The sequence below is a fragment of the Oryx dammah genome, unplaced genomic scaffold, assembly GCF_014754425.2.
Source record: "Oryx dammah isolate SB20612 unplaced genomic scaffold, SCBI_Odam_1.1 HiC_scaffold_10, whole genome shotgun sequence".
In the NCBI taxonomy this organism is placed as follows: domain Eukaryota; kingdom Metazoa; phylum Chordata; class Mammalia; order Artiodactyla; family Bovidae; genus Oryx; species Oryx dammah.
Window position 1 is genome coordinate 46,468,943 of NW_024070194.1, and position 144,179 is coordinate 46,613,121.

The following is a 144,179-nucleotide window of genomic DNA, read 5'->3' on the forward strand; positions in this document are numbered from 1 at the left end:
AACACATGGAATTCCGTCAGAAGAGCAGGACGTTAGTGCAAGCTGTAAAGACGTTTCTTTTCAAACTTTCCATATTTCTTCTCTTAAAAGCTCCATAGGCAGCCAATCCTGTCTTTACCTGAGAACCTTCCAGGCTGCACCCCTTCCACTAGGAGGGACAGAGGGCACAGCCCAAGGATGTGGGACATCTACCTCTGGATGGCTCCACTGTTCCCACAAACCAAAGGGTGATGGCAGAAGGCATAACACATCACACAGTCTCAGCCTCCAGGGAACAGGCTGCTTTCCCAGGGGCCACCCTCCCTCACTCCTAGGTGTTGGAGTGCTTCTACTTTCTGAAGAGTGATCATCTGTGACTCTTGCTGTGGCTGCCCCCAACCCTGCCAGGTGAACAGGCTTGAAATAAATTTCCTTGCTGAAGAAGATAGCTAAAGTTCATCGGTAAATCCAGCCTTGTAGGACCTAGAGAAGCCACCCTTTTTCTCCCCAACATCCTCTGTCCAAAGTTTTACTGTTAAGCCTCAGAGGAGATGGCATGTGCCAGAGTCACCAAGTTTGGGTGTCTGGGTTCCTAAAAGGTTGCTTTAACCACAGGGAACAATGAAAAAAAAAAACAACACTGCAGATGGTAACTAGCCATGAAATTAAAAGACACTTGCTCCTAGAAAGAAAAGCTATGACAAACCCAGACAGCATATTAAAAAGCAGAGACATTACTTTGCCATGGTTTTTGCAGTAGTCATGTATGGATGTGAGAGTTGGACCATAAAGAAAGCTGAGCACCGAAGAATTGATGCTTTTGAATTGTGGTGTTGGAGAAGACTCTTGAGAGTCCCTTGGACTGCAAGGTGATCCAACCAGTCCATCCTAAAGGAAATTGGTCCTGAATATTTATTGGAAGGACTGATGCTGAAGCTGAAGTTCCAATACTTTGGCCACCTAATATGAAGAGCTGACTCACTGGAAAAGACCCTGAGGCTGGGAAAGATTGAAGAGAGGAGGAGAAGGAGATGACAGAGGATGAGATGGTGGGATGGCATCACCGACTCGATGGACACAAGTCTGAGCCTGTTCCAGAAGATGGTGAAGGACAGGGAAGCCTGGTATGCTATAGTCTGTAGTAGGGTCAGATAGAGTCAGACATAGCTGAGCAACTAAGCAGCAGCAATGCTGGCCTTGCTTCTGCCACCCGCATCCCTAGTGCCTGCCCGAGTTCCGTAAGGAGAAGGAGCACGGGAAACATCTGTTGATGAATGACTGAGCACACGAATGAGCGGACGTGTCAGGCACTTGCTGGTGGCTGAGGATCAACAGCAAGAACGAACACCTACCTGCCTCCATGGAGAGGAGACAAACCATCAGATGCTCACTCCCCCACCTTGGTTCCATGGCAAGGCTGTGAAGGGAAATCTCGGGGTGCAGGATGGATTGTGACAGGAAGCTGGTCTCATGGAGGGGCCCAGGGAGTGCTTCCTTGGAAGAGCGATATGATCTGAAGCACCAGGGGATTTTTCCGCTTGATAACCTGGTGTTAGCTTAGTTATTCGCTTGACTCTAAGCAGATTACACATGAGAGAAGGAAACTGTGTACGTGTGTGTGTGTGTGTGTGTGTGTGGTGGGGGGCAGTGGCCACTCTGCGGAGCCCAGTGGAGTTCTGCTGCACAAGGCTTTTTACACTTGAATTCACTGACTTTCCCCCTTTCCTTCTTTTCTGTTTTTTTTTGTTTGTTTGTTTTTTTGAAAAGCATTAAGAAATTCTCCTCACCTAATACACTGATTTTTTTCAACCCACATATGCATCCCCCCAGTTGTTTATATTTCCAACACGGGTATTTCAAACGCCTATTCCTATATGTTTTTATCTTTTCTGCTTGTCAGATGGTGATGATTTCATGTGTGTGTGATTGGAGTGAAGCTGCTGCTTCTTCTTCCAAAGTCAGCTCAGCACAGCATGGTAGCTTCCCCATGCGTGTCACACATGTGCATGCACACACACACACACACACACATGCACCCATGCACACACAAAGTCAGAATGCTGCAGCACAGGGGCCCCGGCATCTGTCATGGGCAGGTAGACTGTTTGCCTGAGTCACTCACTTCTCAAAAGGATGATATAGGCAAATAAGACGTCAGCTGGGCTCTGCCAGGTACGTTTTTGTTTCTCCTTAAACTCTGTGCAGGTCAAAAGAGATGTCTTCTGTATGTTTCCTCTTCATTTAAATCAGCTTCTGAAGACAGCGGTGGGAAGAGCCATCTGGAGCACGATAAGTTTCTCTGTCCCTTTTCACCTTTCCCAAAGCACTGAAAGCCAAGTTAAATACAGGCTAGGGACTTAAGAGCTGCCTGAGGTTTTAGATGCTCTAGCTGGGAAAATCAGTTGTTCCATTGCTCATCATTAGGGCTCTGCTTTTGTAGGGTGGTTCTTCTTTTCAGCTGTCACAACCTCAAGGTGAATGAAGCACTGAAGTGACCCAATCCTGCCCTTTGCAGAAAAACAGAACTCAGCAGAGTAAATTTTCAAGATCTCATTGCCTTTGTTCAATGATTCAATGAATCAGGCAGCATCCATCTAGCAGATAGAAATGAAAGACTTTTTTTTTAAAAAAAGCTGAAGTATAGTTGATTTTCAGGGCTTTCCAGGTGGCTCTAATTGCCAATGCAGGAGACGTAAGCGATGTGGGTTCAATCTCTGGGTTGGGAAGATCCCTTGAAGGAGGGCTTAGCAACCCACTGTAGTATTTATGCCTAGAGAATCCCATGGACAGAGGAGCCTGGTGGACTACAGTCCATAGGGTCACAAAGAGTTGGACATGACTGAAGTGACTTAGCATGCATGCACGCAGTTGATTTTCAATATTGTGTTAGTTTCAGGTACACAGCATCGTGATTCAATATTTTTGCAGATTATATTCCATGGTAGCTTATTAGAAGGCAATGGGTATGCTTCTGTATGGATCCAGTACATATTCTAGTTGCTTATCTATTTTATACCTAGCAGTTTGTGTCTCCTAATCCCATACCACGAATTTGTCCCTCCCCACTTCCCTTTCTCCTTGGGCAACCACGAGTTCATTTTCTGTGTCTGTGAGTCTGCTTCTGTTTTGAATGCGCATTCAAAGTTAGACTCTTATAGCCAGAAGAGAGTGGGAACAGAGAGGCAAACAGTGGGTTGGTTTTGACAAGGTCACATTCCTTTAGGGAATTCAGGGGGCTACCAGGCCTAGTGCTGATCAGGTGATTCCTGATTGGACTATTTTAAGATTCCACTTCTTGGGGGGGGGGTCAAAACTATAAATAAGTCTGAGTTCAGTAATGTGGAGTTTAGCCTAAGTGGCTCCTTTTGGGGTTGTTGTCTTTAACATCTCCATGCCTTGACTACTTGTACACTTTGAGAAAAGAACTTCCTGTCCCAAATCAGAGAAAGACTTCAGTTATGCCCAGTTAGAAAACACTATTTTTCTGGCTCAAGAGTTCAAGTTCCAGCAGCTAAACTGATGCATGAATTCCTCTTTAGCCAACTGCCACCATCCAGTTGGACAGAAGACAGTGCGTTGGAGTCCAGCATCTGGAATGTGCTGTATACCATGAACAGATGGTTCTAAACTCGCAGGACACTAAGCTCTCCATGTGCCTCCTTAATACAAGGAGCACATGTCCCTTTTAGGAGACCTGAGGTCTCCTGTTGTGTGCATACACCTCTGTGGCTACAATGGAAAGATGAAGATGACTGTTGAAAGCCTGTGAACTTTGAACAACTGATTGAATGCAAAGTTGATGTTAATCCAAAAAACACACATTTTCACAATGATCAGATCTTTGCAGGCAGTAATTATTACAAACAGCAACAAAAAGAAGTCCTTCTTTGAGGGTAGGGATGCTTAGAAATCAACAAAAGAAAATATTCTCATGAAAAAAATTTCTGAGATATTTCTGTAAGTCAATCTTGGTCCTCACTTTAGGTAAAAGTTAAGATGGGAAGAAAAACATATTCAGGGGAACGAAAAAGCTTACAACAGGGTTGTGGAAACAGTCTTTTTAGACGGATGGATGTGGTTTCAGAATTGTTTTTTGGAAATTGTTTGTTAACTCTTTGACCTGAAATTGTGCTTAACATTTTGCAGAATAAAGAATGCTTTCGGTATTGGTTGTATAATTTCTTGTTAAGAATTCAGCATTTATTTTATTATTTTTTATTTTTTTATTTTTATTTTTTTTTCAGCATTTATTTTTATCAAGAGATATTTTTATCTAATAAGATACGAATATATTTTTTCTCTGCCAGTTTCTTCAGACTGAGGGAATGAATGAAAACTATGGAGTTCATCTTTTAGGGGCTGGCTGGCTAGTTAACAATGGGATCTCAATTCAAGAACCTAGGAAGCAGGAAGGTAGGAAGAAAGGAATGGCCCAGGCTCTCTACACTTCTGGTTCATTCGAGATGAAGTCATATTCATTGAATTGCATGTCTTCCAGAATGTACTGTTGTTGTTCTTTAGTTGCTAAGCCATGTCCAACTCTTAGGGACCCCATAGACTGCAGCCCACCAGGCTCCTCTGTCCATGGGATTTCCCAGACAAGAATACTGGAGTGGGTTGCCATATCCTTCTCAGAGAGATTTTCCCAACCCAGGGATCAAACCTACATCTCCTGCATTGACAGGCGGATTATTTACTGCTGATCCACGAAGGAAATTCATTCCAGAACGTACAAGACCAGGTACTTCTGAATGTTCAGTTCCCATTTTTGCTGACTTTTCAAAATTCTGCTGAAGTTCTCCCACATGCTAGATTTCTCAATATATGTTTCTTGTTAGATGGACTCATGGTTTAGCTTTTGCTTGTTAAAGTTATTTACATGGCCTGAGGTCAGATGGTGTTTTTTTCACATTTTGCTTGATGGAAACCTTACTGGACTCCATTGTTTTTATAGCAAAAGATCGGTTTCAATGAAGTGGTAGAGAACTTCAGTTCTAATGTGTCTGTTTAGCAATACATTTACCAGGCACTCAAATCTCCTGGAGAAGATATAAAATCTTGAGGTCTGTATCTGGAGTTTTGATGTGGTGGTTCCTGATCTGAGCCGGGTGGATTCGCACATTGTCAGCCTCGCACACCAGCAAGGGAGAAGGTCAAGCGTCACATTCTTTCCAACAGAGGCAATGGCGAGGTGGCTTTGCTTTCTGGAGGATTATGTAAGAAACTGAGATGTCTGGAGGTCATCGATGGTAACTGGAGGAGAAAATTGAACTGAACAGGCTGCTTCCACTTAGCCAGGCTTCTCCAGAAGATTATTTACAAGTCTGGGTCCAGCTCTGGTGGAGCTCAGTTTCATGGAGTCAGAGAAAGACTGTAAAATAATCCTAAATCAGGCCATCCAACATTTTGAAAAAAAGCGAGGAGGGAGGGGGGACACTAAGGAAGGGAAGCAAGAGGACTCATTCCCAAATCCACCCAAATTTATTCCTTTCCTCTTTGTCTTCGTCTCCTTGGCTCTCATCTCTTTCAAGAAGTCTGCAAACAGAGCAAACAGAGGTGGATAGCCAAAATGGTAGCCCACTCTGCTGCTCTGGTAGGAAAGCCTCTGGACTTAGGCAGCCATTTTCCCTTGGATCATGGATGTCCAAAGTCACATTCTATTAGCTCAGCAGCACATGCAAAATAATAACCATAAACCCAGAAATGTGCTGTGGAATTTTCTCCAGCTCTCTTAACGAGCTCTGCAAAGCTCCTCTGTCAAGGAGAGTGGGGAATGTGTAATTTCAAACACATTTTTAATAGTTTCTCTTGGCTCCCTCCGAAGAAGAGGGAGGCATGCTGACGCGGCTCTAGGAGAGGCAGCAACTTTACAAGAGTAATGTGAAACAAATCACCCAGGTGCTAGTAGCACTTGGAAAGCGTGGGGAGCTGCCTGGGGAGCGGCGGCTCATCAGCAAAGAGCGATGCTGGGGTCTAATGTGTGGCTCTGGAAGTCAAACCAGTGTGGCATACGGTGAGTACAGAGGAAGCAAGGCACCCTCAAAGCTCTGACCAAATCAAGACCCTTTCCCTCTATAACCAAGCGGGATTTTGTAAAAACAGAGAAGAGACGTAACTAGAGTGGAAGTGGTAGCAGGTGCCAGACCACCAAGGAGCATCCGTTAGGATGCCCGGAGCTCTTGGCTCTTGGCTGCAGCAACAAATGGACACCTGGTGTAGCTCAGTGTCTTAGACACATTGAAGAGGACTCACAGCTGGAGACCAGGAAGGAGGAGGAGGAGGTGTGTCACTCCTTAGCTTCTCTGGCTCAAGAATCCAAAAAACAATGTATTGGAAAGGATATGGGGTCTTCCCTGATGGCTCGGCGGTAAAGAGTCTGCCTGCCAATGCAGGAGACACGGGTTCGACCCCTGGTCCTGGAAGATCCCACATGCCACGGAGCAACTGAGCCTGTGCACCACAACAGTTAAGCCTGTGCTCTAGAGCCCAGGAACCATAACTCCTGAGCCTGTGCCCCCCAACTATTGAGGTCCAGGCATCCTAGAACCTGTGTTCTGAACAGAAGAGGCCACTGTAATGAGAAGCCCGCACATGGCAACTAGTTTCACTAGCCAAAACTAGGGAAAAAGCCCTCGCAGCAATGAAGACCCAGCATAGTCAAAAATAAATACATCAGTAAATTATTTAAAACAGTCACATGAAACATGAACTCTAGGCTCTTCTGTCTTTCTCCCTTTTCCCACCAGTATTGTTAAGTACCTGACCATGGTTCCTTAACTGAAAATCAGAACCCATGGTGAGACAGCAGGTCAGAATATTTGAAATCCTGACAATTTTGAAAAACCTATGACTGTGTTTGGTCACCACACTATAGGCTTGATTCATGAATGTACTTAAGTGATTTGCTCTTCAAATTAGGAAATGCCACTTTTGTTGAAATAAAACCTTTTCTTTTATCTGATAACTGATCTTGGAGAAGTTATTTCCTCATGATCAATTTCAATGTATCACCTGTTGTGAAGGAAGAGAAGAAATGGACATTTACTGAATCAAGCGAACAGAAAGTTATCTGTTCCCAGCCCCCTCCTCGTTTCATAGTAAATGAACCTGGGGCTCAAGGGAACAACCAAAACAGTGGCTGACTACCCAGAGCCCCCGATTTTAAGCTCAGTGTTATTTCTCTGCATTCTGCAGCCCACTGTATATCTGACTCATGTGGGCTGATTCTGCCTTGAGAGGTCTGCTCCCAGCCACCTCCCCGCCCGCTCTCCGTGTCTGCAGTGGAAGATGGTGGGCTGAGTCTTCAGCTCCTAGCCTCGCGTTGGGCAGCTCTGCAGCCCCACTGGGAAGGGAAATGCTGAGTGGGGTCTGGCTTTGGTACAAGTAGGCTAATCATGGTGAGTGGCTGGTAGGAGCTGTGAGAAAGACATGAGCTCCCTGCGGTCCCATTTTCTTCCCCGAGCCCCGAGTTTATCCTCCTGGCCTCCTTTAGGTCATCTATTTCTTTCCTGACAAAAACATCTGGTTGTTTCAAAACTGAAATTTTCATGCATCTCAGCTCATGTAGGAATGTCGAAAAGCTGTTCTGAAAAACATAGCTCCTCCGGGTGCCAAACCAGTTGGGCTGGATTGAACAACTGTTGTGATAAATCTCTGCTCTGCCGCTTCAACAGCCCCAGAAGGTACAAAACAGAATGTTTCATGAGACCAGCCAGTCGAATTGAATAAGACCTGCCTGAAGGAGCCCTGTGCCTTAAGAGTGCGGAGCCACCCCTTTCTCTCCTCCTTCCTCAGGCTCTCTTCTTCTTTTAGACAATTTCTGGGACTGCTGGAAAGAGGACAGCGTGTCAGGATTCTCTGTGTTCACAACAAATTCTTTTGTGTCCTTAAGTGGAAAAATATTTTATGACATGGCAGAGTAACTGCTTGTTCTATGAGTGATTCACAAGGAAAACTCAGCGACCTAATGATGTGTGTCCTTGCCAAGACCGAGGCAAGGAAAAGGATTAAAAAAAAAAAAAAAGTGACCCAGAATCAAAAGTCTGAGAGGAACTTCTAAGATGCTAGACCACCTTTCCACTAAGCAGTTCCCACCGTGGGCTATGGAACTTCCACTTTTGCTGTCCTTTATTTCAAACCCACCCTTGTCCACAAGGTGAAACATCCACCCCCACAAAGTCCATGCACAAGACCTCCTGACCACTCGGGCTTTGTTTTAGAGTTTTTGTTCTCTGTCCCCTATTTCCTAGGATGTGCATTCTTATCAAGATGGTCTGTTGTAATGCTTGGAGCGTGCATGCATGCTAAGTCTCTTCAGTCATGTCTGACTCTGTGTGACCCATGGACTGTAGCCCACCAAGCTCCTCTGTCCATGGGATTCTCCAGGCAAGAATACTGGAGTGGGTTACCATTTCTTACTGCAGAGGCTCTTCCCAACCCAGGGATAGAACCTTTGTCTCTTGTGTCTCCTGCTTGGCAGACAGGTTCTTTACAACTAGCACCACCTGGGAAGCCCATGCTGCTGCTGCTACTACTGCTAAGTCACTTTAGTTGTGTCCGACTCTGTGCGACCCCATAGGCGGCAGCCCACCAGGTTCCGCCATCCCTGGGATTCTCCAGGCAAGAACACTGGAGTGGGTTGCCATGCCTATAGAAAGTGAAAGTGAAGTCGCTCAGTCGTGTCCGACTCTTTGCGACCCGTGGACTATAGCCCACCAAGCTCCTCTATCCATGGAATTCTCCAGGCAAGAATACTGGAGTGGGTTGCTATTTCCTTTTCCAGGGGATCTTCCCGACCCAGGGATCAAACCCAGGTCTCTCACATTGCAGGCAGATGCTTTTAACCTCTGCACCACCAGGGAAGCCCTTGAGTATACTTTGGTATAATTCAGTACTGTAACTCAAAGCTTCCGTGGCACTCCTGGAATCAGAGGACACACAGCTCGTATTTCACCATATTTTCTATAAAAATATTGTTGGATGTTTTGTCACCTATTTTGCTGAAATCATTGCACAGTGTGTCCATTCAGTTTCCTCATCTATCAACCTGGAGATGCTATAAAACTGGAACTAAGTCTAGAATAGAAACCTGTGTTGGTCGTGTGGGCAGAAATTTTCTATTCTAAGTAACCACATGAACTTATTTGCTCCACTGCCTTTGCTGCTGGCATCCTCCTTGGTTTCCCTTTGGGATCCCCTTGCTTCCTTGTTCCAAGGACCAAGATACCTTTCATGTACCATGAAAGAATTTACTTAATTTGTTCCCTGAGTTCCTGTTAGCTTGTCCTCTGAGATAACACCTGCATTGTAACAGCAATCCTCTGTGCCTCAACCCAAAAGTATGGGGCTAGAGAATTTGTGGCAACTCCAGGGACCAGGGTCGTCATATCTCCTGGGATCTGCTGCTTATTCCATAACGGTGACCACTTCTCAGTCTGCTTGTTTCTATGTCTGGCAACTCTTGCTGTGCCATCAACTTCCCAAACCCACCCACCTCCCCCCAGCATGGCAGACAGGCGCTCTGGTTACACAGTGGGACCCCTCCATGGGTTCCCAGCCAGGCTTCTTTTAGCCAGTATTGGAAATGGCCTCAAGGGATTTTTCCCTTTTTGAAGGGAAGTTTAGGCTCTTGCCTAAACTGTGCTAAATCAAGTTAGACCAGTCAGCGGTGAAAAACCCCACCTCTTTTTTTTTTTTTCCTCATCTCCCTTCCCCATATGCTCCTTCATTACCAGCAACCAAGAGGGTTCATTCATTCAGCAAAGAGCTGTTAAGCATATATTTTGTGCACCAGTCTGAGGTGGTACTGGGGATTCAGAGGTGAGCAACACAGCATGGTTCTGCCCTTGAGAAGTGTCACCAGGTCAACTAGGAAGACAGTTTTTAAACATATAAAAATGGCTGGAGAGAAGAGAGTTATGGGGAGGACAAGCTCTTACCTTGCTCCAGAAGGTCAGGGCAATGATGTGGGAGGTGACATGGACGACAGAAGTGTACCTAAGAGCCTGAGAGAGGCCAGCTGTCCCTGGGGACGGTGCCCAGAGTCCTGTCCCCCCAAATTCTTCTGAATGCCCCTGCGGTTGAGGGCTCCCTCGTTGTCTTGGGAAGGTGATCTAATAAGATCTCGTTTCACAGTTCATCTCAATTTAAATTCTGGGCTTGTCCCAGACTTTGTTTATCTGCAGAATATTTACCAGCCTGCAGAGTAATTTATTTTTGCAGGAGAAATGCCTGCAGGATTTCTAACTCATTTCTGAAGTGGCCAGCTCTCCCCTCTTCTCTTTGAAACTCCATCTACCCTCAGAAGTGCCATAAAGTAACCAGTTAGAATCAGAATTCCTGGCTGTTCTGTCCCAAGTGAAAGTCGCTCAGCCATGTCTTACTCTTTGTGACCTTATGGGCTGTAGCCCTGCCAGACTCCTCTGTCCATGGGATTTCCCAGGCAAGAATACTGGAGTAGGTTGCCATTTCCATCTCCAGGGGATCTTCCCAACCCTGGGATTGAACCCAGGTCTCCTGCACTGCAGGCAGATTCTTCACCATCTGAGCTACCAGGGAGCCACTGGATTTCAGAACTAGCGCTGGGACCTGCGTTTCTGAGGACTCTAACCATAGCTCCGTGTATGTGGCCCAGTGGGATCAGCGGAGGGCACTGTCAGCTAACACCCTCTTCTGGGGGGCTTCTCGATCTCCTGACACACAGACCCCCTAGACCTGCAGAATCTACACAACCAGAAGAAAAGCGCAAGTTGATAAGCGTTTGCTCAGCTTTGGCCATCTTGGGAAGGGGCTGCTTCACCCCTGGACGGCCCCCACCCCCCACCCCTATTTGCTTGTCTCTTTCCTACTTCCGTCCCCTCCCCCTAACACCCCACGAGGCTGCATAGGCCCTTTGTCGCCTTGCTGGGCGACATTCCCATTCCCGGACCATCCCGCGCTCTTTCCCTGCAGAATCTCCTTTGCACAGAGCCTGGGGGTTGGAGCGCCGCGAAAAGCATCTGCAAACGTGGAAAGTTTCCCTTGTGCGTTCTTCTTAAACATTTGACAAGAATTAAAGTTTCCCCCAGGGGAACCAATTTCACATATTAAAACCAAACTTTTTTCCTTCTTACAGTTTCTCTCCCTCGCCCAGTCGCAGACCCGGGAGGAATGATTTCCTGTGAAGTCCAGGCGCTCGCCGCCCCTGCGCAGCGGTGAGCGCGCCGCCGGCGGTCGGACCCAGGGCTGCGCGCGGCGCGACCCACATCCTCCATACCCACGCCGGGCCGGGGCGGGCCCCGCTTTCGCTGGAAAAATAATAAAATGTGGGGTCAGTTTCTTTTAAGCTGGCTTTCTGTTTCACAATTCAAGTTTTCTGTCAGGAAATGAGTACCGGCTAGCCCTTTAGAGTGGGGGAAGGCGGAGGGGAGGGGGCAGGGGGCAGAGGGGAGGGGCTGCGCCCTCTGTCCGAAGCAAGGCCGCCTCCGGCTGCACTGGGGGGCCTTAGGCCCTTCGTTTGTCCCTCAAAACCCGCCCGCGTGGACCCTTCCATCTGCGTGGGGGTCTTTTGTGCGGCTCCAGGAGGGGCCCGCTTTAGAAGGGACAGAGTCCAGCATAACCAGACAGAATATACATCTGTAATGAAGCCGGACGGCCACTGGATATCTGCAGACAGGGTCATTTTAGGACCATGGGGACGCACCAGTGAAAAAATCCCAGGCGTCCCTGGAGAAGTTTTCTTCCAGGAAAGCAAAAATGGAAGTGGGGGCACGGGGCTGGGAGAGGATGGTGGGGGCGTGGGGGTGAGGAGACGCAAGGAGACTAAAGACAGAGTTCCAGGCATAAATATGCATGTCTGGGCAGCGTGTGTTTCAAATGGAATGTTAACGCGCACACGCAGGGTATCCCGGAGGTTGTTTGTGAACGTCCCCCAAAAGGGTGGAGGGGCTCGAACGCACATTTGGAATTTTCATTGGAAACACATGCACAATTAACAGAAATGAAAGCATATCTTAGAAACATTGAACTTGCACCCAAGCAATTAGCAAGCTGGTTCATTTTGATTTTCTGGGTTGTGCGGCTCGGATAGCCAAACCTTTATGCTGTGGTGGTGGCCGTGGTGGTGGGAGTCAAATAACTTTTAAGTCCAGAGAAGACTTTCCAGAGCCCTGCTATGGCTAAGGGGGCAGGATGGAGGCTGGGTTTGTTACAGTTAACATCCTATGATTCCCAAGCGATCCGGTTTGGAAACAGTGTTTAGAGAGAAATTATTCATCCTGCTTTAAAATTTCTTATAGCATGCCTGCAGAGAAGTGTGTCTCAGGTCAAAGCACTTTCTCATGCTGAACACGTCTGTATGATCAGCACCCAGAAGCCTCACTCAGCTGCCAGGCACTGCTCTCTTCTTCTCATCATATGTTTTAAATTACAATTTTCTTGTCAGTTACTAAAGACAATAATGGTTTATTTTGTGCCAGAACTTCAGGGTAAAGTGAGTCCAGGCCAGGGGTGAGCTGTGCACATACCCAGAGCCTCCTCAGGCTCCACTGGCTGCCTGAGTCTTCCTCAGGCTTCCAGCACCACCCAGAGCACAGCGTGAACACTGTGGCCCCAAAATCTCTCCAGACCACTAGCTCCTCCATTCCAGAGGCCCTTGGAGTTTATAAAGTTACTCGTTTTATATGTTGCCTTAATCCGTTCAGGCTGCTGTAACAGAATATCACAGACTAGGTGGCATTTCTCAAGTTTTGGAGGCTGGAAGTCCAAAATCAAGGTGCCAGTAGATTTGGTGTCTGGTGAGGACCTTAATTCTTGGTCTTCTCCCTGTTGCTTCACGTGATGGAAGGACTGAGTGTGTTCGTGTTAGTCGCTCAGTCATGTCCGACTCTGCGACCCCAAGGACTATAGCATGCCAAGCTGCTCTATCCATGGAATTCTCCAAGCAAGAATACTGGAGTGGAGCCATTCCTTTCTCCAGGGGATCTTCCCAACCCAGGGATCAAACCCAGGTCTCCTGAATTGCAGGCAGATTCTTTATCGTCTGAGTCACTGAAAGAGGTTCTTATTCTACCGGCATGAATCTCATTCCTGAGGGATCCATTCTTATGGCCTAATCACTTCCCAAAGTCCCTACCTCCTAATATCATCTACTTCAGAATTAGGATTTCAACATAAGAATTTGGGGAGGACATAAACATTCAGTCCACGCCATACATACTGACAGCCAACCAATACCAGGATCTCTACTCCTAAGGAGCTGAACAATCTATAAGAGAGAAAAACAAAGAAACAATAGGGTGTGATCTCTGCTAGGGCTGGAAAGCACAGGGGAAGGGAAGGATCTGAAAGGGAGCACTGGTCTTCAAAGGTGAAGGAAGGTTTCCTAGAAGAAGAGCCTCAGCAGAGTCCTGAAGGAACACCAGGTGAAGGCGAGGGTAGTAAGGAGAACAGAATTCCAGGCAGTGAGAACAGCATGTGCAAAAATGGGAAATGAGTGGGGTGAGGGAGGGGAGATTGGTTTGGACCAGCTCAGGAAGACCCCATGTGCTCCACTTGCCCTGGGGTGGTACCTACCTATACTTGCTGCTCTACATCACAGCCACCTTCTCCCCTCCTTCATTCTCAGTAGTGACTGATTTGGACCCTAAAATTATGTAGTCACCTCATCCAAGCCATGCCAAAGAAACTAAATTCAATCCTGAAGGTCCAAGGAGGTGGTGAAGGCTTTTGAGGAGGGAAGAAACCACAGTCACATTTGCATTGTAGAAATATTATTTTGGCTGCAATGGAAGAATGTTTTGGAGAAAACAATGATATTTTAGGAGATTATTGTCTTCATCTAAGGGTAGAGGTGATGGTAGCCAGGGTTAAGAGCTCAATCATGATGATGGATGAATTCAGAATGCATGAGAAATATTGCGTAAGAAGACTTCCAAGGACTTGGTGATAGTATTTACTCTGTGTTCATTGAAAGTGAAAGTGTTAGTCGCTCAGTCGAGTCCGACTCTTTGTGACCCCATGGGCTGTAGCTCACCAGGCTCCTCTGTCCTTGGGATTTTCCAGGCAAGAATACCGTGTTCATTGGTCATTTATATATTGCCTTCTAAGATTTTGAGGAAATGGCAACCCACTCCAGTACTGGAGAATTCCATGGACAAAGGAGCCTGGCCAGTTACAGTCTATGAAGTTGCAAAGAGTCAGACATGACTGAGCAACTAACACTTCAAGATTTAAAACTGGATTCTGCTGGCAGCCTGGTGCTCCGGTTCCAGGAGTACAGAAGCCTTGGAGGAGCTGGAAGGGACGACAAGAGTGAGCATAGGCCTGGCTTGGGTTTTCCATCTCTGGAAGGCAGAGCTAACCTGTGCTGAGCCAGGTCACAGCAGCGGCTTGGGTTGAGGCCAAGGTTAGGGCCAGGGCAGGGTGGCGCTACCTTGGGGTGGTACAGACAGCATGGTGGCACTGGGGTGCTCAGCAAAGACTTCACTCTTGACTGGTAGGCAGGTTCACATCCTGTAAGTTTGAGGAGTGTTACAAGCTTGTGAATTACATTTAAAAAATTTGTTATCAATACCTCTAAAGTAGTAGGAACTCCAGTCCTCACCACATGTGTTTTCCATGTGTGTTGCGACTGTAGAAAGTAACCAAACAACTCTGTATTGAACTTGTCAGAATATAATCAAAAATTCCACTAATTACTTCAGCATGAAGCCCATTGAGCTCTCTCCCTTAATCATCAGAAGTTAGTGAGCACCAGCACTCGGGAACAGCACTTGACTGTGTTTCTTGGACAACTGCAAAGGCTTATCTTTCACTGCAAGGTTTTCTCATTTTTCAAAACTCCGTCCCCATTACAGTCATCATTACTAAGTACATCAAGAGTGCACGACTGAGAAAGGTACATGCAAAGAAACTCCTGAAATGGGAACAGACATTCACATTGGAATGGTAGTTTTTGCCAAAAAAAAGTTAAACTGGAGCAAATGAATTGATTATCCTAGGCTGCTAGCTTCATTGCTCGAGAAAGAAGCAAATGCAAAATTCTGCCAGTGAGTCCACGCTGTTTAGCACATTTGCTTTACCTCTGAAAGCCAGTAATAATGACAGAAGAAAACTGATGGAGTTTTGAGCCCAGGAAGAAAAATTAAGAGGCTTTTAATATTTACAAAGAAAAACATTATTTCCCTTTAATCTTTCTTGTCTCTCCTTTCAGTTCCCATTAAGCATCTGCACCGTGGGGGTAGACAGAGGGGAATTGTGGAGAGAAGAAAAAAGAGAAAGTAAAAGCAGTGAAAAGAAATAGTAACTTCTCAAACAGAGAGAATGTATAATAATTTATACGGATATGAGAGAGCCTTAGTGCAGAGTCTGTAAATGTTTGTATTTGGTTTCTAAATGAAATATGGTAAGCCCTATTTACTATTCAGAACTCCAAATTTATAAAACAGATTTTTTGTTATTGTTGTTAGTGGGAAGAGAAGTGGAAATGAGTTGGAATGGGAGTTTATTCACATTGCATAAAAATTCTTTACTTTGCAAAATGATTCACTGAAAGCTTCCTTTAAATAACAGCTCCGCTGGTGCATTTAATTTACCAAAAAAAATCAATTTTAAACAGAATTTTAGGAACAACGTCTGTGTTATGCAGTGAAAATGCAGTAGGCATTTAAAAATAAAAACAGATTGGGGTGAATATGAAAGTAAATTTGTATTCTTTGAATAAATTTTTACTAGGCAAGTATCAGAATGGTGGCCTAGAAGTATGATGGGAGGTCATTGTGCAGGAGTAAGTTGAAGGATTAGGTAGGATTAAGGAAGGGTGTATGGATTTAACTTTAAAAACTGGACATGATATCATCTAAGGAATGAGTTTTAATAGGAGACCTTGTATCAGTAAAAGTAAACAAAGGGATTTCTAATTCAAGTTGCAGATAACCTCCCCTGCATTTAAGCAAGCAGATAATTTTGCTTAGATTCCAAATTCCCGTTGAAATTACCAAATACGTAACAGAAAACTCTGCATCAGTGTTTAAGTGGTTTTTGCAAAAGCAAATATGACAGAAAAGAGCAGGAAAGGGAAGGAAAACTGATCCTAATATTTTTAGATGCAGCTCCTGGGCAGATTGATAAAAGTTACTGGGAAGGTAATAAACATAATGTAAAAAATTAATATTATTAGTAATCTGGATCCAAAAGCTTAGATTATTTCAACAGCAATTTAGATCTGGGGGACATGAAATAAAAGGCGATTAAGTGTCTTATTTTACTGGAGGGAGGGGCAGTGCTTGATTGTGATCAAGAATTTTGGCTCAAATATTACCGAAAGGTAACTTTCTAAAGAACGAATGTAGTAATAAAGAGAGGTAAAAAATCATAGTGTAAGTTATGTCAAAACAAAAAAAGTCTTTATATTGGTCCTTTCAACATATATAGACAATTCGAGGCAAAGACTGAAGTTAAAAACACATGTAGGGACTTCCCTGGTGGTCCAGTGGTTAAGACTTTGCCTTCCAATGCAGGGGGTGCAGGTTCGAACCCTCATCAGGGAACTAAGATCCCAAATGCCTTGTGGACAAAAAAGCAAAACATAAAATGAGGCAATATTGTAACAAATTCAATCAAGATTTTTTAAATGGTCCACATCAAAAAAATCTTAAAAAAAAAAAATACATGCAAATACTTTGGTGCTGGTAAGCACAAGATCCATAAAATGCATGCCCCTTTTCTAACATAACATGTTTTATTTTTCTAATGTGGACCATTTTTAAAGTCTTTATTGAATTTGTTACAATATTGTTTGTGTTTTATAGCTAGCATAGCAAGTTAGTGAGTATTGGGATCTACAAAGGTGGATAGGCTCGACTAGGAATGGAGAGCTAAAATGTTGTCTATGAAATGTGAACGTCCAATGAGAGATATAACTCAGATGTACAAGGTGAGGGAACAGTCACCTGTGGGGGAAGGTGGTTCACAAAGAATCTATAATGTCAGGATAACCAAAGAAGTTTTAAGGAGAAATTTGCCTCGTTTGATATTACTCATTATTGTGCTTCCCAGGTGGCACTAGTGGGAAAGAACCCGCCTGCCAATGAAGGAGATATGAGAGACCCAGGTTCAATCCCTGGCTCTGGAAGATCCCCTGGAGAAGGGCATGGCAACCCACTCTAGTATTCTTGCCTGGAGAATCCCATGGACAGAGGAGCCTGGTGGACTACAGTCCACAGGGTCACAAAGAGTCAGACACAACTGAAGCAACTTAGCATGCACACATGCGCTGCTATAAGTCATAATCTTTTCATCACCTCAAGTCTCCAGTAAAGGCTTTGCAGAAGGTTTGGAAGTAATTAAAAGCTGTATAAGATTTGAAGGGGTGGAGAGGTTGAGGAGGAATAAAGAGAAAGTGAACAGAGAAACATCTGGGCCAGGACAAAGCTGTGAGTACCATGGAGCCATGGGACATGCTCTAGAGATGTTGAGGGTAGAAGACACAGACAATCAGAAGCAAATTTGCCATGAAAATACAAGTCCCCATAAATTTGCCCAGATCATGGAGAGGATGGTAGATTTCTCATTGAATGTGGTAGCAAGGGTCAGTGGTTTTGTTTTGAAATCTCAAGAAGCCATGTGATATCTGTATACATAGTGTCTACAGTATTAGAGTTGAAAAGATAAATCTATCAAAGAGTAAAATGAAAAATAGACACAAAGCATTAAATGAAATACAAGAAGTTAGAGCAAATAAAATAGTTATGTGAGTAGTTAAATGTGCCTTTAAATGACAAGGACTCAGAAACTTGCACTTTATGGCAGAATAGAGCAGGTCATAGTCATTCAATGCTCTCACTATATTATCTAGAAAAGTCCTGAAAATTTCCAAAATTGCATATCAAAGACATAGGAGAGTTGTGGAAACAGACCTAGATGAGTTGGAATTCCAGTTCTGAGGTCTTCTGGAAATTACCAGCTATTTTTTTTTTCTAAAACCAATTGCCAATTTGGTTTTCTAAAAGAAATGGACAATATGCTGTTTACAAGAGACACATTTTAAACAGAAGACCATTTACAAGAGACTTACTTTATTTATGAGGACACAGGAAGATGGAAAAATAGGAAGAGAAAAATGATATTCCATACAAACACTAACCGAAAGGTAGCTGATATAGTTGTATTAATAACAAATGATAAGATTTAAGGCAAGAAATGTTAAAAGAGACAGAGGAAAATCCATAAAAATGGAAGAGTCAATTTATCAAGAAGACATAACAATTTAAAACTTGTTTACACCTAAAAGTTACAAAAGGTATAAAGCAAAAGTTGATAGAACTAAAAGTAGAAATTGATAATCCACAATTACAGTTAGAGATTTAATACTCAGTAACTGATCTCAGTCTTTCTCAGTCTTTCTCAGTAACTGATCATAATTCATACTAATACATAGAGAAAAAAATGGGTATGATCTGAACCTAGTTGACAAATACTGTATAGAAATCACATTCAACTGCAACACAGTCTTTTTCAAGTTTACATGGAACATTTACCAAAATAGATCATATGCTGGATCGCAAAGTAAGTCAAAAAATTTCAAAGTACTAAGGGATATACAGGAAATGGTTTTTGACCACGGTAGAATCAAACTTGAAATCAAGAACAGAAAAGTTAGTAGAAAATCTCCAACTTCAGTAACGTATATATCAATAAAGAAATCACTGTAATAGTTATGAGATATTTTGAACTCAATAATGATAAAAATTTGACATATCAAAACTTGTGGAATGTAATTTCTGACCAAAGAGAAGTTTATAGTTTTAAATGAGTACATAAGAAAAAAGAGTTGAAAATCAATTATTGAAGTCTCTGTCTTAGGAAATTTCAAAATAAAAGGCAAATTAAATCCTATTAATAAGTAAATGGAAGGAAAGCTAAAGCTAAAGGGGAACTCAATGACATAGAAAGCAAAGATATAATGGAAATGAAATAAAGTGACAGCACATACCATTTAAGAAAGTTATATAGCAATATCTATTAAAGCTAAACATGGGGTTATCCTATGATCCAACATTTCTGCTCTTTGGGTGCATACCAAGAAAAATCAGTTTTTATGTCATATATATATATATAATAGGATATATATAAGGCATGAACTAGACATATATAAGAATATTAACAGTAACATTTTTATAATAAGTATAAATTGAAGCAACCCACATTTCCATAAATGAAAAAATGGATAAATAAGTTGTATTTTGGGTTTAAGTTGGGTTTAAATGGAATACTGCTGCTGCTGCTGCTGCTGCTGCTAAGTCACTTCAGTCGTGTCCGACTCTGTGCGATCCTGTAGACAGCAGCCCACCAAGCTCCGCCATCCCTGGGATTATCCAGTCAAGAACACTGGAGTGGGTTGCCATTTCCTTCTCCACTGCATGAAAGTGAAAAGTAAAGTCGCTCAGTTGTGTCCAACTCTTCCAGACCCCATGGACTGCAGCCTACCAGGCTCCTCCGTCCATGGGATTTTCCAGGCAAGAGTACTGGAGTGGGTTGCCATTGCCTTCTTCGAAGTGGAATACTACATAGCAATAAAAATAATGACTTTTGCCACATGTAGGAACATGATGAATCTCACAGACATACTGTCGAACAAAATTAACCATAATGAAAATACTGCATGTTTTGATATTCAATTTAAATGAAATTCAAAATTAAGCAAAACTAATTTGGGCTTCCCGAAGGCTCAGCAGGTAAAGTATCTGCCTGCAATGCAGGAGACACGGGAAGACGTGGGTTTGATCCCTTGGTTGGGAAGATCCCCCGGAGGAGGAAAATGACAATCCACTCCAGTATTCTTCCCCGGAGCATCCCATGGACAGAGGAGCCTGGCCAGTTACAGTCCAAAGGGTCAAAAAGAGTTGAACGCAACTGAGCGACTAAGCGCAATCCACAGTGATAGAATGCTATTTTCCTTGGGAGTTTACTGACAAGGAGGACATGGCAGACACAAGGAGACACTGCCCAGGCCCCCCTTCAGGGCAGGAATTTTTGCTCCAGCTCTGGAAGCGCTGTCAGTGAGCAGCCTTCAGCTAGTTATGCAAATCATACCTCAGAAAAAAAAGAACTAACAGACTCAAAATGCCTTTAAAAATGCAACTATATGTTGTTTTCAAAAGACATATCTCAGAATAAAGGATAGAAAAAGTTTAAAAAAAATTATGGAAACACAGTGTATTGGAAATTCGAGTTCTACTCTCTCCAGAGAGTCTCCTGAGATGGCTATAAAAGAATATTGAAAAGGTTTAAATCCACAAAGACAAGAAGAGAAGGATAGAGAACAATAGCAAACAATGTCAACATTTTGAAAGCAGGAAAATGGTGACTGACTTAACAAAGTAGAGAGAAAGTTGAAAGCTAAGTCTATAGGCAGAGAAACCAACAGGAACTGAGGTAGTTTCCACAGACAGCTCCAGAAAAGCTCAGGGAAACAGGAGCACAACAAGCGGCTGAGATCAGGACGGTTGGTTGAAAGTCCTCAGAGTGAGCAGTTAGACTCCTGGATCCTTTCCCTTGAGGCCACACTGTCACCATCTCCCCATTTTCAAGGGAAGTCTGAAAGCTTTCTCTCTGGAAAGGGTCAGTCTTACAGGCTCCAAACTTGGGCACACCCAGCACAGCAGAAAAGTGAGAGTGAGGTGTCATATTGAACACCGAGGAGCAGATGGAAGTTCACGCCCTCAGTGGTGAGACCTTGGTCCTCTTCCCTCACATGGGTCTCAGAAAACTAAGAGCCAGCATGAACCATCTAGCAGAGGATGAGTTGGTTCTTCTCTGAGGAATCTGCCCAGCCCAGATAAAAAGACTGCTCTCATCCTTCCTTGCAAGAGCCCTGTGTTCTTGAAGCCCAAGCAACTGGGTTTCAGCAGGACCCAAGTGAGTCAGCCAGTCAGTTGAGGAGCCCAGGCTACTATTCTATAGACTCTGCATGTCACCTGGAGAGCTTTTAACCAATATCCCAACCTATCCCTAGGGTCCACCTACCCTGGGTTTTCTACTCTATCTAGGGGAAGGTTTAGTAGTAAAGTCGCTCAGTCGTGTCCGACTCTTTGCGACCCCATGGACTGTAGCCTACCAGGCTCCTCTGTCCATGGGATTTTCCAGGTAATAGTATGGAGTGGATTGCCATTTCCTTCTCCAGGTGATCTTCCCGACCCAGGGATCAAACCCAGTTCTCCCGCATTGTAGACAGAGGCTTTACCGTCTAAGCCACCAGGGCAGTCCATAATGATGTTAAGTGCTCCCTAATTTAATACTCAATGGCCATGAATTTGAGCAAACTCTGGGAGACAGTGAAAGACAAGAGGAGCCTGGTGTGCTGTAGTGCATGGAGTTGAAAAGAGTTGGACACGACTGAGCAAGTGAACAACAATTTAATGCATTGGAAGGACCATTGCTGAAGCTGAAGCTCCAATACCATGGCCATTTGATGTGAAGAGCCAACTCATTGGAAAAGACCCTAATGCTAGGAAAAGACTGAGGGTAGGAGGAGAAGGGGGCAGCAGAGGATGAGATGATTAGATAGCATCACCGACTCAATGGACATGAATGTGAGCAAACTCCAGGAGATAGTAGAGGACAGAGGAGGCTGCTGAGCTACAGTCCATGAGGTTGGAAAGGGTCAGACATGACTTAGTGACTGAACAACAATAACAACTTAATACATAAATCCTAATTGTCTTTAACAAAATCAGTCAGATGATCCTAAATTTCATCCAGAATAATAAATATAAAAGACAATACCTTACTTATCATGTAAGCTATTAAAATTAATCATAAATTTGCAGAAATTAAAAGAGTGAGGCTCTGCTGCCAGAAAGGACAAATCAGTATAACAGAGTAGGATTAAATATGAAAACTTCACAGATGACAAAAGTGGCATTTTATATCAGCAGAGAAGGAGTAGATTGTCCAGTGAATTGTGTTGATAATCATGAGAAAAAGGACAGGAAAACGATTTTATTTCTTTTTCAGTGGTTAATTAATGAAGATTTCTGGAAAACTGGGTGCTCCGTGTCAAAGCTTGTCCCTGTGACGACTCATTTTACCCAAGCAGTAAAACAAAACACAATCAGATGAGGTGCCCACAAAGATTCCGCTCAGCTCAAAAGTTCTGTAGTCATTCTAAACTGAGGTAGTTGCTGCTTTTGTTTGTCTTTTTCAAAGCTTAATTGAGTAGTGGCATTCTGAATGTCAAAATAGAAAGACAAAAGTAAAAATAAACTTGCCTGACTTTCTCCCTTGAAAGAAGAGGAAAGATGACTGGCCATTCTAGCCTCAAGGGCCTGAGGGACTTTGGCGCTTTTTGACATGCACTGTTTGTTTTCAATGGGAAATTACTCAAAATGTAATAAGGAAATATTTTGCTGAGTAAATAGATTCGTTTACATCTTGTGGCATGGACGGTTAAGAAGAATCCTGGCTTTTAAGCTCCCTTGGCTGAAATTCCCAGTCAAAGAAAGGGATTTCTCTTCTCACTAGTATTTCTGTCTTTCCAAAGGACTCTTCCTCCTCCTCCTTTTGAAATCAGATATTTTAAGATACTTGAAATCCAGGGACAGGATAGAGACTTTATTCTACTGTGGCGGGGAAGAACATCATTAATGTTTTGTGGTCACAACCTTTCCTGAAGCCCTCCTGCCTCTCCCGAGGTTCTAGCTTTGTCAGCTCAGAGTGTGCGATGTGAAATGGATTCAACGGGTGGGACAGACACACAACTGGATGAGCCAAGACGTGGGGTTTACGTTGGAAAGGACCAGATTATTCATGAGAAGGACCACTGGAGACGAAAGGGAGGAGGGACAGAGAAGGGGAGAGAGGAGCAGGACTTGGCCACGGAGAGGGCTGGACCGGGAGCTGAGATGGAGGGCAAGGAGGTTTCTGGGGCCAACTGCAATTCTGGGGTGAATATCGAGGGTGACAGAGGCAGAGAAAGGGCCCAACGTGGTTTCTGTGCATTCAAAGTGAAGTTCTCTCTACACTTCTTGGCAATTTTCCCCTAAGTAAAAGTTGGAGCCGATTTCATTTATATATTTCAGCAGAGTGTGGTTCTTTGAATCAAAATGTATGTGCTGAGGCTACGCCAAGTGGGTTTCAGTCATATTTGGGTTATACCACAAAAGCCAAAGGTTGTATCACTCTTGGCCCTGTTCACTCACTTTTCTCTTGGCCTCGCCCCGTCTTTTTGCCTCACATAAGGGTTCTCCTGTTTCTTGCTCACGGGCCTTCACTCCACTGCAGACTTGTTGCTATTTAGTCCCAACTCTTTGCGACCCCTTCCTCTCATCCCAATAAAGGTAAAAATGTATTTTAAAATATCCATCTTGAATGCTACCAATATCATCTCATCTTTGTCCTCACTTGCAGCCTCTGAAGAAAGTTTGAGTTTGGAAATGATTATTCCTTTCAAAACAACTGCAGGATGGTCCCTACCAACAGGCTAGCAGGATGTTACTTTGAATCACAAACCCAAGCGACAGTGGAAATGCGCCACGCTGGGTCCTTGCTCGTTCACACGCCCATCCTCTGCCTCCAAACACACAAGCACCCACTGAAATGGCAGTTGCCAAGTATTATATTCATGCATTCATGCAGCAAATAGTTTCTGAGCTCTGGGTGCCTGGCACTTCTCAACTGTTGAGGACACAGCGATACAAAGAGAGAAAGCAAAACAGATGCCCCAAATCCTGCTTTCCTGTTGGTTATCATACCTGACTCGGTGGTGCCATGGACTGTGGATCACCAGGCTCCTCTGTCCATGGGATTCTCCAGGCAAAAATACTGGAGTGGGTTGCCATTTCCTTCTCCAGGGGCTCTCCCTGACCCAGGGATTGAACCTGGGTCTCTTGAGTCTCCTGCTTTGGCAGGAGAATTCTTTACCGTAGTGCTACCTGGGCAGCCCTAGTGGTGCAAGCTAAGACTTAAAACTGAGGCAGGGATACGGATATCAGGATGGATGGGGGTAGTTGGTGTTTTAGATGGGGTAGCCAGGGGAGTTCTCACTGAGAAGGGGACCCTTGAGGATAGACCTGGAGCACGTGAGCAGGGGAGAGTTTCAGTGGACAGAATCTCTAGAGGAAGGCTGTGAGGCAGGAAGGTGCCTGGCGGAGTGGCTGGAGCTGCAGATTGAGGCCAAGAGCTGCCCAAGATGTTTTAAGAGAGGTCTCAAGGGCCACGGAGGTTATAATGAAGACTCGAGCTTTTTCCTCATGTGAGATGGGAAGCCGTGAAAGGAGTTTGTGGAAAGAAGGGACACGATTTAAATGTTAAAAATTTAACATTTAACAATGTTAAAAATTTAACACAATTTAAATGTTAAATGTGATTTAAATGTTACCAGGATCATTTTGACTTCCTTTTTGAAAACAGACCAGGAGGGAAGCAAGGAGACCAGCTATTGAGTCTGAGTGAGACAGGATGGAGGTTCGCACAGGGATGGTAACGGTGGAAGTGAGAGAATCTCAATTCTGATTGATTTTCAAGCAAAACCTGATGTGTTGATTAGTTTCCTTCCATTCCTAGTTTTTGAGTGTTTTTATCAGTAAAGGGTTGCACTTTTTCAATTTTTTTTCTGCATGAATGGAGATAATAATGTGGGTTTTCCCCTTCATTCTGTCAATGTGGCATATCACATTGGTTAATTATTGAATGTTTAAGGAACCTCCACACTGTTCTCCATAGTGGCTGTACTAGTTTGCATTCCCACCAACAATCTCCACACCCTCTCCAGCATTTATTGCTTGTAGACTTTTGGATCGCAGCCATTCTGATTGGCATGAAATGGTACCTCATTGTGGTTTTGATTTGCATTTATCTGATAATGAGTGATGTTGAGCATCTTTTCATGTATTTGTTAGCCATCTATATGTCTTCTTTTAAGTGCCCTGAGATCCCAGGAATAAATCCCACTTGGTCATAGTGCATAATTTTTTAATATGCTTTTGGGTTTGGTTTGCTAGTATATTTTTGAGGATCGCTGTGTTAGTATTCATCAGGGATATAGGTCTGGAGTTTTGTTTTGTTTGTAGTGTCTTTGTCTGGGTTGGGTATCAGAGTAATTCTGGCCTCACAGAATGAGTTAGGAAGAATTTCTTCCTCTTCAGTTTTTGGAAAGCATTTGAGAAGGACTGTTGTTCTTTTTTTTAATGTTTGGTATAATTCATTAGTGAAGCCATCAGGTGCAGGGTTTGTTTGCTCAAAAATTCCCAGGGAATTTTTGATTACTGATTCTGTTTCCATACTGATATGTTACAGGTCTATGCAGATTTTCTATTTGTTGTGAATTAGTCTTGTCAGGTTTTGTGTTTTTAAGAAATCATTCATTTCATCTAGGTTTTCCAACTTGTTGGCATACAATTATTTTAGTGCTTTTTTATAATTCTTATTATTTCTGTAAATCAGTAGTATTATCCTCACTTTAATACCTGATTTTAGTATTTTTAGCCTTATCCCTTTTGTTCGTGGTACTCTAGTTAAATTTTGTCTAGTTTTGTCTAAATTTGCTCTAGTCAATGTCAATTTTGTTGATCTTTTCAATTAAAAAAACTGTTGATTCTATTAATTTTCTCTTTCTCTAGTCTCTATTTATCTCATCTCTCCTTTCTTCCACTAGCTTTGGGTTTAGTTTGTTTTTTTCTAAAGTTAGGTTGTTGATTTGGAATCTTCTTTTGAAATGTAAGTTAATATATATTTTACTCTTAGCCTTGCTTTTGCTATATCGAATAAGTTTTGATATGTTGTGCTTTTGTTTTCATTCATCTCTAGATATTTTCTAATTTCCCTGGTGATTTGATCTTTGACCCATTAGTTGTTTAAGAGTATGTTGTTTAATTTCCGCATATTTGTAAATTTTCCAGTGTTCCTTTGTTAGTGATTTCTAATTTCATCTAATGGTGGTTGGAGAAGAAACTCTGTATATTTATCTTCTTAAATCTATTGAGACTAACTTATGGCCTATCTAACATTGAAGAATGTCCCTATGGGCACTTGAGGACAGTCTGTCCATACTATTGTTGTCGGATGAATTATTTTGTACCTTTGTTTATAGTTTTTTATGTCTTTTTGTTGTTAATATATAATTTCCTTCTTTGTCTCTTACAAATATATATGTTCTTTGCCTCTTGTAAACTTTTTTGATTTAAATTCTACTTTGATTTCTATAGTCATCCCAGCTCTCTTTTAGTTGCTATTTTCATGGAATACCTTCTTTCATCTTTTCACTTTTTAAGCTATTTGTGTTTTTGGATCTAAAGTGAGTCTTTGTAGGATATAAGATATAGTTGGATCATTTTTTAAAACCCATTCTGCCAATTTATGCTTTTGATTGGACAGATTAATCCATTTACACATTAAGTTATCAAGAAGGGCTTCTGCCATTTTGTCATTTGTTTTCTATATACCTTCTATATAGCTTTTTGTTGCTCATTTCCTTCATTTCTGTATTCTTTTGTGTTTGATTTTGGGAGGGGGGAATAAAATGCTCAAATTCCATCCTCATTTTCTTTAGTATATATTCTACAGATATTTTTCTTGTGGTCACCCTGGGCATTGCACTTAACACCCTAAGGTTATAATACTCTAATTTGATGTTAACTTCAATAGCATACAAAAACTCTGTCCCAATATAATTCTGTCCCTATCTCCTCTCAGTTATTGATGTCACAAATTACATCTTTTTTACATTGGGTGCCCAGAAAAACAGCCTAATAAATTTTAAATGAATTATGTAGAAATTTAAAAGTGGCGTTACAAACCAAGATTACAATAAAACTAGCTTTTATGATTGCCCATAAATTTCTCTTCACTAGAGAGCTTCATTTCTTCATGTGACTCCTAGATACTGTCTAGCATGCCTTCATTTCAACATGAAGCACTCTCTTTAGTATTTCTTCTAAGGAAAGTCTACAGTAATAAATTCTTTCCATTTTTGTTTATCTAAGAATGTCTTAAATTCTCCCCCATGTTCTGAAGGACAGTTATGCTGGATGTAAGATTCTCAGTCGAAAGTCATTTCTTTCAGTCATAGCATCCCACTGCCTTCTGTCCTCCAAGGTTTCTGACAAGATATCTGCTGGTAAGGAACACATTAATTGTCTCTTGAATCTTCAAGATTATCTCTTTGTCTTTTGACAGTTTGATTATAATGTGTCTCCTGGAGGGTCTCTTTATCATACTTGCAATTCATCAAGCTTCTTGGGTTTGTAGATTTACATATTGCATCATATTCAGGAAGTTTTTGGCCATTACTTCTTCAATAATCTCTCTGCCCCTTTCTCTCTCTTCTACTTATGAGACTCTCACAGTGCATATGTTGATCTTCTTGATAAGTCCCACAGGTTCCTTGGGCTCTGTTCACTTCTTCACTCTTTTGGTTTTGTGTTTCTCAGGTTTGATATGTTAGGTTTTTTTTTTTCTTTAAATTCACTGTTATTTTTGCTGCCTGCTCAAATCCACCTTTGAGTCCCTTTAGTGAATTTTTCATTTCAGTTATTGCAATTTTCAATTCCAAAACTTTTTTTTCTATATTTGTGTATTTACATTTTGTTCCTACATCAGTTTCTTGAATTTATCTATATCATTCTTTAGCTCTTTGATAATCTTTAAGACAGCTGTTTTAAAATCTTTCTGGTAAGCTGCCATCTGATCTTCCTCATAGGTATTTTCTTTTGATCTATTTTTTCCTTTGAATGGGCCATATTTTCCTTTTTCCTTACATGCCTTGTAATTTTTTATTTAAAACTGAACATTTAAATCTTACAATGTGGTAACTCTGGAAATCAGATCCATCCTCTTCCCCAGGGTTTGCTTCAGAAATTCTCATAGGGCATCTCTGCCTGGGAACAGCATGAGGCATAACCTTCAGATCTCAGTTTTGTTTTTTTCTGAGTCTGTGTCTTTCCCTTGGGCATGTGTAATGACTTTATAAATTGCCTGGGGTATGTGGTTGCTTTTAAATGTCCTAATCCTTAAATGTTAGGCTCCCAAAAGGGAAAAAAGGAGAAAATGAAGAGTAGAGACTGTTTCTTTAAATTCACTGGAACCCACTGCAGTCAATGGATGTGTCTTGCAACAATAGTGGCCCACTTCTGCGTCTGCAACTTTATGATCAGAAACAGCAATCAGAGATCAGAACACAGATCCCCGATATTTGCAAGGTCCTCTTGGCTTCTTGGCTACTCTGGTTCCCAGGAATTACTTTTGTTGGCATGGTTACCTGCCATGGGGCTGGGGCTGGAAGCTTGGTAGCCATTACCCTACTAATAGCTATTATCAACTAAAATTAACCCCAGTTTACAGACCAAGACTTCCCCTGGAAGCTGCAGGCTTTTGAATAGATTCAAGAGTTACAAAACAGATACATCAGACAGATCCTCACAGGACAATCGTTGTGAAGGTAGAGAAATGGATTTCTGGAGATTCTTACCCTACTATCTTCCCTGATGTCAGTCCTCCACTGTCTATTTTTATACTATTTCCAGAAATAGTATCAATAAAATCAGGCTAGGAATAATGCTTGATTACTATGTGATTCAGCAAAGGAATCACTCACATCATGAATGTTAGTTGATAATTTTGTTTACTTTGATTAAGAAAAAAGTGAAGCAACATGGAAGCAGGCCAGATCTTTACTTGTTTGGTAAGGATGTGAAAATTCTCTTTGTTGAACTATACAATAGTTTTTGAATACTGGGAGAATATTTTCCCAATTTTTGTGCTAATCCTAACACTAAAAGTCACAACACTCTCAATTTTAACAATTAAATATCTGCATTCTTTGGGCATCAATAACCTCAGATATGCAGATGTCACCACCCTTTTGGCAGAAAGTAAAGAAGAACTAAAGAGCCTCTTGATGAAAGTGAAAGAGGAGAGTGAAAAAATTGGCTTAAAACTCAACAGTCAGAACACTAAGATCACGACGTCTGGTCCCATCACTTCATGGCAAATAGATGGGGAAACAATGGGAACAGTGATGGACTTTATTTTCTTGGGCTCCAAAATCACTGCAGATGTTGACTGCAGCCATGAAATTAAAAGACTCTTGCTCCTTGGAAGAAAAGCTATGACCAACCTAGACAGCATATTAAAAAGCAGAGACACTACTTTGAAAACAAAGTTTCATCCAGTCAAAGCTATGGTTTTTCCAGTAGTCATGGATGGATGTGAGAATTGGACTATAAGGAAAGCTGAGTGCTGAAGAATTGATGCTTTTGAACTGTGGTGTTAGAGAAGACTCTTGAGAGTCCTTTGTGCTGCAGTCCATTGGGTCACAAAGAGTCGGACATGACTGAGCAACTGAACTGAACTGATTCTTTGGGCTTCCCAGGTGCCACTAGGGGTAAAGAATCTGCTTCCCAATGTAGGAGATGCAAGAGACACAGGTTCGATCACTGGGTTGGGAAGATCCCCTGGGGCAGAAAATGGCTACCCACTCCAGTATTCTTGCCTGGAAAATTCCATGGACACAAGAACCTGGAGGGCTACAACCCATGGGGCCGCAAAGTATCAAACATGACTGAGCACATCTGCATTCCTTACATTTCCTTTTTGTTTCCTTAAATCTAGACCACATTAGAAAATTATTTTTGTAAAGAAGCACAAAGTAAATGTAAAAATAAAATAAAGTGAAAATGGCATTGCAGGCCATACTGACTCTATTGTAATGATTCAACTTTGGTGTTACAGTGCAAGTTGTTGTTTAGTCAAGAAGTCGTGTCTGACTCTTTTGTGATCCCCATGGACTGTAGCCCACCAGACTCCTCTGCCCATGGGATTTCCCAGGCAAGAATACTGGAGTGGGTTGCCATTTCTTTCTCCAGGAGATCTTCCGGACCCAAGGATTGAAGCCACATCTCCTGCATAGGCAGGTGGGTTCCTTCCAACTGAGCCACCAGGGAGGCCCCAGAGCACAAGTTAGCAATAGACAATAAACATGGCTATGTGCCAATAAAACTTTACGGATGTTAAATTCTGAATTTCATTTAATTTTCACATCACTAAATATTCTACTCAGCGAAATGCTTGAACTAAACATTCCTGACTACTCTGTTAAATGTAGTCCCCCCTCAACTCCTCTTGCTCTTCTAGATGCATCTCTTCTGATGCAGTCCTTCACATAATCCAGCGCAAGCTGGAATTATTTTGTTCATGTGTATGTTCTCTTACTTACTATCTTTCTCTCCACATTAGAATGTGAGCGTCATGAGAACAGATTTCACGAGAAATCTTACCTTCATATTGCCAGCACCTATAACAGTGCCTGTATCTAGTAAGTGCTCATAGTTATGTTTTTGAAGGAAGACTGGAATTTCAATAGTAAACCCATATTCATCTTACCATTGTTTTCATTCTGGTACACATTTCTATGAAACAGAGCCGGAGAATATTACAAACTGGCGTAGAGAATTCCCACTCAGTTTTGCTCCTAAAACAGCTGCAAAGGGCCATGCCCTGCGAGTCTGCAGGAGGCCCTACAGCTCCTCACAGAACGAAAGCAGTGTTTCAGCCAGGGCGGCTGCATAAGGAGACGCTCTGTTGGAGGTTGGTTAAAAACATTTGGGAGCAATGTTTTCCTTAGTGTTCACAGCTAATGGAACGTTGTTATTTTAAAGGTGCCGTCCGGGGCCAGTCGTGTTCCTCGAACGTGTTCTCCCTGAAACAGCTCAAAATGAGTTGCAGGCTCTCTGGGGACTTTTTTGATAGAGACCAAGTTTGGCAGTTTCTGACTTGGCTGTGTTTGCTCAGGGAGACTGACTTGCCTGTCCAGCTCTGTCACTGTGAGCCAGAGCTTCTGAAGAGCACAGCAGTCCCATGAAGGACTCCTGTGAGTGCAGCTGATGCTTCTGCTGGCCCTTCCAACATGCTTCAATTTGCTCTTCTGACTCTAGATGTATCTCCTGACCTGCAGAACTTTGACTAGGTCACCACAAGGCACACTGTAATAAAAACGGTCACAGTCACAGTATGGAATCATGTCCAAGCAGAGATAGAGAATCTTCAGTTATTATTTGCTACTTGTGTCAGACGTTGCAGTTTATAAAGGAATGGTATATTTTCAGTTGGAACCTCAAAATTATCCACATCAGCAAGCATTCTTATGATTTGTGTGCAGTGACTGTGCTCCAGAAACATACAGTTTAAGCAGATGTTCCACAGGGGTCTTGAAGGAAGTACACAGGATCAAGAAGTCCACGAATATCCTCTGAGTCCAAGGGGGAAGAGAGATGACCCAGAGAAGGGGAGCCCCGGCCGGAGTCTTTTTTGGCCCCCCAGCCCGGGGCCCATGTTCGGAAAGACGGCGGGGAGCGGGGAGAGGGATGTTTCTGCAGCGCGGGTGAGGGTCTCTGTCAACATGCTCTCTCCGGGAGGAGCCAGGCCAGGGCAGGGCGGACCGTCTGGGGCCCGCACATCCTCAGGTTTCTTTGGCCACAGCATCAGGCAGAGGCTGAGCAGGAAGAGGTTGTCCAGGTCCAGGCTGCGGCCCCAGGGAGGCTGAGCCCGAGGAAGAAAAGTTGCAGACCTCTGAAGGGGCGAGACTCTGGACCAGGCCCTGGGAATGGGCTGGAGGCCCCCAGAGCCTCTGCCTGGAGGGTCAGTCCTCTCCTCATCCCTACAGGTGAGCGGCCAGCATAGGAAGCACGGCGCCTTCCGAGAGGAATCCTTTTGGCACAGATATTGGCTCCATATAGAACCCTCATTGTTCAGAAGAGGAGAAAGGAAACCGGGAGGCAGGAACCTGGAGGCCGAGCTCCAGGATCCACTGCTCTGCCTCCAGGGCTATCTTGGTCCCTGGAGATGCTGATGAGAGGCGGGGGGGCGGGGTCGGGGGAGCGGGGGAGGAGGCAGGCTGAGGCCTCTGGTAGGGGCTCAGGCTCCCACCACACTGGCTCCTCTCCCCTGCCTGTGCCAGAAATACCCACCCCCCACCAGCCCCCCGTACCCACCCAAACGTCAGGTGGCCGAGGCTCCGGCTTCCCCAGGCAGCCCGTTCCATCTTCCACCAGCACCTCCGCTCTTATCCTCCTCCCTGGGCGGCACCTCAGCGTTCCTGTCTGACCTCACACCTCCTCTATCACCACCTGCCGATTCTCCCTCTGTAACTTGCCGGTTTGAAATATCCAGGATGTTTATGTTTTCCTGATTGAATTCTGACTCACACAGGCCTTAGGAAGAAATTCTCTAATAAGAAGAAAAACACAGGTAGTCCAAAGGGTAGAGGGAACCTAATTTTATAAAAGATTTATTGCAGAAAAAAGTAGCCAAGACTCAAAATTTAAGAAAATGTGGAATCTATGAATAGGACCGAAATCGGTCATCAAGCTGAGATTTTCTGAAAAAGCGAAATGGGATAAGAAGAACGCTATGAGATATAAGATGAATGGAAAGACCCGAATTCCCCTCTTAGAATATCAAGTTGGTAATGTTGAAGATGGGGCTTCCTAGGTGGTGCTAGTGGTAAAGAACCCACTTGCCAGTGCAGGAGAAGTAAGAGATGTGGGTTCCATCCCTGGGTCTGGAATGACAATCCACTCCAGTATTCTTGCCTGGAGAATCTCATGGACAGAGGAGCCTAATAGGCTATGGTCCATCGGGTCACAAAGAGTCAGACACGACTGAAGCAACTTAACACAACCTCACAGCTTAAAATATTGGTCAAAATGAAGAGAAAAGGAAGAAAAATTATTCTGAGAAAATAGTTTTAGAAGCTATCTTTGTAGACTTAACAACAAGTTCTATTAATACATTTTGGTAAATGCAAAATGGAAATGTGTTATAAATCGGAGGGACCCTTGGTGAAATTAAAAAAAAAAGTTGGGTTCTAAAAATATGTTTCATAGTTTGTACCAGGAATTCTAAAAAGCAACTGTGAATCTGATTTCACCTGAGAACAGTTAAACAGAAAGTCACGAATCCTGTTCTCAGAGATTTTATTGAGTGGATCTGGGACAGGGCCTGAGAATCTGTGATTTTTATTTATTTATTTTTTTTTTGACATAGCTGGTCAGGATCAGGGTTTTAAAGCTACTGGTTTCCGGGAAATGTTACAGCACTACTCCACCTAGTGGTGGAATACCCTAATTGCAGATTCTATGGGGCGCGGTTGCTGGCTAGAATAAGACATTGTTTCTTAAGAGTTTATTGAGCAGAAGTTGGTAGCTGGCTGGAAATATTTGGAGGAGAAAGGAGATCATTAAGTGAACTGGAAGGGGAAGGCAAAAGAAATCCTAGCTTCTGTAATAAATTTAATATCAGCAGGGGACTCCCATTTTGGGGAGATAACCCTGAGTCTGCGCCTGCCACAGAGCATCATCCATAGGGTCATGCAACCTCAGGGATTCACTGAATCCTTAAGACACTCGTACCTAAACATTAGCAATGAGATTCTTTCCTTGACTCCCTAAGAATCCTCTGATCATGGATGGGGATTACCAAAGGGAAATAAACGTAGAAAACACTGAAAGGGGAGGCAGTACGCTTGCTTTGTGAAGTAAAGTTGTGGCCCAAGGTCACAGCAACATGGGGGACCCAGAATGTCACATCCAGCCTTGCTTTTCGACTTTCTTTCCTAGGAGTCAGTTTGAAAACGCCACATTAAACAACCACCATTTAGGAGCGTCCCCTGGATCTCAGACCCTATGATGTCCAGACCAAGAAAAGCCAAATCCTCTTTTACACCTAACTGGGTTCATGCTCTCGGTTCCAATTTCCTTTCTGAGGTTCAAGCTTCTTTCCCAAAGAAGCTGGCCCAGGAATCTCTCCATCTTTCCAGTGAGACGCCACCCACGAGCGGGGGTGCAATCCAACCCTTGTAGATTCAACAGTAAAACCATATTAAAACACAACAACAATCCTGCCATCTTCATTCTATGAGGTCCCCAAAGACAGTAAGGTGGAGTTTTCAGAAAGAAGGTCTCACACTTGAGCTGCTGGGGTTTTGTGCATTATGTGTGTTCTATTTGCTTTGATCACCAGAGCACTGACTTCTACTCTGAGACAGAAACACCAAGGATAAAGGAGGGAAATGAGGTGGGGGATGGGCAAACAACTAAAGAAAAGTGAGAATGTAAAACAGAAGCATGGGGTCCAGGCAGAGAAGCAGCGAGCCTGTGTAGGCTGTTTGGGGACAACAGTGGCGGGAAAGGGAGTGAAATGTAATCCCAGGTTCTTTAGTGCTGTTTGTTGGGCTTTGATCTCAGCGAACAGCACAGGAAGCAGTCAGCTCCACTCTGGTTTAACGTGATCAGGAACCTTCCCTCTGGGGTGAAATGCTAAAATCCACTGGCTCCTTTCTGAAAGGTCTTAATGAGCCAGCTTGAAGCTGAGGCTGTTTCTCCATTGGCCAATGGCAAAAAGTATGGAAAATTCCAGACAGTGGATAAACAAAACTTTCCAACGTATTTGGCTTTGGGGGTGCATGATATATGACGGTGGAGCTCTCAGTAGCAGATTTCCTTCCTAATGATGTTTTTCTTAGGCTAATAGGCAGCCCCCTTACGCTCCTGCACACTTGTGGCCCTGGCGGCCATGCTGCCTCAGAAGCTCTGCCACTTCTTACCACCTCCACCTGCTCATGCGAAAGTTCCTCTGATGATTCGTAACTAATTTAAGCAGACATATACAATAAAACTCCACTTCCTGTGTTCCCTGGAACCTCTTTGTCACAACTGAGTACAAGAACTTTACTATTTAATCAATGCATTTGGCATACTACTCTCCTGCTGTGGTTATGTGACACATTTGACCTTTTTGAGAAATCTGAAAATCACCTTAAAAGAACCATCATTGGTTCTAAGGGGGAATCACTGGGCTAGATACTCCCATTATCCGAAAGCAAATTCACTAAACCTCCGTTCACTCAATGACTCTTTTCTTGAATTAATAAGGATTCTCTCCTCCCGCCCCCTAGTTCCGTGCCATGGCTTCTGCACAGGTCTCCCACCCGGCCGACCTCTGTCCTGTCGCTGCTGTGGTGAGACGGTTTCCCGTTTTTCCTGCTCTGGCAGAGCTGACCCCTGGCCTGGGCCTCTGCTGCAGCAGTTGCCCCTGCCTCAATCATGGTTTAGAAAGAAGAGAGGTCTTCTTCTTCGAGCACTGTTTAGGGCTTTCTCTGTCTTGGCTGGTCTGTGCTCCGCAGCTGCTCTTAAGGCCCTGCCCATCCATGGCCTGGACCTACCTCTTGCTTCTGGCAGTAAAACCACAGCCAACTGGCCCCCCTGACCTGAAGACTTAAGCCCGGGGCAGAAGACAGATGGTCACCAGCCTACTCGGTGATTTGGAACATGGGCTCCAGCGTGGCCTGGTTCCCAAGCGGCTGGCAGGGCTGAGGTTATGGTTCTTCACAGCCAGAAAAGGCCAAAAACTCAGGAAGTGACTGCTCCGAGTGCCCTCCTGTCTCTCCTGAGGGGCTGCAGAGGGACAGGAGCCACGGTGGTCTCTGCCCAGCGGTCTCAGAGCCAGCATGGAACTGGGGAGATGTGTTTTATTAAATCTCAGCCGGTTGGAATTATCACAGCCGCTTTCCCATGCCGGGGGACCCCTGCGGGGAGTGTCACTCAGCTTCAGAAGGGAGCAAAGGGACTTTGCGGTGCGCAAGGGTGGGGGAGAGGAGTCAAGTGGGGCCCCTCCAGGAGGGAGAACCAGGAATGGAGAGGGTGGGGAGGGTGACGGTGAGAGAGCTACTAAGACGAAGTCCAAGGGCCTTTCTTTCTGAGTGAGGAGAAGGGGTCCCCGGCAGGACCTCCACGATTCCCTCAGAAGGAGTGGAGGAAGTGGAAGTCCTAAAATGACATCCTGACATTTCAGTTTTAGGTAAGTCTTTTTATGAACCGTGGAAAGTGTTTTAAAATGCACAGTTAAGTTGCACGACTATCACGACTGTCTATTTCCAAAACTTCATTGCCCCCCAAAGAAGCAGTAAATCCTCTTTGCCCCCTCCCTCTGCAGCCCCTCAGTTCAGTTCAGTTCAGTCATTCAGTAGTGTCAGGCTCTTTTCAACCCCATAGACTGAAGCTCACAAGGCTTCCCTGTCCATCACCATTCCTGGAGCCTGCTGGTTAATCTATAAAATCCACTTTCCGTCTCTATGAATTCACTTATTCTAGGTACCTCAAGGGCAGTCATACAACATTTGTCCTTTAGTGTTTGGTTCATGTTACTCAGTGTCTTCAAAGTTCACCCATATTGTAGCATGTGTCAGAAATTTCACTCCTTTCTATGGCTAAACGTCAAGGCTGTATATTGTCACCCTGCTTATTTAACTTATATGCAGAGTACATCATGAGAAACGCTGGACTGGAAGAAACACAAGCTGGAATCCTTATGGCAGAAAGTGAAGAAGAACTAAAGAGCCTCTTGATGAAAGTGAAAGAGGAGAGTGAAAAAATTGGCTTAAAGCTCAACATTCAGAAAACGAAGATCATGGCATCTGGTCCCACCACTTCATGACAAATAGGTGGGGAAACAGTGGAAACAGTGTCAGACTTTATTTTGGGGGGCTCCCAAATCACTGCAGATGGTGATTGCAGCCATGAAATTAAAAGATGCTTACTCCTTGGAAGGAAAGTTATGACCAACCTAGACAGCATATTAAAAAGCAGAGACATTACTTTGTCAACAAAGGTCCGTCTAGTCAAGGCGATGGTTTTTCCAGTGGTCATGTATGGATGTGAGAGTTGGACTATAAAGAAAGCTGAGTGCTAAAGAATTGATGCTTTTGAACTGTGGTATTGGAGAAGACTCTTGAGAGTCCCCTGGACTGCAAGAAGATCCAACCAGTCCATCCTAAAGGAGATCAGTCCTGGGTGTTCATTGGAAGGACTGATTTTGAAGCTGAAACTCCAATACTTTGGCCATCTGATGCAGAGAGCTGACTCATTTGAGAAGACCCTGATGCTGGGAAAGATTGAGGGCAGGAGGAGAAGGGGACAACAGAGGATGAGATGGTTGGATGGCATCACCAACTCAATGGATATGGGTTTGGGTAGACTCCGGCAATTAGTGATGGATAGGGAGGCCTGGCGTGCCGCAGTTCATGGGGTCACAAAAAGTCGGACACAACTGAGAGACTGAACTGAACTGAATGTTCAAAGTCTCTCTTTTTTTTTAATCATTGCATTTCCCCCAATTTGGATACCTTTGCAAAAACACAAGGTCCTCGATAAGATGTGTGAAGTCACATATGTCATCAAAGGCTTTGCTTTAAGAAAAGACACCAAGGCTGGTGGAGTAGCAGCTGCTTACGGATCAAGCTAAGGAAGAAAAGAGTTCTGCCTTAGGAACCCAAAGAGGGCTCCAGCAAGACTGACCACATATGACCTTTTAGAACTGGTCAGACTTGGAAGAGTGACCCGGCAAGGAGTTAATAAACACAGAGGAAAGACAATTTGATATCCATTTTAATCTTTGCCTACACCTTAAAGAAATGTTCCTAATTTGTGGTTATTTACAACACAGTAAATCAAGCAAACACCATGAGGCGCCAATAAAAATTTTTAAAAATCAGCCTTAAATAGCTAAACTCTCAACAGCAGCTCATAAAGTGAGGCTTGGCAGTTGTTAGGTAGTTATGGTTAAATTGACAGTTCTTTGGGGAGTTAAGATATCCAAAAATGCAGAGGTAGTTAAGACTATAGTGATAAATGGTTGGGCTTGTTGGTTGAAGAGATTTTACAGCACACATTTAAAGCTTAACCGCCTGTGAGAAAGTGAACAGGAAATAGAGGTTATCACTTCTTCGTGGCCACTCCATTCATTATTGACCTCAGGGGGTCGGTGACACACAAGGCTAGACTCAGGCTGTTTGAAGGAAGAAGTCATTTCTAGGTAACATGATACTATCAGGCAGAAAGGGGGGTTAGTGCCGGGGAGTTCCGCAAATCTAGCAAAGGTACAGAAAAGAAAGTAAAAACAAAATATCAGAACCAGAATTTTTAAGACTACACTAGAGAAAAATACTAAGACTGTAATTCCCCCTGAGATCTCTGTTAGAAGATGACAGGACAAAGTTATATTTACTTGACTCCCTTTCCCAGGGTTTCCCACAAGTTCCAACAAGAAGAAAAACAGAGAACAAAGCTTCATCTTTGATGAAACTTGGCTTCGACACGACCAGGGAACATGAAGACTGTATGATGTGTACAAAGGCATGGGGATCATTCTGAGGGGTGACGTAAGAACTAATGCATAGACCTCTCTACATCTCAAGCAGGATATAGATTGCCGAAAAGTGAGTGAAACAAAATCCTAAAATAGCCAATGAGTAATCTCTTACTTTGGAAGACCAGGGCTTGGGTCTTAAGCAGGTCACAGGAAAAAAGGTAAATCCCATGGAGCGTTTAGTTTCATAACCTCAAGACTTATTGTCTTCTCTGGAAAAATGGTCTAGACTGGAAAAGGAAATGGTAACCCACTCCAGTGTTCTTATTTGGGAAATCCCATGGACAGAGGAGCCTGGTGGGCTACAGTCCACGGGCCCGCAGAGTGGGATACGACTGAGCACAGCACAGCAGCAACTTGCAGAGTATATTCACTGCCCTAAAACTTCATCTGGGCCCTGCCTGTTCATTCTTCCTTGCCTCCCAACCCATGGCAACCTCTCATCTTTTTTCCTATCTCCATAGTTTTGCCTTTTGCAGAATGTCATACAGTAGGAATAATACAGTCTATTGCCTTTTCAGATTGACGAATTTCACTTAGTGATATGCATTTAAATTTCCTCCCAGGTCTTTTCATGGCTTGATAGTTCATTTCTTTTCAGTGCTGAACCATGTTCCACTGTCTGTACCACATGATATTTATCTGTGTGCTTAGTCGCTCAGTCCTGTCTGACTCTTTGTGACCCCATGGACTGTAGCCCACCAGGCTCCTCTGTCCATGGGGATTCCCTAGGCAAGAATACTGGAGTGGGTACCATGCCCCCCTCCAGGGCCCAACCCAGGGATCAAACCCACATCTCCCACATTGCAGGTGGATTCTTTACCATCTGAGCTACCAAGTCCAAGAATCCTGGGGTGGGTAGCCTATCCCTTCTCCAGGAGAACTTCCCAACCCTGGAGTTGAACCAGGGTCTCCAGCATTGCAGGCAGATTCTTTACCAACTGAGCTACCAGGAAGCCTGATATCTATCTATCCAATTACTAAAAAACCTCTTGGTTGCTTCCAAGTTTGGGTGCTGCTGCTGCTAAGTCGCTTCAGTTGTGTCTGACTCTGTGTGATCCCATAGACGGCAGCCCACCAGGCTCCGCCATCTCTGGGATTCTCCAGGCAAGAACACTGGAATGGGTTGCCATTTCCTTCTCCAGTGCATGAAAGTGAAAAGGGAAAGTGAAGTCTTTCAGTCGTGTCCGACTCTTCGTGACCCCATGGACTGCAGCCTACCAGGCTCCTCCGTCCATGGGATTTTCCAGGCAAGAGTACTGGAGTGGGGTGACATCACCTTCTCCCCAAGTTTGGGTGATTGTGAATAAAACTGCTATAACCATCCATGTGCAGGTTTTTGTGTGGAAAAGATTTCAACCCCTTTGGACAGATATCAAGGAGCACAATAACTGATTCATATGGTAAGAATATGTTTTCTTTTATAAGGAACCACCAAACTGTCTTCCAGAGTGGCTGCACCATTTTGCATCCCCACCAGCTACGGATGAGAATTCCCGTTGCTCCACATACACACCAGCATTTGGTGATGTCACTGTTCTGGTTTTGGCCATTCTGATAGGTGTGTAGTAGTATCTCATTTTGGTTTTAATTGCATATAATGTGAGACATCTTTTCATATGCTCATTTGCCATCTGTATATCTTCTTTGGTGAGGTGTCTGTTAAGATCTTTAGTGTATTTTTAAATCAGGTTGTTTTCTTATTGAACTTAAGAGTTCTCTGTGTTCTTTGGACAAAAGTCTTTTATCACATGTGTTGTTTGCAAATATTTTCTCCCAGTCTGTGGCTTGTCTTCTCATTCTCTTGGCATTGTCTTTCAGAAGTTTTAAATTTTAATGAAGTACAGTTTAACAATTTTTTTTTCCTTATGTATCATGTCTTTGTTGATGTATCTAAAAAGTCATCACCATACCCAAGGTTGTCAAGGTTTTCTCTTAGGTTATCTTCTAGGAGTTTTATAGTTTTACATTTCACGTTTAGATCAGTGATCCATTTAGAATTAATTTTGGTGAATGCATGAAAGTTCTGTCTAGATTCTTTTTCTTTTCTTTGCATGTGAATGTCCAGTTGTTCCAGCACAAATTGTTGAAAAAACTGTTTTTTCCTCCACTACATTGCCTTTTCTACTTTGTCAAGTATCAGTTGACTGTATTTGTGTGAGTCTGTTTCTGGGCTCTCTGTTCTGTTGCTCTGTTGAATTTGTCTACTTTCAGCAACACTACACTGCCTTGATGACTGGCGCTGGATAGCAAGTCTTGAGGTCAGACTTGAGTCTTGAGTGTCAGTCCTCCCACTAAATTCTTCTTCAATGCTGTGTTGGCTATTCTGAGTCTTGCTTCTATATTTATATTGCTTCTATATATATATATATTGCTTCTATATTTATCTTGTTTCTATATATATATATTGCTTCTTTAAAATCAATTTTTCAATATCCACAATAGAACTTGGAGGGATTTTCCTGGGGATTGTATTGGATCTATAGATCAAATTGGGAGGAACTGACATCTTGACAATATTGAGTCTTTCCAATCATTAACATGGAACAAATTTTTTACTTCTTCTTTGATCTTTGATTTTGTTCATCGGAGTTTATGATGACCAAATGCGTGTAGTTCCCGCTTACACACTGTAGGTGTATGCACATGTGATGTTTAAGGTTCTAAATTTTTTTAACATTATAGAGTGAAAGTGAAGTTGCTCGGTTGTGTCCAACTCTTTGTAACCCCATGGACTGCAGCCTACCAGGCTCCTCCGTCCATGGGATTTTCCAGACAAGAGTACTGGAGCGGGTTGCCATTTCCTTCTCCAGAGGATCTTCCCGATCCAGGGATTGAACCTGGGTCTCCCGCACTGTAGGCAGATGCTTTACCATTTGAGCCACTAGGGAAGTCCTTTCAATATTATAATGGAAACAAAAATATGTTAAAAACTGGGGAAATATTTGCAACCTACATTATAGACAAGGTGGTTGTTGTTGTTCAGTTGCCCAATCATGTCCAACCTTTGCGACCCCACGGAGAGCAGCACCTCAGGCCTCCCTGTCTATCCCATCTCCAAGAGTCTGCCCAAGTTCATGTTCCTTGCATGGATGATGCTGTCCAGCCATCTCTTCCTGTTACAGTAATGAAGTTATAAATACACAAAGAGCTCATACACATCACTAACAAACAGACAAAAGAAAGAAAGAAAGAAAGGGAAAACAGACAGACAGGTAGGCAGTTCACTGAATAGAAATACTAATGGCCAATAAGCTTATGCATGATGTTTCTCATCGTTAAAACAATGATATAATTTTTACTTATGATGTTTTTAAGTATTGGAAAGCATAGTAATGTTTTGACCAAGAGGAGGAAAACAGACACTCATGCCCCATTGTTAGAATTGTAAAATGGTAAAACTTTAAAATGGTAATTTGGCAACGAACATCAAAAATTTAATGTACCTATTGTTTGACATTAATTCTACATCTAGTTATCTATTCGACAGAGGTATAATTGGCTGAGGGCTTCCCTGGTGGCTCAGTGTTAAAGAATCCACCTACCAGTGCAGGAGACACAGGACACGTAGGTTCAATCCTTCAGTCAGGAAGATCCACTGGAGGAGGAAATGGCAACCCACTCCAGTATTCTTGCCTAGAAAATCCCATGGACAGAGGAGCCTGGTGGGCTACAGACTACAGGGTCTCAAAGAGTCAGACATGACTGAGCAACTTAACACGCTTAAGTGGCTGAAGACATACATACACAAATACAGAGCTACTCAAATACGGTCTGCATAATGATGGTAATCTATAGATGGCTTGTCATTTGTCTGCCAGGAGATCAGAGGCCAGAATGTAGATCAATCTCACTTTTAAGAGCACTATGAGTTCAGGTGACAATTTTTTTTCGTAGAAAGACTTTCTTAAGGAAACAGTATATTGCTTTGTATTTTGGTGAAAGCTCCTTATCTCACTGTGAAACAGCACTTTGAATAGCACTAGTTTATAATCACTAAAAATTGGAAATAACTCCAAAGTCCTTTGAGGTATTTGTTGGATAAACTTAATAATCCCAAACCCAAATTCTATGCATTCATTTAAAATAAGGATATCTACCCATAGTATATACATATATACACCGTATGTACATACATGGGCTTCCCCAGTGGGTCAGCGGGCGAAGAATCCACCTGCAGCGTAGGAGTCGCACGAGATGCAGGTTCAATCCTTGGGTCAAGAAGATTCCCTTGGTAGCTGTGAGAACTCACCTGCCAGTGAAGGAGGCATGAGACCTGGGTTCAGTCCCTGGGTTGGGAAGATCCCTGGAGGAGGGCATGGCAACCCACTCCAGTATTCTTGCCTGGAGGATCCCATGGACAGAGGAGCCTGGCAGGCTACAGTCCATGGGGTCACAAAGAGTCGGACACAGCTGAAGCAACTGAGCATGTACCCAGGCACTGTATATGTATACACACAGGATGGAGTGGAAAAAAATTTGCAAAGCAGGAGGAATATATTAATAGTAAGAAGTACAAGTACAAAAAGTACAAGATGAAAAAGTAAATGTACATAGAGTTTCTGGAAGCATACATAAGACGGTTTTGCACCATGGTTATCTTGGGGACATGGGATAGGGTGTGGGGCTTTTATGCTTATGTCCCTCTGTACAGCTTAAATGTTTCTACAACTAGCATAAGTTACATCTACAATGTTTTAAAATAGGAATTAAAAATTTTGTTTAAAGGTCATGAATCAGACTCACTGCAGAGTGAATTTCCAGAAACTGGAAATTTGAGCTGAAATTTGTTTCAGAATACTTATTGAGATAATCTTTATATGGGATGGGATGAATTTTCATGGAGGCATTTGTGTGAAGATGTAAGAACACATCAGCTTGTCTTTCCTAACTCAGAAATCCATTTTTCTCACCTTATTATGGCCAATGCACACACCTCTCAAAGCAAATTTTAGTCCATCTCTAGGATGGGTCTCAAAACTAGGAATTGATGAAGTCAGGACTCTGTCCCTGCAGTGTGACAATCAGTGACCTAATTCAGATTGTGACTGTCACAAAGAAGTACAAGACCAAAAGATACTTTGTGCTCAAAAAGGCCCAAAGATGGTGGATCATAGCAAGTCTTTTCAAAATCTAGGGTTCCTATATGCTTCGTGGAAACCACAATTTATTCTGCCAGAAATTATGGGATATTAGGCCTTTCAGAGTCATCTGGAACATATTAATAATCATTAACGTTTGTACAGTACCATGAAGTTTGCAAAGCACTTTTTTATCCACTGTCTTACTCAGTCCTCATAACAGACCTTTGGGGTAGGTAGATTTCATAGATCAGGTTTTATAGATGTAAACACTGGGTACAGAAGGCTTATGCTTATTCCCAAAAGACACTGAGGAGTGAAAAGGCGAAGCCAGGCTGTGGCAGCCTAGATTCTTACCACCACCGCACATTGCCTTCCAAGGCATCTGACCTAAGTGGTGCAGACAGAAGCTTCTGGGCAGCTTGCTTTATTCTCTGTGTTTATTTGCCTGATGTTATGCCTTTGAGCTGGATGAGTTTTAAAGCAGACCATGGCTGTTGCCACTGTTAAACATCGCTACTTGGAGTGAGCAGAGTACAGACAGCAGTTTGAGTTCTTGGTCGTCTTGAAGAGGATCAAGCAGGAGAAACAGAGGGGAAAGCGATTCTTGTTGACGGGATGAAGGAAGCCGTAGCACACGCTGCATTTTCTATGGGCGCATCTGTTCTTCCTACCTTGGTTCTACTTTAAGCTTTTCTCCAGGAAGTTCAAAGTGATGATAATAAAATGATCTTTCTTGAAGGCCTAATTTTGATACCTACTTAAACTATTTCATGCAATCTTCCATGTCAGAGAGCTTTCCTTTCCCAAGGTTCTTTATTAAACTATCCACATCTCATATTCCATTTATATTTCTACTTCCTTGCACATAAGCTCTATAGAGAGGAATTAAAATTATGTGATAATACCTTCCAGTTATTGAGCACCTATTAACTGCCAAACAATGTGGTAGGGGGCTTCCCAGGTGGTGGTAGCTGTGAAGAACTCGCCTGCCAAAGAAGGAGGCATGAGACCTGGGTTCAGTCCCTGGTTTGGGAAGATCCCGTGGAGGAGGGCATGGTAACCCACTCCAGTATTCTTGCCTAGAGAATCCCATGGACATAGGAGCCTGGCGGGCTCCAGACCCATCAGGTCGCCAAGAGTCGGACACGACTGAAGCAACTCAGGACACAGGCACCCACTGTGGCAGGCCCTTTGTATATCATATATTATCTTTAAACCTTGCGGCACACTCTGCGGGTTATAACTCATTGCTCTCACTTTGCGGGACTGGGTCTGGACCCATCAGTGGTGAGTGGCAGAGCTGGGATGCAGGCACAGATCCGTGTAGCCTCAAAGCCAAGGTTCTCTCTAACTCACAGCTCGCAGTAATAATGCGTATTGTATTAGCTACTGGAGGAAGGTATTTAATGAAAACGTTCATTTTAAAGTTCTGTATTTTAACAGTGAGTATCATACATTCTTTTCCTCAGCTCTTAAGAGGTGGGTTGGTGGTGATCTCAGGTGGTCTCAGGTGATGAAATTCAACCCTGATCCAAATGTGAAGCTCCCACATCACATCCCTGACCAACCTTAGGAGAGTTATGGCACATAATGGACCCTTTTGTTCTCCTTCTCTTTCCACCTGGTCAGCTCTCAAAGGAAAACAACATTCTTATGATCATTGTGAGGTCTAGAAATTAACTTTTATTTTAAATCTGTCAAGAACTCCTGGCAGTTATTAATTTTATTAAAATGATTACATATGGCAAAACAAAGAATAGAGGTAATTCTATTTCTCTACAACATAAATTATGAGTTAGGGTCTCAGCTGCTGACTCAGCATTGTTGAAGATTTTTTTTTTTTTTTAAGGATTGGGGGGAGGACTTTAATTTCCAGAAAATATTAAAGCAGCAAAAGAAAAAAAAAGTAAAAGTAACTGCAGCTGGAGATACTGCCTAGGATGTGCTAATTATATAATTGTCTTGATGTATTTATAGACCAGACTCCAAGCTTTGGTGTTTAAAAACAAAAAATCATGTGAAGAGCTGTCCTTATTGACTTGTCATCCATAGTTTATAACATAGAACAAATTTGCTGATTCTTTTTGAAAAGGTGGTAAAAATCAATTATGACTAATTTAAATAAAAAAGCAACCAGCATTCATTTATCTAACTGAAATATGTAAAAACAAAAACAATTTTATTAAAATATTTAATACCAGAATAACTTATAATAGTATGAAAAAGAGTGAAGTACTTGTCCTTAGTTTTCATTGACATGATCACATTTTGGCAAAATTGTTTTATAAAGATTCCAAAGTTTTTACCATGGATCTATAACTATTTAAGGATCTTATAAACCAAAAGAACTCATACTTCATCTGATCATACAGTCATAACTTACATATCTTGCTTTGCACTTACTCTTACTGCAAACAGCAACTTAGAAAACAAAGTAAAAATATATATATATACAAAATATTTTTATATCAAGTTATTTTCATTACACTAAATAAACCCAACCCCCAAATGTTATGTTACATGAAAAAGTGTCCTACAATTTATATCAAGACTGATACTGTCCATATATCAACTAGAGCAGCCTTTGGGTTTAAATGTATTTTGTAAAATAAAGAAAAATATCACCATGCGGCTGCACTGCTGGCTGTCATTCACACTCACAAAAATGCTTTCCAGTTTTTTTTAAAAAAATTATAAAATAGATTACATACCCAGAAAAAACATCCCACCATTAAAGAGTCAAAGCTCTTTTACTTCTCTGAGCACAAATATTCTGTTATATTTGGCATCTCTTCTGTTTATTCAAACTTCAAGCCTCCCCAAACTGATGAGAATACTAACGTTTGACTGAAAAAGATCTTCTTTCTTGATATTGATTATTCTCACTCAATGATAGCCTAATTTAGAAACAAAATGTACTTTATTTTAATGCATGATTTCATTTTAATGTCCTACTTGGCAAAATTCAGAGACTGTTCAATGTTTGTTTTCCATATGTTTTAAATTTAAAAATCAATGTTGTGTGTATATGTATACCCACAGAGATCCATTTCCTTTATTGCCTGTTTTCAATGCAGCGTAAGTTGCCCATCAGCAATTGTGATTTGAAATGAACCAAATAAAAGGTTTTTCCATATGAAAAGAGCTATTCCATATGAAAAACAGTTTCCATCACAAAAAAACACTGAATTCTAATGCAAATGGAATTTATGTTTTAAAACTCAATTATAAATTGAGTTTTAAACCGGAAAATTTCAAGTTACTGAGATAATGAAGTTTTTGAAAACTTCGGCAAAACTTGAGAAAAAAAATCCAGATCAATCCTAAAGAGCATCGTGGTGTTTTCCAGCAGTGCTTAAAGACTTATTTTTCTGGTCGCATTCATTGCCATTTTCCTTGAATATATACATTATGTGATTCCCAAGCCTTTCCTTTTGGAAGTTTGTAACCTACCAGATATCGAGGCAGGATACATGCATAAAATTCTCACTGTCACTCTGCAAAGCATACTGAACAATTTTAAATATTGCAGATTTTTTTTTTTTAAAGGAACATTTCATTTGGGCTGAAGAGATTTCCAAGCTTTAACATGTGAACTAGTGAACACATTTCAAGGTGTTCAGCAGTTTTGGTTTCAATCCTGGCACCGGTGGCAGGTCCATCCAGAATAAAGCTCACAGTTTAGTAAGCACTGTGGTGCTATCGTTTTGAGGCACTGCTGCTCTGCTGTGCCCACGTTATAACTTATTTTCAAGAAGCAAGGCACTTACTGTAACGGCAACACAGACATTTTACGCATACTTGGAGTAACATAAAATAAGTTAATATTTTTGATTAAAGTGGAGTTTTATAATTTATATGTCTTTTATAGAAGCAACTAAATGATACATTTAGGATGATTAAAAATAAGAAGAGGTTTGAGAGGGAGTCATTGTCACTCCTGCTCCAGCTCTTAGGATGAGGGTTTATGAAAAAACACTGATGCGAAGAACAGCCATCCATCGGAAAAGTAACAAACTCTTAAAACTGCGGAACCAGGGGCACTTTGACCGTCTTCACTTCCGCAATGTGGGACGACTTCTGGATGATGCAGCTGGTGGTCCCCTGCGGCTTGTCCTTTCCCTGTGCAAGATTGGTTAAGGCCATGGCTGCGTTGATCTCCTTCCAGTACGTGTCATCTTTGCTCGGTCCCTTTCTAGTAGCTGCACTGGATTTAAGCAGAACAGAAAGAAAATGATCAAACTCACAGCAGCGTACGTAGAAAAGGTCATCACTGAAAAGCATGGGTGGCAAATAAAAACATACCACTCACCTGTCACCCTTATTAGATCCATTCTCCAGAGTGTCTGTTAAAGAAAAGCAAGGATTGGATTACTTTTTTTTTTTTTTTGCTTTCTTTTTTCAAAAAAAAAAAAAACCACCAGTATTTACTTATTTTTGGCTGTGTTGGATCTGTGTTGCTGCTTGGGCTTTTTCTCTAGTTGGGGTGAATGGGGGCTACTCTCTAGTTGCGGTGCACGGGCTTCTGATAGGGGTGGCTTCTTTGGTTGCAGAGCACAGGCTCTAGCACACTCAGGCATCAGTAGCTGCAGTGCATAGGCTCAGGAGTTGCAGCTCCCGGACTCTAGAGTGCAGGCGCGATAGTTGTGGCATATAGGCTTAGTTGCTCCACAGAATGTGGGATCTTCGCGGGTCAAGCATCAAACTCCCTTCTCCTGCATTGGCAGGAGGATTTTTTACCACTGAGCCACCAGGAGAGCCTGAACTATAAAATAGGGGCTCCTGGATGATCTTTGGGATGCCTGTAGCTCAATAGTCTAGGGTTTCCTGGAAATCAAACCTCATCTCAGGAAAAAGACTGGCCATAGTCCCTTCTGGCAAGTCAGCAGGTAAACCAATGACCCAGTGCTGACAGCAGCCTGGGATTCCTGGTGCATTAGAACAAGCAGCTCGGGTGTGTAAAGTGCACGTGAGCCCTGCACCCTCCACTGCGGGGAATGAAGGTTAGGGTGTGGCCTCTGCTCATGCATCTTCACCTCTGGTTTAGACTGGCTCCTTCACTCAGAACATGCATGTCTATCAAAACCACATTATTACAAAGGAGGATGGAATGGGTTTCTGGTCTGGATTAAGCCTCTCTAGGGGAACTCCTTTGGCCAAAAGAACGAGATATTGGAAACACAAAAACAGACATGCTGGAGGGAAAGATTCCAGAGGGGGAAGAACAAAGAACGGGGTTGGGACTCCCCATCAGCCTTAGAGACCCCAAAATACAGTAGTTAAGTCACTGCCATCAACAACCACCACTACCACCAAGAAGCTGCAGGAGGCGCTGTGCCACCCACGAGAAGCACAAGAAACATGGCATTTGCTCACAGCTGTCTCTGAGCTCCATGGTTTCTGGAAAGCTTTTTCCTGCTCCCAGTCCTCTCCTTTTCTTCTTCTCTCCTAACCCAGTATTTCTGAAGGCCAATTTTTTTTTCTCTGCAATACTCAAGGCTAGTTAGGCCATGCACCCTAATGTCCAGCCTTGGGCTCCCAGAGAGTTGTGGAACAAGGAGAGACCTGGGAGGCAAAGCATGAACATGATCATAATGTAGTCCAGCCATGGCGGCACTTCCAGGGATGAGAGGGAAGAGAAAATTGTGATATGGCCACTTCGACGTAGTAGCTAAACTTTGATGCCTTCAGAAAAGAGTCAATGAAATGTGTTCACACATTCTGAGTCAGGCCGTGCAGTGAAGACCTGAGATAATAATGGTCACCGTGAGCTCTTTGCACAACCTTTTTACTCAAGGCCCACCTCACCCCCGCACCAAAAAAAAGGGGGGGAGACATCAAGAGAAACAAAAGCACTTAGTGAATAAATGACAAGGTTGTTAAATGAAACTAATAAACAAATAAATGAGACGATGTGTGGTGCTGTGCTGGGCTTAATCCCTAAGTCCTGTCTGCCTCTTTGTGACCCCACGGGCTATAGCCCGCTAAGCTCCTCTGTCCATGGGATTCTCCAGGCAAGAATACTGGAGTGGGTTGCCATGCCCTCCTCCAGGGGGTTTCCCAACCCAGGGATATTACCTAGGTGGATTCTTTACTGTCTGAGCCACCAGGGAAGCCTGAGACTGCATGTATCTGGCCCCAAATGGAACAATAAATGTTAGTCCCTTTGGTTTTCTTTTGTTTTAAGGCATCTTTGGAAAAATAAGTGGATCTGTGAGCAGTTGATCATCTTCTGGACCTTCTGGCCCCTGCAAGGTCGGCTTGGATGGTTAGCTCCACCTCTCCTGCTTGGTAATTTTGGAATTAGAATATTACTCATGTAAACAGAAGAAAAACAATGACAACTTTGAATTCACAGAACTGTGATAATCCTAGCTTACTGACTGTGCCCTGTGTTCCTTGTATGATTCTAGGCACTTTCAGTTCAGTTCAGTTCAGTTCAGTTGCTCAGTCGTGTCTGACTCTTTGCAACCCCATGAATTGCAGCACGCCAGGCCTCCCTGTCCATCACCAACTCCCACAGTTCACTCAGGTCTAACTTATTTGGCGTTAGTAATTTTGGCCACCTAATGTGAAGAACTGACTCACTGGAAAAGGAGGAGAAGGAGACAACAGAGGATGAGATGGTTGGATGACATCACCAACTCAATGGACGTGAGTTTAAGCAAGCTCCGGGAGATGGTGAAGGGCAGGGAAGCCTGGCGTGCTGCAGTCCATGGGGTCGCAAAGAACTGGACATGACTTAGCGACTGAACAACAAAACAACTCTGCGTGTGGGCAGCAAGTCTCTGCTGTCTGTTAAGTCTTTCTTTGTGCTATTATCTGCAAATCTTTGCTCAATGACGACAGAGACAAGGCACAACCAGAACAGAGAATAAGTCAATGCCTTTGTTTAGGACAAGAAAAGCTAACAACACTGGACATTTTACAGAGAGGGAAAGAGAATAAAAAAGGGGGTTAGCCTTTGCTCACTTTTGTCCACAGATTGCAACCATTCTGTTGCCAAAGAGAAACAATAGGTTTTGGAGATATTTATTCAATGGAAAGTCTTGGCAAAAGCAGAGTAAGGTCCATGATTCCCTAAATAACGTTAGGGAAATAACACAACCTAATTTAGAGAAGACCATGTGACTCATGTTCTGGCTCAGGGATGGAGCTCTCTCGAATGGACAGACTCAGATTCCCTACCTGGACTGTCAACAGAGAGTGGTTACAGAGCAGAGGACAGGAAGGAAGCAGGTGGCTGCCGACTGCACATGCAAGGAAGACACAGACATCCCTGTGAAGGTCCACGGAGAGCTTCCTTGGCCCCCTTGCCTGCCAGACACTGCAAGCACTCCCTAACTTCATGACTGCTTGCTGGAATCATTCCACCAAGAAACACCTTGACCACGGCCAACTGTGAAACTGTAAAACTCTGCTTACTCTTGGGGTCTATGTGTTTTACAGTTTGGTGCTTATGAAAATACACTTCAAAGTGTAAGCACAGAGACCCCATTCCCATTTGGGAGTTCTTCATTAGTTTCAGGAATTTTCACAATGTCCTTGCAACAAAGAGGATTCCTGTGTTTTATTTCTAGGGCAGATGGGCACTTAGTGTCATAAGGTATGGGTTCAGGTTCCTTTCCCAACCACAGAAGAAAAGGTTTCATAAAAAAGGAATGAAAAGAAACAGTCTGCTTCTGTATCAGTCCAGTGTTAAAACAGCATGTAACAAACTTCAATGTCGAAGATTTCAAACTGAGAAGGAAAAGCTGACTACGACTGCTTTTGGGGGTGGGGGTGGGGGGGTCTCTTTGCCCAGGTTTTGGTACAGAACATACGCTGGTGTTAGAAGGGTGTGCTTTTCCTACTACTGGGTATTATGCATCTGAGAGACACCCCCCCACCCCCGCCCCGTCGGAGGCACAGTTCCCAGAGGAAGCAGCCAGGGGAAGACAGCAAACAGGGGCCCTTTTACTCTGAAACATTCGTGCTTTTGTAGGAAAGCGAAGAACTATAAAGATCTGGCAGTTTGGGGAGACCTTTTCCCCCCTATTCCTTGTGCTGAGATGAAATCTGGGGAAATGCCCTAGACTGAGGGGAGTTCAGAAAATGCACGACCCGCTCATTCTATGAAATAGTTGTGTTAAATGTGAATTTTTTTTTCACATGCTCTTTTCCTTTGAAGTATAAACCAGCCGGCAGTTATCTGGTTCAATGGCTTTGTGTCTTTTCAGCCGATCATCAGGATTTAAGGAAGGGTGGGTTTCTGAACACTCCCCCCACTCCCAACTCAACGCCACTGCAGCAGATGCGCAGTCTCATTGGCTCTCCTCCAGGAGTGGCACCCAGTAGCTCAAGGAAGGATCTGACAGGAGAAGGAAGGGCTCTGAACGCTGCTGAAAAGAGGGCAGTCTGAGCCAGAGCAGGCGTTTTCCTGACGCTAATTACCGTGCACAGACCCGAGGTCTATGCGTGTCCTACATTCAGTTCAGCCTATCTCCTACTCTGCAAGTAGCTTGGCTCAGCCTCTCCCACGTCTGAGCTAAAATGCCTTTTTAGATCCTCAGGTTCCAAAAATCAGCTACGCTGTCAATTACCATAAAAGCAACTGGTTGGCAGGAACAACTTACTGAACCAGCCAAAAGAGCATGTTTTAAGACCAAAAAAGAAAAGGAACGAAAAAGAAAAAAAAAAAAAAAAAAAAAAGACTTGCGTAGTTAGGAAAATCTTGGATGCTGTAAAACCCAAACCATGTTGAAACTTAAAATGGGGCTATCCTCAGTTTGGACATGTGTTTCCTTATAAAGTTAACTAGAGAAACAATTATAAAGGAAATTCAGTCCTACTGCAACTCACAGTCGTGCGAGCGCAAAGCCCTGTGGGCAGAGTGTCCATTCAAGTTTGAGAAACATGGTTCAGAAATATTAACTCTGAAATATATATTCCTGAGGTAATATTTCTGGTCATAAAAACAGACAAAAATAGGGCCAAAGCTTTTGTGCTGAGATGGTTTTCAAATTTAATCAGTTAAGTCCTAAAGTTAGGAATGTCTTGAAATGTTTCCCCAAAGACTACTCCCATCACGGAAAGGTAAATAAAATTGTGTCTAAGAACCTGGGTATTTCTAATTAAGTGATCTGAATCATCCATCCATTGTATGTTTTCCTAAATGAAGGCAGAGAGAGAGAGCTCCAGATGCTTGACATCTGTACCCTCTCACCCTTGGTCGGTTTGGGGGCCGCTGCTGGAGAGAGCAGGGGTGGATAGCCAGGCCTAGTGTTTCTCACCTCAGAGTCCTGAGGGCCCCTGGCACACCACCCAGATCCATCTCTGGAGTTATTTACATACTTGGCACAGTGGAGATAAAGACTGAGACTCTTGGGGAATTGGCCAGATATGAAGCCTCACTAAGATTCCGAAATACCGATTGCTCCAAATTTGCAGGATCTCATAATAGACAGGTCCCCATTCCCCTTGTCCTGTCTGTCTCTACTTCCCCAGACACTAGGTCTGGGCTGGGTTCACACACCCGGCAGACTGACTGATTCCACTGTAACTCTACATTTATTTACTTTTAAAAACAGAGTTTCAGGACTTCCCTGGAGGTCCAATGGTTAAGACTTCGCTTTCCAAGGCAGAGGGTGTGGGTTCAATCCTGGGTAGGTGAGCTAAGATCCCACATGCCTCCAGCCAAAAAAGGAAAACAAAACATAAAACAGAAGCAATATTGTAACAAATTCAATAAGGACTTTAAAAATGGTCCCCATCCAAAAACAACCTTAACAAATAAACATTAAAAAAAAAGTAGCATTTGTTGTTGTTCTCTAATAAGAAAGTCATGTAGGTTTGCTGCAGAAAATACAGGAAAAAGTGGAAAAGAGAAAATCGAGGGCAGCTTAGGGATAACTCGAATTAATATTTGGATGAATGGCCTCCCAAAGTAAGTTTATATACAATTTTTTTAAAAGAGAGTCATTTTGTACATGTTTTAGAACTTGCTTTTTCACTTAACTTCTACGTTTTCCTTACCCTTTTGCTAACAAATAAGATAATAATCTATCACCTGGCCTACCCTGATGTGGCAATATTTGTTTTTTCTTTTTGAACCTATGAAAAAGAAACAGCTTGAAAAAATTCAAAATCTAGCTCCACTCGGTTTAAACTTGGATATTGAAAGTCTTGAATGTTATATAAGGAGGGGCTACCATTAATATAACAATTACTAGCATTTTACGGAGAAGGCAAGGGCACCCCACTCCAGTATTCTTCCCTGGAGAAGGAAATGGCACCCCACTCCAGTACTCTTGCCTGGAAAATCCCATGGATGGAGGAGCCTGGTAGGCTGCAGTCCATGGGGTTGCTAAGAGTCGGACACAACTGAGCAACTTCACTTTCACTTTTCACTTTCATGCATTGGAGAAAGAAATGGCAACCCACTCCAGTGTTCTTGCCTGGAGAATCCCAGGGATGGGGGAGCCTGGTGGGCTGCTGTCTATGGGGTCGCACAGAGTCGGACACGACTGAAGCGACTTAGCAGCAGCAACGGCAGCGACATCTTTTCCGTACTTTTTGCTAGTATTTTAGACCATAAAGATACTCCCCACCCCACCCCCACCCCACCCCGCAAAAAAAGACTTGGTGTAGCGTTAGTTGCTCAGTCATGTCTGACTCATTGCGATCCCATGGACTGTAGCCCACCAGTCTCCTCTGTCCATGGGATTCTCTAGGCAAGACGACTGGAGTGAGTTGACATTTCCTTCTCCAGAGGATCTTCCTGACCCAGGGTTCAAACCCGGGTCTCCTGAATTGCAGGCAAACTCTTTACCATTTGAGCTAAAGGGAGAACCTCAAAAACGCTTAACCCCTTCCTTATTACTTAATCTGTAATATATATTTTAAAAAATGGTCCAAATCACAGATTAGGAAACCTAAGCTCTGTTGAGCTCATCCCTGCACTTTGATAATTTTATTTATTTGTTTATTGGCCGGGCTGGGTCTTCATTGCTGCACAGGCTTTCCTCCAGTTGCAACAAGTGGGGACGACTTTCCAGCAGAAGTGCTCCTGATTCTCACTGCGGTGGCTTCTCTAGTGGCGAACCACGGGCTCTAGGGCACGTGGCAGGATTGGTGAAGGGGCTCAGTTGCCCTAAGGCATGAGGAGCCAATCTCCTGCTATGTTTCCTGCATTGGCAGGAAGATTCTTTACCATTGAGCTACCAGGAAGCCCCATCTTTGCACTTTAAGTTAGAATTACACTCCCTAGCAACAGTGGTCCCCAACCTTTTTGGCTCCAGGGAATGGTTTCACGGATAACAATGTTTTTCACGAACTGGTGTGTGAGGGGGATGGTTTCAGGATGATTCTCATAAGGAGCATGCAATCACTTTGCCGACAAAGGTCCATCTAGTCAAAGCTATGGTTTTTCCAGTAGTTATGTACGGATATGAGAGTTGAACCATAAAGAAGGCTGAGTGCCAAAGAATTGATGCTTTTGAACTGCGATGTTGGAGAAGACTCTTGAGAGTCCCTTGGACTGCAAGAGATCAAACCAGTCAATCCTAAAAGAAATCAACCCTGACTATTCACTGGAAGGACTGATGCTGAAGCTGAAGCTCCAAAACTTTGGCCACCTAATTTTCAAAGAGCCAACTCATTGGAAAAGACTGATGCTGGCGAAGATTGAGGACAGGAAGAGAAGAGGGCGACAGAGGACGAGATGGTTGGATAGCATCACCGACTCAATGGACATGAGTTTGAGCAAACTCTGGGAGACAGTGAAGGACAGGGAAACCTGGTGTACTGCAGTCCATGGGGTCATAAAGAATCGGACATGACTGAGTGACTGAACAACAACCACCACCTAGCTCCCTCGCATGTGTATTTCACAGTAGGGTTTGTGTTCCTAGGAGACTCTAATGCCACCCTTGATCTGACTGGAGGCAGAGCTCAGGTAATGCCAAACCATGGTGAGTGGCTGTAAATACAGAAGAAGCTTTGCTCACTTGCCCCGCCTTTCACCCCCACAGGCCAGGGACTGGACCAGCCTTTGGCCCCGCGGGCCTCTGTTCTGTGATCCCCCTTGCATCACCAGGAGGGAATAACTGCTACGTAACTGCCAGACAGCTGTTACTGCATCACTTTTAGAGGAAATGTTTGTGGTTATCCTCTCTTTAGGGGTAGTGAGAGCTTTTGAATGAGTAAAGATAAATCATCCTGAGTGATTCTGCCCAAAAAGGAAGGGAAAAAAACCTATCCAACAACCTGTAACATTTATCTGTTGATGATTCAGCTGCTTTTTTTTTTTTTTCCCAGTGCCACAGACCAAAAGTGAATTGCACTTTAAAAGTTCAGCATGACAGGAAAAGACTGCCATGAAAACTCCGTGACTATCAAGGCTATTGCTCATGGAAGGATTATGGAGCCTTTTGGAACAGTGAAGTGAAGTGAAGTGAAAGTCGCTCAGTCGTGTCTGACTCTTTGCGACCCTATGGACTATATAGTCCATGGAATTCTCCAGGCCAGAATACTGGAGTGGGTAGCCTTTCCTTCTCCAAGGGATCTTCCCAACCCAGGGATAGAACCCAAGTCTCCCGCATTGCAGGCAGATTCTTTACCAGCTAAGCCACAGGGGAAGCCCTTTGGAATAGTGAAAATTACAAAATGAAACCCACCTCAGCTTCATGGATGGAAGTGGTATTTTTTTCTCCCTTTTGCAATATACTAGCTACATTATTTATCCTGGGGCCTTAAAGAATGAGTGGCTTCCAAAATTATTTGAGTTTAGAGAAAAATCTTTTCCAAAAATTAAGCCAGTGTTTCCTCCAGCCATGACTTCCACCATCTGGCTGAGGATTCTTCTCCTTCCTGTTACCTCTCATGTGGGCTGGCCCCGCACTACAGCTAACGGTGCCCAGATGGCCTGCATCCACAGGGTCCCCACCTTCAGTTGCCTTTCTGTCAATGCAGTCTGCTCTCTATCTCCTCCCAGAAAATAAAACATTAGAAACCACACCCCTCTACTAGACCAATAGTGAAGAGGGGGAAGCTTTCAGGATAGGTTATAGTTGCATGAACAAAAGAAGAACACCTTCCCTGTTCCAGGAGCACACGCGCCTGTGCATAAACCTGTAAATGTTGTGGGGTTCTTATCAGTTAGGGGGCTACAGAGCCTTCCTGTGACTTTTCTGACTATGCAGAGGGTCTCCTTGTTAATTATGAGCTGAAGCTTTGTTCTGGTAAAACAGTTATTTTGACCTCATCAGTCTGGACTAGAGGACTAAAGGCATAGGAAGTGGGATTTGCAACTTGAAAGTAACTTTTCAAATATGCACAGTACCACCCAATTAGAATGTCTCAGCTCCACTTTCCATCTTTCCCACTAAAGATATTAAATGTCCTCAATCCTAAATTACTCTACGTGGTCCCATTACCAAGATCGCTCCTCTGTGATCTCAAGGGCTCCACCTTCCCAAAGTTGAAAACCTTCAGTCTGAAATTTCACTTTGAAGATCAGAATGTCCTCTCTGGGGAGGAAATTGTTGGTAAGTAACCAGAAAGGGGGTCTGGAAATGTTAAGTATTCTCATTTCTATTCTTAGCATATCATTACTAACGCTGAGGGTGGTCTGCTGTGAAGTACAGAGGCAGTGTAGGGCAGTGGGTAGAGCCCAGACCCTAGAGCTGGAGGCTGGGGTTGGATCTCTGCTCCACCACTGATTCTCTGTGTCTGCCAACGGATTGATCTCTCTGTGCTCTGACTTTCTTACCTAGAAAGTGGGGCTAGTCACATTAGATTCAGGGTTGTTATGAGGACTGTGTGATTTCATATTTTCTAAAACTACTTATAAGAAAGCTTAAGCGTATATACCAAGAACTACTGATACATAAATCCTTGTAAAAATTAACCTCTTGGAGAGGTTGAATGTAGTCACCAGAAAAGTTAGTATTGTTCAGAGATTTGATATGAAAACCATTATGTAAGATGAAATATTTTAACTCTGGGCAAAGCCCATCAGCCTAGATTAATGGATTAAGGGTGCAGAATCTATCATCTTCAAAGACAAAATGGCTTTTCTGATGCTATTTTGTGCCAAAGTACAGTAACATGCCAAGACACAGAACGCTGGAGCCACATTAAAGAATATCCACTGATTTTAAGGGTCTAATGGATTTTGTTACTTCATTTTCTCAAGGAGAATACTGGAGATGTCACCCAAATGTTTCATTCATGAAAGTGAAGTTTTCAGCCAAAATCTCAGAAAATGACTTCCTAATTATATGCAAATAACTTCTGTGTGTGCCTGTGTGTTACAAGGAGCGTTAATTGTTTATAAAAATTCTCTCTTTTACATGCAAGTTGGGCTACTAGTTCTAAAAACAGGGTAGACTTACTCTGATTCTTGGCTAAACTTTAGTTTTGTCCCAAGGTGATGACATTGACATTCATCCACCAAGTTTTGCAACAATGCAAAACGGCAATGGGTGTGGCTGCCACACCAAAGTTCTAGAAGGCTGATGTTTAGTAAATATATAGCTGAATAGTGTTAGGTTAGAAAGTACTAACACAACTTCCTTTAGTGAAAAAAAAAAAAAGGCCTTTTAAGTGGAAAAATGTGTATTTGTTATAATCTAGAAATTGGCTGGAAAATCTGGCTCCATCTATGTATTTTTAAGCTCGTCAGTATCTCTGAAAAATCATCAAAAAGTACTTCTCCTTTGATATATGAACCGTAGTGTATCCTTGACTTGGCTCACATTATGGCCATGCTTTTCAAATTCCTTAATACCATCTCCAGAAATGACACTTCAGACTAGGCGATCTTGCTGTTAAACCTGTCTGAATGCATTAACACCAGAAATGACACAATAAGAGAGAGGATGTTTGCCAACTTCTTGGCTCTTTCAGAAGAGGAGCAAATGACAGTTTCTCTACTCACAGTTCATCTGCTATATTTATTAATAGAAAAGAAGCATATTTCAGACATAGATGAACTGTACTACCAGTCTTTCTCCTACATTTCAAGTACATTTGGATGTTGCTAATACACTTGAAATGTTAAAACTATACTTGGCGTGTCAGGGTTCTATGTTCACACATTTCTACACTTAAAGGTTCTGTGATTTTCTGCTTTTAATTCCAGGAACAGTCATTTAAAGTCTAAACTAGGGTGGGGAAGGACTTTCAAATGAAAACTGGAAAGATTTTTGTTGATGGTATGGAAGGCAGGAGGCATAAAGATGAGGTAGAAGATTTTGCCAGGCATGGGTGCGGCTGTAGGTCTAAGCATTCCCCTAGTCGAGAAGTCTTCTGATGACCCCCTTTGACCAAGAGAAGGCCACATAATCACCAGGAATCTATTTGTGAAATGGCACAGCAGCTTCTTAGGTGGCACAGTGGTAAAGAATTCACCTGCCAATGCAGTAGATGCAAGAGGTATGGGTTGGTTCCTGGGATCAGGAAGATCTCCTCGCGTAAGAAATAGCAACCCTCTCCGGTATGCTTGCCTGGAGAATCCCATGGACAGAGGACCCTGGTGGGTTACAGTCCATGGGGCCACAAAGAGTTGGACATGACTGAGCACACACACAGTGGCGTATATAGGTCCTATTATTCCACTGTTCTCACCCAAAGGTAGGATACAAAAATTTTCTTTAAAAAAGAAGGGGATAAGTTACCTCTAACAAGTTGATCAGTTTGGGGAGAAATCAAAAACATTTTATAGGTCAAGCCCACGATTTTGTACAGTAATTTCTCTAAGTTGTAGGACGTGTCTTAAGATCACAGGAAAATAGCTGTGGGCTCAGTAGGAACAGGACTTGCGTGAGTCACATATGTGAACTGCATCTGAAGGCCTCCCCCAAAACAGGGAAACAGTGACTGTCCCTCCTGGGCTTGCAGTGAGGATTCAATGTGGTGTCCAGTGCCCTGCTCTTGAAACAGAACCTGGCCTGTAGGAAGGGCTGTTGCTGCTGCTGCTGCTAAGTCACTTCAGTCGTATCCGACTGTGTGATCCCATAGACGGAAGGGTTATGATGCTACAGTTCCCCAAGTGAAGTGACGCTGACGCTGTCAGCCAACCTTCACCAACCGAGGGGGCCATTCCAGGCTCTGCGTTGTTGCCAAGCGTCCTAGGCCTCAGCTGGGACAGCCAAGGCTGCAATTAATGCTCCGAGTTCCCAACTCTATCTTTGTATCAGTAGCAGATATAACACTTGTATTAGGAAAATGCCATTCAGAAATGGGTGACTCCAGGTTCAAAATGCTTTTGTCTATTTTTGCTTGCTGCTGCTGTGCTGCTGCTAAGTCGCGGCAGTCGGTCCAACTCTGTGCGACCCCATAGACGGCAGCCCAACAGGCTCCTCTGTCCCTGGGATTCTCCAGACAAGAACACTGGAGTGGGTTGCCATTTCCTTCTCCAATGCATGAAAGTGAAAAGTGAAAGTGAAGTTACTCAGTCGTGTCCGACTCTTAGCAACCACATGGACTGCAGCCTTCCAGGCCCCTCCATCCATGGGATTCTCCAGGCAAGAGTACTGGAGTGGGGTGCCACTGCCTTCTCCACTATTTTTGCTTAACACCACTGGAAAAAAAAAAAAAAACCCTGCCTTTTTATTAATAGGAGGAGTAATAAAACTTTGGGCTTCCTTCATGGCTCAGCAGTAAAGAATCCACCTACCCAGGTAGGAGATGCAGGTTCAATTCCTGGATCAGGAAGATACCCTGGAGAAGGAAATGGCAACCCACTCTGGTATTCTCGCCTGGGAAATCCCATGGACAGATGGGGTTGCAAAGGAGTTGGACACAACTTAGCGACTAAACAACATATAAAACTTGACTTGCATTATTTTCCCCAGGTGTTACAGTTTTTGCTATGGAGTGATATATAACTTAGGGGGAGTCATTACATATACAACTTAAGAATAAAGGAACCCACGATTTCCACTGTAAAACATGGCACAGTTCTTCAAAATAATCAAATCACCCTTCTTCTTCTAACTGGAACAGCTATGGTAATGACAAACGGTTACAAGATCTGTGTTTTCTATTTTGAAAATAAACACGTAGACCCACTTCTATATTGCTGTGATGGTAGGGCCTTTTATTTTCAAGAGTCTTATATTTTTCTAAATTTTCCTTTGGGAAAATAGAGTGACAAATAGTAATCCAGATGGGGGTCATCAAAAAGTAATTATTCAATGTAATGCAGAGGTTTTTTTTTCTTTCTAGGGTAGGATAAAAAGCCTTCATAAAGTAAAGTAAACTTAGTTTCTGTTGCCCCTAGTAGAATATTTTGTTCAGGCCTGCTTCAAAAAGGATAGACCTTGGTTTTATTATACATGGTGATGAGGTTTACAAACAGTTTTTGGTTATTTTTAATCTGTTATTTTTACAGCAGCCCCGGGAGGTAACTGGAGCTATATGATCTCTAAAGAGGAACGGGGACAAAGGGAACAGAACCACCATGCAAACAATGTGGTCACCCCTGGGACCAAAATCACTAAAATAGAGCTCAGTGGTCAGGATGCTGAGCTAAGCTGTGAAGGAGGTCGGAGGGGCTCCTGTCTCAGCCTGCTGATGGCTTTGCTTCTGAACAAGAGCAGAGATGGCAGAGACTCTGACTCAAAGGGCTGAAAAGGATCCAAGTACTAATGGTTGTCACCTCGAAGTCCCCCAGAGATCCAGGGGCAGTCTGAAAACTGAAAACAACCCTCGGCCAGTATCTGCTGGAGAACGAGCTGGGTTCCTTCTTCCTGCAGAGCACATGGGTTCTTCCTGTGCTGGGACCACTGCCCGCCAATGCTGACCCAAATTAGACATACAGGCTCCACACCAAAGCCTGAAGAAGTTCAGTCTCACAAGGGGGTGTTTCTCTCACAAGATGGTAAAAATGTAGTAGTTAAACATGAAGCAAAGAAATTGTAAAGAGAGCACTCTTAGGATCTTAGATTAAAAAGAAAAAATCCAAGTTCTTGATGATCATCAGAAAGAAGAATGAGCTTAACATACAGAAAAGTTTCTGCACAGCCATTTCATGGAAATTTAAACACAGAAGACTGGCATGCTCGCATGATTTAAATATATTTAAATGCTCAGCAGCTGCTGTTCACAATGTTCTATAAATGAGTTCCCTTCTCCAGGGGATCTTCACAACCCAGGGACTGAACCGAGGACTCCCTCATTGCAGGGGATTCCTTACCAGCTGAGCCCTTAGGGAAGCCCAAGAATACTAGAGTGGGTAGCCTATCCCTTCTACAGCAGATCCTCCCGACCCAGGAATTGAACTGGTGTCTCCTGCATTGCAGGCAGATTCTTTACCAGCTGAGCTACCAGGGAAGCCCTGTGATATAAGTAAATAAGACACCTCAAAAATAAAAGAGAAAACATCTTTGTTTTAATCATTGAAAGTGACTGATTTAGAGAAAAGGACAATGAATCCAATATTATTTTTGGCCTAGAAGCAATCCTCTGCTATTATATTTTCTACCCTTTCACATACTTTTTGATGACTTTTAGAGAGAAATATGTTTCAGTTGTGTAAACTAATTTTAAAATAAAAGGGAGAGAGGGAAAGGCAGAAAGCTGTGCAAAAAAAGAGAAGAGAAACAAAAGTTACCTTTCCAGGACCAGTCAGATCCACTTAGTCACACTTCAGCATTTGGTGATGAGATATATCATACATACCCAAAAGTGACTTAAGTATTAAATCTCTAGACAGCCAGAAATAGGTGATGAGTGAGCAGAGTGAAGAAGACTGAAGTCATTGCTTTGAATCAAAGGACTAAATAATCAAGAGTAAACAAACTACATATTGTCATCATGAAAGGACAAAAATTTGTTCCTTCTTTAGGTACTAACAGCAGGAAAATCGTAATTCCTTGCAAGATCCCCAAGTTCCTGCACGCAGGTGGCCTCTCCCCTCCCTTGCGGTGATTCTAGTCCCTTTTCCACACTTCTAGACAGGGAAACAGAAGGGACTGGTCTTGGATCTGAGGGCAGAACAGCAGAGCTGTGAAGGCTCCTGAAACTACAAACGTGCCACAGCACTGCTCTCTGCATCGTCCACTATGTCAGCGGTCTGTCCTGTTAGACACACCCCAGTTAAAGTCAGCAGGAGTAAGCCACTCTCTGCTGCACATACGGTTTGTATGTGGGTCCCAAGCCAGGGAAGCTGAAGGCATCTACTGAACACAAGAAGAGAATCCATCCTCCCAGGCCACCCACAATGGGAGCTGAACAGGGGACATTACAAATACGCAGGAAGAAGTGAGCCATTGTTCCTTGGGCTCTGAGGCAGCATTTAATTACACAGCCCTCAGCACAAGAGGAGAACAGGAGTCTGTCCATAGGGTATTTCTCTTATGTTTTATACTCTAAGTAGCTGGATATATTATCTAGCTGATTTTCAGCCTACTGTAGGAGGTTTATAAAAATCGTCTTATAGAGAAAGACAAATCGTCTTATAGTGAATGGTATCACTTACGAAGTGAAGTGAAAGTCGCTCAGTTGTGTCTGACTCTTTGTAATTCCACGGCCTATACAGTCCATGGAATTCTCCAGGCCAGAATACTGGAGTGGGTAGCCATTCCCTTCTCAGGGGCTCTTCCCAACCCAGGGATCGAACTCAGGTCTCCCGCATTGCAGGTGGATTTTTTACCAGCTGAGCCACAAGGGAACCCCAAGAATACTGGAGTGGGTGGTTTATCCCTTCTCCAGCAGATATTCTCAACCCAGGAATCGAACTGGGGTCTCCTGCATTACCGGCAGATTCTTTACCAACTGAGCGCTCAGGGAAGTCCGATATCCCTTATACATGGAATCTAAAAAACAAAACAAGCAAATGTGCACAGCAAGACAGAAGCAGGCTCACAGATACAGAAAATGAACTCATGGTTACCAGTGGGGACAGGGAGGGAAGAGGGGCAACCTGGGGTGGGGGAAGGAAAGGTGCAAACTACTGTATATAAAATACAAGGAGTATACAGCATATATACAATCCCTGTAGACACAGGGAATATAGCCATTATCTTGTAATAACTGTTAATGTAATAGAGGATAACCTGTAAAAATGCAAATCACTATGCTGTGACCTGAAACTAATATAAATACTGTAAATCAGCTATACTTCAACTTTAAAAATGGAATGATCTGCTTAGAAAAATAATAAAATCATGAGATTAATTTTTTAAAAGTAAAAATATTAAAGTTATAAGATAGTTTATTAGACAACATATAGATTCTTATTTGGACAAAAGGATGCCCAAAAATACTTTCAGGAATGTATATTTGTGCTTGTGTATTATAGGAGCTCATGGGTTTCCCTGATGGTTCAGACAGTAAAGAATCTGCCTGCAATGCAGAAGATCTAGATTCAATCCCTGGTCAGGAAGATCCCCTGGAAAAGGGAAGTATTCTTGCCTGGAGAATTCCATGGACAGAGGAGCCTGGCGGGCTACAGTCCATGGGGTTGCAAAGAGTCGGACATGACTGAGCAACTAACACCAACAGGAGCCCATGCTGCTGCTGCTGCTGCTGCTGCTGAGTCGCTTCAGTCGTGTCCGACTCTGTGCGACCCCAGAGATGGCAGCCCACCAGGCTCCCCCGTCCCTGGGATTCTCCAGGCAAGAACATTGGAGTGGGTTGCCATTTCCTTCTCCAATGCATGAAAGTGAAAAGTGAAAGTGAAGTCACTCAGTCGTGTCCGACTCTTTGAGATCCCATGGACTGTAGCCTACCAGGCCCCTCCATCTATGGGGTTTTCCAGGCAAGAGTGCTGGAGTGGGCTGCCATTGCCTTCTCCATAGGAGCCCATTGGAGAAGCATAAAGAAATGAAGGACGTGTAATGATGAAAATGCACTGAATTATTCACATGAATAGTCATCATCGTTATAATAATTAGCAGGGCTAGGAAAAGCAGAAAGTGGGCCCAGAAATGGAAAAAAAGATGATTATTTTTACACTGGAGAAAAAAAGGAGGTAACGGGAGTTGTGTGGGGCAAGCGTTGAAAGCATCTGTCAAAAAGTGGCTTTAGAAATGGGAGTCCCAGTTCATGATTAATTGAAAAATTATTCAAATGGAAATTCCATGCTAACATTAGCCATCTTTAAGACAGAGAATAACCAATTAGTTACTCAAATTCCTACAGCTGCTTTTAATGGGATTCGTGCCTTTTTGGGGATTTATCTTGCATTGAGAGATTGAGTGCACCTGTTGGCCGCTGATCAGTGTGACCTGTGGAGGGTGGAATTCACTTAACCGCATGTTACTCCTCCAACAGTAGGTGCACTGGGAAGAGAGAAGATTTGGAACCAGAGAGCTGGGGGTCCTAATGACATTTCTGCTGCTTATTAGCGTGTGGCTTGGGGCAAGTCAGTTAATATCTCTGCGTGACATTTTTTTTCTCATCTGTAAAATAGATACAAAACAGGGAACAATGAAGGCTGTTGTAGAAATTAGTAATAGTTTCACTACAAAACATCAGGCAGCCAGGAGTTCTCAATAAAGAGCAGCTACAATTATTTCACATTAGCAAATATGCTTCTTGTAGTGGCAGCCATCAGGGATGCACGTGGAAGATTTACCCTGAAATGGAACAGATAACGAAAAACACAACAGTCCAGCGTGGTCTTTGTATTAGAATCATCTCTGCCAGGTCAAGGGCAGACATGTTATGTCTATGACACTCTAGTGTGGAAAATTCCCTGAAGAGCAAGACTGCATGTCATGGAGACTTCAGTTTTGCAGTCCGCTTGGAGAAGGTCACTTCCGTTGCTTAGTAGCCATAATATGAAAAACATTAGGAGAGTGAGAATAAGCATACCCCGTGGCAAATTCCAGGATTATGTCAGCAACTGGTCTTTGCTATTCATTTCTGGGGCTGGTGCATGTGGCTGTTATCGGACTGGCAGTTCACACATGTTACCCATGCCATCATTTAGGTATGCTGGAGTAGTTTGCCCTTAATGGCTTGGAAAAAGTTTTAGATGTGAAGGTCTTTATTCCAGGTAGAATATAACATTTGGATGTGGAGGAACAGCTTTGGGAATGCCCAATTCTTAAAAGATAGGTCTTTAATCTCTGCTATTAAAAATTTTTTATGAAGAGCTGACTGATGTACTTCCACAAGGGAAAAATAACAACTTAAAACATACATTACCTAAAAGACCTTCATTGCTTCATCCTAAACAGCTGTACACAGTGTCCTTAAATTCTTAGGCTGGAGCAAGAATTTATTGATTACTTCAATACTCCTGATAGCTTATAAAGAGACCAACATTCATTAAAAAGTTCTTCCCACTGCAAAGAAGAATGCGAAATACTCAATTTCATAGAGAGTGTATAGCAACACTGCAGTGGAGCTGAACTTATCCAAGTAAAAACCAAAATTTTTTTTTTGATTGTCAAATGGAAAATTACCCTTTGTACACATTTTACCCCCATCCCTTTTGGGAGCATAATTAAGGTCTAGATCAACTTAACACAATTCACAGTGGTGACAACAATACTTATCAAGCATTTTGCAAGTCATAAATGTGCAATTAATCTCATTTCCTTTCTATGCACACATATCACCATCCCCATTTTATAACTGAGAAACAGAAAAGCTGACTGGCAGGTCCAAGGCGAAGCTGTTAGTACATAATAGGGCTGGTGTGTGTGTGCGTGTGTGTTCATTTGCTTCAGACATGTCCATCTCTTTGCAATCCTATGGACCAGAGCCCACCAGGCTCCTCTGTCCGTGGGACTCTCCAGGAAAGAGTACTGGAGTAGGTTGCTGTGCCCTCCTCCAGGGGATCTTCCTGACCTAGGGATCAAACCCGTGTCTCCTGAATCACAGGCAGATTCTTTATTGTCTGAGTCTTGGGGGAAGTCCAATAGGGCTGGTACTAGAAGCCACATCTTTCATTTTAAGTTCAGCAGACTGGGCTGTTCGCATGGTGTCTTCATTCACTACTTCAGGGGTTTACTGGCTGGTTCAGCAAACATTTACTGAATGCACCCTGACCATCAGGCACCATGACAGGCCCTAGAAATACCACAAATTACAAATGGGTCTCATCCCCACGCAGCTCACCGTTTACCGAGTAAAGGACAAGAGCTCAGTGTGGGAAGTGCTAAGGGAGCGATGGTGGGGGCAGGGGCACGGTGGTCCTGAAAGCAGCCCTGAATGAGACAATGCCCTTTGGGCAGCAGAGGAGAGATGCTGGGCAGGTGTGTCCAGCAAGCCTCTTCCTCTATTCATGCCAGGCCCAGCCAGTGTTACCATCATCTGGGCACCAGGGCCAGGAAAGATGGGAAAGCCCAGGCCAGGGCAAAGATGGGCAGGAGAGACCGAGGTGAAGACCGGGGTGGCGTTCCGGGTAAAGGGGCATCTGTGAAAGCACAGATGACAACACCCTCACGGGGCCCTTCAGGGAGCTCTATCTTTGGTGCAGCTGGAAAAAGTGGGGTGTGTGCAGGGTCAGGTGGGAAACGACCCAAGAGAGACCATAAAGGCCAGGAACTGAGGGTTTCTGGGTTTGCACGCCAAGAGCAGGACTGTGAATTTGATCCTGAAAGGTATCAAAGTGAAAGTGTAAGTCACTCAGTCATGTCCGACTCTTTGCAACCCCATGGACTGTTACCTGCCAGGCTCCTCTGTCCGAGGGATTCTCCAGGCAAGAATACTGGAGTGGGTAGCCATTCCCTTCTCCAGGGGATCTTCCTGATCAGGGATTGAATCTAGGTCTCCTGCAGGCGGATTCTTTACCAAGTGAGCCACCGGGGAAAGGCATGAGGAATGACCAAAGGATGTGTAACAATGACAGGATGAGACATGGATTTCAGAATGCTCCTTCTTGCCTTAGAGGAAGACAGGGTCAGAGGAGCCAGGCAGGATCTCGGCGGGAACATCAAGACAGAAGAGGAACCCTGGGAAGAAGGAAGATCCCCTGGAGAAGGGATAGGCTACCCACTCCAGTATTCTTGGGCTTCTCTGGTGGCTCAGATGGTATAGAATCTGCCTGCAATGCAGGAGACCCAAGTTCAAATCCTGGGTTGGGAAGATCCCCTGGAGGAGGGGATGGCAGCTCACTCTAGTATTCTTGCCTGGAGAGTCCCATGCACAGAGGAGCCTGAGGGGGCTACAGTCTATGGGGTCACAAAGAGTCGGACATGATGAAGTGATTAAGAACACACAGTGGAACTGTGGTGTTAGAGAAGACACTTGAGAGTCCCTTGGACTGCAAGGAGATCCAACCAGTCCATCCTAAAGGAAATCAGTCCTGAATATTGATTGGAAGAACTGATGCTGAAGCTGAAACTCCAATACTTTGGCCACCTGATGTGAAGAATTGACTCACTGGAAAAGACCCTGATGCTGGAAAAGATTGAAGGCGGGAGGAGAAGGGGACAACAGAAGATGAGATGGTTGGATGGCATCACTGACTCAATGGACGTGGGTTTGAGTAAACTCCGAGAGTTGGTGATGGACAGGGAGGCCTGGCGTGCTGCAGTCCATGGGGTCATAAAGAGTCAGACACGACTGAGTGACTGAACTGATGGGGCAAACTTGCTGAATGGCTAGAGGGGGTTTGGGAGCAGGAGGCAGGATCTGCCTTGGATGACTGGGAGGATGGTGGGTCTCTGAACCAGGAATTGAAGGAGGAAGAACATGTTTCACCCAGGAGGAGAAGACAGGTTGTCATGAGTGTGATGTTGACATGCTGAGAACATGAGGTGCTTTGAGGACCCTCACGTGTGGATGTGGTCAGGAGCATAGGATGTCGCCCTGAACAGTAAAGAATGCAGCATGGCTGCACTGCTTAGCAACATATTTAGGAACACTGTGGTGTTTCCTCCTCAAAATATTCATTTTAACATCGAGACTGAACAGCATTAGGTAAGAGAGGTATGTGTGCTCACTCCGTTGTGGCCGACTATTGCAACCCCATGGACTGTAGCCCGCCAGGCTCCTTGGGCCAAGCAACTCTCCAAGCAAGACTACTGGAGTGAGTTGCCATGCCCTCCTCCAGGGGATCTTCCCAACCCAGGGACCAAACCCGAGTCTCCTGCCCTGGCAGGAGGGTTCTGTACCACTGGGCCACTTGGGAAGCCCAAGAGAGGTGTACAAGTAAATGAATACGGACAGGTCTTACATGAATCTAGCTAAAGAATGACATTTTAGCACAGATATCTAAATATTCTCCCAAATGCTGGTTAATATTATTCAACATGTAATTTAAAAAACAATCTCCAACATAGAAGTCTCGAAAGATGAATTATTTTACAGTCTTCATGAGTCATGCCCTCTATCCACACTACATGTACTTTCAGAAGGAAATGTACATCCAGAGGGTGAGAAGGAAAAAAATAGTTTCCTTCAATGAAGGACCAGACAAGAGCAGCCTGTGCACCTGGCGACCTGCCAGTCAAAGGACTCTGAAAAGCTCGGAGTTTCAAGGCAAATCTACACTAATCCATCTTTTACCAAACTTCTCACTTAAAGTCTACCTTTTGACATGAAATATTTAATGGGAACTTTAACCACGAAGTGCCCTTAAAAAAAAAATGTAACACTGGATTCCATACTAGGCTAAAAGAAGAATGTATTAGGTTAAGTGAAAACAAACAAACATCTATTTAAAAAAAACAGAAGAATAAAAGGACTTGTGAAAAGCATAAAGCAGTTAATGAGAATTTCCACTGAGAACCAAAAGTTACTGACAAGGCAAAGTTTCTTTGCTATTGAGGACAGACGCTTCTTAGAGAGTGGCTAAGTCAATAAAGTCCATTTTCCAGTGGCATTTGGAGCCAGAGTTTTAATCTGTTGAAACAGCACAAAGACAAAAACCAAAATACAAATAAACAACAAAAAAGGTTTTCTTTTCAAAGGGAACACCATTTAATTGGCTTCCACTCTCGCGGTTTAAGTTGAGCTCCTTAAAGGGGAGTAACTCCCTCAGGAGGATGGCTTTTTGTTGGGTACGTGCGTGATGTTCATTTGTCTTGCATCTAAAAATTAGAACATAACAAGCTTCTAATCATCACTTGTTAATTTGAAACAAAAAGAATTCTTTTTTCCATTGAAAGCAGATTGCTGTTAAAAAAAAAAACAAAAAACAGCAGCATTCTCCAAGGTCATATGCTGTTGGCAAAGCTCAAAAAACTCTTATAGTCCAACTTGCTTATGTTCAGCTGTGTTTACTTAGACTTAACTCGACAAAGTCTGCCTCTGATTACTCTGAATAGTCATCTGCCCACAGATAAATAGATATTACACAAACTTTTAGAGGGAATGACATTTGGCCTCCATAATTTTGGAATAATTTACTATGTACCCTCCACTTAAAACACCAAAATGCTCCACAATATGTTTTGGGATTGGAACATAAATATTTCATTTCACAGAGGGAGCAGTGTCCATGACCTTCATGGATTTCAGGTGATTTACTAACAAAGTGCTGCCTTGCCCCAGGAGGTGTGGAGTTGTTCTGCAACAGGCAATTTCAAGGCAACATCTATTTCAGTCTTTTCAATAACCATCAAGATTTCAAGGAATTTCAGTAAACAAACTGTCACTTAAAGAAAAAGACTTTCCATCAGTATTTTTGCAACAAAGTCTCCAGAACAGAACATGCATATAAAAATAGGAGTTAACTAAATTATTTCCAGAGACTACATGTTAGAGTAATGTTTACACTATTGGTAGAAAGCAAAAGCTCAGTGTTTTACCACTATTTCTTACACTAAATGCGAAATTTTGCTTTGGGGGTAATGTAAACCATTTGCATGGCAGAGTCTGTTCCTGATTACCTAAGAATTGATGCTGGCCCATCTTATTTACTTCGCTTGCTGTTATATTTACATAACAAAAGATATACACACTCTCCAAACTAAGATTGTCTTGGAGGTGGAAGTATTCATTAAATTCCCCCCAATCAATCAATGAAGCATCAGTCAACAGATCTTCGCCGCATTTTGCCAACAACCGACAATGCAGTAGAGCAAGGGAAGAGGCTTTCTGTCCTCTCAAGTTTATCTAGGGAGAAAAGTGATACGCTGAGCACATACTGTCATCTTCTATGTCCTTCACTTTATTTTATATGATTAGGAAGTGTTATCCCTGCTGAAACTAACACATTTTCTTCCCTGACTCTTGTCTTATTACTGAATTACCCTCAGGATTACCCTTCACTTGGAATTGCTAGGTGTGTTAAGGGAGCCACGGATACTCACTGGGCCAGCTCCCTCTAGCAGTTCAGGCTCTGTCTGTAACAGGGTTAGCTCTTGAGTGATTCATTTAATGCTCTCTATTTTGGCTTTTATACTAATGCGCTATTTTGGTTTGATAAGCTCTCTGTGAAGTGAAATAATGTAGACGATGGTACTGCTACGGTTAGAGTGGCTGCCATTCACGCCTAACGAGACAGTTTCCAAATTTCTCCTGAAAGGACTGAATCCACTGATGGACCTCAAAGCACATTTTCCATTGTTTTTTCCCATGATGCTTTGGCTTTGACGTTCACAAAAGATGCTTTTGCATATATAAATAAAGAAGGAATATGCTTCCAAACGTGCCTGCCTTTCAAGATCAGCTAACAAATCCAGAACACATGCTGGAGACTGGAGTGCCTTCAGACTAATCTTTGTGAGAGAAAACAGTTAAGGCCTCCTCATTACCTTTTAGTGCAAAACTGCACCCACAATCATTCTATGGACAGAAAGGGCGGAGTCTTCAAATTCAACATGTAGTCAGAGAACTGAATCCAGGAAAATGAGGAAGTATGCAGCTGACTTCCGAAGCCCGGCCACGTGACAAAACCAGAGCCCTCTCCAGAGCCACAGAGATACCAGCAAGCCAGGTGAGGAAAGCTGCTCATGCTTGAAAAAGGAACTTTCCACCTCAGTATCTAGGTGCCCTGAGAGCCGTCTAAAAAAAGGAAGGTAAGCGGAGTTGGAGAACATGTGTGCACACGTGCTAAGTCGCTTCAGTCGTGTCCGACTCTGTGCGATCGTATGGACTGCAGCCTCTCAGGCTCCTCTGTCCACGAGATTCTCTGAGAACGTGCAAGACATGCCAACAACCACACATTATACATGTCAAGCACGGAGGGAAGGAACAGCTGATACCCTTTCAGTGAAGAACGAAGCTACTTGTGGGTGGTTTCTTACAAAGGAAAAGTCAATTGGCAAATTTTATCAAATTGGACGAAGACATAACTGCACAGAAACTAATACGGAAACTCATCTTGGAAAAGGAATACAAACCCCTACACATGCCAGATACTGTACACGAGAGCAAGGCTACAGAGAGCAGTGCGATGTTTGAACAGCCAATCTATCTCCAGACACTCGGTTCATTATCTAAAATGCAAAAGAATTTCACAGAGAGGTAAAATTTAGTTACGGGTCACTGGCCGGAATCAGCCTGCAGAAGATCTGTCGTTGAATAAAATTTATATGGCCCTCTCAATGCTAACTGAAGTAGGAAAAAAAGAAAAAAAAAAAAGGAAAGCTTCCACAACCAAAAATCTTGAAAAATTTCCTATATTTTTTGGTTTCGTTTTTCCCAGAACTGAAACCCCACAAAATAACACCACCTCAGTGCACTCACTCACATCCAACTCAGTCAGGAAGTGCTGAGGTACATAAACATTTTTTATTTCACTTTTTTTACAAGAAGGTGACCAACATTTTCTTAGCCTTCCAAAAAGCTTCAGGTTTGGAAGACATTTTGGTTAAATGTCAGCAAAGGAATTCGCTCATCATTCAAACAGCACTTTTTCTTTCCAGCCTTGGAGTATGTGTAGGAACTGTGCTGTGAATGGAATTACAAAACAGCTCAGAGGGGAAGGCAGTCCTACAGTAGGGCAACATTCATGCAGGAGAAAACCGGAGTCACAAGGCATGTTTACACACACAGCTCATCAAGGGCTTTCACAGTTATCATCAATAACTTTGAGACACTGGGATCTTTCTTTCCCTCATTTTAAAGATACTGACATAAATCAAAAAAGTTATATGATTTACCAGATGTTTCTTAGTTATTCATAATTACTGGTAGAGAAGAAAATCTGAACCCAGATCTTTAAAGTCTAAAACCATAATCTGAAAGGACAGTCACTGAAGCCCAAAAGCCAGCATCACAAGTGATGGGAAAACACTAGCAGTATGGTCAGCAAGGTCAGAAACAAGACAAGAACGTGCCCCATCGTTACTGTTACTTAACACGGAGCTGGAGGTACAATCTAGGCAAGAAGCCAGAGAAAAACTTCATGGCAAAATTTTAGAAAGGAGGTAGAATCATTACTATTTGAAAATAATAGAATTATATTACTGGAAAATGTAAGAAAGTCAACTGAAAAAACTACCAAAACTGATAAGCAAGTTCATGGTGGTGGCAGAGTACAATATTATTTTACACATTGCTTATGTAAAAACAACAGTTAAAAAGTTGTGGGAAAAAGGACCCTGATTACAACAACATGACAACAAAAAGATAACATGTCTAGGACTAAATTTAACAAGAAATGTTCAAGACCTAGGAGGACTCAACTGAAGTGACTTAGAACGTACGCACGCAATCAGGGCAGGGAGGTTCTCAGTGGTAAAGAATCCCCCTGCAATTCAGAAGACATTTTTTTTTTTGAGAGACAAGTTGATCCTAAAGTTAATATTGAAAAATAAACCAGCAACAATAGCTTTAAAAGCTATGAAAAAAGAAGACTGGGAGAGAATGAGGTGTTAAACATATTCTACAGCCTCAGCAGTTAAGACAGTGTGTGATGGGAGCACAGGAAAAAAAAAAATCCATAGGAGATAGAAAGATAAGATAGACTTAGCTTAAAATGTAGTATTTCCAAACAGGGAAGGAGGAGAAATTGATCAATAAGCAATATTAGAATAACTAGGTAGCTCTATGGAAAAAAATTAAGTTGGACATTTTCTCTACACTGTATTATACCATTTCTCAAGCTAAGATACATTCCAATGAAATAAAATATTTGAGATACAAATTGAGACTCATAGAAACACCAGAAGAAAACCTGAGGCACTCCCTTTAAGGTTTTGAAGTGAGGGTGTTCTATTACATAAAATCTAGCAGCCATACAAAGCAAGATCAATACATGTAATTACATTTTGTTTCAAAGACTACATAGGGAAAACTGAAAGGAAAATCAAAGCATATATAACTAATTGGAACAAAATAACTGTTACTCACAAACATCCTAGGCTTATCTCCCTGTTCCATAAAGTGCTTTTCAAGTTAATAAAACATTATCAATGGAGGGTCGATAGCAAAAAGATTATGAATATATACACAGAATAAACAGACTGTTGCTGAAGCTGAAATTCCAATACTTTGGCACCTGGACATGAATTTGAATAAACTCTGGGAGATAGTGGAGGACGGAGAAGCCTGACGTCCATGGGGTCGAAAAAAGTCGGACATGACTTAGCCATTGAATAACAACTATATATATATCTCCCCTCCCTCTTGAGCCTCTGTCCCACCACTCCCCGCCCCCAACCTAGGTTATCACAGAATACTGGCTGGCTGGTTAGGCTCCCTGTGTTACACAGCAGCCTCCCACTAGCCATCTGTTTTACACATGGTGGGTGTATATATATCAATGCCACTCACACCACGCCAGAGGCTGTGGTACTGGGGATCAGGAGACAGGAAGCCAACACACATAAAGAGATGTAAAATAAGCACAAAAATTCAACCATGCCAATCTCATGGTTGTGGAAGCTCCCCCTGCTTCCACACCAGTGTTTCTCTACCCTCTCTGACAATTACTGCTGCAACATTTGGCAACCAGTAGCATTAAATAGGGGCTATATCTGCAAAAATATCTTAAGTTTTGAATTTCAAAACAAGAAAAATAGAACTTTCTTCTTGCCCTATGCTAAATATTCCTCTAGTTAATTCACTTATTTTTCAAGGGAGATTAATTTAAAGAAAACAAACAAACAAACGTGTTTTTCTAAGTGGAAGCTTATATCCTATTTTTTAAAAAATTTTGTTTGAAATCACAGTGACTCATGTCACATGGGTACAGGTTAAATTACACTGGGATCTGTATTATTCTATCAGAAGTGAGCAGGTTAAACCAGTGGCAAATTTGTGCCCTTAAAAAAAATGAGAAAGTGCTATTGTGCCATACATGGAACTCTGCTCAATGTTATGTGGCAGCCTGGATGGGAGGGGAGTTTGGGGGAGAATAGATACATGTATATGTATGGATGAGTCCTGTCGCTGTTCACTTGAAACTATCACAATGCTTTTGTTAATCAGCTATACCTCAATACAAAATAAAAAGTTAAAAAAAAAAAAACGGAAAGTGGATGATGCCAGCCTTTATAAATTTTTTAAAATAACGTTTTCCTACATTTTATCCCTGAAGAGGGAAACTATTACCTCTCCTCACTGATTTAAAGAAATTTTTTTAAAGCTTAAGAAATACTTCCAACCATAGACTATTAAAGAAGTTAACAGCTGGTACAGCATGTACACCAACCAATTCGAAGACATGTTGGCTGGAGAGACCGGAACACGGATGCCCACCATTGAATATTTAACACGTGTTGTAGAAGGAGCTTTGCTCCCAATTCCACATGCTTTCTCCCCAATTTAGTTCACTGACCATCACAAGGTCTTCGCTAATATACCTGAACCTACAGAGCCTATATTATTTTTGTGCACCGTTCAGCTATGTATTTCTGTATTTCTTGAATGCACACAGAAAACCAACCATACACCAGATTATGTTGGGAGCTGGAGGTGAATGAGACAGCCTCTATATTGTAGGGAAGTCAGAATCTAAGGAGGGCAGCAACGTAGTTCTGTTCTTCACACTGATTTCTGAGATCTGGTGACAATAGTGAGACAAAGGTGAACTAACTGATAGATGGCTGTGGTTCGAGGCCACATGCATGAAGGACCCTGAAGACAGCAGAGCTTCCTTAAGATCATCTCTGCACCTTCCACCCGCTAGTCTCCCGCCCCCCTGCACCACTAAGGCACTGCTGTCCGAGAGAATCACATGAGATGAGAGCACAATCAGACGACAGCACACACGCAAACCTCAGAAGCAATTTTAAATTGTCTGGTAGACATGCTGAAAAAAGGAAAAGGAAAATGAAAACATAGTTTTAGTAAAATATTTTCTTCAACTCAATACAGCCAAAATATTATCATTTCAACATGGAAACAATATAAAAATTATCCATGAGATATTTCCCATGTTTCCTCCCTCCCCCTATCCATGCTAACATGTATCACTTTGAACTGGTCACATTTCAAGGGCTGTCACCTCACGTGGCCAGTAGCTAGCATACAAACAGCACAGTTCTAAGAGACTCTGTAGAATGCAAATGTGAGCTATTCATTAAATCTCATAGTGACAGAGTGAATTCTGAGGACTCTTCAAAAGTACAGAAATGTCCACAGTTTGCTATAGACTTCCTGTGAAAGCAGAGATTCCCAGAGCTGCCCTGCAATGAAACGGGTAAGATAAGTTAGGGCTGGCTTGGTCACCATATATTCTGCTTCCTGTTCTTAATCTCTGGCTTAGTCAGTTCAGTCGCTCAGTCGTGACCAACTCTTTTCGACCCCATGTACTGCAGCACGCCAGGCTTTCCTGTCCGTCACCAACTCCCGGAGCTTGCTCAAATTCATGTCCATCGAGTCGGTGATGCCATCCAACCATCTCATCCTCTGTCTTCCCCTTCTCTTCCTGCCTTCAATCTTCCCCAGCATCAGGGTCTTTTCCAATGAGCCAGTTCTTTGCATCAGGTGGCCAAAATATTGGAACTTCAGCTTCAGCTCTTCCAATGAATATTCAGGAGTGATTTCCTTTAGAATTGACTGGTTGGATCTCCTTGCTGTCCAAGGGACTCTCAGGAGTCTTCAACACGACAGTTCAAAAGCATCAATTCTTCAGTGCTCAGCTTTCTTTACAGTCCAACTCTTACATCTATACGTGACCACTGGGGAAAAAAATCTCTGGCTCAGTAGAAAGGATTCACGACTTTGGCCACAAAGACCAGATTTCTTCTTCCCAGTCTCTCTTGGTCTTGGTATTGGCCTGAAAAGGAGCTGTTTGCTGAGGGTGCTGACTCAATGCGCTTCAGCACACTGTTTTTCCCTTAAAGATGCCTTCCCTTAAAGGCCCATCTTGCTCATGGGCCCCTGGGAGAAGACTGGACAAACTTATAAAGACTTAAACTAAATCCCTCAGTACTTGGTAAGTAAAGAATACCAGTGTAAAGACTCAGCAGTGCTCCTCTAGATGAGATCCACAAACCTCTTCAAGGGCCCTTTCAGGCCTAATTTGCCTATTGTTGCTGTTGTTGAGTAGCTAAGTCATGTCTGACTCTTTTGTGACGCCATGGGCTGAGGCCCATCAGGCTTCTCTACCCAGGGGATTTCCCAGGCAAGAATACTGGAATGGGTAGCCATTTCCTTCTCCAGGAGATCTTCCCAACCTAGGAATCCAACCCACGTCTTCTGCACTGGCAGGCAGATTCTTTACTGCTGAGCCACTGGGGAAGCCCGAACTTGCCAGTAACTCCTGGTATTTAAGGATCCTCTGATTCTTAGCAGGCAGAATTTGACCCACCCCCCCTGTTAGGTTCTGACTTTCTCTTCTCCCTCCAGCTCTCTCCTTTTTAATCCAATCACCTTTCCAAATGTCCTTTTCTCTACATCACTATGAAGTTTTCTCGGATCTTTCTCCTCCAGATTTTCTTTCCTATTACTCACTGTTTCCTTTATCTTTCCGTCTCTGACATCGTTATTTCTTATACCTGGCATGCAATCATATTTATACTGAATATCATTGACCTGGATGGTTCTTTCTTAAAATCAGATTCTCTAAGTCTTTAGTGATATATTTATTTGATACACAGTCAAATATTACGATATCCCTTCCTTGCCAGGAGAGAAATTTATAAATAAATTGTCCCAAGTGGTCCTTGGTTAAAATAAAGAGGTGAACCTAGTGATTTTTGATCCTGGCTGATTCTTTCTACAGAGGCAGGAAGGACTCGCAGAGGCCAGTTGAATCATGGTTAGCCAGTGAGACAAGACAAAATGTGTCTGAAGTCGCTTCTTTGGTTTAACATCCCGATCCTGCTTCCTCCCAGCCTTCCTCCAATCTATCAGAGAGTGGTGCCCCACTGCTGGAAGGAGGAGGCATGGATAGGGCACAGTGTCCAAGTTTAGAATTTCTACCTCTGCAATGCAACTTAGCAACAGCAGTAGGTATAACAACATCTCTGGGCTCACCCCAGCCCCAGAGCTCTGTCAGTTTCTTAACACCTGAATTCACCAAGTCACGTCATGATCCTGGAGTTTCCTTCAGAAATATGACAAATTCCAGCCCAATCATATCACTGCTTTCAAGTCAGACAAAAACCTTTTGGGACTGCAGAGTCACAGTAAGAACAAAGCTGCACAGGCTGGGACACCCTGACACAGAGGAAGACTACAGGAAGCAGTCCTCTGAAGTCACAGACCCAGGAGGGGACCTCGTCATTGCCAAAGAGAATTCATCTCTCGGAATAACACAGCTTCAGATTTAAATCAAATGAAAAAAAGAAATTTCTATTTCTATGTCATGTTCTTCACTTCTCCTAATAATACATGTATCATTTTCTCTTTAAAGAATACAAGCATGAGTCCCAGTGGCTTTTGTTGGATTAATTGACTTGTCTTCTTTTTTCCCCAGAAGTTTCGATACCAATCCTCAGTTTCTAGTCTGGCCAGCTGAGTGGAATGAGGTAGTCCACAAGCAGGGGACCCAAGTCCAGGGACGGCCTCTACACCAAGTCTCCCAACTGAAGAGGACCCTGCACTGGGCATGAGGGTGCTCTGCATCTGATCACTAAGTCTACCCCAAAGAGGAGCCCCAGCTAAGTCCTGAACTCACACAACCCCAAGCAGACCAGAAACCCTAGAGCTATATCCAAATAGTATTCCAGTCCTAGTGGGGTTTTAGGAAATCTCTGAGACCCCTGAAATAATGAACAGGTATAACAGAAGAAGGCAAATGGAGAAGGCGGTGATAGAGAGTGAGATGGTTAGATAGCATCACAGACTCAATGGACATGAACTTGAGCAAACTCTGGGAGATACTGGAGGACAGGGAAGCCTGGTGTGGTGCAGTCCATGGGGTCACAAAGAGTCGGACACAACTTAGCAACTGAACAACCACCACCACAGAATAAGAAAATTAATTGCCATTTCATCTCACAAATGTCTTAGCAGGAAGGTGACAGGTATGAACTATAAGTCCCTCTGATTTGCTTAGTGCCTGGGGAGGGGCTGAGTACACACAGCAGGCCTGGGACGAAGTTTTGTAGCTAAGGCAAGAAAGAACTAGATTACACAAGCAAGAAAGAGCTAGACTATGTGGAAAGAACCTGGAGACTTTGGAGCCACATGGGAGTTAGGTGGTGAGCAAGAAAAGATGGAAGGGGGAGGCATGAGTCTGAGAGATGCTGTGCTGCCAGGGACCCGCTGGGCCAGAGAAGGCAGAGTTGAGTTCCACTTGTAGTGGCTAAGGAGAGCTTAGAAACAAGGAAAGCAGTGCTCTGTAAGAAGTGGGGTGAACCACCCTAATGTAAGGCCCTCCTGTGCTCTGGTATGCTCAGTCACTCAATCGTGTTTGACTCCTTGCGACCCCTTAGACTGTAGCCTGCCAGGCTCCTCTGTCCATGGAGATTCTCCAGGCAACAGTACTAGAGTGGGTTGCCATGCCCTCCTCCAGGGGATCTTCCCAACCCAGGGGTCGAACCCACGTCTCCTTCATTGCAGGTGGATTCTTTACCATCTGAGCCACCAGAGAAGCCCGAGAATACTGGAGTGGGTAGCTTATTCCTTCTCCAGGGGATCTTTCTGACCCAGGAATCGAACTGGGGTTTCCTGCATTGCAGGCAGATTCTCTATCAGCCGAGCTCTCCAAATTCTCCACACAGTCCAGGGCACGCACATGCCTTCTGGAGGTGGGGAGCTGGGCGGTGGGGGCAGAATCTAGAATCTGAGGACAGGACCACATTGCACATCAGAATCAACGTGATATAGAGCAGGGACCACAGGTGTGGGAGGGCAGAATGACCACGGACTGAACGCACTGTGGAAAGTAAACGTTTCTGACACGCTTTGAAGATAGAACCCTCAGGCATCGTCAGAAACCTTCAGAAGGGTCTGCTCTTCCACAGCAGGAACCGTGTCCTTTTTGGACCTAAATCAGAGTCAGCTCTGTTGCTGTCCCTGGTTGCAGAGAAGTGCAGGCTGGGGACGTGCTTGTGCTTTTCTTTGGAGAAGGATCCAAAGCTTTTTAACCAGTTTCAAAGCAGTCCATGTACAAAAGAAGGAACAGCTCCAAATAAGTTAAGAATCACTGTTTTGGAGAGGTCAACTCTATAAATGATTTTTTTTAAAAATCTGAGTACACTTAACCAGGATGGAAAACACCGTAAAATCGAGTGGAAAGAGTCTGAAGGAGAAGCGAAAGACTCAAGTCCTCTTTCTGGCTCTGCCATTAGGTAGCTGGGCCCCAGCAGGCCCACCTCCCTCCCTCCCAGCCAAATAATTATCCTCACTTTTACCTCACAGAGTTGTAATGAGGATCCAATAAAATGACAGATGTCTGTGCACTTTCTACAGTACACAGAGCAACACAATATATTATTAGATCTAATCTGGCATTAGATTTGCTAACCAAATACCAGAATAGTAAGTACAAAAATGACCTTAGTGAAAATATTTTTACAATTCAATCATGGACATTATCCCCCTCTTCTTGCCATAATAAATAAAGGCATTCGACTTTAAAGGATATTTTTATCATTCATCCGACTGTTGGAGTTTCACCGTGTTCTAGCCTCGCTGTACAAGTTCTGTTTGTGACTCTTCCTCCCTACTGCTTTGTTTGCTCCTCTGTGGGTGCATGCCGAATTTGTGCAATCGCAAAGGAAGCTTCGCTGTTTTTTTCTATGCATGGCAATAAGCATGACATTTGATCTTACATAGGGATTAAGTCATTCATGAGCGGAGCCCAAAGGGAAGAACGGCTCCAAAATAACAACCAGCCTTGCTGGTACTACAACATTCAGAAATTCATAGTCACTTCCGCTACAGTTATAATTTGTAGTCTGTCTGGCACTGAGAAATCTAACTGCAGTCTCTGTGGTTTAAATAAAATGTATCTACAGTAACTTGGAGCCATGTTTTAAAATGTTCCATGTTATTTTAGTTCAAGGACAAGCTTTTAAAATTAAAAGAAAACTTTGGTTTTAATTATAGATTAAAAGTGAAAGGTTTTTTTTTTTTTAAGGAATGCTATGGAGTCCCAGTTTTGGAGAAAGCAATTGAAATTAGTTCTCCTAAGGTAACAATCTTTATTAATATAGGAAGATCAAGAACTGAGAGCACACACTCACACACAAAGACAACATTTTTGTGGTTTTTAAACTATGATAGTCACAGTTCATCTACTCAGTATTATATTTTCCAGTGATTTCAGATGTATTTTATGACCAGGATGCAATATTTTAACAGGCACTGCTGCTGAAACAATGACAGAACTAATAAAAGGCAGTTGATAGTATTGTCTAACTTTAAATTTAAGAAAACCCTAGTAGAACCTAAGTTTATAAAACACAGAAGTTGAGTTACATTCATAAAACAAAAGGATTCACTGCTGGATTGTTTTAAAATACCAAGTGTCTGTGCTGGCCTTAAAATCTGATTTAATTTAAATCTAATATTTTTAGAATGTGTCTATCTAAAAATTCAAGGCACAAGTTCATTATATTCTGTAGATTGATACAGAGTGACCTAAAATAGAAGCTTTAAGTCAAGTGCACCAGCAGGAGCAGTAAGTAAATGCTTAGACCCCAGGTTCCAGGCAAGGGCTTCCCAGTTCATGCCCTCGGCTCTCTTGGGCCACTAGGGATGCTACAGGAAGGAATCTGATTGCAGTCCGCTTATTTTCTCAACTGATGCTCTGCTCCTTCCAAGGTAACCTCTCCCTCTACCCCACCAACCTTGTTTTGTGATTGTTTTTCGACTCCGTAGCTCCAGGCATGGTGTTTCCAGTAGTCATGTAAGGATGTGAGAGTTGGACCATAAAGAAGGCTGAGTGCCAAAGAATTGAGGCTTTCCAAACTGTGATCTTGGAAAAGACTCTTGAGAGTCCCTTGGACTGCAAGGAGATCCAACCAGTCCATTCTAAAGGGAACCAACCTTGAATATTCATTGGAAGGACTGATGCTGAAGCTAAAGCTCCAATACTTTGGCCATCTGATTCTAAGAGCTGACTCACTGGAAAAGACTCCGATGCTGGGAAGATTGAGGGCAAGAGGAGAAGGGAGCGACAGAGGATGAGATGGTTGGACGTCATCACCGACTCAATGGGCATGAGTTTGAGCAAGCTACGGGAGATGGTGAAGGAAAGGGAAGCCTGGAGTGGGGTCGCAGAGTCAGACAAGACTGAATGACTTAACAATAGCGAGTTTTGTGTTCTCTCAACCTCAAAATAAGGATTGCAACACATGTATCATAGAATCACTGCAGGGACTAAAGTAACACGTGTAGGTGGAGCACAATGCAGGCGCAGAGTGAGTGCTCAGTAAACTGCAGCAGCTATTGTCAGTAAGTGCAGACCACAGGGAACTCTCTAGCCATCAGCCTTAGACACACCTTGTCAGTTGTCTGATGCCTGCCTGTATGTTATAGATAAGAGGTACATACCCTTCAGGGAAGCAAGACTAACTGAAGGTATAAAGAGAATACATATGTGTGTTTCTTTGTGCTTATATGTAAATAATTATGTAAATTTTAACTAATTTACTTAGATAAGATTTGATTACTCAGTTTACAGATTATCCATACCCAAAGCATTTACAGCAGTATCTTTCTTACACTTTATAATTAACGGATCACACTAACAATGACGCTCGTTGTCTAAACATTTGAGGTTGAAGAGGCAAAACTTCATCCAAATCCCCCTGCTATGTGATCTCTGCTGGGATAAGCAGAATTCTGCCCCCTATAACTTTCCCCTCTAGTGTCACATCTGTGAATGTGCTATGTTATTCACTAAAAGTGACTCTTCAGACAGAACTAAGATTACCCATCAGCTGACCTTAAATGAAGGGTGGGCTCAATGTAATCACACAAGCCCCTTAAACACAGAGCTTTTTCCTGGCTGGGGCCACAGAGCTGAGGCAGAGCAACTGAAGCTTTTGGAGGATTGGGCATACTGTTGCTGGTCTGAAAATACAGGGACTGGAGAGAAGGAACGGTGAGGCTTCTAGAGGCTGAGAGGTGAGGGGGCAGGACCTCAGTCCTACAGCCATAAGGAGATGAATTCTGCCAGCTGCCTAAACAGCTTGTGAGTAGGTTCTTCCCCAGAGCCACCAGGTAAGAACCCAGTATGATCAAAACCTTGATGTCAGCCTAGTGAGACTCTGAGCAGAGCATTCAGCCATGCTGCACCAGACTGTCCACTGAAATAATATATGATAATATTATATAATACATTTATAATAATATTTGTTTTAAGTTGCTAAGCTTGTTAAGCATCAATAGAAAACCAAAATATAAGCATATGATTTACAACCACATCACTTTTGAACCTGTGATGGTTATTTAATTAAAAACCAGCACACTCCATCCCTAACCAGGACACAGAAGCTGCCATTTCTGCCAATGGATGTGCTGTGATCTCAGGCTAGTCTTCTGACATTTCTCTGTCTGTCTTAGTTTCAGGGGCCTCACTTAACACTTTCTAAAAATAATTGCTTGGATCTGTACCTGCTCATGTAGCATCTCTCGCAGAGGGTGTGCAGGGTCATTGAAGAGAAAACCCTTCAAATCCCTATATTCCAGGAAAAACCCTGAGAAGAGACATGATGTCCCTTGGATATTTCCTGTTTATGCTGCTGCCCAATGGCAAGATCAACCGGTGATACCACCTGGTGCTCTCGACCTCATCCTCACTGGGAGGATTCTAGTGCTTCTGTGGATGTGCCTAAGCATTAGTACATCGTTCAGGGAAAGAACTCCTCTTCCCCCAGGAAAACAGACACCAAACACATCATGAGCAAGGGACTCTGGGAACGTTAGACATTCTAGCAAGAGACGGTGCTGTTCTTGGAATGATATTGGGAACAGCGGCCCATTTTGAACTCATTAGTGTTTAATCAGCACAGTGTCCACGTGCTGACAGCTGGACAATCAAGCATATCCCTAAGGGAAGAAAGAAACCTCAGAGAAAAGTATTCTGCGGTCAGTCTACCGCTGCCCAGAGACAGAAAAATGGTGAAATATCCATCAGCTGAGCCACAGTTGAACAAACCAGCAAAGAATCTGGACAGCAAAGCCCTGAGCAAAGACAAGGGACTTCACTGTTAAAACAGAGAGAAAAAGAGACAGAAGCGGGGATATAGGGAGATGGCAGGAGGAAGGAAGGAAAGATGTAAGAAGAAATAAGAGAAAAAAGAAAGATGTTAGAGGAAAGACTAGATATTTAGACATTATTCAAATAACTTGAACATTTACATTTCAATATGTACTTTATTAATGTATTTTTAGGGGCTTCCCTGGTAGCTCAGAGGTTAAAGCGTCTGCCTGCAATTCGGGAGACCTGGGTTCAATCCCTGGGTCAGGGAGATCCCCGGAGAAGAAAATGGCAACCCACTCCAGTATTCTTGCCTGGAGGATCCCATGGACGGAGGAGCCTGGTGGGCTACAGTCCATGAGGTCGCAGAGTCGGACACGACTGAGCAACTTCACTTCACTTCACTTCCCATGTCATTACTTTATTTTGATAAATAATTTTAATTAAATACATTTGTACCACTAGCTAAAAATCATTAAAGTAATCCAAGTATGAGAGGGGAAAAATAATATAAAGCAAATTTAATGCTCCATTGATACTTTGCTAGAAGGAAAGATTGGCAAAAATGAATGGAATTCTTAGCTTCCTGTTTTTACTTAAAAATTCCCAACAGTACTCACTCAAACAAAGAACTTAAGTTTTCCACTGGAAGGATAAAAAAGAAAAGTTAGTTCTAGCATGTCCTGCCACAAGCTTCACTTCAGAGACTTCAGAGTAAAATAGTATCGATTTGGATTCTAATCACATTTCAAAAGGGCAGTATTTATTAGGTGCATGACTGTCAAGTACCACTATATCATAGTGTTATAATTAGAGGCCCTTTTTAAAAAACTACATTGTATTTAGTGCTTTATTTCAAACACTATAGTCGATGGAGAGTCTTACCCATCATAACATGTCATGTTTTTGTACAAGAAATCCATCAGGAATTTTCCAGGAGTTCCCACATTCCTCTCTGCACACAATTTCCTTTGATTTTCAGAACTGATGCCTAATTCTGAATGTATGCAAATTCCCAGTAAAACAGAAACAAAGGAAACATCTCTTATGATAAAATCATTTACTGGAAGTCTGTACTAGAGTTCCCTTTAAGATGGTATACTGACTAAGCTTGATTTACTTCTCTCTCAAAACCCCATTAAAATCACAGACTATAAATTTAAAACCAAATGAATGCCTAGCAGTCCTCAAAAACAATAAAGGGTACCATCGCCAAATCAGAAGAGTTGAGAAATTCATGGAAGATGAAATGCATGTGGCATCTAGTGGGTGGGGAAATTCAAACAGAACCACAACTCAAACCATGTGGAGGGCAAGACCGTGGCGGAGCAGGAGCTGCTGCTCCCAGCAGGGTATAGAAGATATTCCAAGTCATAGAGTAAGCCGGTCAGGACTCCTGAGGGTTACCAGTCAAAGGACAGTTAAGGGAAGAGCTAAGCCATGCTGCCTTCCTGAGTCAGGGTCAGGGGGTGGGGGGTGCGCATCTGGTTAATCTGGCCCAGGACACAGCTTCTGCAAATGTTCTTTACACAAGGTAATTGTTGTTTAGTCACTCAGTCGTGTCAATTCTTTCATGACCCCATGGCCGGTAGCCCACCAGGTTCCTCTGTCCATGGAATTTCCCAGGCAAGAATACTGGAGTGGGTTGCCATTTCCTTCTCCAGGGGATCTTCCCGACCTAGGGATCGAATCCACGTTTCCTGTATCTCCTGCATTGCAAGCGGATTCTTTACCTACTGAGGCATCAGGGAAGTCCTTACACAAAGTAGAACACCTCTGTAAAGAGGGTGCCTGGCATGAAGGCTATATAGACATGCAGAGCAGAGACCCTGGCAACTTCTGATCAAGGTGGGATCATGGCTGCTGTGAAGAAGGTGTAATAAGAAAAAATGTTCTTGGAAAACAAAAATGAGATACTACAATGAGAACTGCAATAGGTTGATTAATAGAATGGAAGTGACAAAGTTGAAGGTTATGTTGGTGACTGGGAAGAAAAAGTTGAGGAAACTGTTGATAAAATAAAGAAGAAAGATGAAAAATGTGAGAGGAAAAGGAGAGGACTAAGGAACACCAGGCCAAGATCATTTCACGGGTGAATTCCCTCAAACCTTCAAGGTACCAGAAAGAGTTAATCCATGCTTCATTTTAACTTTTCTGGAGTGGAAAAAGATGAAATACTTTCCAGCTCATTCCACAACATCAGTGTGACTCTAACCTCAAAACTGTTCAAGGAGAGCATTAGAAAAAGAGAAAATTACAGACAAACCTCACTTGAGAATTTTGATATAAAATTACTAAGTAAAATGCTAATCAACTAAATCCAGAAATCTCTTTAAAAGAACAATATATCTTGATGGAACAGAACTTTTCCTAAGAATTCAGGGCCAGCCGAACACTAAGAAACTTAAATGGATTAAAGGAGGACAACTAGATGATGCTCTTAAAAAATGTGGAAAAGCATTTGATAAAAGGAGCAACCAGTCACATGTGTGTTTTGGGCAGGGGATTCCTTATCAAATAATCTAGGAATGGAAAGAGAATCCCTTAACACGACAAAGTGATCCTATCAGAAGCTTGCTGTGAAAATTATACTTAAAGGTAAAATATAAGGAAAATTCCCTTAAGTGTCTGTCATCACTGCTATTACTCAACACTGTTTTAGAAAACTTGGTCAGTGTGATGCAATACCTGGAGGATGGAAGAAAGGGAAAGAGGGGAGGGAATAAATACCTGAAACTGTTACTCTCTGAAGGTTACATATATTTGTGTGTCTTGACAATTCAACTGGATATAAGAACAATATACAAAATCCAACAGATTTTTAGGATATCTAGTGAGGACTATTATAAAATGTAATGGACAAGTCATTCACAATAGAAACAATAAGAGCAACAAAAGATCCTATAATTAACTTAATGAGAAATATGCAGACCCTATGTAAAGGAAAACTACAAAAACGTGTTGAGCATCATGAAAGATGCTCGTAATAGAGAAATAAACCATATGCCTGAGTGGGAAGACCTGACATAATAAAGATATTAAATTCTGGGCTATCCTAATTTCCAAAGGGATTTTTTAAGCAGAACTTGTCAAACTTCTTCCAAAGTCCAACTAGAAAAGTATATTCAATAATCTAGATGAGAATACTTTGAAAAAAGTGAACATAAAGTAGACACAGCCTGCCAGACGTCAACACGTGAAAGTCAACAGTCGTGAAAGCAGTGTGCTACTGACAGAGGAGCAGCGTTTAGGTCTGACGGTATTCAGTACAGCCTAGAAGCACACACACATAAGGGAAGCACTGCAAATCAATGAGGAGCAGTGGATGCACTCAGGATGTTGTGCTAGGACAACTGGCTATTAATGGGGGGGAAAATCAGATCTTTAGCTCATACCATTTATAAAAACACTTTAGGTTTCATTATGAGCATAAACGGAGAAAGCAATGGCACCCCACTCCAGTACTCTTGCCTGGAAAATCCCATGGATGGAGGAGCCTGGAAGGCTACAGTCCATGGGGTCGCTGAGGGTCAGACACGACTGAGCGACTTCACTTTCACTTTTCACTTTCTTGCATTGGAGAAGGAAATGGCAACCCACTCCGGTGTTCTTGCCTGGAGAATCCCAGGGACAGGGGAGCCTGGTGGGCTGCTGTCTATGGGGTCACACAGAGTCGGACATGACTGAAGTGACTTAGCAGCAGCAGCAGCATGAGCATAAAAGTGAAAGTGTTAGTTGCTCAGTCCTGACTCTTTGCGACTCCATGGACTGTAGCCCACCAGGCTCCTCAGTCCAAGAAATTATCCAGGCAAGAATACTGGAGTGGGTTGCCATTCCCCTCTCCAGGGGATCTTCAAACCTGGGTCTCCTGCATTGCAGGCAGATTATTTACTGACTGAGCCCCCAAGGAAGCCTAATTATGAGCATATAAGTGTACAAATAAAATAATACATGCAGTACAAGTAACTGTGGAAAAAAACTTTTATAAAATTAGGAGAGTCTTCCTAAAATGACACAGATAGAACCCCTACAGATTTAACAAGGGTCCCTCGCCTACCTCCCGGCCTAGCACCTGGGCAGATAGTCTACCTGCCACCAGTGCACTGACCCCTACTAGGCTCCCTAATACTCCTGGGAGATATTCCTCTTGTTGCTCAGAGCCTAGGTTCTGTTTCTAACAGAGATAATACGGTCTGTATTTAACTATGACTTTCAGTAAACTGTGGGCCCCCTTCTCTCCCTAAAAATGTCACAGGATCTCAGGTGATCAAGGGTAATAAGGTAATTCCCTGGAGAAGGAAATGGCAACCCACTCCAATATTCTTGCTGGGGAAATCCCATGGACAGAGGAGCCTGGCAGGCTATAGTCCATGGGACCGCAAAGAGGCAGACACGACTGAGAGACTAAACAACAACAAAAAGGTTCTTATGGATTATCTTGTCATAAGCCCTCATTTTATGGCTAAAGGACCCAAGGCCTTTGGAGCACATTATCAATTGCTAGCAGTTCTGGGTGAATATGGAGAGCCTGATGTCTAAGGCAATGCCATAACTTCCTGTGGCTAAATCTACAAGTGGGTGATTTCAGGTCGGGTAAGAAGGGAGGCTGGAGAGAAATTTGGGGCATAGTAAAGTCATTTTCCAAACCACAGATGAAGCAGCAGATATTTAACTATAGTAAAATATACATTGAACTGGTCATGCTTCCACTGGGCGTCGACCCAGAGCTTTATACTATCATTTTAATTAAAGCACCAGAGAGAGTGAGGTCAAACACAGATCATTTACCTTTCTGCTTCTCTGAGTTTCCTATTAGCGTTTCACCGAGTGTGTGTAGGGGGATGGGGATTAGGAATGGTATTTGGGGGCTGGTAATATGTCATGAAATCATAAAGTTGAGCTTTTTTTATATTTTCCTAATGAGAGAAAAGTTATTCTAACTATAAACTAAAAGTTTTACTGCTTCAATCACAGTAACCATGAAATAGAACTCAAACACCTTTCAAGATAGTTGAGAATGACTAGTCCAGATGATTTACGTTTATACTTTTAAAAGCACGTTTTAAGAAAAGAAAAAAAAAAAAAAAAAAAACCTCCTGGAAGAAAAAAGTACACAGGTTAGATAAACTGGAGGTCCCATGGGTCATGAGTAAATCTGAGTTGGTGCCATAATTTCTGAAAAGGTAAAGGAACCCAGGAGACACAGTAAAAAACACAACAAAACCAATTGCACTACTGACAAAGTTGTGAAAAAACCCCTTGATCCAGCTGGAGAGATTTAGCAGCCCCGGAGAGGAGAAAAGGAAGAAAAAATACAGCGAGACGAAATGCAACCAAGACGATTAAGGAAGATGCAAAACAATGATAACATTCGGCCTCGGCTGCAAACCAAGGAAGGCTGGTGGTTCTCAAGCAGCCATTTAGCTCTGTGCTGGGCGAAGACATCACAGCAAAGGCACTTGGCATCAAGCAACTTCTGGTTGGGAGTTTACGTTTAGAAATGTAAGACCCAGTAACATCTAAGGAATTCTTGTTCTTGCCAAACAGCCACCCTCTTGCCCCAAAGCCATGTGACAAATGATCCCGAATACCACTCTGCTTTTTACGCATCTGCTCTCTAAATCAGTGCAGAAACTGGAAGCAGCGACTCTGAATTTTGGCCTCAGCAAAAGGGTACATTTTAGTGTCATAATGACAGTCTTGGCAGAACAGGGTCTTCTTCCTTGCAGTGTCTCTGCCATGCTGAGAGCTCTGTCCATCGTAATCTGCATCTGGCTTGAGCGAGGGACCATCAGTCCTCAATTTCAAAAGCAGGGGCAATGGTGTGGGAGCTTGAGAGCAGCTGTTTCTTGGAAATTCCACTTTATGAATGGCTGTCTCCAACTTCCAGCACTTGAAAAAGGTTTCCTTTTCATCTGCGTTGTTTTTCCATTTTAATTTTATCTCACCAAATGAGTCCTCTCAACATCACTGTTTTAAAATACGTTATTCTCTTCATTTAAATGAAGCTCAATCAAAGGCAGGACTGCTTTTGATTGAGCTTCATTTAAATGAAGAGAATAACGTATTTTAAAACAGTGCATATACGGTGCCCAAAAAGGAACACAGTCTTTCTGTCAAAGATGTCCATCGTGGTCCCTCTATCGAAGCACTAAGTCAGTGGTCAAGAGGCTGCTCTCACCCCATCGCAACCCAGGGGTTATGGAAGACGCCACACAAACTCACAGTACCATCCGGCCACACAGCAAGGTGCTGCCCAGACCTGGGGCCTGGTGATGTCTACACTGCAACTCAGCTTTTCTCACACTCACGTAGTGGAGTGTCTGACGTGAGGGAAAGCTGCCAGTGAACCTGACCCCGAAGCACCTTGGTGTTACCTTTGCACTTCAGCATCCTACTGGCCTGAGGGAAGAAAGACTCAACATTGTGAGAAGCCAATGAGTGACGTCACTGCTAAGCTGAGTCCAATCTAACTTGCCCAAACCACTCTCCAACTGGATTGTTGGTATCACTCCCACATTTTCCGGACCACTTTCAGGTAATGAGGCGACGTCTTTAGGGTAGACCCATGGCAGAGGAAGGATACCACCGGTCATTTTCAAAAGCCTCTTTGTTTTCCAAACTGTGTTTAATTCTACTGCTACGACTGCTACACACAGACACACACACACACAGACACACACACACACAGACACACCAAGAGACTTCTGCCCACAGCAGGGACCACTAAAGATCTGCAAACCATTTCTCTTCTCGGAGCAACACAGCATAAACCCTAGGTACCAGATGTCTATTACAGTCTACCATCTACCAACACGTGTGAAGACCTTTCCACTGCAGCTATTAAAACAGACAAGCTTCTGATTGAAGCCCGTGTGCCTAGAGCCTGTGCTCCAGAAGAAAACCCACTGCAATGAAAAGCCTGTGCACTGCGACGAAGAACAGCCCCTCTTGCCACAACTCGAGAAAGCTCTCACAGCCACGAAGACCCAATACAGCCAAACGTAAATAAATAAATTAAAAAAAAAAAAGAATCAGGGAAAGGAAGGCAGCAATAAGAGACCTAAGCTATCAAAAAACATGAGTTTTTTAAAAATGCACAACCATCTATCCTAAATTCTGAAAAGTTCAACACTAACGACACGATTTTAAAAATAAAATTCAATTAATTGAAATTGCCAAAAACAATAGACCTACGGTACCAATGATAAGGATCACATTTCCAAGCAACGCAACCACCTGCATACAAAACCTCAACCATTTCAGTGCTCAGCGTAGAACCCAAAGCAATGTCCTAATCTGCAAATTAAGGGATTGAACTGGAAGACTCTTTAAAGTTCACTGCTGAATTTTCCTCTTTATTAAGATGAAAATAAAACAAATTGGGTAACGAAGAAAGGAAAGGTTCATTACACAGCTGCCATTTAAACATGCCATCCTTCATTTAAACTGAAAACTATGAACAATTCAAATGTGAAAAAAATTGAACAAAGTGAACAAAATTATTATTACTTTTCTTCCTCAAAAACCACAATTATAGATAATATAATGTTTAATAGAAAACAAGAACAAAATTTAAAAGTACCCAAATTCTGGGCTAGAAGAAAACACGTATTTATTCGGAGTAAAAATTCTGTTACATCAACAAGACAAATTTTGACATAGAAAAATACCTGTTTAATTTTAGAAACAAAGTCGGGAGGCAGAAGGGAAAAACTAACTGTGACTCACCAAAAAAGAAAGAAAGGAAAAAAAAGAAACCACTTCCATGTTCATTAAACAGAATGTCTTGTTATTTTCACAGACAGTAAAAACCTTTTGACATCTTTCTCAGTCCCAGGCTGGAGAGGTGTCAACAGATCTTATTTGGTCTTGTCAGTGTGTAAAGAGTTTACAAACCTGACTAAATTTAGAATTAGCAGGAGTTAAGCACTTATATTCCTTATACACAGAAGAAGGGGGAAAAAGGTCCTTTTATGCCAGCTTTGAGTTTGGCTTGAGTTTTTATGACTTATTTAGAAGCCCTAGGGAATGAAAAGAGTCTCTTAATGGAAACACTGACACAGTATTAAATGCAGTGACATGAACCAGCACTTCTGTGAAACTACACCAGGTGTGACTGACCACTGCAGCGTCTGAAATGCACAGAGTGTCAGAAAATCAATTACTGTAGATGGAATGCCAGGAGACAGTCCTGCCAAAATATAGGGAGGATACCCCCACAGAAGCAAAAGGTAACGCTGAGAAACTTGTTTTTAACAGGAAAATAGGTTAAAATGTGTGGGATCTATATTCTTACATGTGGAGGACAGAGAAAATGTAAAATTTCTGCATAGACTTTCTCCAATTTCACCTTAGGATTAGAAACAGTCATTCTTCAAAAGCCAAAGAAGTCATGTCAACCCTGACAGTGAATGGGACAGAAGAGTTTAAATCATTGGATCTAAATCTGTACTGTGTTTCTTAAATCTCACCCACATGACGACCTAGATAAGTAGACAATAGATATCATTACTTAATGAAGTCAAATCCATAAAAGTTCCTTTTCTATTTGCCTGTCTGCTACACATTTTTATTCTTCAGTGGATTTTTTTAAACTGCTAAACTTTTCCATTTATCATCCTTACATTTTCCTGAAAGTCACTCTTTTAACTTGAAAATTGGTTTCGTTTCATTTTATACTTTCTAAGTTTTTATTTCAATTCTCTTAAACATCCCGTAGTTCTACGCTTCATTCTGTTTAGTTTTTTCCACCAGTTTTAACTTTCTCTGCGTTTGCCTCTTTTTTTTAACCCATTTAAATATATTTGGGACCATTTTCTTTCCCTTGTCATGTTCACAGACACAGATCGACATGTACATACGCACATTACAATGTCTTTGGTGATTTAAGAGGCAGAAGTACGAAATCATGAAAATACTAACTCATTCACTTAAGAAAAGAGTTCCAGAGCAAATACGTGAGACACACTGTATTAAGTGCTAGGGGGACAATAAAAAGGAATAAAATACTATTTCAGGGCATTCGAGGGCTTTTAATATACACAAATCGGTGAGCATCAGCACAAAAGGAGAGAGACCATGCAGCTGCACTCCAGGAAGCCATCTCTCTACAGTCATACACATTTGAAAACAATGTTGCCATCATTCTAAGGCTCCACTTGGAGAAAACAATATAAAAGGACAAAAAAATAGTCAGGATCCAACACAGCCCTAAAAAAGGTGTACATTTTCTGAATGAAGCTGCTATGTATTTTCAATTTGTTTGTAAACCAAGTGGTTGAATGGGGTTGCTAAGTCTTAACATCTGCACATAGACTTTTTCAGGCTCTCACATGATACCGTGAAATGAAAATATCTCCTGCCATATCAATAAATGAGAAATGTCACAGACATCAGTAATTTCTGGCCTTCAAATGTGAATGAGGCCTCCCAAAACTGCAATCTAGCGGATGCTGCCAGCCACCACAGTGATTGCTAAGGGGCTGGGGAAATGAAAGAAGCAAGGTAAAGAAGGAAACAGGATTGATCCAGATACATGAGGTGCATATATGAAAGGAATGAATTCAGTGAGCCCAGAGGCTTGCATCTTCGCATACATAGTAAGCTCCATAACTTTATGCCTGATTTTTGATGTTCAGATGGCCTGTTCCCTTTGTTGAAAACTTGTATATAGTCTGACATCCTTCCTGCCTCCTTGGAGCAGTTTTCTCAGAGCTACTGAAATGGGCTCGAGTCCTAAACATTCCCATCAAATAAAACAACTCTACATTCAGGTTGTGACTATGTATTTTTTTAGTCGACAATACCAAATAACAAACAAAGAAAAGTGAATGAAAAACTAACCCCTGAAGGAGCTTATGCCAAACTGCTTATGCCAAAGCTTGTTCTCTTTCTCTATTTTTGTCTGCCACGAATCTCTCAGCCTTTTAAATTACGTGGAACACTTAAGCAGCTTCATTTAAATTTTGCAAGAAGAAAATTTACTTTCAAAACTCAAAGCTAATGTGCTACTTCAGAAATAATCCAAGTGAATGTTTTTTGCCATTATCATCACTGATAAATATTTAAACATCTACAGTGTTCATAATATCATGCTTAAATTTTTATAATTCTATCCCAAGCCTCCCCAAAGGTCAGAATTTCTATAAGTCTCATTTCAAAGGTTACTGCTCTGGAGTAAGTAGTTAGGAAAGACCCCTTTTTAAAAAGGTTATCAGAAAGACACTGTTCTTTATTCAAAGGTGTCAGGAGCAAGTTTAGTCTGGAAGCACATAAAAAGCAACAGGAGGAAGAGTTTAGGGAAGACGTGGGGATGCTGAGACACAATCCACAGGCTGTGTCTCATCCTGCATGTCCAGAGGAACAGAAAATTCTATCTTTTAAAAAATCAGTCCTGAAATTTCTATCTGGAAATTTCACTTCGGTGGAAAACCTCATTTCCAGATGGTATCTGATAGGTGAGGTATTATTGTAGTAAAAGAAGACAGAAAAAAAAAATTGGATAACCTTTCAAGTATCCTTTAAATGTCACTAACTGGGCTGGTGACAGAGGGTTTTATTATTCTCTGCTGGAGCACATCAACAGTCATTTGCATGCCAGGAAAAGAATGTCTGGAATCATCCAACAGGGCTGAGCTTAATCTTTCACTAAAAACAAGGAAGTGACAAGCATAAAAAGGGAAATAAAAGAAGATGAAAGTATCCAAAGTCGACTTACTGGTCAACAAAATTCCAGAGAGAAAATAGCATGGACACAGAAACCCACACCATCCTTAAGAGTAAAGCCTTCTCTCAGCAACCATGAGGCTTTCTTTAAGTTATCCCCCAAACACCTGAAATTGATGAAACAAATCAAGAGTCGTCATTCAGTGTTCAAAAAGATCTGGCAAGGGCAGTTCTTTAAATCTTTCCCTCTGCTTCATTTAAGCTATGCTTTTTTCGACAAGCAGCCCAGCATAAAACCCAGGGCTCTGGTGAGCCTGGAGTGTTTTTGATATGTGATGTGAATGTCTGAAGGACACCTCATACTGTGTCCCAGAAGTGCACTGTGAAGTCAGTGGTTGAGAATGGAGACTGCCATTTCTCCAAAGAAACTATGCTATATAGATTACAGTTAAATCCCAGGTTAATCCAATGGTTTAGTCAACTCATGAGCATCCCTATGTTTTACTATGGAAAACACCAGCTTAATTTCCAAAGTATACATGTATGCAGGAAGACAGCGAAAAAGAACATCTCCACCACCACCCCCACTCCCCACCTCCTGGGGTCATCGTTAGCCAAGAACAAAATTTGGAAATGGCATTTAGCCTTGTGTCCTCACAGATTTACTTTCTGCTGCTTTGTTTGTCTTTCCCCAGTAACCAAAATCCCTAGTTCCCTCATTTTTCAGGCCATTCAAATGGACATTTCCTCCCAAAGAGTCTGGTTTACGAAATAAATTTCTTTCTTCTTTCCATCAAAATCTCCACTGCTTCAGGGATAGTCACCTTCATCAAGTGGAGGGAAACCTAATCTGGTTAATTCACACTAATATAGAAAAGAGTTCTCTCCACCAGTATGTTTTTGCTATACCAGATGTGTATAATTAAGAGGGATTTCAGGCAGTTTAATAAGATAAAGTTGAAACATTCAGGTTTTAGGGAGCAGAGTAAATTTATGAATTACATACTGGGGAGGCAGGGGGGCTCAGAGAGTAGTCATTAGCATGTACTAGCCATTTAGAAGCTGATCACTTGTGAGCTGTGAAAAGAAACAGCAGGATAGGAACTTGTCTGCATGCCAGCGACAGAGCAGGGAGGTTCACACATTTTATTTCAAGACTTGCCTGTCCTTCCCCTCATCAAGCATACTTCTTAGAGGTGACTCCTCTCTTCTTCACTGAAGAAGGAGATTTAACAGGCTTGGTTTGGAGGGTAAATTAAACTCGAATCCAAGTTAGGAAAGGCTCTACGAGGACGTCCTCTGGAAGATGCTACAGACGTTCACAGACACTCCCATTTGGAGAAGCTCAACTACCGAGTGAAGAGGAACGGAGTTGGGCATGAAGCTACAGCCCTTATCCTGATATCTCTGAGAGCAGACCCATCCAAGGACTAGAGACCTGGAGGGCAGTTTGCAATGGGAACTTACTCCATCCAATATCTGAAAATTACCATTGGAATGGCATCCCACTCCAGTACTCTTGCCTGGAAAATCCCATGGTCGGAGGAGCCTGGTAGGCTGCAGTCCATGGGGTCGCTAGGAGTTGGACACGACTGAGCGACTTCACTTTCACTTTTCACTTTCATGCATTGGAGAAGGACATGGCAACCCACTCCAGTGTTCTTGCCTGGAGAATCCCAGGGAGGGGGGAGCCTGGTGGGCTGCCATCTCTGGGGTCGCACAGAGTCAGACGTGACTGAAGCGACTTAGCAGCAGTAACAGCAGAGCAACTAACACTTAACCCAACATGATGAAGAGGACTGTAATTTTAATTTAGATGACTTCATTGAACAGATGAGACTGAGTGACTAGATTTCCTTGCATATTACTTAATTCTATTTAGAAGGAATAACCTTAATAATTCTGATCAATTCTATGTTATGATTGCTGCTGTCAGAATATGTGTGTGTGTGTGTGTGTGTGTGTGTGTGAGAGAGAGAGAGAGAGAGAGAAAGAGCTCAGTCATGTCTGACTCTTTGCAACCCCATGAACTGCATAGCCTACCAGGTTCCTCTGTCCATGGAATTTTCCAGGCAAGAATACTGGAGTGGGTTGCCACTTCCTTCTCCAGGGGACATTTCCAACCTAGGGATCAAACCCGTGCGTCTTTTGTCTTCTGCATTGGCAGGCAGGTTCCTTACCAGCAGAGCCAACAGGGAAGCCATCAGAATACTTATTGATAGCCTGCTAGGCCCTTGAAAAAATATCTTTTATTCCTACATGATGTGGTAGATTGAAGATTACAGAGAAATATTTAATATCTACATAAAATTAAAAAAAAATGTTTGTATCTACTTGGATGGTGCCTAGTAATATCTTTAATTAGGATTACTGCTTTATCATCTTCCAGATTTCTCCCTCCTAGAATTTAACAAGGGAAACGAAATTCAGTGATTACCCTTCCAAAAACCAACTCTTTCTTTCACTTGGCTTTTTGCCTCTGTATATTTAATGAAATGCATCATGAGATTGCAGCTGTCTTACAAAAATGGGTGGAAGAAATGGATACAATTTCTAAGCACAGATAAACCAATAAATTGTATTTAAAGGTGATCTATTCTGAGTAGGTCATCTACTCCTATAGAACTAGGGTGGGAGAAGGGGTGTTTAATAGCAATCTTAGAAATTTGCCCTTAAGGTGAGGAAAAAAGATACAATCAGAAAGAACTGAAGAAATTCAGAACAAGCCTGTGTGCCAGGGAAAACCAAAGCAGTTTCTCAGAAAGTATTTATTGAAATTCCCTGTTCTACTTACTACTCATGCATGACTGCTAACCCAGCGACAACTGCAGCAACATTGTCAGTTTTCACAGAAGACAGTCATTTGGTGTTTTGAAATTTAGTAGACCAGTCTTAGACCAACCGCTCTTGCTTCATTTTCTATCCACAAACTCTACAATTTTATTCTGTTCTTTTAAAGCTTATACACATGCATGAGAAACCAGAAGCTTATGTGTCTAGGCTGTGATCTCATTGCTTGCATAACTAAAAGATAGGTTTTTATTTAAAAATAGAATTTGGCAGATGAATAGTCCATAACCTGAACCAAGTGCATCTGGAATGCTTTAATAAAAATAAATGGCCAGGCTATTTCACTTTGAAAAGCATCGACTGTACAGGATGTTAGTCCCTCTCTGATTTTAAATTTTGTCACCTTTGAAAAGAGCTTGCATTTTCAGAAGACCCACACACGCTGGGGAAATTTCACAGCACATGACCTTGTTTTTACTGGGCAACACAAATTTACGAGGAAAAAGAAAAAAATTTTTTAAAGAACAGATCTCATTACCCCACCTCATTCAACTGTAATTTTTATTGTTTTTATCTTTCTTGTCTTGTCCATACACACTTGTCATATTCAGGGCATCCTCAATTAAAATTTTTCCACTTAACATTAGATGTTGTTTCATAGTCAGTATCAGTACCACAAATAAAAATTTTGACTTTATGCTGTCTTAATCTGGTTTGAGGTTAGGAAAACATTTACATTTTTTAAAATTGAGATACTTCCCATGTTTTTATATGTTCCAGAAACATATATAAAACATAGGAATTAATTATTTCTTTAAAGTTTGAAAAAGAAATCCAATGGCTTTATCAAGCATTTGGGAACTGAGTTTACTAAAAACCTTAATTTTTCCTGCATTAGCAGTCATTTAAAAGTTTTCGTACTATGAATTAACAATTCATGTGAATAATAGCAATTCACTTCATCCATACATTTGCATACAGTATATTGTCAAACGATTGTGTATAGTACTTTATAATACGTTTTTAAAATATTATTTTAATCAAAAATGTTGATTGCTATATCCTCTTTCTCACTTCCAACTTTAATTTGAGTTAATTTTTGCTTATTTCTTTTACTACTGACTTCAAAGAGCCAACTTTTGATTTATTTATCTGTTTTTCAGTCTTTATTTTACCATTTTTTGTTTTCTGTTTATTCCTTTATCAATAATCTGTACTTGAATGACTTGATTTTTTTTTTCCTTTTTCTGAAAATAAACATTCTGAATTATAAGTTCTGGTCTGGCCACATCAGTTAGGTATTAACAGATAGTTTGAACTTTTTTGTTTTTGGCTAAATTATCTTTTATTGTATGTTTTACTTCTTCCTAGACACAATTATTACTTACAAGCCTATGTATTTCTGAGCATCTGGAGATGTTTTCATTGTCAGATTTGGAGATACAAACAGAAAATGGGATTAAGTCATCAAAAATGTATTGCAACATCTTCTGAATCCTTATAGATAGTGTATCTTGTACATATTTATAGACACTTGAAAATCAGATTTATGACTAAATAACTTTAAGGATATATTCAGCAGACCAACTTTAAATGTCTTTATAAAGCTCTATTGTTTATATATCAGGCTTCTTGATATTATAAGGACTCCGGGTAGTAGTATAGTATTTAGCATAGAACCTAGTGTATCACAAATATTCAATTACTGACTGGTGACAACATGGGTAACAATAACAGTAACAGCAGTCTAGCAGTAATTACATTCCTCGGACCTCTGGTGCAGGCTCAGCTGCACTGCTGATCTATAGAAGAGTCATTAGCTGTCTGTTCTTCGTCTGGGCTTTCTTATCTGTGACATAATACGGCTGGACTCCACGCTTCCTGAAGTTAATTCACGGGGGAGCATTTCTAAATCTCACTGCCTGGCATTTTCAGGACGTATACTCTACCTGTACCAGATATAGGGCACACACAATCCTTTGTCCTGAAGCAAACTTGCTCAAACACTCTTTACATGCAAAGCTCTGGGGGAATTGAAGTCAAGATTGAAAATTTTACCAAGCTTGCCACTCCATCTGAAAGCTGAGGACAGGTAGAAATTGATTCATTTTTTCTGAACTAAAAGTAAAGATTTCAAAGCTATTTATCAGCCCTACCTGTGCTTTTCAGAAATAAAAGTGAGATTTCCAAAGCAATTTAAGGCACTTTTCCTTCACAAACATCTCGCCACCATGCTAGTTTATATTCATTTTCCATCAATATAAGCAATCAAATAATTTCAGAGAAAAGATAGAATGCAAAATATTCGCATGGCTAGTTACGATCTGGGACATTCCTCCATTATAATTTATTCTTAAGGCCAACATTTATCTCCTCTAAGTATGTTTATTGCTAAGACTGAAGATCTTCATTGAGGATGAAAACTTCCCAGTAGACCATCATCTGCTAACAAGCGTATCTGCTAATGAAGAACAAAATGAAAGGTTTCAAATTGAATTATGGGCCATATGTGCAAATCTGATACTCAGGCTATAAAAATTATGTCTTGACACCTGTAGAAAGAAGGCCGTCTGCTGCAGCCTTCATTCTGTTTAAACAAGGTTATCGCGAAAAGCACAGACTTACCTGTGCGGTAGACAAAGTTGCCTTCCGTTTCTGACGATGAGGGAGATACCAACTCCTCCTCAAACTCATTGGAACTAAAAGATCCCGAATGGTTTCTTTGCCTTGTCTTTCCCATCATGGCCGCATTTGTGACCATGACGTGTCTCAAAGAGTCGTTAAGGTAACGATTCAACAAGCTGCTCTTGTATTTGGGGGGCGATACGTAGTCCTCACTGGCTCGTGACTCTGGCCGTACTCCAGCCTTTATGACTGAGCTCTCACTTTTAATCACGGGATGGTGAACTGGATTACTATAGCCTCCGTCATTCATGTGGTTTCGTGGAGGGTTTTCTCCATCTAAGAAGGAAAATACCACTAGGTAGTTCTTACACGTACTTTTCCCCAGACACCCAATTGTTATATTTAATGATTTAAAATATACATATAGGAAGAATATTTAAAGTGTGTAAAGTTATCTTTGATATTTAAGATTAATTTTTAGGCAAAGAAAAGCAGGAAACTAAGTAATTTCTCCCTTTGGTATTTTAATGTTAATAAACGTCACAGAAAATGTTATTCTGACACATGATAAATCTATGAACAAGAGGAAAGAGCCATAACTGGTTGGTCATTTATAGTATTATAAAAGTCAAGTTACCCTGTGCAATAAAAAAGAACCATTATGACAGCATTATGTTTTGTGGGATCAACCTTAGAAATAGGAATTGAGATGAATGACTCCTTACAGAGGCAGAATAAAGAAACCAAGATAAAAATATCAACAAACCTTCAGAACAGGAGTCATCACTGCTCACACTGAGCCGCTCAGCATTCCCTTGAACATACTTGTTGTATAACTTTATTCTTAAGGCCCAGCTTAAATCTGGCTGTCGAACAGTATTCTTAAGCCGACGTCTTGCATTAGCAAACCAATTTGACACCTAAAAAGGTTTTATTTCTCAGTTAACACAACATAAAAAATTATCCATCATACAGTTACTTTCCCAGAAAGGACCTAAGCCTCTCTTATAATCTCTGATCATTACATATTCTCGGACATAACAGTACTGGAATTAATATCTGTTCATTCATTCATTCAACAAATGTGCTAAGCCCTCACTGTACAGACTGAACAGTAGCTATATCTGGGAATAAAAACATATTAAAGGACTCTGCCCTAAAATTTTGAGGCTAGTAAGAGAGGTAGGAGAATACATAGATACTCTAAAATCTATTCACTATTGCCAAGACATGGAAGCAACTTAAATGTCCATCAACAGAGAAATGGATAAGGAAGATATAGTACATATACACAATGGGATATTACTCAGCCGTAAAAAAGAAAAATACCATTTGCAACCACATGGATGGACCCAGAGATAATCAAACTAAGTGAAGAAAGTCAGAAAAAGAAAGACAAATACCATATGATATCACTTATATGTGGAACCCAAAAAATGACACGTGAACAAAACAATAAAATAAAAACAGAATCAAGGAATACATATATTTATGTCTATAATGGAATACGCATATGTCTGTAACATATAAACAGAATACATATATACATGTCTGTAACATATAAACAGAATACAAATATATGTCTATAACAGAATCACTTTGGTGTACAGCAGTAATTAACACATTGTAAATCAACTATAATTCAAAAAAATACTTCTAATATAGGAAAGAAGGTAATAAATGGCTTAAGATGCATTAAAATAAAATGTTACAGCAGTGAAACAGAAGGAAGGGTTACTTTCAAGTGACTCAAGAGTTTGTGAAACTAGACTTTGAAGGAATATGTCAGGGATAATGAGGGGGAGAAGTATGTTTCCAGTACAGACTTGGAACAACAGAAATCAAATTACAGAGACATTATGGGAGGTAAATAAGAGGGAAGAATTAGAGATGCCCTTGAGTTATCAAACTTATGTAAGAAGAGAAGACAGTGCCATTCTGAGGAAGAAAGAATTGTTTGAGGGTGAAATGATGGGTTTGGTCTGGGAACGTTTAGCTTGAGGTACCAGAAGAGCATACAGGTGAAATGTGCCAGTGAGAAAATAAAAAGACTATCTGAGATTCAAGGGCAAGGAAGATCAGATTTGGGTCAAATGCACAGAAGTGAGAGCTGAGGTTATGACAGTAGGTAGAATGAAAAGAGAGTCAAGGAACAAACCCTGGAAACCTCTAGCAATTAAGGAGGTAGCAACTGGCAAAGCAGAGATAGAGCAATCAGACAACCAGAGAGAGAAAAAACCAAATAACACCCAGCTTTACGCTAAAAATTAAGTGCTTCCAAATAGGTGATGGCAAAGAAATGAATACTGTAAAATACAGTTAGTCCCATTGTTTTTGTTTAAGGTGCTGCTGGATTTCCAGAGGGTTTCCCTGGTGGCTCAGATGGTAAAGAATCTGCCTGCAATGCAGGAGACCTAGGTTCAATCCCTGGGTTGGGAAGATCCCCCAAGAAGGGAATGGTTACCCACTCTGGTATTCTTGCCTGGAAAATCCCTTGGATAGAGGAGCCTGGCAGACAACAGTCCATGGGGTCGCAAAGAGCTAGACACAATTTTGCAAAGAGCTGGACACAATTTCTAGAGGCTAAAATGACACTTGACATTTCTTTTTAAATATCATGTTCTCATCCAAATATATAGACATTAAAAACCTGAAAAGCCAATATTTGCCTTTAAAAGGATGAAATGTGGGAAGAAGATTATGTCTTTCTATCATTTTTTTCTATAACATGATCCCACAGTATATTAATGGTTTGTGTGGTGGTACTTGCTCTGGAATTTCTTTCTTTCTTTTTTTTTAACATTTAGTCTATAAATACACTTTTTTTTTTTTTGCACATTACTCAAGCCTTAATTATTGAATGAACCTGTGGTGAATCCTACTTCTAAAAAAAACCTATAACACATTTTTCTTTTTCCCCCCATGGGTAAAACAAGGTAGTCTATCCCAGTTTATATACACACAAACCATATCATACATAATATATATATATTCAATTCATATATAATATACATATGTTCAGTGTTAACCTACCTTTGTGTCTTAAGCAATGATGATTGTCCTCAAATTTATGAGCAGTGGTGTAATACCTCACCATGACATTTCAGAAGCCTGAGACACCACCAACCACTCTTCCTGCCAAACTGTGCTATTATTACTATGCTTTTAGCCCGACTTCAAATTCTCCATCTCCTCCAGCCTCTACAAACAGAAAACTCCTGGGGCTATTCATTCAACAAATACACACTGAGAAGGTCTTGTATGCCATGGTGTTAAGTGTTAGGAATGAATAAACTTTGTCCCCTACACACACAGAAGGACTAGCAGTGAAGAGATTGATAATAACACCCGGGTGAACTTGCACTATGGAGGTATGAAATGCCTGGTCAATTTTTTCTCAAACCTCTTTCGATTCTCCAGGTCATGGCCAAAATGTTCGTCCATGTCCTCGTCAGTACTAACTGGAACATTTAGAACATTATTTTTTGAACTTCCTTATCTTTCTTTCTGCCCACATGAATGGATCTTACAAACTGCCATCAAATTCAAGTGATGATGCACTGTTATGATTTAATTACTTAACATCTTCAAATCCTCATTCATTTCCTGGGCTTCATTGGTGGGCCAGAGGTTCCCTGGTGCATCTGCCTGAAATGTGGGAGACCTGGGTTCGATCCCTGGGTCGGGAAGATTCCCTGGAGAAGGAAATGGCAACTTATTCCAGTATTCTTGCCCGGAGAATCCCATGGACGGAGGAGCCTGGTGGGCTACAGTCCATGGGGTCGCAAAGAGTCGGACACGACTGAGCTACTTCACTTTCATCCTCCAACTGTAGTATAACAGAAAGAGCCCCGGTTTCCTTTTTTGACTTTGCCAAAAACAGGCTGTGTGAGTTTAGATAAGTCATTCAACTTTTCAGAATTTCATGGTTCCTGACATCCTTCTCAGCTTTGGAAAATCCCATGGATGGAGGAGCCTCGTGGGCTACAGTCCATGGGGTCGGACATGACTGAGCTACTTCACTTTCACTTTTCACTTTCATGCATTGGAGAAGGAAATGGCAACCCACTCCAGTGTTCTTGCCTGGAGAATCCCAGGGACAGGGGAGCCTGGTGGGCTGCCATTTATGGGGTCGCACAGAGTCAGACATGACTGAAGCGATTTAGCAGCAGCAGCTGCAGTAGAAGCAGTCACTCTACTGAAATATTGAACACCTCATTTTTACATCAATTAGTTAGTTCTCAGTTCAGTCGCTCAGTTGTGTCCAACTCTTTGTGACCCTATGAACTGCAACATGCCAGGCCTCCCTGTCCATCACCAACTCCCAGAGTTCACTCAGACTCATGTCCATCGAGTCGATGATGCCATTCAGCCATCTCATCCTCTGTCGTTCCCTTCTCCTCCTGCCCCCAATCCCTCCCAGCATCAGAGTCTTTTCCAATGAGTCAACTCTTCACATGAGGTGGCCAAAATATTGGAGTTTCAGCTTTACCATCAGTCCTTCGAAAGAACACCCAGGACTGACCTCCTTCAGAATGGACTGGTTGGATCTCCTTGCAGTCCAAGGGACTCTCAAGAGTCTTCTCCAACAGCACAGTTCAAAAGCATCAATTCTTCGGTGCTCAGCTTTCTTCACAGCCCAACTCTCACATCCATACATGACTACTGGAAAAACCATAGCCTTGACTAGACGGACCTTTGTTGGCAAAGTAAAGTCTCTGCTTTTGAATATGCTATCTAGGGTTGGTCATAACTTTCCTTCCAAGGAGTAAGCATCTTTTAATTTCATGGCTGCAATCACCATCTGCAGTGATTTTGGAGCCCCCCAAAATAAAGTGGGACACTGTTTCCACTGTTTCCCTATTTATTTCCCATGAAGTGATGGGACCAGATGCCATGATCTTCATTTTCTGAATGTTGAGCTTTAAGCCAACTTTTTCACTCTCCTCTTTCACTTTCATCAAGAGGCTCTTTAGTTCCTCTTCACTTTCTGCCATAAGGGTGATGTCATCTGCATATCTGAGGTTATTGATATTTCTTCTGGCAATCTTGATTCCAGCTTGTGCTTCTTCCAGCCCAGCATTTCTCATGATGTACTCTGCATATAAGTTAAATAAGCAGGGTGACAATATACAGCCTTGATGTACTCTGTTTCCTATTTGAAGAGGACTTCCCTGGTGATCCAGTGGTTAAGAAATCTGCCTGCCAATACAGGAGACGTGGGTTCAATCCCTGGTCCAGGAAGATCCCACTTGTCTCAAGGCAACTAAGACCATGCATGGCAACTACTGAAGCCAGAGTACCCTAGAGCCTGTGCTCTCAAACAAGAGAAACCACTGTAAAGAGAAGCCTGTGCACCACAAATAGAGAATAGCTCCTGCTCACCACAACTAGAGAAAGCCCACGCACAGCAACAAAGACCCAGAATGTCCAAAAAAAAAAAAAAAGACAAGAAGAATGCAGGACCAATCTGAGATTTTTTGAAAATTTAACATTAGCCATAAGACTTACAGTTGATAACTGCACACATATCTCAGCAGACTCATTCAATATTAAGCAACAGCTATGTCAACATGGAGGCAAAATCTTGAAATATAGCAGATTTCACCAAATGATACATGGCTATATGACAGGAATTTGGAACGTCTACTATAAGTGTATGGCTTCCCTGATAGCTCAGTTGGTAAAGAATCTCCCTGCAATGCAGGAGACCCTGGTTTGATTCCTGGGTCAGGAAGATCTGCTGGAGAAGGGATAGGCTACCCACTCCAGTATTGTTGGGCTTCCCTCGTGGCTCAGCTGGTAAAAATCTACCTGCAATGCGGGAGTCCTGGGTTCTCTCTCACTGGGTTGGGAAGATCCCCTGGAGAAGGGAAAGGCTACCCACTCCAGTATTCTGGCCTGGAGAATTCCATGGACTGTACAGGCCATGGGGTCGCAAAGAGTCAGACATGACTGAGCGACTTTCAATTCACTTCACTTCAGTTAAGTGAAGGGAGCATTAACATCCAATCACTAAATACAGTCTCAAACTCTACTTGCATTGCACTCTATTGTTATCTGAAAAAAAAAATCATTTCACTCTTATAATCCAGAAAAAAATATTTTTAAAATATACATGCATAAGCAATGGGAAATATTGAAACCAGGTACAGCCCCCATCTGCCCTTCTTTGAAAAACTTCTTCAGAGTCAGTTATTGCCTGGGTAAGCTCCACATCCTACAATAACACAAAACCCCAATCACATACTTGTTATTCCACAATAAAGTTGTTTATATTTTGAGAGTAGAGAGTGTATTTTTACAATGTTTGAACAATAGTCAGTCATAGGAAATAAGCACAATGGAATTGTTTTAGTTGGTTAAAGTCAAAACACGTACACAAATCATCTTCCTGTTAATTTTTTATAAAAATCCTTATATCTTATTAGGAAGATGGCAGATTAATAACACAAACAGTTATAACTAATTAAGACAAGTTGATAATTCTAGTGGGTAGAAAAAGATGAAGTTTGCGTAAATACCTCTCTCTGCTTCATCTTCTAGGGATGAACAAAATGTAGTCTTGTTTAATGTCCTTTAGAGCTTCTATTTATTGAAAAAGTAACTTATGTAATCCTAAAACATTCCCTCCATTAAAGTTTCAGCTTTTTGTTTCTAGGCTTAATGGAGATGACTGACCAGGTTTTATACCCTTCAGAGTAGCAAAATAAGGCAAAAGCACTTCTTATGAAAAGTTTGAGAGTTTGACCACACAACCAAAAGGGAAATATTAAGTGTAAAAGAAATTTTAAAAAATATGACACTCTTATAGTTAATGAATAACTATGCTGACAACTTAATATAAATTAGGAGAAGCAGAGACAAGAAGTATTATAATAAACAAAAAATACAGTCTGGAGCCAGAAATAAAGGAAAAATTCCATATTTGTCTATAGACATAAAATATGACATATTTCTAGATAAACCAAAAATAATGTCAGTTACATGCTTGTTCTGTAGAACCAGCATATATCATTAAAGATAATTCATTCATTTTCTGCTGCTGTCCATGTATTTCCTACAATGACATAAATTTTCAAACCAGAATATCTTCCTCTGATTTCAAAACATTCTCCAGTTTTCAGAAATATGTCTGGGCAAGTCACATGGTGATTCCAGCAGTATTCCCCAATTAAAACCTATTCAAACACGTATGAACAGTTTACTACATGGAAAGTACTGGACTGGGGTGAAATGGGAAGATGAAGATGGATAAGACATGATCACTTGAGTGAATAGGAGAAATTGATTCAATGTGAGAACCTGACTCCTGAAACAGAAGTCTGATTTCCAGGGCTCAAAAAGCTTTATTCAGATCACAGCTTGACATTTTTCCCCCAGAAGTAAAAGGCATTGACATAATTTATTTGGTTTCCACAGAGCCAAAATTTGCTTTGGATGTTTAATACATGTCTGACTTATACAAACTCCTTATATTCATAAATATATATTTTTTCTTTGATAGACATTCCATTGTGCCTAATTGAGAATAACTAGATCCAAACTGAATGCTATATAAGGGTCCCTTGGTCATTCTATACACTTTGAATTTTTCCATTTATCACTTTAATGTTCTAGAAACTAACTTCATTTACTATAAAACTGGAAATCATTAAATGGGTATCAATTATAATTATAAACAAGTATCTCTGCCTCATTTAAAAATTACATATTTGTGTACATTTTATTTTCTGAAGACTATAGTGTAATAGAAAAAATAATGGCAAAACTTTTCATACATTGAATAAAAACTTCATGTAAATTAGAAAAATGCAATAGTTTTACCAAGATCTTAACACAAAAAGAATTGTTAACTGCATTTGAATGACCATTTCAGGTAGAAAAAAAATTGATTTTGTATTAAAAAATAACTATTTCTATTGCAGCTCAAAAAACTATTGCACATAAAAATTTAAATGTCTCTGCTAATGACAAATACATTTCATGTTTTCAAATATCCTAAATATGTCATAAACATTTTTTGCTTTCTGTCTGAAAGAATGGCAAGTATTAAATATGGAACTACATAATCAATAATCTAATGCTTTACTGTTGACATCAGAGTGAAATATTCATACAGCTCTATAAAGTAGTGTATTTTCAAAATAAATAACATACCAGTTTAAACTGAAATCTGAACACATGCATTTGTTTTCTTAAGTCAAGTTTTTCTGATTGGAATAATTTATTTAAAAACTAATTTTGAACATCACTAGTTTATGTTAAAATAAAAAATCATAGTTTTATGTTAAATGTATATTAAGCCAAGAACACTAAATTAATTTTCCCCTCCAGTGCTGCAGCAAATCACTATTAATACTATTGCCTGTTAATATAAAGCAAAACAGATGTTTTTCTCTACAATCATACTCTGAAAATAAGCAGAAAATGCATATTACAGTTTTAATAAGGCTGAATACAAGTCAATTTTCATGCTTTGTCAAACTTTCTAGTAATTCCTAAAAGGACAATCTTACCCTCTGGAGAGAAATCTTTGTTACCTAATAGTTAAATATTCCCTTTTATTTGGGGGTTCTCACTATAACTTTCATGGAATGACCAAAAATTTCACCATGCAGTGATGCAGTGCTACTATAATGCATGAGATTTCTTGGCTCATTTAGCGTCTCCTCCTCCTCCTTTTTTTCTCAGTTAAATGCTTTGTTTGATGCATAAAAGTTTATCTTACTACATTATGAAAGAAAACTTGTGTGATGGAAAGAGCACTTGATATAGAATTACATTATTTCCAGGCCTTCCCTACCCCTAGGAACACAACTTCTTCCTGCCTTGATTACATCATCTACAAAATGCTGATAAGTGCTCTACCTATGTCCCCAAGCTTGTGATATGGTTATGGAGGGGAAAAACTTGTCCAATGTAATTCACTAGATTGGCAACAAACTCACACCCTTTCTCTACACTTGACCAAGTAACCCTACCATTTGAAATCTGCCTCTTCTTATCCTGAGTAGAAAGATAAACAGCAGCAAAACTGTGTGGATTCTAGCTAATGCTCTAGGTGTCATTTATTAAAAAAGAAGAAAAAGAAAAGAAAATCCCAAATCCACTTCTTGCCTTTCCAATCTACCTCCTAGCTCTGTCAGGAATGGTTAATTTAAAAGTTATCCTGTACTTGACCTTTAACATGGGGCCCTGATGTGGGGTGTCTTTCTGCCTGGTTTTCAAAGTGTGGTGTCGGGCCAGCAGCTTCAGCATCACCCCAAGAACTTGTTAGAATGCAAATTATCGTCCTTGCCCAAGGACTACTACAAACTCCGGGTGGGAGTGTGACGCGTACACAAGTTTGAAAATCACCGCGGGGCTAGTAGTCCCATCCGTAGCCATCTATACTTGTATAGAATCCAGACACCTTCTCATAAGTCTGCACTTGACTTTTCACCGCCCTCCTTAACGAACACCACACAATCCCTCCTGGACCAAACTGAGATAAGATGGGAGGAAACCCGGAGGCTCTTCCCACATTAGAACTCTGCCCTGTGCCCGTCTCGCATCATCCACAGGCCGGAGGAGCATCCGGACCGGCCGATGTCGGCCAGTCCTTTCCCAGCAGCGGGGAGGAGAAAGGCGGCCTGCGCCCCGGCCCCACCAAGAGAGGGGCAGGGGCTCGTGGCCCCGATTACCTGCACGAGCGTCATCTGCGAGCCGAGCGCCAGGAGAATCTTCTCGGTCTTGGTGGGATACGGGTTGTCGCGGTGCTTGTACAACCACTGCTTCAGGGGCCGCGCCATGTCCTGCAGGGCCTGCCGCTTGTGCCGCACCTTCCCGCCGTTCTGCCGGGCCCTGGGACAGCAGGAGAGGAGGGGCTGTGAGCCACGCCCTCCTCTGCGACCCCGGGGGTCGTGTCTGCACGCGTCTCAGCCTGCGTGGACCCCTGTCCCATGCGCGCGGACGTGGAGGAGGCATTGGCGGTGCCAGAGCGCGGATGGCCAGGGAGTCACAGGACAAGGCCACCAGCTTTATACTGAAAGGGAGTGGGGGTGGAGAGGGGAGATCCTGAAGCCAGAGGCTGGAGGATTAGGTGGTCAGATCTGCGCAGCAGGGCTGTCCCCGCCAGGGGCCCTGGCCTCGCCGGCCGTGTACACTCCAAGAGCGTTCTTTCAGGGATTCAAGCCCGCCGCTGGGGCTTCCCGTCGTCTGTGGTCAAAGGTCGCCCACTGGACGGGGGGAATAAATTGAGAAGGTGATGGCCGCCCCCTGCCCTTGTTCCTCTGCAAAATCTCCCTGTATCCTTGGATCCTCTGGGTAAAGGGGAAACTGTCCAAGAAAGGGTTTGTGTAGGAAAAATGCTGAACCGGAAAAAACAACCCAAAACACTGTTGGGGACTTTTCACGACATAAGAAAGAGCTTAAAAGTATGGACAGGTCTGTCCCACCTGCTAAAGTAAAAAGACCTCAGGAAGAGCTTTTTCCCAAGGAGGGAGAACGGGCCGGGTCGCTGGCCGCTGCGCTCCTCGGCGGCTCCGGGAGGGGTCGCCGCGCCGCCGCCCGCGCGTTCTGGCTGCTCCGCGAGCACGCGCGCCTGCGCCGCAACCTCCAGGGCTTTTGCCTCTTTAAACTCTTTGAAATCCAATTCCATCCGTGAGGACTGGTAGTAACATTTTGACGAAACCCGATCTCTACTTCACTAACAGGCAACGCAGCAGAACAAGCAGCTGATGCAATCTCTCAGATGGACCGGCCAGCACAGCCGCCCGCCCCCCCCCCCCCCCCCCCCCCCCCCCCCCCCCCGCTCTCCCCTGCGCGGGGCGCTCCCGGAGTCGCCCGGACGTGGCGGGGCCGCAGACGGCCTCTGCACCGGAGCAGCTGGCGGCCTGCGAGCTCTTGCGCGCCTCCCACCCCGCCCGCAGCCCTCAGCCGGCTAAACCGAAACCCAGGCCCGCGGCACCCACCCTCCGGGCTCGCGGCGGGCTCCGCCGAGCCGCGCACGCATCCTGGGCGTCCTGCGCAGAGCCGACCTTCCCAACACCTTGGCGGATGCAAGGCCCTGACGTGACACAAGATGGGGAAGCCCGCGGGGCTGGCCTGACCGGGGGAGCCCCTACTGCTTGACCCTGCCCGGTGCTCGTGCATCCCCAGCAGGCCTTTCTGCCTCATCCTCAGCCGCGCAACTGCATCGCGGTCCGGAGAGGGGCAGTCACCCCCACCCCCACCCCCATCCCTGAGGTCCAGGCTTCGGAGCGCTCAGGGGCGCTTTCAGGTGACCTCCGTTTCCAGCGAGCCTCTTTTGAGCTATTCTGACGAATCGATCCCCTACCCCCACCCCCACCCCCATACTCAGAACTAGTATTTTAAAAGGAGAGTGCGCGAAACCGGGTAGCGGAGACCTGTCCTCCCAGGAAACTCTGGGCCCCTGACCCGCAGGCCCGGGTTGCCACCAGCGCGCCCCCGTCTCTCTGTCCCCACCTCTCCCGGCAGCCGGCGGGCAGGGGCCCCGGGAGAGTGAGCTTACCCGGTCCTCCGGTGTCTCAGGCCCAGGTTGTCCTTGAGGGGCGGGCTGTCCGTAATGCCCACCTCGGGGCGAGCGTGGGGACTGTCCAGGACGCCTCCGTAGGGCCGGCCGCCCCGATCCCGCTCCGGAGCCCCGCGGTCCTCAAAAAGCACTGCGCCGCTGAGCTTGTTGAAGACGATCGTGTTCATGGCGCGCGCAGGCAGGGGCGCGCGGCGCGGCCGCAGCGCCTTGGTACCGGGCCGCCAGGAGCTCCGCAGGGCTCGGGTTCTAGGAGATAAAGATGAATCACATTACTCGCTGAGAGTGCTCATACTCCGGAGCGTCCCGAGTCCGAAGCTGGCCTTGGCGCGGGGCTGCGGAGCCCAGGGGAGGAGCGACGCCGCGGCACCTGAACCCGGGGACTCCCGCCTTCCCCTACCTGGTTACACCGCTCCCCGGTAACCCGGGTCACCGCCCCCGAACACTCCCGGGACTGGTACCCACCCTCCTCTCTGCCCCGGCTTCCCAGCCCGCAAGGAATGTCAGCCAGAAACAGTTTACCCGCCTGACAAAGGAAAGTGATTCCTAAACAAGCCTTCCAGAGTTGGTTTTAATCTGGATGAAGCACACTCCGGAAAGCGTGGGAGGACAACGCGGGGCCGTGCGTGATTATTCAATCACAATCGGAGACTAAAGCCTCCCAGAGCTCCCACTCGGGCTCGTCAAGAAGGGTTGGAAGAAAGGAAAAATTGGGGGTAACACGAACGACCGCATCAGCCAGCCCCAGTTAATGAGTCCCAGTGCATAACAGGATTTCAGGGATTTGCTTGTTTGCTAGATCCTGGGTGGTTTGGCTGAAACCTCTGCGTCCTTTTTTTTCCCAGCTACAGCTCCTGGGGTGGGGGAGGGTGGGGGGCGGGGTGAGGGCAGGGAAAGTTAGCAGATTCCACAGATAGAAAGTTAAGTGGCCTCAGGGAGTTAAGCGGCCCTCCCTCGAGGCTCCTGCCACCCCTCCCGCCGCTCCGGATGCTCAGGGTTCGGGCAGGTCAAAGGCGCCTGAGTCCCGACCCTCCGAAGCTGGTTGTCAGCGCTGTCCTTTTCCGCGGCGCCGGCGCGAGCCGCGAGCTCGGAGTCCTTTCCCTCCCACCCCTTTCTGGGGTCTCGGGGAACCATTGCAGAAGTTGCGAAAGGTGTTAAAAGAGCGGGGGAAAGGCGTCGCGGTCCGCGCTCCACAGAGCCTGCGGGGGAAAGTCCGTGGCTCACCTCCCGGGTCGAGACCGCTGGGAGCCTCTGCCCGCCGCGCGTGAGCCTCGCGGGCCGGCCCGCGCAGCCCGGTGGCTGCCCGGAGGCGCGCAGCCGCCCCTGGCCGCCGCACCTCCTCGCCTCGCGCCTGGGGAGGAGGAGGGTACAGCTCGCGTGGCTTCCGAGCCGCCCCCGCTTCGCGATCCGCGTCCCCTCACCCCGTCTCGCCCGCCACCCCCAGGCACACACGCCGGGTGCCCACGCTCGCCAACGCCCCCGCCCCGCCCTCGGGCCACCGCAGCAGCAGCCACGCGCGATGTTTAGGGTCGTGACCGCAACGGTTAAACTTCAGCTTGCGGGCAGTGTTCGTGGAGAGGTGGAGTCAGACCTCTGCCGGCTGCCGGTTGTACGGCAGGGCCGAGCCCTCCCGCGCACACAGGTACGTCTGGGGTTCAGACAGCCCCAGCGAGCAGCGGGGAAAGCGGACATCCGCGCTCGCAGCCCATGTTCCCCTATCCGGAAGCGCCTTGTTTTTCTTTTACAATCTGTGCGCTTAGTGATTTGCGTCCAGGCTTTTCTGTTTGGGAAGCACTCTCGTTCCCGGCCCGCGGTCTGTCCCCACCTCAGCCCTGTCCTTCTGTGTGCGACGGCGTGTTTTCCCTGGCCATTGCGCCGCGAGGTTCTCTTTGCCGACCCTCTCTGCTGCCCCAAGCCCGTACGGAGGTCCCCACTACAGATCCCAGCGCGGCAAAGGGCCGAGAGCTGGGTCCCCGACGTCACGGGTCGTGTGAACTGCCACTCCTAACCCTCTCCGGGGTCCCCCGCGCGGTCCCCATTGCCGCCTTTCGGATCCCGCGCTCCCCCACTTACCCAGATTCACTCCACTGTGGCTTGGGGAGAGCCCTCCCTTCGGATCCGCCTCGCCCAACCCCCGCGAACAATTTTAAGCAAAGGGGGCGCAACCAGGTGGGCTTTCCGACTCCTTGCAGACCCTCCAGCCAGCGTCGGCAGCCTACACCGCCCCCCCTCCACCCCCATCCCCGGCGCGTCCCCGAAGGACCTCAGAGGGAGGTGGGGGAAGGGCCGGGAGCTCAAAGCGCCGGGCGCAGAAGGAAGGGGCTGGTGAAGAGGGGAGGGAGCCTCCCTTTCCGCGGCCCTGCGCGGGGACGGCGCGGCCGGGGCTGTACCTGTCGCGGTGGGGCCCGCGGCCGGCGGCAGAGCGGCTGGCTCTCCCGCGTCGAGGCTAGACGCGCGCCCATCCCCGCCGCATGTTTTCCGCGCGGGCTCCGGCGCGCTCACCGCCGCCACCGCCAGCGTCGCGGCTTTATTTACCCGGACCGGCGCGCGCGGCCCGGGAACAGGAATAGCGAGGCCTTCTCATGTTTCCTGACTGCCCAGCCCAGCCGGCGAACATCCTGCGGGCGCGGTATACACGTTCCCGGGCCAGCGAGAGGAAGCCACCGCAGGGACCTCTGTTAACCCTCGCCGCAGAGGAGCTGCCGCAGCCGGCGCCGCCGGGGATCCCCCGGCCCGCGATTCCTACCCAGTCGGGCCCGGCTCCCAGATCCCTCGGCCTCGCAGGCAGGGAGCAAAAGAGGCGATTTCCTTCTCCCTTCGGGGAGCAATTGGAGAAGATGCAGTAGCTCCCGGCTCAGGCTCTGGAGCTGAGCGGCTGCGGTGCGCATCCTGTGTCCTCGCTGGCCGGAGCGCCGGAAATTTCGCCACGCGTGGCTAGGCAGAAGAGGGCCCTGCGACGCGCCCCCCCCCCCCCGTTTTTCCCCTCGCGATGAGCTGGAGGGAGGTTAGCTAGAGCTCGGTTTGTGCCTCTAACGCGTGAGAGCGGATCGCAGAAGGTGTTTGTGCCCTTTTCTCGTGTCCTTAGGCTTCTGCGGTCCTGGCTGCCTCCAAGCCAGGCACGAGTCACCTTCCAGGGCCAGCGCTGGAGAAGAGGGAGGCAAGGCGGGGGCAAGGCGGGCCCAAGTGCGCAACCCACGGCAACCCAGGTGTGGAAGAGACGGCGAGTGCGGGGCCAGGACCTGCGTGGAGCAAAGGGGATGGAACTCGGAAGGACCCCGAGCCTGGGCACAATGCGAGGAGAAAGAGACTCCTATCAGACTCTCTTACAGGTGAAACTTGCCTTCCCACCATCGCCTCAAATATGAGAGGAGCGAAAGCTGTGGTTTAGGTACTACTGAAGTTTGGGGCGTCTGACAACCTGTATGGTCCCCACGGCGCGGCGCGCGTTCTCGCTGCGGGCCCCACTGCGGCAGCGACACCTTTCATCTTTTCTTTTTTTTTAAAGAGCAAAAGTAGATTTCCCCAAGCCTGAAAGTTATGACATCATTTGTTCTTTTCTCCCCTAAAGGTGGCTGGCCAGCCTGGCGCGGTGGCCCACCCAAGCCTCTTCCTTTTCATGTGGCTGGGAGTGGTTAAAACGTACACTAAAGCCATTGTTTCCAGCACTGGTCACCCCCGAATTTTCCATTATGTTATCCCCTGAAATATGCGACTGTGCCCCGGTCTAAAGCAGAGAGGGGCGATGGTTTAAATTTGTGTGCATCCGGCAGACAAATAGTATCATTTGTTCCCGTTTCCAGATGCGTTTGTGGCACTCTCGCATCTTGCCCTGGGCGCTGCACTTGACTTTTGTAGGGTGGGTTCAGTGCGATCATGGGTCTACAGACCTCGCGGTGGGGACTTGAAGTCAGGGATACACCATAAAATTTGAGCCACTGACTTGCAGCGAATAAGTTTCACAACAAAAGCATATCCAGTTTGTAATTCATAGGAAGAAGAGGCTGGTTCTCTTCAAAGGACTGTGTGACTGATGGTGGTCATCAGCCATATATAATGGAATTGAATCGGCTGTAACACGCCCCTCTGATATATATTTTGGTCAGCTGTGCTGGATAAGGCACCAGGCATGCATGCAGTTGCTTGCAATTTCACAGTATTCTACTGCTTACCTAACTGTTTCTTGTAGTATTTAGTCTAGTAGAGGACAAGTGAATTTCATTGTTTAGTCTTAACTGTATTTACTCAAATGTAAAATGTATTTGAAGGATTTTGACTTTTTGAGTCATTTTTACATGTAAGATCATTATAAATCTGATATACACAGCAAAAAGTCTTTCTGCAAAATGTTTTTAATTTGTCTTAGGAATAACATACACCTCAGTCTCAAGTCACTGAAAAATTAATACATGGTAATTCCTTTAGACTGTAGCCTAATCATTGGAATCCATTTTAAAAATGAAAAAGAACAGTGGAGGGTCCATTTGAAAGTGAAATAGTGTGGAAAATCCCTTTCTAACATACAAACGAGTGTATACTGTGTAATAGACCAGAATTTTATTTTTGCAAGTGTCATCTTCTATGCAAGAGAGAAATTCCTTCTTTGAATCCACAGTACAGATGCATTTGTCATCTTAAATTTCACCTTTTTCTAAAATGAATTTTACTCAGTTTCTTATGCTATATTCCAGTCTCCAGTATATGAAATACTGTTTTATAATCCTCAGAAGTAAAACTTTTAGTTTTAGAAAGAACTATCAGAAGATTGAGAAAGTGTGTGTAGTTTGTGGATACTGGTCACATATGGGGGAAAAACTGAAAACTTAGGCCACAAGTCACAAAACTTGAACCCTAATCTTAATTCTAATTAATCTGATGTTGGTTTAGCCTGAATTTACTAAAGTGTAAAATACAGATTTTAAGTTTTCCACAAACTTGCCTTATGCTACTAAGATTTTTTTTTTTAATGTGCAAGTAACAATTGCTATTGCTAAAACTAGAAAAATGTTAAGTAAGAGCATTTGGCAGAAATCTTAATCCATCCTGTTGAACTTTGAGTGTAATTATAAATGTAAGTAATTTGAACTTTCTAATAAAGGAAAAAATAAGAAGCCTTCATTATAAGCCTTTTGGTATATTACCAAGGAAGCTGACATTTCAGAACAATTATTGGTCAAAGTTTTTGAAACTAATATTGCTTTTAAACTCTCTTTCAGTTATTACTTATAAGTAATGTAATGAATTACAAAGCCAGGGAATGACTGTTGCTCCCCAGCCAAATAGTATTAAGTGGTAAATTTATAAACAAATAGCCAGACCTCCTCACACTTGGCCAGTTTGACTAGTAAAGATACACACTGGAGTGCATAAGTAAAACAACAGAGCAAGCAGTGAGAGAACCAGCTGCAGAGACATCCTGAGCAAACTAGGAGAACGGGTGGCCCCAACGTATCTCATTTTTGCTTTCTTTATAATGTAACTCTAACTGCATACACAGTACAGAATAAACTCCCTCAGAGAGGGCCTTCTCCATAAATGCACTCTCAAACATCAAAGAAAAGAGTACAAGTGAAAGTTCCTCTTCAGCCAGCTCCACCCAGTCACATTTCTGAGAGGCAACAGCCAAGAGGTGGCCATTCTTTTAAACTTTTTCTCCATGTAGTGACATACACAAATATAAGCAGATCATTGTTTTGTTTTATGAGTTTTTGAAATAAATGAGACCATACTTTACATATGTGTACGTACACACACAATAGTAAACTAAAACTTTCTTCTTCACTCAATGATTTCATAAAGAACTTTCATACCGGGTCCATATAAATGGAACTCCACCTTTTTAACTGGTATGACATGCACCATAATCTGCTTATGCATTCTCCTAGGAACTTTTCTGTCTTTTCAATTTTCACTATTATAAACATTAAATACTCTTGTAGGGGACTCTTTCTGCATGTATGTGTTTCTCAAGGAATAACTACACAGAAGTAGCATTGCTCGACTGGGGGAAACAGGATTTAAAAATTTCGATAGGTCCTTAGAAATTTCCCCCCAACTTATACCCCCAATCTTCTCCCAACTTATACCCCTACAATGTTTCCATTTCCTCACATGCTGCATAGCATTCCATATGTTTGGTTTTCATCATGTTTGTCTGTATGATGAGTAAAAAAAGGTCTCATTGTTTGAGAGACTTTTCATTAATTTATAAGCCATTTGTATTTCTTAGTTGAAGAAATGTGCTTATATCCTTGTTAGATGCTTATTCATTTATAAAAAGGTTCTTTAAAAAACATTTTTCCATGAAATATATACTTTATATATTGACAATGTGAATTAAGAAGACTGCCTTTTACCTAATTTGGTTTTTGCCTTTGGTTTAAACATGGACACAGGTCAATAGAGGGCTTCCCAGATGGTGCTAGTGGTAAAGAACCTGCCCACCAATGCAGGAGACATAAGAGACACAGGTTCAATCCCTGGGTTGGGAAGATCCCCTCAAGGAGTGCATGGCAACCCACTCCAGTATTCTTGCTTGGAGAATCCCATGGACAGAGGATCCTGGTGGGCTACAGTCCATAGGGTTGCAAAGAGTCAGACACAACTGTAGCAACTTAGCAAGCATGCAAAAGTCAATATTTTCTTCTAATACTTTAAAAAATGGTTTTCACTCAGCTCCTTAATCCCTTTGGGATGAATTTGCATGTGTTGTAAGGGAGGACTCAAATTTGATTTTTTTTCTTCTCCGATTGAATGGTCAATTATTCCTATGGAATTTATGCAAGAGCTTTCCCCCCATCAATTTGAAATAACTATTCTCATATATGTGGTGAGTTCCTTTCCATATGTAGATTGATCTAACAAGATTTTGAGAGATGTTACACCCAATAGACTGTAATAAATTTAATCTTCAAATTTTTAAAATCATCTTGGGCTCCCAAAACTTTCAATATTATTCTGTTTCTAATTTCAGAACATGTCAAGTATTAGAATAGTAATATGTGCAGCCTGGTTATGGTTCTCGTTTAGAAGGCTAATTCAGTACTGTTCTAGGATGAAGCTGCCGGGTTTTTTTTTTTTTTTTTTTCTGTCTTCATCCTGCTAAGAAACAAGAGAGTAATTTCAGGCAGCCATATTCTCTAGGATAGAATACAGCTGATTGGAGCTCTCCAAACATACCAAGTGATAACCAACCACCAGCAACATAACATTTTTTGTAAAAGTGATGAGTCCCTGCCATCAGTGATTTGAAAAAAGAAAATTCATCTTTTTTCTTACATAAATACTTATAGAATGTGAATTAATCCCCCCCCGCCCCATAACAGCACATCAAGAAGAGAACCTTTGATAGGATCGCAAATTAGGCAAGTTCACTTGGACAAAAATGCAAAAATTTTATCACTGCAATTAAAAAAAAATTACGTACATACAAGTACAGAAAATACGTGTAATAAGCAGTCAGCAGAGCTGAGATCTGGGTGAGTTCATGTCTTCTTCTACCTCATAGAGCTTGAGACAGGACTGGAAGTAACTCTGGAGCCCTAACTGAGGCTTCATCTTTTCTCTTGATTCCAGAATATTTTCTGTCTTTACTGCATGGGTCCTGAGGAGAACCATTTTGTCCTCAACATGTGCATTGAAATATGAGAATTTCTTGTAGAAGTTCTAGCTTAAAAATCAATTTGCCTTCACATCAAAAAGTGGCCACTTTAATAAATATCGTGAAGACTTTTCATCATAAGCAAGGATGACTCTCCATATTTGGAACCTAAAATGGACTTAAGTCACTCAATAGGTTTTTAAGATTTAATTACAATATGTACTCCATGGCTGTATCAAGTTTTTGGTTCACTCCACCCCTCTATCCACCCTCCCTGCTTTCACTTTCAGCCTCCTTGTTTTCATCTCTGGGTAGAATCTTTCTTAAAAAATTTATTGGATGATTTACATGGGTGATTTACAGTGGTGTGTTAGTTTCTGCTGTACAGCAAACTGTGTAGGATACCTGAATAAGTTCACCAAAGGAAAGCTGTGAACAAAACTGATATGTGCAACTTCTGCTTACCATGCTGAGAAAGAAATTTCGTTTGCCCTTCTTTTTAATTGTTCTTTGTTAAGGAGGGCTGGAGCACGGATGTGGGAGTGGCCTGAATCTGCCAATCGGAAAACAACCTCTAAAATGGGGGAGCCAGGGCAAGATGAAAAGAACCTGGAGCCTTGGATGGACCACCTGAGTTAGAGCTCCCTGGCCTGGGCTCAGCATACTGTGTCTGTAAAAGGCCAGATAATAAATGCTTTAGGCTTTGTAGGTCATAACCTCTGTGTTCTATTTTGCCATTTGTAGTACAAAAAGTAGCGGTAGATAATACTTGACTGTGAATGAGTTGTGGGTCAGTGTTCCTGTAAAAGTTTATTTAATGGACACTGAAGATTGAATTGTATAAAGTTTTCATGTGCCACGAAATATGCTACCTTTCTTTTTTTTCCCCCAGCCATTTAAAGATGTGGAAACTACTCTTACCTTAGAAACAGACAGCAAACTAGATTTGACCCCAGGTGGGCTTCCCTTGTAGCTCAGTTGATAAAGAATCTGCCTGCAGTGCAAGAGACCAGGGTTTGATTCCTGGCTTGGGAAGATCCTCTGGAAAAGGAAATGGCAACCCACTTCAGTATTCTTGCCTGGAGAATCCCATAGACAGAGAAGCCTGGCAGGCTACAGTCCATGGGGTCCTAAGAATCAGACACAACTTAGCAACTGACTAAACCACCACCCTGTTTGTTCCCTTTCCCCCTTTCTCCCCCGACTCCACCTAGGCTACTGAGCTCTGGACTCTACTGGGAGACAAACTTCCTCTTCTTTAAATTGCTATATTAAAGGAACTTAGCCAGTACCCTATGTAATACACTCCTCTGCAAAGATGATCTTAGTTACCTTGAGCGAACTTGGAGGAGTGCTTTTTGCAAGACTAGAAGCTGCCTCAAACAAGAACTGGAATGGAGATGGAGTGACAAATTGCTTTCTCTTCTCCTCTCCTAGGAACAGGCTGTGTGTTTACAGAATCAGTCTAATTATTGCACAATAGTTTTGAGGCCATGTACATTTTAAATTTTAAGTGTCTTTTAAGGTATTGATATTTGACTTTTGATGCTTGTTTTTTGTAGTCATGCACAATAGTGATTAATTGATAAGAATGACTATTTCTGGCTTAGCCCTCCCCTACCAAAAAAGTCCCACAAAATTTGAACTGTTTTTTCATTGTTTTCTTTTTTAATAATCAACAGTCAATATTTATGGGGCACCTGTATGCAAAATCCTGCCAACAACTGCATTAAATTTACTTTAAAAGACATGATCCTTGCCTAGCTTTCAGACCTGTTAAGAAAACACAGGGAGACATACCTACCTCATCTAAAAAGTTTTAGAGTGTCTGATATAAAGATCGCTTGAATCCAGTAATCTGCAAATCATCTGTGCAAACACATGAGGGACCTTGAAGATGATAGAAGGGCCATTTGGTGTGTCTGCTAAAAATTTTGTAACCATATTACAGACAGTCCTTCCCCAAAACATGCAAAAAGATTGTTATTTCAGAAATTTGAGCCTGATTGAAAAACAGCATCTTGACCTCTTACATCAGACTTTTTCTAGGTTTATGCCCCAAACCTCTGGGTTTCAGGAGAGAATTTTAGGGCTTCTGTTGAACAGCAACAACCAAAACAGTAAGAATAAATAAATATACTGAGGTTAGTGCACCATCTTTCTTCCTTCCCATGTCCAGGCCTCTTTGAACCTTCTTCCACTTTTACACTTTTAGGAAAAGTGTTGAAGGGAGAGAGAGGTTGCAGGGGAGAAACTGTAACTCTGGCCCATATGTCTGGGCCACAGAGCCACAGGAAAGCAGCTGCACCTTGGACTGTGTTTGTGGCCCTGAGTAATTCTCTATTTGTTTTGTTGTTTATTGACCTTCGTGAAGTGGGCTTTGACGTTGTGTTGTTTAGTTGCTAAGTCATGTCCAACTCTTTTGCGACCCCATGCACTATAGCCTGCCAGGCTCCTCTGTCCATGAGATTTCCCCAGGTGGGAATACTGGAGTGGGTTGCCATTTCCTTCTCCAGGGGATCTTCTCGATTTAGGGATCAAACTGGCATCTCTTGCATGGACTGGGGGATTCTTTACCACTGAGCCAGCAGGGAACCCCTTTGATGTTGTAGGCTATCACAATACTGCTCAGAAGGGAGCTTGGGGTGGGAGAAAGGGAAAAGGCAAAAGATGTTGGGCCAATTAATTATTCTGTTTAAGTGACCTAAAGTCTAGGATAAGGGGAGCCTTATAATAGACAAATAGCCCAGATTTTTTTCTTGGACCTGCAGTAGTGGTCCGCTCAAAACATATGATCTCATTTTCAATAACTTGGATGGACATGGAGGGTATTATAATAAGTGAAATAGGTCAGACAGAGAAACTGTCCGATATCATTTGTGATGTGGTGTCTAAAATATAAAACAAAGGAATGAATAACAAATTGGAAATAGACTCACAGATAACACTAAACAGAGAATGAGCTAGTGGTTACCAGTGGGGAGACGGCAGGTAAAGGGATGAGATGGGGTAGGGTATTAAAAGAAGTACAAATTACTATGTATAAAATAAATAAGATATAAGGATATATTGTACAGCACATGGAATATAGCTAACATTTTATGATAACTTTAGATGAAGCATTATCTATAAAAATACTGAATCATCATGTTGTATACCTGAACCTAATATAATATTGTAAATCTACTACACTATAATTCTTGAAAAGACATATGTCCTAATACTGCTCCTTCAGATCTTTTAAATGGGGGCATAATTAAGAATATTTTTATTTGCCCTTACTACATGAGATGGTTAGATAGCATCACCGACTCAAGGGACATGAATTTGAGCAAACTCCAGGAGATAGTGAAGGACAAGGAAACCTGGTTTGCTGCAGTCCATGGGGTCGCAAAGAGTCGGACACAACTCTTTGCGACTGAACAACAGGAATGCATGCTCCCACACTCTTCTAGGAACCCAACCCATATAATTCTCACAGCCATCCTTTGGGGAAAGTACCCATTAGTATCCATCTTGTAGAAGAGGGGTAGAAGTGCCCTACGTCCCTAGATGGTAACTGGCAGAGTCAGGATTTGAGTGGAATCAGGCAGATACCAGAGCTTGTTTGCTGAGTCGCCCAGCTCAGACTAACCGCTTCTTTGAAGGTCCATAGGCAGGACAGAGAAAAAGAGCTGTAAACACTTGCTGGATAATTGTAGGCACAGCTAACTGTGTGGTTGCACATCTTCTGGCTCCTCACTGAACCACACGGCATTTGAGGCCACTGTGTTCTTTTTCCCTTCTGTCCGTGGCCTTTCTCCTGGGTGGGGAGAAGGTGGACTCTCAGTGTCACCCAGATATGCTGTCCCACGGCTCAGACATGGCAGTAAAAAGGCTGTAGGTCACATCAGGCTGCCTGTGTGAGTTCACTCAAAAGCCAGCGACTTCTGCATCTTCTGAAGGTTCTCTGAATCCAGAGAGGGTCCTTCCCATGTGGGTACTGAAGTGGTTCCGCAATGAAAAACAGCAGGCTTTCGAACAGCCGCAGCAGGCTGGAACGCTGTCTGTTACAGGAGTGGGCACAGCACGGTTGAAAGTGGCATATCTTGAGTGCGGTTAAAGCCCAGCAGCTTTGGTTAAGAAGCTTTGGTTAAGATGACAGTGGTCCTTACAACTTCCTAACCCTCGGCTTGCTGTTTTGTCTCTGTTATGTTTTGTTTTGTCTTGGTTTCCTTTGTCAGGCTTGCCTCTAACATTTGCAGAGCCCATGGCAAGAGTACAAATGAACGCCCACAGACCATATGTCTAAATATTTAAAAGTTATAAAATCAGCTAAAACACAGTTAAATAAAATATGTTCCATCCTTCTACCTTGACAAATATACCATCATGGTAAAAAATGGAAAACTATGTAAAGCTATGGCTTTTGTTGGGAAAATATCAAAGACAAGTAAGCGTAATTGTTATTGCATATGTCTGGGTGTTTTGTTGTTGGGCTGGAAATGTTTAGATGAGTGATGAAATGAAAGAGAAATAATTCATAATTTACTATTTATCCAACTGAATTGATTTTTTGTCTGCATTTCAGTAAGAATCACCATATCATTATAATCAATATTCCATAATTTGTCCTGAAGGGTTGCAAATACACTGTAATTCTACTAAAAGTGTCCAAAAATTTGAATATATGTTTATCAAGAATGTGTATTAATATAAATATGGGAAATTTTAAGTTAAATTTATTTAAACATATTATTTATAATATGCTATTTTTATTCTAAAATACTCAAATTATACATTCAAATAGAAAAATTATAACTAATGAATATAAGTTTTTTTTAAAGCTGAAATTTTATTTAATTTTTGGAAAACAAATTTGAACTATTTTAAGCAAATACAAGTGTTTGCTACGCTAATGTAGCTGGTTTTCAAGGTAAGGTATTGGTATTAGATTTCATGAATTACTTGTGTGGATTTATAGAGTTACCAACCTGGCAGTGATATGAATTGACAGTAGAATGTTCTGCTGCCAGGGGCAACTATTGCAAGGATTTGCTAAATGTTCAAAACCTGCAGAGCCATGTATTGGAGAAGCAAAAAAACAGTGCAAGGCCTGCTGGGAAATGATACTGCATGAAGGAAGGCCTTTGTGGAGTCTGCCAGGTTGATTCATTTGTCTTTTCTGCCTGCTCTTGGAGCAGTGTTCATCTCCAGTGTTCTGAGCCGCATAGCCCAAACCTTTACAATGTTTGGATGTGAACACCTTCTACTTTGAGGACACACAGCAAACCCATTTCCATGGGTCCTGAATGGAGTTAGTCACAAGAGCAGATGTTGAATTTTACAGTTGCGCTGTATCCTTGTTGAGTCCTAACTCCCAAATGACAGGGACATCGTATGTTCTTTAATTTCCCTCTGCATGAGTGTGTGTGTGTGTGTGTGTGTGTGTGTGTGCGTGTGATACAAGGCCTTTCAAAGAAGGGCTCAGGGCAGTGGCCCTTTGCCTGGGTCTAAAAGTGATACCATTTGGGGAAATGTTTTAAAATTTGTGTTGTTTGTTTACTTACATTTTACTTATTCTTTTTTTTTTTTTTCAAGTTTTAAACTTGGACCCTCAGCTGCAACAAAATGAAATCACAGTTATGGGAGTCTTTCCATGAGCTTGTCCTCTGATGATCCTGCAATGATTAATACAGGCCACCACTTCTGAAACTGCAGAAAGCAGTCATTTTTAAAAATTAATTATTTATTTTGGGTTGCACTGGGTCTCCACTGCGGCTCTCAGGCTTTCTATAGTTGCAGTGAGTGGGGGCTATTCTTCATTGCAGTGCATGTACTCTCATTGCAGCGGCCTCTCTTGTTGCAGGGCACAGGCTTCAGTACCTGCTGCACTCAGGCTCAGTATTTGTGGCACACGGGCTTACATTCCACAGCATGTGGAATCTTCCCAGACCAGGGATCGAACCCATGCGCCCTGCATTGGCAGGCGGATTCTTATCTACTGTACCCTAGGGAAGTTCAGAGTCATTTTTAAAGCCCTTCTGGGGGCAATGTAGATTTTCAACAGGGTTGATTAGTCCAGAATCATCCTTTAGGAAGTAATGTCTTCACTGGGAGTCAGAGGTTTATATACTGGGGAGAGGTCAGTTTTGTAAAGTCTTTCCTTCAGCTTTCAACAAGGCTAGCAAGGAGACAACTGATGATGGTCATTGCCTATGGCACGTGGCTGCCACACACAAGCACTTGTGGTCTCCATAGGAGGCTTTTTATTTTCTTCAGTACCTTTTATGTATATATACACATACATATACATATATATATACATATATATACATACATATATATATAGCCCATGAACCATCTTTAGTAGGGGTGCTTGTTAAAAAGGCAGTTCCTAGATCTCAACTATACATGCCCCAAGTGAGGTTTTCTGAGCTTAGGCTCTAGAGTGATACTGACACAGATGCTTTTCAAACCAGGTTTTGAGAAAAATTCATCTAGATTCAGTTCAGTTCAGTTGCTCAGTTGTGTCCGACTCTTTGCAACCCCATGAATCACAGCACACCAGGCCTCCCTGTCCATCACCAACTCCCAGAGTTCACTCAGACTCACGTCCATCGAGTCAGTGATGCCACCCAGCCATCTCATTCTCTTTCATCCCCTTCTCCTCCTGCCCCCAATTCCTCCCAGCATTGAGTCTTTTCCAATGAGTCAACTCTTTGCATGATGTGGCCAAAGTACTGGAGTTTCAGCTTTAGCATCATTCCTTCTAAAGAAATCCTAGGGCTGATCTCCTTCAGAATGGACTGGTGGGATCTCCTTGCAGTCCAAGGGACTCGCAAGAGTCTTCTCCAACACCACAGCTCAAAAGCATCAATTCTTCAGTGCTCAGCTTTCTTCACAGTCCAACTCTCACATCCATACATGACTACTGGAAAAACCATAGCCTTGACTACATGGACCTTAGTCGGCAAAGTAATGTCTCTGCTTTTCAATATGCTATCTAGGTTGGTCATAACTTACTTACAAGGAGTAAGCATCTGTTAATTTCATGGCTGCAATCACCATCTGCAGTTATTTTGGAGCCCCCCAAAATAAAGTCTGACATGGTTTCCACTGTTTCCCCATCTATTTCCCATGAAGCGATGGGACCAGACGCCACGATCTTCGTTTTCTGAATGTTGAGCTTTAAGCCAAGTTTCTCACTCTCCTCTGTCACTCTCATCAAGAGGCTTTTTAGTTCCTCTTCACTTTCTGCCATAAGGGTGGTGTCATCTGCATATCTGAGGTTATTGATATTTCTCCCAGCAATCTTGATTCCAGCTTGTGTTTCTTCCAGTCCAGCGTGTCTCATGATGTACTCTGCATATAAGTTAAATAAGCAGGGTGACAATATTCAGCCTTGATGTACTCCTTTTCCTATTTGGAACCAGTCTGTTGTTCCATGTCCAGTTCTAACTGTTGCTTCCTGACCTGCATACAGATTTCTCAAGAGGCAGGTCAGGTGGTCTGGTATTCCCATCTCTTTCAGAATTTTCTACATTTTATTGTGATCCACACAGTCAAAGGCTTTGGCATAGTCAATAAAGCAGAAATAGGTGTTTTTCTGGAACTCTCTTGCTTTTTCAATGATCCAGCGGATGTTGGCAATTTGATCTCTGGTTTCTCTGCCTTTTCTAAAATGAGCTTGAAAATCTGGAAGTTCACAGTTCATGAATTGCTGAAGCCTGGCTTGGAGATGAACCTTAAACTTTTTATTTATACACCTTTATCATTAAAATATTTTGAGCAAGTGAATCCGATATATAGTCAATTATTTACACACTGTATATATGGACTATTATGCTAATATATCATGTAAATAGTAAAACACACAAAACAAAGTTTTCTAAAAGGCAAAAATGATATAAACAATATTTTGAAATAATTTTGTTTTATCTCTCGATGATACAAAAATACTTTTTGTTTCCATCAAAATGTCACTGTTAATGGATAAATAATTATTGATATGATAAACAGGCTATTTTTAGTGAAAGCTATATAGTTTGAATTGCTTTATATATCTTTTAAAAATCTAGATTTAATAATGATTTAAAGATTGGGACTCAAGTTCAGGTTAATTAGAGACTTGTTTTTAATGCCATTCAGGACAAGCTAGGTTCACGCAGAAGAGGTGAATTTCTGACTGTATTTGTTACCTGTATTCAGTCCTATCCACAAATTATATAAACGGTTTGGCTGAAGTCATGCTTATAAGTGTTCTTTGAGATCTGTCAGTTCTTGTCAATATGTCATAAAGTGTTACATTTTTATTTTGAAAAAATTGACTTTAATAATTTGCTGAAACTCTTTGAGAAGTTATAAAACAGATTTGAAAATTTTGTTTCCAAGTTTTTAAAATGTGATGAGTTTCTGTTGGCAATACTGTCATTTCCAGGAATAAAATCACACCATGAAGGGGACATTTTTAATCACATGTGTTTTAGAAAGCAGTTACTTTTGCAATTGTTGTGAAATGTCATCTTTACCTGAAGGGGGCAGATGAAGAGTGTTTTATGGTTTTCGTTTTCAAATAACTAGATTCTCATGGAAATCACATCCTGGAGAAGGGGAACAAAGTACTGTGGTTTAGGCTGAAGTTGAAGACGTACTGGGCTTCCCTGGTGCCTCAGATGGTAAAGAATCTGCCTGCAATGCAGGAGACCTGGGTTTGATCCCTGGGTTGGGAAGATCCCCTGGAGGAGGGTGTGGCAACCCACTCTGGTATTCTTGCCTGGAGAATCCCATGTACAGAGGAGCCTGGTGGGCAACAGTCCAGGGGTTACAAAGAATCAGACACCACTGAGCACTGAGGAGATACTAAAGAAACAGTGAAAATCACAATACAGCCAAGAAATGGGCAAAGGTTAAATAAGGAGAGGCCTATATTTTATGCCCATGGCTATTGTTTCTATCTTCTGAGAACAGAGCAGTCATAAATGGCAGTCGTGGACATCCCAGATCACTGTGGAAGGGCTCGTGGCCCCAGCGGGTGGACGATGGAACCCTCGCTGTGAGAGAGAATAGTAACAGGTACGGGAGCTGACTGTAACAGAGCCCTTGGGTGCAGGCATTGTTCTGGGGCTTCCACATGTAGCACTTCATTTAATACACCAACCTAATTAGAGATACCAAGGGAATATGTCATGCAAAGATAGGCTTGATAAAGGACAGAAATGGTATGGACCTAACAGAAGCAGAAGATATTAAGAAGAGGTGGCAAGAATACACGGAAGAACTGTACAAAAAAGATCTTCATGACCAAGATAATCACAATGCTGTGACCACTCACCTAGAGCCAGACATCCTGGAATGTGAAGTCAAGTGGGCCTTAGAAAGCATCACTACAAACAAAGCTAGTGGAGGTGATGGAATTCCAGTTGAGCTATTTCAAATCCTGAAAGATGATGCTGTGAAAGTGCTGCACTCAAATATGCCAGCAAATTTGGAAAACTCAGCAGTGGCCACAGGACTGGAAAAGGTCAGTTTTCATTCCAATCCCAAAGAAAGGCAAGGCCAAAGAATGCTCAAACTACTGCACAATTGCACTCATCTCACACGCTAGTAAAGTAATGCTCAAAATTTTCCAAGCCAGGCTTTAGCAGTACGTGAACCGTGAACTTCCTGATGTTCAAGCTGGTTTTAGAAAAGGCAGAGGAACCAGAGATCAAATTGCCAACATCCGCTGCATCATCGAAAAAGGAAGTGAGTTCCAGAAAAACATCATATATGGATGTGAGAGTTGGACTGTGAAGAAATCTGAGCACCCAAGAATTGATGCTTTTGAGCTGTGGTGTTGGAGAAGACTCTTGCGAGTCCCTTCGACTGCAAGGAAATCCAACCAGTCCATTCTAAAGGAGATCAGCCCTGGATGTTCTGTGGAAGGAATGGTGCTAAAGCTGAAACTCCAGTACTTTGGCCACCTCATGCAAAGAGTTGACTCATTGGAAAAGACTCTGATGCTGGGAGGGATTGGGGGCAGGAGGAGAAGGAGATGACAGAGGATGAGATGGCTGGATGGCATCACCGACTTGATGGATGTGAGTTTGAGTGAACTCTGGGAGTTGGTGATGGACAGGGAGGCCTGGCATGCTGCAATTCATGGGGTTGCAAAGAGTTGGACATGACTGAGCGACTGAACTGAACTGAACTGAAGTACAGTCCAAGTGCCAGCCTTTTTATGGGTGAGGACCCTCAGTAATGGAGTCAGGAGTCAGAACGTCAGTCAGCACATCTGGGGATGAAAGCTGTGGACACAAGAAGTCACAGTGTTGTCCGGGCCTGGACCTACTCAGTAGGACTGAACTCTGCCTTCCCAGCCAGACGGAGGAGGCGCTTGAGGATACCTGGGGTCTGAATGCTCCACACTCAGAAACCAAAGTTCCCTCTTGCAGAAGCTTCCCTCTGTGGTCTTAAATCTAAGTAGCAGAGACTGAAATATCTGAGATTATCAGCTGATCTTGTGGGGCATGGATTTCCTGAGGTCTGCAGGCACAGCCACCCACTCTAGTATTCCTGCCTGGAGAATCTCATGGACAGAGAAGTCTGGCAAGCTACAGTTCATGGGGTCGCAAAGAGTCGGACTTGACTGAAGTGACTTAGCATGCATGCATGCAGACTTCTTGGCAAGAATTTTGTCTGGCTGTTTTGGACATCATTAACTTCAAAATGTGTTTCTTTAATTTTGGTGACATATACAGACGTAATATTAGTGACTGGGGCATTTTCCTGGACTGTTGTAAGGATTAGTTTATGTTTTCTTGGAACGCTTCCTCCAAAAATGTCAATGTATAAGCAACCATTCTGTTCCAGATGTTGTGTCAGATTCTTGAGATTCAGAGGTTTCAAAGATCTGTCACTTACTCTCAGGAAAATGACAGTCTGGAGAGAACCACATAACTGGGTATGTAGTTCATATACTATATTGAGATTGTTTATAGGGACAAGTGGCTGTTCACAGGACTCCCAGGTGGTTCAGTGGTTGGGAATCTGCCTGCCAGTGCAGGGGACACAGGTTCGATCCCTGGTCTGGGAATCCCACGTGCCATGGGATGACTTAGCCCACAAGCCACAACTACTGACACCCACGTGCCCTGGAGCCAGTGCCCCACAACCAGAGAAGCCACAGCAATGAGAACCTCGAGCACTATACCTAGAGAAAGCCTGTACACAGCAACGAAGACCCAGCACAGCCAAAATAATAATAATAATAATTGTTTTTTAATGACTGTGCACAGATAGGAAGACAGACAAGGCTTGCAGAAGGACTGGTCTGTGGCTGCTGGGTGCAGTGGTGGCCTTTTTCCATTTGTTCATCTCAGAACCTGAAAACGGATGTCACCTGTTCCTCCTTTCACTCCCCACTTTCCTTCCCATTTCCTCTGCACAAATTTCCTCCCATCCGCACTTCTATTTTTGTCTTCTTTTCATTAAAATAGAATTCCTTTACCATCAGAAGATATATTATTAGCAGTAAACAAGAAGGAGAAGAGCAAATCTTCACCAGTACTCTTTTCCTGGGATTGAAAGTTCTCTGTTTAAAGGAATTTAAATTTATTGCAGTAATAGTGCCAGGTACCAGAAACTTTAAGCTCATTGAATCAAGGCATGCCCAGCTTCAGCATGTGCTTTTGCTTTTTTAATAAACAAATATGTGTTATTGTTACAAAAGCTGTATATGTTCCTTGAGAAAGACAAAAAATAAGATAAAAATAAGAAAATAAAAGCACTGAATTCCTACCACTGGAGATTATCTTTAATATCATTTTGGTTACATTTTCAGGTACCATGTGTGTGTATTTATTAAGATGAAATAATACTTTGCAAGTTGTTTCATATACTGATTCTCTAGGTTAATGAAGTTTACCTTTATAATTCAAAACTTCTGTTTGTCTAATAGTCTATCCACATGTAAATTTCCTCTATTTTCCCCAAAATACCCTTTAGACCTAGATTACCCAAATTTGAGTCTACTTCAGGCCCACATGTTGAATAAAGTTGTTACACCCCTTAGTTTTCTCCTAATGTAGAATCATCTCTAATTTTTTTCCATTACACACTTGATCCCAGACCAAGGATCGCAGAAGAATGATTCACCTTCATTTGTCTGGGTGCCTTCAGGGGCAGTCAGGGAACTTTCCCCATGCCCTCTATTTCCTTACAGTGAAAATTAGGTCTAAAACTCTGCTGGATGCATGTTAAATACTCTGACTAGAATATTCTGCAGCCAATGATTTGCACTTTACTGTGTGTCACATCAGGAGACACAGCATCTGATGGTTCCCCATTCATGGGGCCAAATGTGACCACTGCATTAGGTGATGAAAATCTGATCCCGCCAAAAATTTACGCTTACATTTGTTGTATGGCTGGGAAGAAATCTCTGTGGTGTTACTTCGGCACCCTGTGAAAGTCAGATTCCCTGTAAACCATGGCACTTAATGCTTTTAACACTAGTTGACAATCCTTGCCCTGGGTCAATAATGTCATTAGGGATTGACAATGATTAAAGTCTAATTCAGGGGTTTCCTTGGTGGCTCAGTGGTAAAAAAATATCTGCCTGCCAATGAAGGAGAGAGCGGTTTGATGCCTGGTCCAGGAAGATCCCACATGTTGAGGAGCAACTAAGCCCGTGTGCCACAACCGTTGAGCCCATGCTCTAGAGCCCGGGAACCACATCTTCTGAACTGCAACTACTGAAGCCCGCTCACCACAGCTACAGAGTAGCCCCAACTCAGTGCAACTAGAGACAAGCCCTCACAGCAACAAAGACCTAGCACAGCCCAAAATAAATAAAATTATTTTTTAAAAATCTAATTCAATCCTTCCTTTTCTCTTAACAGGTAGCATACTTCTGTAAAATAAAGCTTTCTCTCATCACATGAAGTTTTTTGGCGGGGAGAAGTTACTATGAAATACACTCTTACTGGAAATGCAGGATAAAAGTTTACTTTTTCCCATTAGATACATATTATCAGAGGAACTCACCACATGCTCAGTTGGCCAGTTGTGTCCAACTCTTTGTGAATCCATGGACTGTAGCCCACCAGGCTCCTCTGTCCAAGGGATTCTCCAGGCATGAATACTGGAGTGGGTTGCCATGCCTTCCTCCAGAGGATCTTCCCGAACAGGGATCGAACATGCATTTCTTATGTCTCCTGTATTGGCAGGTGGATTCTTCACCACTGCACCACCTGGGAAGCCCATTATCAAAGGAAAGAGGTGACCTAATAACTGCTTCAAGATGATGACATATGAGTTGGAGGCTGCTTTCTCTCTCTCTTTTTTTTTTTTTTTTGGAAAATTATTATCTATTCATGGATTTTCAGTGATTCAATCAGTGCCCCTACATTGCTGCAACATTTTTGGTCTAAAAAGTTGTTAAGTTGAATAATTCAGTATCAGTTGTCTTACTGTTTAGTGTTATTCAGGTACAGCTCAATCTACAATTTTATGAACATTTTGAAAAAATGAGATTAACCAGACAGTAAAAATCACTTTCATTACACGGGATGGATCACTCATCCCAGAAAATGTCCCCCACCAGGTGTGGTGTCTGATGTTCAGTGTGTCAACCTCACATGATTAAAATGAATTTACTCTTGTAAAATGAGTTTACTGAGACTTGAAGGGAAATATCATTTCAAGAACTGTTCACCTGTATGCAGTGCAGACAAGATGTTTCTATTTGAGGTAGCACTAGTGGTAAGGAATCCATCTGCCAATGCAGGAGAAGCAAGAGATATGGGTTCGATCCTTGGGTCAGGAAGACCCCCTGGAGCAGGATATGGCACCCCACTCCAGTATTATTGCCTGGAAAATTACAAGGGCAGAGGAGTCTGGTGGGCTACAGTCCCTGGGATTGCCGAGAGTCAGACACGACTGAGTGACTGAAAACCACACCACCATGGCTATTGAACTTTATACTTTATCCTTTTTTAAAAAATGATTTGCTAAATGACTTAACTGCACAGTTCATTACATAGCACATCCATTGAAAAGAGCTTTATATTTGGTTATTATTCTCCCCTCTAAAATGACTTTAAACCCACATGAAAATGATAATGGTAAACGTGTGAACACGCGCGCGTGCGCACACACACACACACACACACACACACTGATAGGTGTTTTGCTAAATTGTAGAGTGACCAGTTGTCTCAGTTTTACAACTAAAGTTATGCGTCTCAGTAAGCACTCCAGTCCCAGGCAAAAATGGGATAGTTAGTCACCCAAAATTTGTCAGATAAGTAAATTTGTCAGCCTGGCATTCAAGCAACAGATCTCTGATGTATTGTCCTAGTCTTGACTCAGATATTAAAAAAAGCCTTTAACTCAGAAACAAACTGATATGTCGAACTGGCAGGAAAATAACCTTTTTATGTACATTTGAATTGTTAGAAATATCAAGAATGCACTAAAAGGGTCTAAAACTGCCAGTGTAAAAGAGTCCAAGTATCTCACTACTTTCAAAGAGTTAATATAGTTTCCAATATTTTGAATATTTCAGCCAAAGCTTAGAAAATGGAATGGTGTAAGGAACAATGTGCTTGAGTTGATTTTCACTATGGAATTTTATTTATAATAAGTACCATTTCTAGAGAGACGAGTCATTGAAGGTTAGGTTGAAAGGGACCTTGAGAAGTGATAATGTTTATCTTCCCATGTCTAGTCAAGGCCACAGTTAGACCATAATGGAATTCTGTCCAATGTATTTTTAATATTCCCCTCAAAGAGGGGAATATTCTATCACTAATTTCATATCTTACCTAAAAGTTCTCACACTTTACAGAAGACCAATCTTTTTTTTCTGGATGATGCTAGTAATTGTGAACTGCAGGGGAGCATTCTTTGACAAAAGTTTAGAGATTATTTTTTAATTTCCTTTCAGTATTTTAATTCTGAAAGATTTTAATTTGTTTCAAAGTTTGTATTTTCAAATCTTTAGTTATATTTGTGGCTCTCTGAATTCCAGGAGCATAGATTTGGGTGCCAACAAAGGTCCGTCTAAGTCAAGGCTATGGTTTTTCCAGTGGTCATGTATGGATGTGAAAGTTGGACTGTGAAGAAAGCTGAGCACTGAAGAATTGATGCTTTTGAACTGTGGTGTTGGAGAAGACTCCTGAGAGTCCCTTTGACCACAAGGAGATCCAACCAATCCATTCTAAAGGAGATCAGCCCTGGGTGTTCTTTGGAAGGAATGATGCTAAAGCTGAAACTCCAGTACTTTGGCCACTTCATACGAAGAGTTGACTCACTGGAAAAGACTCTGATGCTGGGAGGGATTGGGGGCAGGAGGAAAAGGGGACGACAAGATGAGATGTCTGGATGGCATCACCGACTCGATGGACATGAGTTTGAGTGAACTCAGGGAGTTGGTGATGGACACGGAGGCCTGGCGTGCTGCGATTCATGGGGTCGCAAAGAGTTGGACACGACTGAGCGACTGAACTGAACTGAAGTGAACTGAACTGAACCAAGCAGGGCTGCAAGCAAAGGTTTTTCTTTGGGAGAAAACAATTTCTACTTTTTAATATAAGTTTTTATAGTTAAAGTATAGTGCTCATGAAACTGACATCTTTGTAATGGAGAAAGTATTATATAAAAACCTATTGTTGAAAACCATCAGTAAATTCACATATCAAGGAATAAAACTATTAGTTTAACTTATCAGAGTTTAATAGATTTTGTAGGATCTACAAGTGGTTCTACATGTATGACATCTGATTCTTAGGATTTGTCACTAAAATCTCATTCTTCATCTCAGGACCGCAGATGAGCCTAATCCTGATGCTTTCTAGTAAAAAAAAAAAAAGTGCTTTGAGCCCATAAAAGGGAAAGACTATGATGCTATGAGATATACATTTTCATTTTAGTCCTCTTTCTGGTTTCCAGATATTTGACCTGAGTTATTGCATTTGGTAGGTTGTTTAGGGATTCAGTTCAGTTCAGTCGCTCAGTCGTGTCCGACTCTCTGCGACCCCATGAATCGCAGCACGCCAGGCCTCCCTGTCCATCACCAACTCCCGGAGTTCACTCAAACTCACGTCCATCGAGTCGGTGATGCCATCCAGACATCTCATCCTCTGTCGTCCCCTTCTCCTCCTGCCCCCAATCCCTCCCAGCATCAGAGTCTTTTCCAATGAGTCAACTCTTCCTATGAGGTGGCCAAAGTACTGGAGTTTCAGCTTTAGCATCATTCCTTCCAAAGAACACCCAGGGCTGATCTCCTTTAGAATGGACTGGTTGGATCTCCTTGCAGTCCAAGGGACTCTCAAGAGTCTTCTCCAACACCACAGTTCAAAAGCATCAATTCTTCAGCGCTCAGCTTTCTTCACAGTCCAACTCTCACATCCATACATGACCACTGGAAAAACCATAGCCTTGACTACACGGACCTTTGTTGGCAAAGTAATGTCTCTGCTTTTCAATATGCTATTAGAAGTTTTTTATTTAGGTGGTTAGTATTTTGGAGATTCAAAGAGCTAACAGAAGTTAAGGGGTATTTTCCATTTGATGCTAGTACAGAAAAATTGAAAAACAGATTTCCCAGACTTTAACATGCAGGCAAATTCACATGAGGGATCTTATTAAAATCCTTTCCAATACAAGGTAGTCCAAGCTCTATGCTACTAACAAGCTCCTAGGTGGTGCTGATCCTCCAAGAACTACATTTTGAATAACAAGATTGTAAAGAATGTACCTACAGCCTAATTCAGCCTTTCTCTTCTCAACCTAGAAAAACAAATAGCATCCAATGAGATGATATCATTATCGAGATAGGTGGGGACATGGGTTGCTGCTAAGTCACTTCAGTCATGTCTGACTCTGTGCGACCCCAGAGATGGCAGCCCACCAGGCTCCCCCGTCCCTGGGATTCTCCAGGCAAGAACATTGGAATGGGTTGCCATTTCCTTCATGGGTAGGGATGAGAAAAAAAAAATCTTTATGCTATTATTGGTATAGCAAAATACTTGAATTTCTAATTAAAACTATTCATAATTATTTTAATAAGGCCACTGGTAAACTCATGAACAAAACTTGTTAAATTAAGAAAGCTATTTCTGTAGCACAGTGACTAGAATGTGGCTATAAATCTGAATGCTATATACAATGGCAGCTGTAATAGCTTGATGTTTTATTAATAGTTTGAATTTTTAATGCACACTTTGCAGCTAGAGTTACACTTATTTTACTCCCCTTTAATGAAATTTATTTTTCTCTATTTTGTATCAGGAAAATACCAAGTAACTTTCTACAGAGAAACTTCATATAGAGAAATTTGGTATTACAAATACCATAAACCAATTAAAATTTTATATTTTATACCCAAAGTTACATGTACTGCTTACATCAATTCATGGTCATTTAATAATTCAGTGAAACATTTACTGAGCAGCTCTTTATTCATTAATTATGCTTTTTCAATTTTTGCCTGATCTGTAAGGATTGTTTGGTTGTGAGAGACAGAAGAACACCAAATCAAAATGGTTTCAACAAGATCCTAGCTTACTTCTTATATCCACAAGTCCACCTAGCATTCCAAGATGTCAAGGATCTAGTAACCTTCTGTCTTGTTGCTTCCCCATGCTTGGCTTTCAGGCCAGAGATTATTATCTGGGCCAAAATGGCTGCTGGAGTTTCAACCATTACAACCACATCCCAACCAGAAGAAAAGGAGACAGAGGATAAAAATGCATGCTGCTTGCGCTCCCACAATACCTCTCTGTCTCCCCTAGATGATGTGCCACATTTAGCTGCAAGGGAGGCTGGGAAATGTAGTCTGTATTCCAGGTGGCCATGTGCATGTCTGCAAAGTGCAAGGTGCTGTTACTATGGGAGAAGGGATTGGCAAACTATGATTGGCTGACTGAATCTGACCACGGTGTATTTTTGTAAATGACATTTGATTGGGACCTTACCATGCCCATTCATTTACACAATGCCTACGGTTGATTTCACAGTGCAGTGGTGGAGCTCAGCAGTTGAGAAAGCAATCACATGGGCCACAGTGTCTAAGTATTTTCTCTCTGGCCTCCTAAAGAAAATTCTTGCTGATCCCTGCTATGAAAGAAAAGGAGGGACAACTTGGAGTCTCTGTTCATTTCTTAGGTGATTTCTCCCTCTTCTCTCATTTTTAGCCAAGTTTAAGTCATTTATAAAATCCAGCAGCTTCTATGAGGTGCTAAGAAGTAGGGTCTGAGCAGGAGTGTGCTCAATGGTATGTGCTATGCTAAGTCACTCAGTCATGTCCAACTCTTTGAAGCCCCATGAACTGTAGTCTACTAGCCTCCTATCTTTGTGGAATTTCCCAGGCAAGAATACCAGAGTGGGTTGCCATTTCCTCCTCCAGGGGATCTTCCCAACTCAGGGATTGAACCTGCATCTCTGGCATCTCCTGCATTGGCAGGCAGGTCCCTTACCACTAGTGTCACTTACAAAGCCCTCCCACGGCACAGGATATCAGGAATAACTTACCAAGACGTCCCCCCATATCACTGTCTTTTTCTTTATTTTATCAAGGTAAGATTTATAGTTGTTCCACATCTGGGTCTAGTCTTAAACTGATGCAAACAGAATCCACTTTAGCTAGTTTAACCAGGAAAGGTTATTATAGGATATTAATTCAGTTCAGTGGCTCAGTTGTGTCTGACTTTGCGACCCCATGGACTGCAGCATGCCAGGCTTCTCTGTCCATCACCATTCCAGGACATTAAATGACATACAAAATCATTAAGAGCTTAAAACAAGGAGAAGGGAGGTGCTAAATAATAAAGTCTGGGTCAATTTTTCAGAAATGACTCTTTACACCACAAGTAGGACCACCAAACAGGTTTCTATCTTGTCCCTAATCCAGGAGGGATTTTGGAGGTTTGCCCTGTGACCTCAGTTCTCTGATGGATCTAAGAAGAGTTGTTGATTCTGTTTATTCAGCCTTTTTTCTTTTGAGTGGCCAGGAGAGATAGATGACTTCCAAGCTCCTTGCATGCTGGGCTGGAAACTGAAAGCCTTCAAAACCTTTTACAAATAAACTGAATAAATCCTATAAGAATGGACAACTTTTGGTTGCTTCACTACCCTTGTTTGCTCTATTGTCACAAATCTGAACTGTATTTTAATCAATCACAACATAATTGTACAGGAAGAGATGTACTGTCATTCCAGCAAAGGGTGCTTCTCAGACATGATGACGATTCCCTATGGTTGAATATTTTAGTGCACGAGACTGTTTGCATGGTACAGAAAGTCTATATAAGTTATATTACACGTTTTAGTTAGTAATTCCCTGAACGAAAAGCAATGTATTCTAAATGTATTGATTACAGTATAGCCTAAGCTACAAAGGGAGGAGAGCATGGCAACCCACTCCAGTATCCCTGCCTGGAGAATCCGGATGGACAGGGGAGCCTGGCAGGCTACAGTTCATGGGGTCGCAAAGAGTGGGACTTGAATGAGCGACTAAGCACATACAAGCTATGATAACAAATACTTCTTATGTAATAGAGGTATACTCTCTCTCGAGGGAACTTTTGGGAGAAGGTAGCTGACGAAGATGGACGGGTCAAAGTTAGTGTAGAGACCTGGGCTCCTTATGTGTTGTGCCTGCTGCTGTGTTGTTCTATCTGCATGTTTGAAACTGGTTCAGCTCCTTGTCCAGAATTCTGCTTGCAAAAAGAGAAACTCTAGAGAGCAGGTGGTTTTCTTGGTGATGCAGAGCTTGCACAATCACCTGTATTCCCTCCACTGACACAAACTTAGTCCAGTGGCCAACTAGCTCTGAGGGAGGCTGGGAAATGTAGCCACACATCAAGCTGTGTGGCTAGATGTCTGGAGGATGGACTGAGGGTCAATTAGGGATCTTCTCCAACACTATGTGACTCTGGGCCCATGCATGACATAGCCTTGCTTAGAAGTTTTAAAAAGCATTTTGAAGTCTGACAAAACTACCTGTGTTTATAGGTGATATCAATATTAGTAACTTTCTCTTCCTGAAAGTATGTTCAAATAAAAAATCTTACACAGAAGGCACTCTGGAAAATGCACTTTAGTGAGTTTGCAGAGTTTTAAAGAGTAATCAATATATAATCTTGATGCTAGCTGTTTACTTAAGAAATATTGCATATGATCAAAGTATAAAGTGTGTGTGTGTATGTGTGTGTGTGTGTGTGTGTGTTGAGAGAGTGGCTTCAGATGAATCAGTTTTAACATGGTGTTCCATCTGAATAAATATATATTCCAGTGGCCCAAAGTAACTTAAAAGGAATTTCAATATTTTATATGTATTTCTGCAGAAATGTTAAGGTCTATGTTATAACCCACAACAATTATTTTTAAAATATTATCTCTCTTCCACGCTTCTCCATATTTGTTCCAGAGTCTCTCGAGCTTCCCCAGTTTTCCTAACATCCACTGTTTATGGTTTCTGTCATCTATCTCCTGCCCCCACATCAAAGCTCCTTCTTATTTAGATCAATTTAGAGTTGAGTTTCTTTTTATAGTTTCATTTCTGCTTTGCTCATTACCTGGACTCTCCTCAAGAAGGAACCCAGGGCTGACCCAGAAAGCAAAAATCCTTTCCCTTTTCTTCATGCATCTCGCCTGTCTCCTAATTTCGCGTCACAAAAATGCCAAGAAATGGACTGGCAGAGAAAGGATGCCAAGATGGTGAAGGAAGGGTAGAATCTGCCCCACCAGAGCAGGAGGGCTGTGAACACTAATGCGTTCAAACGTCTTGTTTCCATCACACATATATCATTAAGAGCTCTAGTGAGGATAATGTGGACTGCTATAACTCCAAAACAGATGGAAAAATCTCTCAGTTTAAAAATATTCACAAAGCTGGATTTATACAGATGTTCCACCTGAAGGCAGAACTGAACAAATTAATGCTCACAGTGGACTAAGAAACTCTAATCTATAAAGTGCAAAGGGAAGGGACGGGAACTAAAAGTCATCGAGCACTTACTCAAGTGTTGTGTTAAGCTCTTTAAACAATGTCGAGCCATCTAAAACCCCCATTAACCCTTCAGATCAGTGTTCGCAGCTTGGGGATCTACAGATCATATTCTTGATAGTCCACGAGTGGCGAGATTCTAAAAGGCTTGTGTGTTTGCAACAAAAATAGTATTAAAATGCTTAACACGATGTAGTGTAAATGCCTGACGATAAGTTGAATGGAAGTCCCTGACATTGAGCTTTTGATTGCAGAAGCATCCGTTTCAAAGATGTCATCTATAAATAGATCGCCAGCTGTGTGACAGTTAGTAACTAAACAACTTGATAAGGACCAGACCGAACTCCTTACCAATGAAGTTCCCCTTTTAGAAAGTCTGGGGTAATCTTGACAGCTGATTGCTGGAGGGATTCCACTTTTTCCTTCCTGCACCCTAATTCCCACCTTATTTTAAAATTTACCAAAAAAGAGTAAACCCATAAAACCCTAGGTACCCACCCTCAGACTCCAGTAGAGGCAGAGCCCCAGGCCCACGTTCCCTCTCTTCCCACTTGTGATCTTGCTGTGTGGTACCTGGGTGTGTGTACCCACCAGAACCTGTGAGCAATAACCCTAGTTATTGCAGTCCCCTGATGCTTGTGGCTGAGGTGCATCTTGTATTCATAATAAGTACGACAAGGGCTGGTCCAGCCATGGCATTGGCTCTCATTGGTCAAAGTCTGCGGGGCTGTACCCCAGGTAATGGGGGCCCTGGTGAGAGCCTTCTGCATTCCTAGGGATAACATCACTGTCAACAGATGAGACTAATACAAAACCCATGAGCATATTCTGGATCATCAGGAGAACTGATTTCATAATCAAACACTCCTAACCAGAGTCACACAGTATCTCAGTGTGCTACTTTAACTGATGTAGACCAAGAGGAAGGCACAAAGGCAGACCTAATAAATGACACATGTGTGCCAAGCAGAGGCCAAAAGACTTCATACTTTGTGAAGTGAATGGTGGCTTTGCAGGAGTTTAGATTCAAAAGACGGCTAGGAGATTCCCCTGGCATGTGGCAGTAGAGTCATCTACTAAAGGACATCATCAGGGCAGTATTAGGTTAATAATTTTGTACAAACAGGACAATATCATCTGTTAATGTGGTTTCTTTGAGTTTTGTTATTTTTATGAGTGTTGTAACGAATTTACAAATTTGTGTTGATTTACATTGGTGTGGTAAGTTAGATTTTTCTTCCCAATTATTCAGTCTTTCTCTATTAGATTATGATACAGCCAAACTTGAGAGTCCCTTGGACTGCAAGGAGATCCAACCAGTCCATTCTGAAGGAGATCAGCCCTGGGATTTCTTTGGAAGGAATGATGCTAAAGCTGAAAACTCCGGTACTTTAGCCACCTCATTCGAAGAGTTGACTCATTAGAAAAGACTCTGATGCTGGGAGGGATTGGGGGCAGGAGGAGAAGGGGACGACAGAGGATGAGATGGCTGGATGGCATCACTGACTCAATGGACATGAGTCTGAGTGAACTCCGGGAGTTGGCGATGGACGGGGAGGCCTGGCGTGCTGCGATTCATGGGGTCGCAAAGAGTCGGACATGACTGAGCGACTGAACTGAACTGAACTGATGGGCCAAAATTATGTCCTGTGACTTTGTAGTACCTTCTACCAGAGAAGGCAGAATGTTATAGGTATCTGTGAAAAAAGCAGCCTGTATTACTTGGCAGTGAAAATTAGCAAAACTGTTACTTTCAATAACCTAAAGGCAAAAAAAAAAAAAAAAAAGTACCTAATGAACTTAAAGCATTGGACAGGGAGGTTCTGAATCAGAATGTGGAGTATCTGGGCAGGCTGCAATTCACTGCATTTGGAAAGGTACAAGAAAGTGATGAGCTCAGAAAAGAATTGGCCAGTTTGTAGGCATAGCTAAGAGGGAATGTGGAAGGCTAGAAATTCCAGCAGCTGTAGAGGTGATAAATAAAATCATTGTTTAGTTTTCAACCAGTAAAAGAGAAAATTGAAAAATGCCTTGCATTCGAAAGAGCTACTAAAATAGCTTCAGGGAAACAACAAAATCCAAGTATAACCCCAGTAAGAGAAACCTTAAGGCCATGTCTGACAGTACATACTTTTACCTGGTCCAAAGGACTTTGAGAAAAGCGGCTAAGTGCTCTTGAAGGATACCTGGATTAAGAAGAAGGGCCACATCTGGCCCTGGGGAGAGCATAGGTTCTGATCTGATCTGGCCCTGGGGGAGAGCACAGGTTCTGAGCCTGATTCCAAGATCATGGGATGAGGCTATGGTGTGTTTTGAGGGTTGGGGAGAGTACTTGCATAAGAACACAAAGTGAATAGTTACTGTGAGGGAGATTGGTGAATTGTTCTTGACTTCTTCTCTGTAGACTCACACTTTCATGCTTTTCACTGTGGGACTACACAGCCCCTCCAATACAGAACACACAGAGTGTATTTCACTGGAGGCTGAACGTGGGTGAGATGTTAATGAACGTGACACCAGATAAGGCTTTAAAAATGTATGCATGACTTGGTCTGATCTTTGCTGTCCTGTGATACATCAGAAAGCTTCCCTGACAGCTCAGTTTGTAAGGAAACACTGAAAATCAAACCAACTAAACAAACCCTAAAATCCATGCCCTGTGTCACCTCTAGTATCAGAGTGAAGATGTATGTGGGTGTGGGGAGCAGAATGAACCTACTTGTAACCTAGCACTAATCCTTATCTAGTTCAGCTAAACTGAGCCAAACCCCGCTATGAATTGAAAAAAAAAAATTAATGTGTAAGTTGCTGAGATTTAGGGGTTGTCAGCTCTGCTACACTATTTTAGTGGTTGTTGAATAACACTATTGGCATCAGTTCAGTTCAGTCGCTTGATCGTGTCTGACTCTTTGCAACCCCATGAATCGCAGCACGCCAGGCCTCCCTGTCCATCACCAACTCCCAGAGTTCACTCAAACTCACGTCCATCGAGTTGGTGATGCCATCCAGCAATCTCATCCTCTGTTATCCCCTTTTCCTCCTGCCCCCAATCCCTCCCAGCATCAGAGTCTTTTCCAATGAGTCAACTCTTCACATAGGTGGCCAAAGTACTGGAGTTTCAGCTTTAGCATCATTCCTTCCAAAGAACACCCAAGGCTGATCTCCTTCAGAATGGACTGGTTGGATCTCCTTGCAGTCCAAGGGACTCTCAAGAGTTTTCTCCAACAACACAGTTCAAAAGCAGCAATTCTTTGGCAATCAGCTTTCTTCACAGTCCTACTCTCACATCCATACATGACCACAGGAAAAACCATAACCTTGACTAGATGGACCTTTGTTGGCAAAGTAATGTCTCTGCTTTTCAATATGCTATCTAGGTTGGTCATAACTTTTCTTTCAAGAAGTAAGCATATTTTAATTTCATGGCTACAATCACCATCTGTAGTGATTTTGGAGCCCCTCAAAAATAAAGTCTGACACTGTTTCCACTGTTTCCCCATCTATTTCCTATGAAGTGATAGGACCAGATGCCATGATCTTCGTTTTCTGAATGTTGAGCTGTAAGCCAACTTTTCACTCTCCTCTTTCACTTTCATCAAGAGGCTTTTTAGTTCCTCTTCACTTTCTGCCATAGGGGTGGTGTCATCTGCATATCTGAGGTTATTGATATTTCTCCCGGCAATCTTGATTCCAGCTTATGCTTCTTCCAGCCTTACCTGAATGGAATAGTGGTTTTCCCTACTTTATTCAATTTAAGTCTGAATTTGGCAATAAGGAGCTCATGATCTGAGCCACAGTCAGCTCCCGGTCTTGTTTTTGCTAACTGTATAGAGCTTCTCCATCTTTGGCTGCAAAGAATATAACCAATCTGATTTCGGTGTTGACCATCTGGTGATGTCCACGTGTAGTCTTCTCTTGTGTTGTTCGAAGAGGGTGTTTGCTATGACCAGTGCGTTCTCTTGGCAAAACTCTATTGCTGCTGCTGCTGCTAAGTCGCTTCAGTCGTGTCCGACTCTGTGCGACCCCATAGACGGCAGCCCACCAAGCTCCCCCGTCCCTGGGATCCTCCAGGCAAGAACACTGGAGTGGATTGACATTTCCTTCTCCAATGCATGAAAGTGAAGTCGCTCAGTCATGTCCGACTCTTAGCGACCCCATGGACTACAGCCTTTGCCAAATTCAGACTTAAATTGAAGAAAGAAGGGAAAACCACTAGATCATTCAGGTATGACCTAAATAAAATCACTTATGATTATACAGTGGAAGTGAGAAATAGATTTAAGGGACTAGATCTGATAGATTGAGTGCCTGATGAACTATGGACTGAGGTTCGTGACAATTGGCATAAGTATGAAAAAAATCATACCTAGGTTTCT

The 144,179-nt window shown here is 42.7% G+C and overlaps 1 protein-coding gene across 2 annotated transcripts; it reads right to left on the minus strand.

Moving 5' to 3' along the window:
• Window positions 1-45,066: 45,066 nt before the first annotated feature.
• Window positions 45,067-113,771, minus strand: MKX (mohawk homeobox). Of its 2 annotated transcripts, none has more exons than XM_040248016.1 (7): window positions 113,623-113,771; window positions 111,215-111,481; window positions 109,386-109,545; window positions 100,466-100,619; window positions 99,700-100,035; window positions 47,548-47,581; window positions 45,067-47,437 (listed from the first exon to the last, which is right to left on the minus strand). In XM_040248016.1, the coding sequence occupies exons 2-7, from the start codon at window positions 111,400-111,402 to the stop codon at window positions 47,431-47,433; spliced, it is 879 nt and encodes a 292-aa protein (XP_040103950.1). In that variant the 5' UTR covers window positions 111,403-111,481; window positions 113,623-113,771; the 3' UTR covers window positions 45,067-47,430. The 2 variants fall into 2 exon arrangements, with proteins under 2 accessions (XP_040103950.1, XP_040103949.1); XM_040248015.1 differs by having other exon boundaries at window positions 45,067-47,442.
• Between the last annotated feature and the right edge of the window lie 30,408 nt (window positions 113,772-144,179).

Bases quoted from the DNA above. Each gene is read 5' to 3' on its own strand.
- MKX (XM_040248015.1), bottom strand. From the start codon at position 111,402: ATGAACACGATCGTCTTCAACAAGCTCAGCGGCGCAGTGCTTTTTGAG. The intron at 109,546-111,214 runs GTAAGCTCACTC...CTGCTGTCCCAG, and splicing joins CTGAGACACCGGAGGACCGG to GGCCCGGCAGAACGGCGGGA. The intron at 100,620-109,385 runs GTAATCGGGGCC...AAACCTTTTTAG, and splicing joins CGCAGATGACGCTCGTGCAG to GTGTCAAATTGGTTTGCTAA.